This window comes from Sminthopsis crassicaudata, chromosome 2 (genome assembly GCF_048593235.1).
Source record: "Sminthopsis crassicaudata isolate SCR6 chromosome 2, ASM4859323v1, whole genome shotgun sequence".
Taxonomy (NCBI): Eukaryota; Metazoa; Chordata; class Mammalia; order Dasyuromorphia; family Dasyuridae; genus Sminthopsis; species Sminthopsis crassicaudata.
The window spans coordinates 556032843-556177021 of NC_133618.1; the positions used below are offsets into that span (position 1 = coordinate 556032843).

The 144179-nt window shown below is 33.5% G+C and overlaps 1 long non-coding RNA gene across 1 annotated transcript; it reads right to left on the reverse strand.

Annotated features, from left to right (window-relative positions):
* Positions 1 to 12347: 12347 nt before the first annotated feature.
* Positions 12348 to 104498, reverse strand: LOC141553712 (uncharacterized). Its single transcript, XR_012485598.1, has 3 exons — positions 104440 to 104498; positions 47186 to 47356; positions 12348 to 12550 (listed from the first exon to the last, which is right to left on the reverse strand). It is a non-coding gene; the product is annotated as an uncharacterized LOC141553712 (long non-coding RNA).
* Between the last annotated feature and the right edge of the window lie 39681 nt (positions 104499 to 144179).

Genomic DNA, 144179 nt, shown 5'->3' on the forward strand with positions numbered 1-144179 from the left:
GTTAAATCTATTCTGCTTCAAGGGTCTCATGAAGAAATTTCTTTAACATTATACTTTGAACCAAATCGTTTCTGTTAATGTATTATCTTCCACATGACAACCTTCAAGTATTTGAAGGCAATTATCATGTTTTCCAAAGCCTCTTTCCTCCAACTTAAAATATCTCTGGTTCCTTCAACTAATCTTGTTGAATCCCCTTATCATCCTATTATCCTTCCTTTGTACATGCTCTTTAAAATATGAATGTGTTTATTAATGTTCTAAAGTGGCATTTTATATTTAGTTTGTAAATAAAACCAAAATCTCATCTTTCTTGAGGAACTGATGAACAAAAAACATCAAGACAGAAATTTTTATACATATATAAATATATATATATATCTTTTATACATGTATATAATATATACATATGTATACATGTTTGTGTGTATATATATGTGTGCAAATCTTATACATGCATCTATTTAGAGACTGAGAGACAGATACAGAGTCGGAGAGACAGAAACAGAGACAAGAGAGAGACAGAGACATAAATAGAAACAGAGAAATAGAGAAAGACAAAGGCAGAAAAGAGAGAGAGAGAGAGAGAGAGAGAGAGAGAGAGAGAGAGAGAGAGAGAGAGAGAGAGAGAGAACTTCATCCTGCTGTCAACATTACATGGAGGAATCAATTTGATGTAGTGATTTGAGGGTTAGTCTTAGAGTAAGAATTGATTTAAAACTTGTTTCTAACATATGATCCTGGAAAAGTCACTAAACTTCTCAATATTCCCAGGAAAGTCTATAAGATTATAAGTTGCAGAGAAGGTACCCATCTCCATTGGTAGAGAAAGTTCAGGCTCTGTATACTGATGAAATCACAAATAGAATTAATAATTAAGGATAAGGGTTTTGTCTCATACACTTAATTGTATTTCTTTAACTTAGTAATATCGGTGATTCTTCATCTATGGGATATTTTTTTCGTGTAACTTCAAGGAGATAGGACATTCCCATATCCTAGAAGGGTTGGGATAGTTTCATGAGGGGCAATTCCCCAACAATATTCCTATGATTCACACTCTATCAGTTATCAAAGAGTTGAGAACCTAGAGCTCTATATGAAATAAATGACTGATGAAAATATCCTTCTCAAAACTTATAGTGAAAGCTACTATCTGGGAACAGTTGATTTCCATTTGTTCTTCTGTATCCTTTGGATGTATCTTTTTTGTTCCTTCAGAATTTTAAACCTCTAATGTAGCTACTTCTTGAAACTTGCAATTTCAATTTGAACCTGAATTAAGAGCTCTTTGCAGACAGGAATTAATTTTTTTTTCTTTCTTTTGTGTCTCTAGTGCTTAGCACAGTGCCTGGGACATATTAGGTGATTAACAAATGCTTATTAACTCATTAGTATATATTAGTTTACATGATAATCCTTTAAATATTTTAAAGCATTTATATCTTGTAAATTGTCTCTTCTTCAGTGTAAAAAAATATCTGACTCCTTCAACTGTCCTTGTTGGCATGGCTTTGAGTCCCTTTAACATGCTATTATACTTCCTTTGGTTATACCTTATAAAAGGTAGATGCAATTTTTAATAGCATAAAATGGCACTTCAAATTTAGCTTTGAATGACTACTAAAATCTCATCTTTCTCAAATGAACTGGTGAATATCCTAAGATATAGAATGTGTTGTTTAATTTCATTTTTACATTTTCACTATTATTCATTTTATTAAAGGCAACATAGCCTAACACATTTAGGATTGATGTTAGACTCAGAAAGATAAATTCAAGTCCTGTCTCTCAAGTATACCAGCTTTGTGACTTTGACAAAGTCATTCAACTTGTTAGTGTCACTAGACTATGCTCTTATATTGGGAATAAAATAAATTTGTCTTAGTTGCCTCAGGTGGAGGCAGTTCTCACATTTGGAGTTCCCTTCACAGACAAAATTGTACACCAACCCATAGCTTATTACTGTCCCACTTCCAAAATAAAATTTCAAAGTGAAAGTAAGAATATGGAAAATAAATGGCCCTCTTTGTTTTCTCAGAGCACTTTTGATTATAATGTTTAGCTTGAACCATATATAGCTTGTTTTCATTGAATTTTCACAACCTTTAATGTTACAAATATGCCCTTCCAGGTTTAGGTATTTAATTTTATTGTGCAAATGATGCTTAGCTGAGCAGTTCTACATAATTGATTAATAAATTACCATTGACTGCCAATGCTCTTGAATTTCCTCACTAGATATTTAAGCAGACTTGACAGTAATTAAATAATCATTTCATCATCAGTACTGATTGGATTTATCAAATTCAGTAGATCTCTTATGTAACATATTGAAAATCTTATCCTTATGGGATTTCCTTGATTGATGAATGAAGGATGTGTAGCTATATAGATAAGGAGGTCCACTTTTCTTTCAAGGAGATTGAAAGTAAAAATGATTCCAGTATTACATAAAAACACAATTTCAGATATTTCATGGGGATAAAAATCCTTGGCTTCTCAACTTTTCTTATCAAATGTTTATAGAAACCATGATCCACAAACACTCATTTTCTTACTCATTTTCAGCAATAAGGAGTATTTATGTGGGTAAAAAAATGAAAGCATAGTTTCATTTTATTAAATATTTTAACCCTACAAAATAATACTTATTTTTAAATGTTTCCTTTTATGTCACATATCACTGGTATTGACTATGATCAATCAATCAAGAGATATTTATTAATTACCTACTACGCATCAGATCCTGTTCTAATCTCTGGATAATATGTTTCTAGGGAAATTCTAAAACTTTTTACATAAAGAAATGCCTTTTCCTTTCACAAAAAGCTGCAAGAATGGTTAAACAATGAAGCAAAATGCTAACATTAGTGGTATAACCATATTCCCTAGAGGCATTCATGGCTGCTGATGACATCAATAGTAATGTAATTTATAGCTATCAGCTAGAAGAAACACTGACTAAAGCTGATTAAATGTATAGAACACAGATGAGAGAATTGTATAGAGGGTTGAAAGATAGCCTTGGAGTTAAGAAGACAATGGTTCAAATGTGGAAAAGCCATGAAACATACTGGCTGTGTGATATCTATGATGAGTCTCAATTCTCAGTGCTCTAGGCAATCGTGTAAGAATATAAAATATAGAAACAGTTGCAGATCCTACCCAAATGGAATCATAAGATTTGAATTCATATTGTGTACATAGATAATAAATACATGAATGAAGGATTTATTAAGTGCTAACTGTATGCAAATCATTGTGGATGCTCATGGAACTACTGTAAACAAACTTAGGTTCTAATGGGAGAGAGTACATATATAAAGCAGTTTTTAGCTTCCACTCAAATGGAAAGGCCCCATAGCCTTTAGGATACAGCAGCAAAGCAGATGATCATACCTCTTCCTTACTGTCATCTCCACTAATAAAATCATGTCAAGATTTGATATTGATTCACTACACAGTGCCAAGAACTGTTTTTTCTAGATTTTCAGAAGCTATGGAACAAAACCTTTAAGAACAATTGCCATGCTATATCTTCACAGTGAGGAAATCCCCAGGATGCTGGCCAAGGCAATGGGCTAGAAAAATTCATTGCTATTCCCAAGGCTTGTGGGTTCAGTATTATGAGCTATCTCAATTAAGGTCAAAGGGAAGAAGGTGCTCAAAGTGGTTGTTTATGATAGTTTGACTTTCCTGTCACCAGCTTTCCCCCCCCTCAGAGCACCTTGCTGCTTTATCTAAATTAGCCTTCCTGTGGAGGGTAGTTTATGGAGATCACTAGCACCCTTTCTATGCCAGCTGTTTTTTCTAGATGATGGCTGTATGTCTGAGTAAGGGTCAGAGATTATGATACTACTATTCCCAAGGTTGTTGTACACATCTGCTTTTGATGGAATGTGGTGTTGATGGTGCAAAGAAGATGGGGTCCCCTAACAAAATGATTTCTCCCCTTAATGATGGCAATATAAATTAACCAGTTAACATCAACTAGATATTGCAAAGTCTACTCTAGTGGCTAGAGTGGGGAGAGCTTGTGACTCCAAAGTTCTTGAATTTAATGTCCTGCATCGTATGCATTAAGACCAAAATGAAGATAATATGGCTGTGGGTAGTTTTACTGGCATAGGCTGCTTCCTGTTTTTTACTTAAAGTTTCTTTCCAATTCAAATAGGTTGCCTTGCTTTGCTTGTTAGTGCTTGTTGCAAATACTTTCTGTCTATAAGTAACATATCTACACATAACATTCAACACACTAATATTTAATGCAAACTGATATCAGTTATATCCACTTATGTTTTTCAAATAAAATGTCACTACTAATATAATTTAAAGGGAAGTTGGAATATCACAGTTTCCACAGTTCCAGATATTTTACTTTGTTTTAAATTAAATTGATTTAATTTTTACAAATTGATAAGGTGACTTCTATCCAGGTCGTATTAGAGAGTTAGAAACATGAAAAAAATGTTTCCTTAAAGGAAAAAAAAAATAGTTTCACTTTCATAACCAATATCCAGTTAATCTTTAAAAAAGTATAGTATCATTTAAATGTTCTAGAAGTATATTTAAAAGAGATTGAATAAAAAGGACTTATAAGAGAAAAGTCAAGATGATGAGAGGAATTATAATTTTGATATCAAAGATTATTTGATGACTGAAACAAAGAAAATTTTGATAGTGGAGCTAATAGTTTTCAAATATTTGAAGTTTTCAAATTAAGTCCATTAATAAACATTTATTAAGCATCATCAATGAGAGGCAGTCTGGCCTACTAGATATAAGGGGTTTGCTGCAATCTAGAAGACCTGGATTCTACTACCACTTCTAATACAGGTTACTTGGACAAATCACATTAACTTTCAGTGTACCAAAGAACTCTATAACTTCTTGGACTGCATTGAGAAAAGGACTTTCCTCATATGGAGTTCTCTCAATAAAAAGATTCTAGGTCCTGCCAAAAAAAAAAAACAAAAACAAAACAAAAACAAAGAATCAAGCCTGAAGTACCTTCAAGCCCCTTTCTGGGCTGCCACAATCAGATCCACAGCTACAGCTTGTGCCTTTAGCATTCTAGGGGTAATCCTGAAAGACGGATTTTTTTCTAGCACTGTTGCTCACAAGATCCCATATGGTATATTTCCTCAATATCATCCTACAAGTTATCAGCTTTGCAATATAAATTAACTGATTGACTTCAAATAGATTTTGCAAAGAGATAATTACTTGAGAATTCCTAGGAAAGATAAACGTCCAACAACATTCCCTCAAATTAAGAAACTCAGTCTCTTCTCTATACTCATTCTATGGGCAAAGCAGACTCAAAGATAAAGATATATGCCAATTCTGGAAGGCTTTTTCTCCCTTCTCAGTGTGCTAACCAAGTCCATTTCTGGGTACAGCAAAGCCAAAGGAACTCTTTGACTCATCTAGGTGAGCTTGCTTGACTTGGTCAAATGTATTGCTTCTCAGGGCTAATCCCTCAACAGATTCAATTACTGCCAACACTGGCTCCAGTACAATTATCTTTGATTGCTCTTCCATCCTTTCAAAGCTAACAAAGTCAAACTAGATCTATGCTTTAACCTGAGATCTGAAAAGAATAAAAAGAAAAAGGCACAAAAGAATAGTGAAACTTTATGTTCATAACCATAGGGGTGCTGAGTAGGGATATAAGATGGCCACTACTGTATGATTCCTTTCCCCATACTGAGAGGCCCACAGAAGTTCTTGCCTTGAGTGAGTTCTTCCGTGTCAACATATGGCATATATACAGTCAGTTATTTTGTCCCCATGAAGTAAGATGACAAGAAGTTAAAAGGAAGATATCTGTGCATGTTTTGAAGTAAAGAGAAGAAAGGACCCTTTCATTATTTCTAAAGCAGCAACTTCCATGTAGATTTGTAGCAGGTAGTCAGTATTATCACATGTGTTCCAAGGACTAAGGTCTCTGTTGGCCAGTCATTTCAAAATACATGTAATGCTAAGATATGTGTATATGGATGTGTATAATTTAAATACTTTATGATATATATGTATATATATATATACATATATATATACATATATATATACACAAATCTATACATATATAGATTTTAGTATTATAAATAGATATTTTTAAAGTGCTAAAAGAACAGTGGAAGTAAAGTTTTAGAAAATCATGGAAATCTCAAACAACTCATATTAATTTCTATCCTAACAGTCAAATGTCATTAATAAATTATAAAAATGCTTCAACCTTATTTTATGAAGCTGCTAGTGCCCCTCAATAAGGCTGTACTTTATTATGTAGAGTTAGTGTATGTTATTCTATAAATTGAAAAATCATTTCACTAGTTTCCATCTCCATTAATGTCAAATTAGACTGAAACTCCTAAAGAAATATATACTATCACTATTTGAACATTGAAAGAATTAATTATGATGGATTTTATTAATTAAGTTCAGTATCTAATGTCTTTATAGTGACAGAATGTTTAAAATAGAGAGCTAAAATAAATGTTACACTTAGTGATTGTTTTAGTAGATTACTCATTTTATGGATATACCTAAATATGATTTTAATATAATTTCTCTTTCAAATTTTTCTTTAGATTTAGAGATCTTAACTAAAGGTTTAATAATGCTTACAAGTGGGAATATATCTTTCAACTAATTGTTGTTTTAAAAAGAGAAATAAGTTACTTCTTGCGAAGGTCTGGTCTAGCTCCTCTTGTCAGGATAAGCAAAAGTCCTTGCCCCACGTTGGGCGCCAAGTGTAGCGAGCTGTTGTCTCTAGAAGCTGCTGGATCGCTCTCTGGGAAGAGATCTGCTGTGTCTACTCAAATCTCTCAGACAGATTCTTCTTCCTGTAACGAACCGTTGTCTCCAGGCAGTTGCTGTTAACTCTTGTCCAAAGAAGTGACTTCCCTTCCTGCAGAGAGCCCCGTCAGGCCTGATGTAATGCAGAGAGTCTTCTTCTTTCTCTGAGAGTCCTCTCTTTTATTCTCCCAGAGAATGGGCGTGGGATAATGCAAGGGCTTCTGGGAAGAACCACCCCAGCCAATGAGCTTGCCCCCTCTATCAAGTCAACCTGAGTTCTCACCTTGTAATTGTCCAGAAAACCTCAGTTCTCACTTAGTAATCCTAACATCTCCCCCTTTCTTTTGATTTAGAACATAGGACAGTCATGACCTTGAAACATAAATCCATCAATATGGGAAGTATTACAGATAATTACATAAATTACATAAGCATATAGTAACATAGTAACATAACACATGCTAGAAGTATATAACATAATCATAAATTGAAAATTTATAAATGTCCATAAGTCCATTGTCCATTAGTCTCATCTTGTGTGAGGAAGTCCAATGATTCCTGCTGGTTTTAAAGTTCTTTAACAGTCTTCTTATTATCCATGCTCTTTCAGTGTCAGATGTTTCTTAGATCTTCTCCTTTATTTTGAGATCTTTCTCTTTTTCTGTCTCTCTCTGATGGACAAGCCGAATATGACTCGTTGGCACCCATCTGATTCCTTCTCCTGCTGAAGAAATACAAGCAAACCCTCTCTCCCAGGCAGTTAACCTATCTAATTTCCTTCTATTTACCACTTTCTAAATCTCTTCTCATCATCTGACAATTACATTGGAGTTGTTTGCACTGGGCACAGCCCTGTTGGTTTAAAAGGCCTGTATTCTCCCCAAGTGTAATCCATTTTTGCAATCTGATTGCCTTTTGACTGACTTATCAGGTAATCCCTTTCTGCCATGTGATTGCTTCTCTGCTGATTGATTAAATCAGAGTCCTGGCCTTCTAAAGGTTCTTTGGGTGTAACATCAGCTGCCATCATGCCCCAAGTCTTTTTTGCCAGGGGCCCTGGACCTGGGCCCCTCATCCCATTTCCCTGAATTATTCTACACTCTGATGCCCAATGGAGTCCTCTGTTGCATTTTGGACATGGGGTTTTAGGTCTTCTTTCACCCTGTCTTCTCACTGTATCTCCATACCTACACTGAGCTCTTAGATGTCCAATTTTTCCACATTGAAAACATCGCCGAGTTTCTCTAGAAGTCCCTTGCCAGGAGGGACCCTGCCTTTCCACATTCATCATTGTCCGGGTGTAAAAAGCATTTGTTCCCACTGTAGCACAGCGTCTTATGATCTCCTCTAAAGGAGCATCTTTGTCTAATCCCCATATAATTCTTTTGCAAATCTCATTGGCATTTTCCTTAGCCAGATGTCTGGTCATTATTTCTGTAGCTGAATTTTCTCCAATAGTTCTTTTGACAGCAGTTTGCAAACGTCCCACAAAATCTGCAAAAGGTTCATTGGGACCTTGCTGTATTTTAGTGAAAGCCTCTCCGCGATCTTTCTGTCCAGGGAGGACACCCCAAGCTTTTATTGCAGCCTTAGCAATTTGTTCATATATCGTCATGGTATAATTAATCTGTTCCGAATTCTCTCCATACTGACCTTCACCAGCTAAGTGCTCAAAAGTGAATTGTGTGTTAACTCCTATTTCCAAATTGCATCTGACTTGAATTTTACATAATTCATGAAATTCCGCAAGCCATAATAAATTTTCTCCAGGTTCCAGGCATATCCTTGCTATGGATTTCCAATCATTCGGGGTTAGGACTTCATAAGACAAAACCATCTAGTAACATTTTGACATAAGCTGATGTAGTCCATAAAGGGGTACAACCTTTTTTCAAATCCTTAATTTTATTCAAATCTAAAGGTGCATATCTTCTCATTTTATGACCTACAGAATCAATATTTTCAATCACAGGATATGCATGTATAAAATCACTTATATCCTGTCCTTCTCTCTTAGCTTTAACCAATGCTTTTTCTAATCTTGTCATAGGCCTTAGGCTGCTTCACAGGCAATTCTGTTTGTGTTTCTGCCTCTTCCTCTCCTCCTTCTTGCTCCACCCATGAAGGGGTTAATTGAGGGAGGAGATGGGAGGTGCTCCTGTTGCTCAGAATTGTACTTAACTTCATTGTTATCTGATTCATCCTTTTCACCTAGTTTAGTTGACACTTCCCCATTTTGCTCCTTCATCTCTTCCTTTAGAATAACATTGTTTAAAGCCAATTGGATTACATTGTATATATGAATTGTATCTTTGGAAATTGAGTTTGGCCTGGAATTGTAGTGTTCACCTAATTGCTTTCCTACTAATTCCCATTCATCTGGATCCAATTCTTCTTCCAGAGAAAAAGAAGGACATATAACCTTCACAGTTCTTAATAAGTTCAGTAATCTCCTCTAAAATTATAATCAATCCTTGGCTTTTCATAACCTTGATGATGCTCTCTAAACATTTTCCTTGAACAGAAGGTGTTTGCCCCATTTCAGCTATAAGAGATTCCTGGTTTAGTCCTTAACAAGTTCCTTATTTATCTATTAGCACACTCACTTAATCTTTAACAAAGTTTCCTCGTTACTCACGGTTCTGGGTCAGAGAGACTGAGATCTAGATTGGAAGCTTTTCCACTGGAATCAGGACTGTGTCTGTCCCTGTTCGGGCGCCAAATTGCGAAGGTCTGGTCTAGCTCCTCTTGTCAGGATAAGCAAAAGTCCTTGCCCCACGTTGGGCGCCAAGTGTAGCGAGCTGTTGTCTCTAGAAGCTGCTGGGATCGCTCTCTGGGAAGAGATCTGCTGTGTCTACTCAAATCTCTCAGACAGATTCTTCTTCCTGTAACGAACCGTTGTCTCCAGGCAGTTGCTGTTAACTCTTGTCCAAAAGAAGTGACTTCCCTTCCTGCAGAGAGCCCCGTCAGGCCTGATGTAATGCAGAGAGTCTTCTTCTTTCTCTGAGAGTCCTCTCTTTTATTCTCCCAGAGAATGGGCGTGGGATAATGCAAGGGCTTCTGGGAAGAACCACCCCCAGCCAATGAGCTTGCCCCCCTCTATCAAGTCAACCTGAGTTCTCACCTTGTAATTGTCCAGAAAAACCTCAGTTCTCACTTAGTAATCCTAACAACTTCTAACACATGTAATGAATACAACATTAGAAGCCTGGTTCTTCCATATTTTATAGGGCATGAAAATACAAGCATATACTGTTATGGTAATAATTAAAATAGTAAGGCATAGCATTTATATAACACTTGGAGTGGAGGGGGGACTCACAAGGTGGTTTTTTTTGTATATTATCTTGTTTTAATCTTTTCAAAATTTAAGGGTTATTGAAGCAAACCCTCATAGTCTCTTGATTTGATATATATTCTTGGTCTTGTGCATTCACACACTACTGAATTTTAATGTCAATTGGAAACTACCTGATTTGGATCCAGTCAATAGTTGAAACTCATTTTCAAAGGGAATATGTTTTGGACTATTTCCTTCCCAATCCATTAAATTAGAAGTAATGGATCCTTGCCTTCTCTTGACTGATGCTAAAATACAGTTAAACAAGTGAAGGTAAGCATCCAGGTTTTTATACCTTCAGAGAAGTAGTGAAGTTTGGTATGCATCGTTTAAACCACACACACCCATAAAGATAATAGGGAAGCAAGAAAGATTCTTGTTATTTTGTGGCTTTTTTTTTTTTCTGGAGGTCTTTTCCAAGCCCTTACCCTCACCAGTTACTGTTGATCTTTCACTTTATCTTGTTTATCTAAAACCAATACCTATTCAACCTCACATCAATCAATGCTGCAGAGGGAATGATGACAAAAGAGTTTCAATTCTTTTGTTTAACAGCTTATTCAACATCTATTGCCTTCTAAGACCTTTTAACATCTACACTTCCTTACTTCATAACCACCAATCTTCTGAGGTTAAAAAATAAGACAGTTTAGCTGAAAAATGCAGCTGGAGTTCCCCAGTTCTATAATGGTGGAAGCAATGGGTATGACAAGCAATGTACCATTAATAGTGTTGGGGCTAAGTCATTCAAAGGAGTTTAGCGGGGTAAACCTATAACTAGAGAGTTCTGATTTAAAAAAAAAGAAAGAAAGAAAAAAGAAAAATTTAGCAATTACAGCAGATTGAAACATAACAACTAATTGATTTGAAGTTAATGATAATTTGGAAAAGGGCTTACTAACAATGATAACAAAAAAGATCATCCAACAAATTAACTAATAAGGGATTTTTTTAAACTTAATGATAAAAACATCTCTTCAACACTTTATTTATTTAGATTTGAATAGTGAAAACTCTAGAGGAACAAGAAGCCAGAACTATATTAATGATTTGCTTGGCTAATTATGTTATTCTCAGTTGTGAAATAAAACAGGATCTCTAACAAGCAATATTTTATTGGCCTATTTTGAGTTGCTTTATTTATAGAGAGGAGATAGATAGATAGATAGATAGATAGATAGATAGATAGATAGATAGATAGATGAATAGACAAACAGAAGGAAGATAGGATCTGGATCTGTGATTTCTTTGTCATAGGAAATATGATTATGGAAATGTCTGAAAGTAACAAAATTACTTTTCTTCTTTATCCCATAATTTAGCTTTTTCACTAAATCATGAAATATCATTCCAAAAATAGTTTGAATTTATGAAGTTACTCCATGATTTTACAAAGCCTTTGCAAAATGATCCAAATAAATTAGTAGTAACAATTGATGTAAAAGAATTTCATCACATTGCAACTTGGGCACTTGCCATCTTTACTGCAACTTCAATCCTGGCCATAATACTGAAGGCCAACTTTTTTCAAGGCAAAAATGAAAATATAGATAAATCTATTTTAGGCAATAATATAAGAAAAGCACCTTAAGAAATGAACACAACATTTCTGATAATAGCTATTTTTAATATAATGTTGTTATAGATATTGTTAATAGTGTAATGCTGGAGAAACTGAAATAAGATAGAGATTAGAGAGTTTTTAATAATTTATTTGAAAGGGAGAGATTTATTGGAATCAAATGGATCCATGGTGTGGTTCCAGGACTGAATGAGACTATCATCTCCAAGAATCCAGCAGCCAATGTTGAATTCTCAATGACATATTTATACCCAGTAGCTAAATAAAGACAGGGAGGTGAAGTCCAAACTCTGGTGAGCGGAATCTTCAGGCAGGAACCATCAATCTGGTTCTATAAGTTGGGGGGAGGACCATAAATTCTAACAAACTGGGAGTTACAGATGTGTCCAACTTAGAGCCAGAAAGTCTGGACTCTCCCATTTTGAGTTTACACATTGACAATTTATAACCTCTGAGTTATACCAGTTTTAATGAAGCAGAGAGGAGTTTGCAAGGGGGTTGCAACTAAGGGGATTGAGGCAGAACAATTGTGGAAACTGAGGCAGGACAGTTTAGGGAAACTGAGGCAGAACAATTAGGGAAACTGAGTCAGGACAATAAAAGGGAACTGTGGCACAATATTTTTGTAGCTTTATTTATTAAAAATTTAATATAAGCAGAGAGGCAGCAGGATGAATTCCACTTCACTGGAAGTCTTCAGATGGACACAGAAAGATCACTTGGTGCCCATAATGGAATAATGGGCATTCCTTTTTCTGAGACAGACTGCTTGTAGAGATGTACATGCTTATAGAGATCCTTTTCAATTTGATTCTGTGAAGCTACAAGAGAATTTGATTTAATTATTGTGTAATAGCCAATCACTCATGAAATATTATAGATTCTGGGAAAAGTGCTTTAGGTCAGAGAACAAATACCCCCATTTTATATATATATATATATATATATATATATATATATACATGTATATATATATATATATATTTTTTTTTTTTAATTCATTTTTCCAAATTATCCCCTCCCTCCCTCCACTCCCTCCCCCTGATGACAGGCAATCCCATACATTTTACATGTGTTACAATATAACCTAGATACAATATATGTGTGTAAATACCATTTTCTTGTTGCACATTAATTATTAGCTTCCGAAGGTATAAGTAACCTGGGTAGATAGACAGTAGTGCTAACAATTTATGTTCACTTCCCAGTGTTCCTTCTCTGGGTGTAGTTATTTCTGTCCATCATTGATCAACTGGAAGTGAGTTGGATCTTCTTTATGTTGAAGATTTCCATCTCCATCAGAATACATCCTCATATAGTATTGTTGTTGAAGTGTACAGTGATCTTCTGGTTCTGCTCATTTCACTCAGCAACAGTTGATGTAAGTCTCTCCAAGCCTCTCTGTATTCCTCCTGCTGGTCATTTCTTACAGAGCAATAATATTCCATAACCTTCATATACCATAATTTACCCAACCATTCTCCAATTGATGGACATCCATTCAACTTCCAGTTTCTAGCTACAACAAAAAGAGCTGCCACAAACATTTTGGCACATACAGGTCCCTTTCCGCTCTTTAGTATTTCTTTGATACCCCCATTTTTTTTTTAACACAAAGACATTAGATTCTGCACATTATAAACTGATAAATTTGGTGTTAATTTTTGGCACAAGTCTGAAATGCACTTTTCTTCAGTCATTTCATTGATTGATCTATGGATACATATGTCTGTATATATTTACTTTATCAGTATGTTTTCTTTTAATGCCTTATATCAACTAAACAAATTCCCATTAGAGATGTTACATTAGATTTTTCAAATTGAAATTTCCAATTGCCTAATTTGTTGCTCAGTAAAAGAACAGATTATGTTTTAATAGCTCTATGCTAACATTTTTCTTTGTATTTGATCTGAATTTTGTTGACCTTAAGTGCTATTTTGCATGTATTATATAAATACTTATTACAAAGCATTCATATTATTTAATTTAATTATGTCATACTTCTTCGGCACATATTGTTATTATAAACAACAATTTTATGATAACTTTTGCTTCCATTAGTATATATGTGGATAATAAGATCAAAAAGTATATTTTTACATAATAGCAAATTGTTTTCTAGAAACTTTGGAAAATTTTTCAAGTCCACCATCAGTGAATTAACATTCTTCTTTCCACAATTCCCCAACACTGTTTTCCTATTTTGTTTGTTGCTGGCAATTTGAGGAAAGTGAGGTAATACCCTGGATTTGTTTTCATTAAATTGCTCTTGCTATCCATTTTGCTGAAAACATATTTTTCGAGTGATTACTTCCTTTTATAAAACTTGTTTAAATAGTATAAGAGGCATCATTACAGTGCATTAAATTTCAGAGTATTTATTTCAAATCTACCTCTGCTATGTAATAATTATGTGACCTTGGGCAAATTGTCATCAATTTCCTCATCTTTAAAATGAAGTGTTAGCCTAAATGTTCTCTAATCCTTTTTTTCAAGTCCAAAAATATGATGCATTAACAATTTACTAGAAAATGTAATTTAATCTTATAGCTTCTTAAGATTGTTAAAATTCAGAAGCTGTTAGTTGGTATACTGGGATAGAGCAACAGTCCTGAAGTCAGGAGGACCTGAATTCAAATATGACCTCAGATACTTAACACTTATGGGCTGTGGAACCCTGGTCAAGTCACTTAACCCCAAATGCCTCAGTGAAAAGAAAAGATTGTTAAGATGGATACAACTTTACTTCCCAACATCAACACAAAATGGGGATCAAGAAATAGCACCCTTTAATCTTATGTTATTATTATTATTATTATTATTATTATTATTATTATTATTATTATTATTGTTGTTATTACTGTGATTAAATATACGAAAAACAACTTGTACCCAATTGATAATCCAATAAGTAATAAGTTTAATGTAGATGTGAATGCATTTCAATTTCTTGAATTTCCTCAATCTAACTTCACAAAAACTGCTTTTCAGTACTTCCAAAAGTTATGTAACAAAATTCTTTGCATTTTGCTTTAGATGTTAAAAAAAAAAAAATGTCTACCTTATCTGCTTTCTTGTTATTTAATAGAATACCTAGTATTTTGATAGATCATAATTTGGCAATATAATTGGAGATTTGGTAATATCAGAATATAATATTCATATTTTTATAATAATATTTATTTTATAATAATATTATTTCCCTTAGTCTCAAGCTTTTATTCCTCCACAAAAATTTTATTATTATTTTATTTAATTGTATAAATGTTACTTTTAGTGAGCTAAATCTATAGAATAATTTTGGGTAACATTTTTTTTTTTTTTTTTTTACTATATTGGCAAAGCTCAGCCATGAACACTGAATATCTGTATCTTGAATCATTTTAGTATTCTATTATTTATGTGGAAGTTGTTAGTAGTTTATTTAGGTAAGAAAAACCTTTGTGTGTTTTACTAGTTAATGCCCATATGTTTGATGCATTTTCATATGTCTGTATACACATTTTAAAGAATTCTCCTTTCTTCATGATTTTATTAATCATATACAGAAATGCTGATGATTTTAATGAAAATAGTTTATATCTGTCTCAATAAAGCCATCGTTTACTTATTTTTGTTAATTCTCTCAGGTTTTCTAAATAAAAAGTCAATACCCATAACTAGATAGATTTTAGCTTCTTTTCTTTCATTCATTCTATTACTTTTTTGCTATTTTGATGAAACAGGATTTCTAGCACTACATTAAAAAAATAGTGAAGATAATTAGTAACCTTGATTTTATTTTCAAGTAAATAGTATTTCATCATTATAAATATTTCTGATAAAATTAATGTTTTGTGCATATTAAGGAAATATTATTTTATTCTTTTTTTTAGCATTTTTCACACAAATAAATGCTTAAAAAAATCCTGTCCTACTATAGTAATCTGATTCTTGTTGCTAATATTATATTATTTATAATTGATACTTTTATTAATAAATATTATTTTAATTAAATTATTTATTTGAGTTATTAATATTATTGAGTAATTTTAAAAACTTTAATAAATATGCATGATAAAAGTCCTACTAAGTTATTTTGTAATTTGATAGTGTCAATTCCCATATTTCTTTTGTGTGGAGTGAATTTCTGAATGTGAGAGTATTCATAGAAAGAAGATGTTGATTAGAACCATAAAAACTATAGCTATAAATCACGGGTGGTGGTTGTACATGCCTATAATCCCTGTTGCTATAGAGGGTGGACTCTATGAGTGTAGTATTTTTCAATTGTAATAGAGCTAAAACTAGGGCAGTCAGCTGATACAGTGGATAGAGTGTTAAGCTTTGAGTTAGGAAGATTGATCTTCCTGAGTCCAAATCTAGATTCAGACACTTACTAGCAACTCACTTAGCTCTATTTGCTTCAGTTTCCTCATCTGTAAAATGAGCTAGAGAAGGAAATGACAAACCATTTTAATATCTTTATCAAGAAAACTCCAAATGAGATCTTGAAGAGGAGAATAGAACTGAAATGACAACAACAACAAAACAACAAACAACAAAAGCACTAAAGTTAATTGGGTGTCCATACCAATTCAGGCACAAATAGGTTAAGCATCTGAGAGCAGAGGGTATACAGACTGTCTAATGAGGGATGAATTGGCTTTGATCAAAACATCAGAGCAGATTAAAAGAAGAAAGGAATAAGTTTATTAAAAATCTCCTATGTGACCATTGCTCAATCATTACTGACTCTTTGTAATCACATTTGATATTTTCTTGGTAGAGATGGTTTGCTATTTCCCTCTCCAGATCATTTTAGAGATGAGGAAACTGAGGCAAATAGGATTAAGTGACTGGCTCAGACTCAAACAGCTAGTAAGTGTCTGAAGACAGATCTGAACTCAGGTTTTCCTGATGATAAGCCCACACTCCATCCACTGTCCTAGGTAGCTACCCCTATTATGTCTCAGAGATGATGTTAAATGCTTAACTATTATTACAATTTTTAAGCTTATTAACCAATTGGTATCAAGATGGAGCCATTAATACTAGTTGCTGCCTTTTTAGTCTAAATAAAATAGGGGGACCCAGTTTCACAGGAAAAATCAAACCAGGATCACAGAGGCAATCTAAATTTTCTGAAATGGCCTTACTAGAAATGGTCTGGGATTTCTTCTGATTTAACTAATACTTGAATATTTCCTTCAATGGATATTGAACACAGTATATTTTAATCTTTTATTTAGCATTCACATAATGTATAATTAAAACAAGCAATCTCTCTTAACAGACTATTTTTCATTAAATAATTTTGATTTTTCCTATTTAATAACAGATCTCTGGTGATGCTTTTTCAGGTCTCCTAAATTAGGGTGAAATATTAATAACTTCAGCAGCACAAGTTGTGTTTTCCCACATACATTTTTTTAAAACTTCTTCTGTGTTTTCAGCACTATGCTAAGGGCTGGGAATACAAATAAGAAAAAGAGAGCAACTGCCCTCTAGGATATTATAATCTAATGGGGGGAAAAGTATAACAAAGGAGGCTGCAAGGGAATATCCTGTCAGAGGGCATAATGTTGTTGGTGGTGGTGATGGTGAAATCTATCAAAGAAGCTAGTGGCAAATGAAGTGATATTTGAGACTTTGAACTCTCTATAAACCTTGCTATGGACAGAGGTATTCCCACTCTTCTTTCCCCTTTTTCAAGCCTCAAATCAGAAGAGGTAAAACAATTGAATATAAATACCCAAAATGAAATATTCCCCATGATGATGAGTTTTTTGGTGATAAATATATGATGGGTGATTTGGTGATATGATGTTATAATATGATTTGGTGATAGGCATATAATTCTGCCATCATTAACGCCATCTCCTTTTCCCATCAATTTAGGCATACAAAACATACTACAGAGTTGGCTTATTTAAAATATATTCTAATAGAAAAAAATGGACTTCCAATTAGAAACTTTTTCCTTCATATTGTGGAAATATTTCACACTGACATTCCTTAGTGAAATTGATTAGGGCATTAGAGAAAAGGAAAAGGAGATAATATTAATGATGGCAGAATTAAGTTAAGCAGAGTAGCTGGTGGCAATGTACATTATATACATATAAGTACGGGCTAAATGGTTTTCCCCTGGAAAGAAATTGTTTTAATTCCATTATCCTCATATTTTTCTGGATTACTCAGGAATATTAATTTAAATATTAGGCCAAAAAAATCTACTTTTTCTGAGGCCCTCTATGCATTTTTATATAAATGGAAGCAAGATGTTCCTAAAAGTAATGTAGGAATGCATCTATCTTTTCTTGTCTATAACGTTCCCCGACTAATTGCTTCCTATAAACTTTACATTATTTAGCCTGATTTAATATTGCCATAGATGAAATGATTTACAGATTGTTCATTCATAAAGATGAACTTTTAGAAGTCTCAACATTTTGAAACAATACAAAAATCCTCTTGCAAGATGTTAAATTCAATTCAACAAATCTTTATTAAGGATTTACTTCTACTTCATGCAAAATATTGTATTATGTGCTCAAGATCTAAAAACAAAAGTAATGTAATCCCAAAAGGATTACATTTTATAATCTACTTGTTCCCAAATCAAGGATTTTTTTTTTGTTTGTTTGTTTGTTTTAATTTGGAATATATTGTCTGTTACTTGTAGAAGAAGAGTATATTCTCAATTTAAAATTTTTTAATGAATATATATTTTTATCTGAATTGTGACAGAACTCAAAACTGTTTTCAATATCAAACTTATTGGGGAATAGGGGCTGCTATGATCATAGATCAGGGGTTCCTTACCTAGGATCTTGACATTATTTTTTTTTAATTTTCTACTAAGTGTATTTTAAAATAATTGCTTTTCTTCATAATTTTATGCATTTTTTCTTATGAATTGAAACAAAAAAAATCTTTTGAAACATGGTTTTCACCAGACTGCCAAAAGGGTCTGTGGTACAAGAAGGATTAAAAATTCCTATTGTTGAGTAAGTAGGTAGTAATATTAATAATGCATTTATACAGCACAATCAGATTTTTAATGATTCCTTCCCAACAACCATATGTAATGAGTAGCATAAATGCTGTTTCAGTTTTACAGATAAAGAAACTGAGTTTAATAGAGAAAAGTGGGTTTTTGAAATAAATTTTAAGGGACTTTATATAACTATGAATTATCATCATTATTAAGCCACTTCAAATCATCAAGATAGTTAAATCTGATATTCAAATTCAGTTCCTCTGATTTTAAATACACATTTTCTCCAAACTAAGATATAACACAAATAAGCATCAACAGATAGAAACCTTTAATAATTAAATATATTTCTACTTTTCTTCATAGCATCTTCTGCCAGCCTTGTTTTTCTTATTAACATTGATTTCTGCCGTAGGCAGATGGGGTTAACAACTTTTCAGCTGAGTACTATGGTTATTAACTCATAACTCTTATTAGTGAAATAGAGACTCTAATTCCCCAATCTATTTCACCAAGGAAGGTCAGTGATATGGAAAATTTCCACAATATGAAAGGAAAAATTTCTAATATACTTGAAATAAGCCAACTCTCTACTGTGTTTTTTATGCCTGAAATGTAGATGTGGCCTTGACTTGAAATCATTTAAGTTACAGAATCTCAGTTTGAAGAAGCCTTAGAAGTTATCTATTGTTAGTTAGAAGTATATGCTTGAACATATCCAATGATGAAGAATCCATTCTCTTATATGGCCATCCTTCCTACTTAGAAGCAGTTTTAATTATTAGGTAGTTTTCCTTATATTGATCCAGCATCCATATCTCTAGCTTCCATAAATTGATCATAATTCTCTTCTCCGGAGCTAGAGCAAATCCAATCCTTTTTCTATGTGATAGTCCTCTAACTACATGATGATGAGGTGATCACATTTTCTCCCCCCAAAAATGGGGTTAATATCTTTTAGTTCTATAAATAGTGTTTCATGATAAGGTATTAAGCCTATTCACTATCTTGGTCATTCTTCTCTTGACATTCTCTAGTATGTTAATATTCTAAGAAAATACACCAAGATGAATATAATAAATTTAATAGCTTAATAATAATTACTATTATTTGAATAAAATAAATTTAATAACTTAATAATAATTAGTATTATTCATGCTTTAAATAGAACACAACAGATATAGTCTTAGCAATTAATAAATAATTATAATGATGATAAGAATGAGGGTAAGGATGCCACAAAGTGGACAGAGCACTGGGACTAGTGTCAGGAAGATTTGAGTTCTAATCTGCCCTCATTTACTAATTCGAGCAAATAACTTCCGTTTGGGATAACATTTGTAAAAATTAGCACAATATACCTGATACATAAATAGTACTATGTAAACCATAGTAAGTGCTATATAAAAGGTAATTATTATGATTATTAATCACTAATATCTATATAGAACTTTAGTATTTGTAAATCACTTTATACTTGTTATTTTATTTGCTCCTCTCAACAATGACATAGAACCATTATTATCTCCCTTTTTCAAGTGAGGAAACTGAGGCAGAGTGAATTTAAGTGACATATGCCTAGAAGCACATAGCTCCTCATTTTTGAATAGCATATAAATAACAGTGATGGGAATCATAACATAAAACAACAACAAGAAGTAATTATGATGATACTAATTTATCATTTCCAGCCATCATTGCTATTGGGCTTCTCTATCTAAAAAAAATTTAGTGTAATGAAAATGTTTCATTACAAATAGCATTTTAATATATCTTTGGAAGGATATTGACTCCTCCCTAATAAGGCTGTAATAGGGCTTAGAATAGAACTCTTATTCAATAAACATCAAATTAATGGCATCAAATTTCCTGTCCTCAAATGGTCGAATAAGGAAAGTTCTCCTAGATTCTTTACAGGAAGAGAGAGAAAAAAGGCTCTGTTAATAGGTCCCAATATGGAGAATACCATTCTTTCCAAGCAATCAACTACATTTCATGGTAACACCTTGATCTAATAAGTGAGGACTAAGAAGAATTGAGTTTATATATATATATATATATATATATATATATATATATATGTATATATATGTATATATATATGTATATATATATGTATGTATATATATGTATGTGTATATATATATATATATATATATATATATATATATATAGCACAAACCATATTGTTTTGCTGGTGGTCATTTTCTATTTTTTGTTGTCAATCTTTTGGGAAGCATGGCACTAACAAATTTATTATCAATTTTCAGAAATAATAATACATTTAATAATACTTCATAAATAATACTTTATAAAAGTAGCAGTACTATTTCAATAAATAATTTCTGATGGTTCTATGAAATGTGACTTTAAACATCATAGGCCTAATTTTTCAATGAATATATCAAAAAAGTAGCATTGAAATGAATCATGGTGGCAGAATATTTTGAGGAAATGATCGCTGTCCAGAATATCTTTCAAACTCTTCTTTGGCATTTGCTTCTGAACCATTTTATAAACTGAAAGAAATTGGTTCCTTTACTTGTAGTCATTTTTCCTTTTCCTTTTTTTTAAATTTAAAACTGATCACCCACTTCATTTACTGGTCATTGCTCCAAATTACTTTTGGCTGTTTCTGAATAATCAACTGAATTTAGATCTGTCACCACTGAGTAACCTAAAGGTATAGTGAATGACATGTTGGAATTAGGAGGACCTGGATTTCAAATCCTTCCTTGTGTTCTCATCAGTTCATATGAACATGAGAGAGTAATTTAACCTCTTGGAACCTCAGTTTCAACATATGTGAAATGGGATACTTATAATACTATATCATAAAATTGTTGTGAGACAAGTATTTTGAAAAATTCAAAGCAGTATATAAACATGAGCCTCATCTCACTATTATTCAAAAGAGTATACTGTAACTTCAAAAGGCAATTACCATTGAGTACAAAAATGAAATATAATATAAATAGGACTGCCAGTTAAATGTTTTTAAAGTAATCTTTCTTAGCATTCATATGAAGCATTAAAAGCAATCAGCCCACAAACCAAGAAGCCTTTATTAAGCACTTTGGGGCAGGTATTATACCAAACACTGGGAATATCAAGAAAGGCAACACACACACACACACACACACACACACACACACACACACACACAAACCCATCTATATGTGCTCTCAAAGAACTCGCATTCTAATGAGGTGGAGAGCTTGGAAATAAATATAAACATACAAGGCATATGTAAAGTATAAACATACAAAACCTCCATATTATATATACACATATATGTATTTACTTACATGCATACATACATACACACACATATGGAAATAATCTCAGAAAAGGACATAGGCAATAGGAAGATCAGAACAGACCTGCAGAAGGTGGGATTGGAACTAGGTCTTGAAGGAATCTAGGGAAACTAAGATGAGGAGGTTATGAGGAAGGGCATTCCAGGCATGGGGTACATCCAGTGTGAAAATATGAAGTCAAGGGATGAAATTTAGTGTGCAAAGAATAGCAAAAAAGTCAAAGTAGTTACATCACTGAGTGTACACAATAGACCAGCATAAAAGAAGACTGGCACTGTAGCAATAGACTATATTTGTAAAGTGGGGTTATATGATGAATATTTGGATATTGAGTGGAAAGGGGTGGGGGGACAGAAGATGAAACAATATGCTTTGTGCTTTAAGAAAAACATTTTGACAACTCAGTGGAGAATGCATCAGACTGGAGTCAGGGAGACCAATTAGGAGGTGATTGCAATAGTCAAGGCTTAAGGTGATGAAGACTTATATTAGGGTGGTGTCTGAGTATCTAGAAGGGATTTTTATATATAAAAATCTTGTGAAAGTCTAAAAAGTAAGAGTTGGCAATAAATTGTATGAGTGTGACCAGGGAGCAAAGGGGAGGGAAAGTAGAATAAATTATTTAAAAGTGGGATCTGTTTTAGGCTTTTTGCTTGGTTTCTACCCTAAGGACCTACAGAAATCCCTTTTTTATAGTAGGACATTAATAAATGTTTGTTTACTTGAATAAGTCAAATCAATGAGCATCTCAACTAAGGAACACATAACTTGAAATTAGAGAATTCTTTCAACTAGAATAGTTACCCTAAAGTAATTCTAGAATTAAACATTACAAAATTTTATAGAAACCACAGTGTGTGCAGATTTAAGAATTAACTAGAAAAATCTAAATTTTAATTTGATTTTCATAATTGTGTTCACTGAGGTTCTTGCGAACTATTGTACCAACTAAAAGAACAAAAAGAACACAGAAGACTCATTATAGACAGAAGGAGTTTATTAACTCATTAACAGTATTTGGAGTAAGCAATAGCAGGCCATTACTTTTAATGGGATTAGTCTTTGTGTACAAAAGGCAGCCTAGCACAGGCTACTTCTTACAGTGTTCTTATCTTAATCACATGTGTAATGTTCTTTTTTAACTGACTCTTCATTCTACCTGCATTTCTTAGTATTCAGACATGGAGAATAGTTTACTACATAAATAGATAGAAGAGCTATTGCAACTAAATGTTGATATGTTATTGTTTTTTGTTTGCTTGGTTGGCTATGCTTTTATTTCTATGCTATTCATTTTTTTCTCAAAGCATATAGAGTTTTAACTTTGAATTTGAAAGAAAAATGAAGGTCTATTTCAGTAAAAATCAATATTAATATTAAAAAGATGGCACATATGTTCTTGAAAACTCTAGTTGGATAATGTCCAAAAAAAAAAAAAATCCCAATACCACAAATTCTCTCACAGAATAATAAATATTATTTATTATTTTTGCTAATAAAATATTTTTAAATGTCTGATTTCACTTGATACAAAATATCTGTGTGGTAGGTAATGAAAGTCATTTTATAGAAAAAGAAACAGAGAAATACTATTTTGATCACCCAAATATATTTGTCATTATTTGGGTTTTTTAAATATACTTGTGTAATTTGATTTATCACTAATTGAAAAATTAATTTTAATTATGTTGTCACCTTTATTTTATTGAGCTGGCTTATTAATAAGTACTGGATATCCCCATGGTTATTTAAATTGTTCTTTATTTCTTTAAGGAACATTTTGCATTTGTCCATATACAGGAATAAAGTGTAAAATTATATATTAAATTGTAAATATTTTGAAGTATTTCGTAGTTATTTTAAATATAAATTAGTTTATTATTGCCTCTTGGTTTTTGTTATTATTATATAAAAATGCTATTCATTCTTATAACTGGCAACTTTACTGAAATTAATAAATTTCCTCAATCAATTTCTTTGCTAGTTCCCTAAATTTTTTCTCTGTAAACTGCCGCATTTATCAAATAGGAATAGTATGATATCTTCTTTGCCAATCTTTAGATTTTTTTTCTTTCCTCTTATTTTACTTCTATTCTAAACATTTAAAGAATCATATAAGAATTAGCAGTGGAAAAAAAAGGAACATCCTTTCTTTACCCTTATATTCACTGTGAAATATTCTAGTATTTGCCCATTACATATAATTCTAATTTTCCATTTGAGATATGTACTTTTAGTTATGTTTTTAAAATGTCTTCTATGCCCTGTGTTTTTTGGGTAGTTTGTTATATTTAAAATTTATACCAAAAATAACCAATTATATTTGGTATGTAGTTCTTTTTCTTTGTATTATACTTTCCTAGTTTTTGGTATTCAGACTTTATTTGTCCTAATATTTAAGAATAATTTTGTAATATATTAATTATTTCTTGAAAATTAAGTTGAATCTTCATGAAAATCTATTCATGAAAAAGTTTCCCCTTTTAATAGTTCATATATAAATAGTTCAATTTCCTGTTCAGAAATGGATGGCAGCTCTATTCCGTTTGAATTCTCACTTCATTGGTATATAAAAATAGATGATAATTCTATTAATTTTTCTGGGTTTGCTGTTATTTCACTTCTTTCATTTTTTTATTTTCTTAATTTGATTTTCCTCTTTATTCTTTTTAATCACTTTGTTTAAATGCTCAACAAGTTTCTTAGATTAAAAAAAAATCCTTAAGCTTTGTTGATCAGTTTCATAATGTTTTTAGGTTTCAATTTATCTACCCTAACTGTCAAGATTTCCTTTTTTCTACTTTTTTTGGGTTATCTTTTCATGTTAATTTACAAGTGTCTTTACCTCATTAGATTCCTCCCTCACCCCACCTTCAATCTGTAGATTCAGCTATAATAATTCTCTACATAGCACATGATTCCTCTTTTTTGGAAAGTTCTTAAATTAAATTACATCTGGAAAAATATTGAATATATTATCCTATTTGTCTGGTGTGTTCCCCAAATGAAAAATTTCTATTAGTTAAAATCAGAGTAAACATTTTAATTGGAGAATAGGAGGAAATAGGTTTAAAAAGGTAGATTATACAAAATATGAATATAAAACAAAGGCCTTATCTTTTAAGAATAAGTCACATTTATATAAAATTCATATAGCAAAAATCACTGTTTCATTCTCGTTCACATAGTTTTTATAGTAAACGTGCAGTTTTATTCACTCAGTCAATTAATCAACACTTATTAAATACTTAGTACTTTCTAGGCACTCTAAAATATTCTTGGAATAAGAAAACAAAAATAAAATAGTCCTTTCCATATAAAACCTATTTTTATCATGAGATTACACACACACACTCACACACACATGTGTTAGGCACACTAGCATACACATGTGTGTTAGACACATTAGCATACACATATGCACATGATGCATATATGCAACTATAAAATGACAGAATCAACATTCAAACAAGTCTTTTTTTTCCCAGATCTATTCCTATTTCCTCCATATCAAACTGTCTTTCCTACAATGAGGTTTTGAATAGTGACATGATGCAGATGGTATCACATTAAGATTAATCTGGTATAGAGGTATAATGGTATAGAGGATAAATTTGGGTTAGGGGAGAAGGGGAAGACTAGAAGCAAGAAGGTCAGACAAGATACCATTGCAATAATCCAGATCTGAAATGTTAAACAGTTGAAATCTTATAGTGGCACTAGGAAGGGAAATGAAAGGATGTAAAAAATAAAATAACAAAAAAAGAATCAATAGAACTTATTAGAAGTGGAGAAGAATGACTAAGGTTTCAAACCTGGGTTCCTGGGAGAACCATGTGATGACAGAGAGTAAACAGAAAGTCATATCTGGTGGAGGTAGTAGTGAGGGGTAAGTGATAATGAGTATGATTTGAGGTATGTGGAATTTGAAGTAATAGTAGAATCTTAAATCACACTGTACAATGAATACTTGTATGCATAGGACTTATACTAAGAAGAAAAGGGATTTTTGTTAGTGTAAAAAATGTAGAACTGTAGGAATGGAAGATGAAGAAAGTAAAGATGACACTTTATCAAACATGTAAAAGTTTTCCTGGGATGCTAAGTGCCTGTACTATAAGTAAGATTCTTAGTATCAGCACTTTAGTTAGAAAGCCTGACTTGTGAGGCAGGAAGCAACGTGAAGATTGATCATCCCTATTCAGAATGGTGATTGATTAGATTATAGATTATAAGAGAATATTAAAATGTTCTTCAGATGTTCATTATTGATGATGGGGTTTTGAAAAATGGTTCCTGTTGGTCTTGTTCATGTGATAGAATGTGTTTTTAAAGGAATTTATGTAGGTAGAGAATGGAAAAGTGGAGAAAATTATTAGCTAATTAACTAGAGTATATGCAAGTATGAGCCTGTGAGTTAGGTACTGTCAGTAAAGTATGAATCAGTCCTTGTGTGGGTCTTGCAAGCAGTGCTTTGAAGGATATTTGACTTTTCAGATGTGTTTACACTGTGTTCTTTTAGATGAACTTCTATCTAGAGAGTGTTAGAGTGATTAAGAAATAAGGAATCATATGGAAGCAGATAGTACAAATCCATAATCAAGTAATATGTTTGAGTTTTATACTGGATCACCATTTAGGGGATTTTGATGAAGAAGCCATAGTAGTTTTTTCCACATCTTATAGGCATAATTCTGAATTCTTAATAGTATTTACATGGGAAAGAAACTAGGGCAGTAGTAGAAGAATCAGAGTCTGGGAGTATCTGTCGTCAAGGAAATAAAAGGAGTTAGGCAGGTTCCATGACAGTATGAAAAAAAGTAAACTATCTTCATTCAGGTTGTCCTAAACATGGCGACAAGTAGTGTGTGCTATGAGAGTGCCTAGAATGATAAAGACAGATGACTCACTGCAGAAAGGGAAGAGTGGTGAATCTATAACACATACCTCATTGGGGACTAGGTCTTTCTACCTTTTTGCATTGATTGTATTGAGGGTAGGAGTATTTAAGAGTATAACATTTCAAAGAGCACACAAAATTTATACCAATGTTGGAAGATAATGTATAAATATTTCATATTAAGAGTAGAATTACTGAGCCAAGATGGCGGAGAAGAAACACACGACTCTGTGAACGTCCTTACTCCCTCACAACCAATTAGATAAATCAGCCTCAGAAATAGCGTTGGACTGATAGATACCACAAGGAATGGAAGCATGACTTACCAGCTGAAGAGAATCTGGAGTTTCAACAGAAAAGATCAGTTCCCAGGGGAGGAAGAAGAGAGGCCAGCACAGAAGGCCAGGTGCTAGCAAACTGCACCGATTGCACTGGGAAGGGCTCTGGGATCAGAGAAGCCACTGAGATAAAGGAATTTGGCACAGACTGTTAGCTCTTCTCTGCTTTTAATAGAGCAGTTCAAAGGAGAAATCTAAACTACTTTAAAAATTCAAAGATAGATTAGATCTTCTCGAATCCTAGGGGTGAGTCAGCAGATCTCTGCACGGGGGAGGGGGGGGTGTGGCCCCTAGGTCCCACCTGAGACTAGTTAAGAGATTGATAAGTGGGTAGATACAGCCCAAGGCAACACACACTGCCTAGCTCAGCTGGAGGGTGTGGAACTCAGCTCCAGAAGTCCCAGAGAAGCTGAACCTTTGAACTAGGGACTGCAGTTTCTGGCAGACACTTCCAGTTTGAGCGCAGGGGCTTTTCCAGTCACCTGCTGCAGACATCAACGCCCCACCAGGATGCATAGGCTGGGCTTTGTGTGCCTTTACTGTTCAGTCTCAAACCTCAGGGAAGCCACTAGAACACAGCGCCCTGAAGGCACAGCAGTGCTAGTCACCTGTGAGGCATTTCCAGGGAGGGGGTGGGGAACTCTCTCCCAGAGCTCTCTCTTAGCTCAGGCGCAGGAGCCACTGCATCCATCCGGTCTGGGAGGAAGCTGGTAAAGAAATAAATAAATAATTTCCTACCCCAGGTGTTAGGATTATTAGGTGAGAAATCAGGTTGTCTAGACAGTGACAAGGTGAGAATTCAAGTTGTCTGGACAATTACAAGGTGAGAACTCAGGTTGACTTGATAGAAGGAGCAAGCTCATTGGCTGAAGTGGTTCTTCCCAGAGGCCCTTGCATTATCCCACGCCCATTCTCTGGGAGGATAAAAGAGGCAACATTGGGCCTGGAGAGGAGATTGGACTGTAGAAGGACAAGAGTTAAAGAGGAGAAGTCTCTGCATTACATCAGGCGTGACGGGGCTCTCTGCAGGAAGGGAAGTCACTTCTCTGGACAAGAGTTAACAGCAACTGCCTGGAGACAACGGTTCGCTACAAGAAGAAGAATCTGTCTGAGAGATTTGAGTAGACACAGCAGATCTCTTCCCAGAGAGCGATCCGGCAGCTTCTGGAGACAACAGCACGCTACACCCAGGGACAGACCCCAAAAGATTTTTAAAATATGAACAAAAAAGCAAGAAAAACTATAGATTCCTTCTACACAGAGAAAGAGCGAGTATCCAACCCCGAGGAAGTTAACAGCAGAGAGTCAGCAAATAACAACCTAAAGGGGAATGATTCCTGCCCCCCATCACATAACTCTCTCCTAGAAGAGTCTATTAAAAAGTTAAGAGAGTTTGAAGAAAAATGGGGAAAGGAAAGGGAAGCTATGTTAGAGAATAACAACGTCCTGAAACTGGAGTTGGAAAAAATAAAGAATTCACAGGAGATGCAGGGAAACAAAATTTGTGAATTAGAAAAGGTTAAAAAATCACAGGAAAGTAGGATTTCTGAATTGGAAAAGATAAAAAAGTCTCAAGAAAATAGAATTTCTGAATTGGAAAAAGAAAATAATTCTCAAAAAAAATTAGGGAAATGGAAAAAAAATTCAATAGAGCAAAATAATTCATTTAAAAACAAAATTGGGCATTTACAAAAAGAACTAAAAACTGTGAAAGAAGAAAATAACTCCTTAAAAGTCAGGATGGAACAAATAGAAATGAATGATTCACAGAGAACCCAAGAATCAGTCAAAGAAAACAAAAAAAAAATGAGAAGCTGGAGAACAACGTCAAATACTTACTGGGAAAATCTAAAGACCTGGAAAATCGATCTAGGAGAGATAATCTGTGGATCATGGGACTTCCAGAAAACTATGACCAAAAAAAGAGCCTAGATTCTATTTTACAGGAAATTATCAAAGAGAACTGCCCAGAGATAATAGAAACAGAAGGGGAAGTAGATGTGGAAAGAATTCATCGAACGCCTTCTGAAATAGACCCTAAAAAAAGAACACCACGGAATATTGTGGCTAAGCTGCAGAATTACCACACAAAGGAGAAAAACTTGCAAGCAGCTAGAAAAAAACAATTTAAATACCAAGGTGCCACAATAAGGGTCACTCAAGATCTGGCTGCCTCCACATTAAAAGATAGAAGGGCCTGGAACCTGATATTCCGTAAGGCAAAAGATCAAGGACTGCAACCAAGAATGAACTACCCAGCTAACTTGAGCATCTTTTTCCATGGAAGAAGATGGTCATTCAATGAAACAGAGGAATTCTATATGTTTCTAAGAAAAAAACCAGACTTAAACAAAAAATTTGATCTACATCCACAAGACTGAAGAGAAACAGAAAAAGGTACACAGAACCCTTAAGAACTGTAACTCTGTTGTGGGTATATAAAAAGTACTCATGGATAATTTGATTTTACTGATATAAAAGAAAAAAGGGGGGGTGTAGTAAAGGGAAGGAGGTCGTTTCAGAAAAAGGGGAAGGAATGATAAAAAGAGGGAAACTACATCTCAGGAAGAGGCATAGAAAATACACCATATCTGAGGGAATTTAGTGAGGGGGAGAATCATTGTGTGAATCTTACTCTCATCAGAAGAGGCTCAAAGAGTAAATAATTGACATATTTGTTTTTCATAGAATTTTCTCTCGCCTCATTAAAAGGGGGGAGAGGAAAAGGGAAAAGGAAAAGGAGAATAAGTGAAGGGACTTGGAGGGAGGGGGGAGGGATACTAAAAAAAGGGAGGGCTGTGCATCACAAGGGGGGTCTGTAAATTAAATATGGGAGGGGGATCAGGGGGGTCAAGGGAAAAAGCATAATCTGGGGATAATATGATGGCAGGAAATACAGAATTAGTAATTTTAATTGTAAATGTGAATGGGATGAACTCTCCCATCAAACGGAGACGGATAGCAGATTGGATCAAAAATCAGAACTCTACAATATGTTGTCTACAGGAAACACACTTAAAGCAGGGAGATACATACAGAGTAAAGGTAAAAGGTTGGAACAGAGCCTATTATGCTTCAGGTAAAGCCAAAAAAGCAGGGGTAGCTATCCTTATCTCAAATCAAACAAAAGCAGAAGTTGATCTAATCTTTCGGTGTAAGATGTTTCTTAGATCTTCTCCTTTATTTTGAGGTCTTTCTCTTTTTCTGTCTCTCTCTGATGGACAAGGCGAATATGACTCGTTGGCACCCATCTGATTCCTTCTCCTGCTGAAGAAATACAAGCAAGCCCTCTCTCCCAGGCAGCCAACCTATCTAATTTCCTTCTATTTACCACTTTCTAAATCTCTTCACATCACCTGGCAATTACATTGGAGTTGTTTGCACTGGACACAGCCCTGTTGGTTTAAAAGGCCTGTATTCTCCCCAAGTGTAATCCATTTTTGCAATCTGATTGCCTTTTGGCTCACTTATCAGGTAATCCCTTTCTTCCATGTGATTGCTTTTCTGCTGGTTGATCAAATCAGAGTCCTGACCTTCTAAAGGCTCTTTGGGTGTAGCATCAGCTGCCATCATGCCCCAAGTCTTTTTTTGCCTGGGGCCCTGGACCTGGGCCCCTCATCCCATTTCCCTGAATTATTCTACACTCTGATGCCCAATGGAGTCCTCTGTTGCATTTTGGACATGGGGTTTTAGGTCTTCTTTCACCCCGTCTTCTCACTGTATCTCCATACCTATACTGAGCTCTTAGATGCCCAATTTTTCCACATTGAAAACATCTCCGAATTTCTCTAGAAGTCCCTTGCCAGGAGGGACCCTGTCTTTCCACGTTCATCATTGTCCGGGTGTAAAAAGCATTTGTTCCCACTGTAGCACAGCGTCTTATGATCTCCTCTAAAGGAGCATCTTTGTCTAATCCCCATATAATTCTTTTGCAAATCTCATTGGCATTTTCCTTAGCCAGATGTCTGGTCATTATTTCTGTAGCTGAATTTTCTCCAATAGTTCTTTTGACAGCAGTTTGCAAACGTCCCACAAAATCTGCAAAAGGTTCATTGGGACCTTGCTGTATTTTAGTGAAAGCCTCTCCGCAATCTTTCTGTCCAGGGAGGACACCCCAAGCTTTTATTGCAGCCTTAGCAATTTGTTCATATATTGTCCTGGTATAATTAATCTGTTCTGAATTCTCTCCATACTGACCTTCACCAGCTAAGTGCTCAAAAGTGAATTGTGTGTTAACTTCTATTTCCAAATTGCATCTGACTTGAATTTTACATAATTCACGAAATTCTGCAAGCCATAATAAATTTTCCCCAGGTTCCAGACATGTCCTTGCTATGGATTTCCAATCATTTGGGGTTAGGACTTCATAAGACAAACCATCTAGTAACATTTTAACATAAGCTGATGTAGCCCCATAAAGGGTACAACCTTTTTTCAAATCTTTAATTTTATTCAAATCTAAAGGCGCATGTCTTCTCCTTTTTTGACCTACAGAGTCAATATTTTCAATCACAGGATATGCATGTATAAAATCACTTATATCCTGTCCTTCTCTCTTAGTTTTAACCAATGCTTTTTCTAATCTTGTCATAGGCTTAGGCTGCTTCACAGGCAATTCTGTTTGTGTTTCTGCCTCTTCCCCTCCTTCTTCCTCCACCTCTGAAGGTGGGGTTGATGTGGGCCTGTCAATAATCTGTTCTCTAGGCAGGGTTGAAGCTTCTTCAAGAGAATCATACCATAATTCCTCATTTAAATCCTCTTGCTCTAGGGTGTTAGGATTACTAGGTGAGAACTCAGGTTGTCTAGACAGTGACAAGGTGAGAATTCATGTTGTCTGGACAATTACAAGGTGAGAACTCAGGTTGACTTGATAGAAGGAGCAAGCTCATTGGCTGAAGTGGTTCTTCCCAGAAGCCCTTGCATTATCCCACGCCCATTCTCTGGGAGGATAAAAGAGAGGACACCCAGAGATAGAAGAAGACTCTGCATTGCATCAGGCTTGACGGGGCTCTCTGCAGGAAGGGAAGTCACTTCTCTGGACAAGAGTTAACAGCAACTGCCTGGAGACAATGGTTCGTTACAGGAAGAAGAATCTGTCGGAGAGATTTGAGTAGAAGACATAGCAGATCTCTTCCCAGAGAGTGATCCGGCAGTTTCTAGAGACTACAGCTCGCTACACTAGGGCAAGATCTTGATCTTTCCTTTTTTCCTCCCACTTCCTCCTCTGTTGATTTTTAAAACTTTTCCTTCTCCTACAACTTGCTTGATAGTTTAAGGCTAATTGAACTATGTTGTAGATATAAAATACTTCTGCAGAAATTGAACGAGGCCCATTTTTTGCATGAAATTCTTTCATTTCAAATCCCACTAGCTTCCATTTATCTACATCTATCTTTTCTTCCTCTAAGAACCAAGGGGAGGTGCGTCTTAATGCAGCCAAGAGTTTAGCAATCTGTACCCAGGTTACAAGTAAACTCTGCTTCTCAATTATCTTGATTATACTCTCTATAGTACCACTCCTGAATGGGGGTGGAGCTGATGTTGCTTCTGGGGCTGGGGTTGAGTCGGCTGAGGTCCAGGGATTTAATTTAGCTAACATGTGCCCCATTTCAGCTATAAGAGATTCCTGGTTTAGCCCTTAACAAGTTAAGTTCCTTATTTATCTATTAGCACGCTCACTTAATTTTTAACAAAGTTTCCTCGTTACTCACGGTTCTGGGTCAGAGAGACTGAGATCTGGATGGGAGGCTTTTCCACTGGAATCAGGACCGTGTCCGGGCACCAAATTGCGAAGGTCTGGTCTAGTTCCTCTTGTCAGGATAAGCAAAAGTCCTTGCCCCACGTGTGGACGCCAATTGTAGCGAGCTGTCGTCTCCAGAAGCTGCTGGATCGCTCTCTGGGAAGAGATCTGCTGTGTCTACTCAAATCTCTCAGACAGATTCTTCTTCCTGTAGTGAACCGTTGTCTCCAGGCAGTTGCTGTTAACTCTTGTCCAGAGAAGTGACTTCCCTTCCTGCAGAGAGCTGCGTCAAGCCAGATGTAGTGCAGAGTCTTCTCCTTGAATCCTGGCTCTGAATCTCCTCCAGCTCTTATCCTTCTCCAGGCAGACTGACTTTCCAGGCCCACTGTTGTCTCTTTTATCCTCCCAGAGAATGGGCGTGGGATAATGCAAGGGCTTCTGGGAAGAACCACTTCAGCCAATGAGCTTGCTCCTTCTATCAAGTCAACCTGAGTTCTCACCTTGTAATTGTCCAGACAACATGAATTCTCACCTTGTCACTGTCCAGACAACCTGAGTTCTCACCTAGTAATCCTAACAGATCCACACTTAACACTATATACCAAGATAAGATCAAAATGGGTCCATGATTTAGGCATAAAGAGTGAGATAATAAATAGATTAGAGGAACAGAGGATAGTCTACCTCTCAGACTTGTGGAGGAGGAAGGAATTTATGACCAGAGGAGAACTAGAGATCATTATTGATCACAAAATACAAGATTTTGATTACATCAAACTAAAAAGTTTCTGTACAAACAATACTAATGCAAACAAGATTAGAAGGGAAGTAACAAATTGGGAAAATATTTTTAAAAGCAAAGGTTCTGACAAAGGTCTCATTTCCAAAATATATAGAGAACTGACCCTAATTTATAAGAAACCGAACCATTCTCCAATTGATAAATGGTCAAAGGATATGAACAGACAATTCTCAGATGAAGAAATTGAAACTATATCCACTCATATGAAAGAGTGTTCCAAATCACTACTGATCAGAGAAATCCAAATTAAGACAACTCTGAGATACCACTACACACCTGTCAGATTGGCTAAGATGACAGGAACAAATAATGATGAATGTTGGAGGGGATGTGGGAAAACTGGGACACTAATACATTGCTGGTGGAGTTGTGAAAGAATCCAGCCATTCTGGAGAGCAATTTGGAACTATGCCCAAAAAGTTATCAAACTGTGCATACCCTTTGACCCAGCAGTACTACTACTGGGCTTATATCCCAAAGAAATACTAAAGAGCGGAAAGAGACCTATATGTGCCAAAATGTTTGTGGCCTCTCTTTTTATTGTAGCTAGAAATTGGAAGATGAATGGATGTCCATCAATTGGAGAATGGTTGGGTAAATTATGGTATATGAAGGTTATGGAATATTATTGCTCTGTAAGAAATGACCAGCAGGAGGAATACAGAGAGGCCTGGAGAGACTTACATCAACTGATGCTGAGTGAAATGAGCAGAACCAGAAGATCACTGTACACTTCAACAACAATACTGTATGAGGATATATTCTGATGGTAGTGGAAATCTTCAACATAAAGAAGATCCAACTCACTTCCAGTTGATCAATGATGGACAGAGGTAGCTACACCCAGAGAAGAAACACTGGGAAGTGAATGTAAATTGTTAGCACTATTATCTGTCTGCCCAGGTTACATGTACCTTCGGAATCTAATGCTTATTGTGCAACAAGAAAATGGTATTTTCACACATGTATTGTATCTAGGTTATATTGTAACACATGTAAAATGTATGGGATTGCCTGTCATTGGGGGGAGGGAGTAGAGGGAGGGGGAGGATAATTTGGAAAAATGAATACAAGGGATAATATTATAAAAAAATATATAATAAAAAATTTTAAAAAAAGAGTAGAATTACTAGTATGAATTGACCAACTAAATTGATAACCTCATTCTCTATATCTAAAGAATGGCTGCTTACTAGTGGACATTGGGACCCTAGTTAAAAAAAAAAAAAAGACATTTACTTTCAGAGTCATTTGCATAGAAATTACAGTTGTAATTTTGAAATAAGATATTATCTCAAAGTTAAAAGATTAGAGCAAAGTGAGACAAAGCCTGACTTTTGAGTAATGGTCATATTCAGGAAGAATAAGGAGGAACAGAAATCAATGAAAAGACAAGGATTTTATCAAGAAAAAGGCAAACAACTTGAAGATTTAATGCAAGGTAGGTGAGATTGTCAAAGAAAAATCAAAGATGATAGAGAAAAGAGATATTGCTTAGTGTATAAGGTACAGAAAGTTTTTTGGGGGGTGTTTAAGCTAGTATAAAGGTATTAGGTTTTAAGAGGAAGAAGAGCACTTCTTATAGGAAGTAAAGGATTTTCAGAATATTTATCTACGATAATATTGACACTCTCATCTACTAAACTTCTATGTCCAATATCATGTGAATAATCTTATCATATGTGTGAGGGAATAAATTGCATGATAGTGCATTACATGTCTCAGTGTATCAGAAACTCTTTTTACTCTCATCTCACATTATTTCAAGAACCTATGCTGGCAGAAATATTTTCTTTCCCAAGCTGCAACATGATTTTCTCGAGCAAAGCAATATCCATTTAAAAATAAGAGCTGTCAACTTGTTAATAAGTAAGAAGTATTAACCAAAACCACAGAGAACTATAAGGGAGTGACAAGATATCCAGAGCCAGTCAAATATCCATTCAGCTTACTTTGGAGAGAACTACTATATATACAAAGGCATTGATGGGCTTCCTGGGGAGTCCAGGTGCTTTTCAATTCCCACATGTCATATACAGGTGAGAATGGATATTAATAGGAATGCTGTTTCATATTACTATCAGAGTTAAACAAGATTAGTCAGTTATCATTATAGGAGAAATTTCATGATTTCTGTATTTGGAATCCCCTCTGTTCAATGCCAGAGCTTTTTTTTTTTTTTCTGTTTTGTTTTCTTTTGTTTTTGTGAATGAGACTTTACAGGCCTGTTTAAAAATATCTCTAAATCCTCTCAGTCACACAAGCTTAATGCCTTTGATAAAGAAGAGGAAATGTTTGAATCAATTAAAACTATTCCGTTAGCCCAGCCCAAGTGTCTTCTCCAGTAAACCTAAATTACAGAAAAGGTAGTTTCTCTTAATCCATGTAATTGTCTCCTTGCTTCTGGGCTGCTTTAACTAAACCAAACCAGATGGATAGTGGCATAAAAGTTGACACTTAACTTCCTCCCACAGCTGTGTTGTCCTCCAAGCAGAGTGATATTGGGTAGCCAAATTATTTGGTTGATATTTAAGTCCTATTATCTTTTAGAATAGAGTTCAGTATCCCATTTTTATTTTTACTCAAAGTCCTTCTACAATTTCCACAGTAACTTGAAAAGTTCCTTACCTCTTCCAAATGAGACCTTTGGCTATTTGGATCAATTTTAAATAAGCATAATCATTTAAAACTTATGTTTATTTCTTGTAGCAGCAATTTCAATGTTTAATTTCTCTAGTTTCAGAAACAAAGTGCTCCTTTAGTTTATTATTAAGTGCAATATTTTCTACTTCTTGGAAGAATGCATTTTTGAGTTTGTTATGTATGTTGCTAAAACAACATACTTTTTCCATCTTCAATCACTTTTACTGTGAAGGAGGATTAAGGGTTTGAAGAAATAGGTACTGTGCTATCCACTGGCTTGGCTTATTAGGAGAAATTTGCTTAGTCTCATAGTGGCATTGTTTAAAATTTGATCATCAAAACAGCTTTAACTAGTCCTACAATATTTTTGATAAAAGCAAACAAAATTAATGGGTACATAATTATGTACTGAGAAATGACAGATATGAGGAAATCAAAGAAACATGGGATGACCTGTAGTAATTGATGCAAAATAAAATAGGAAGAACCAGAAGAACAAAGTAAATGAAATGATAGGGAGGTAGCATGGTGCAGTAGATAGGGAAATCATGGAGACATGGATTCCAAGAATTTCTCAGGCACACTCCTTATATACTTAATCCTGACAAGCCAGCAAAATTCTTTGTGCATCAGTTCTCTCATCTATAAAATAAGATGGAGATTTTCTGTATGTAGAAATCTATGAACTTATTATGAAAGGGGAACTGAACTATGGGGACTTTAAAATGAAAGTAAATTTATAAAAGAGATAATAAAACTCAACTCCATCTTCTTTGAAGTAAGGTGATTATGAGAATTGATCCTTGTATATGTAGTTGGATATGGCCATTAAAATAGGTGGCCTTATTCATTTTCAAGCTTCATGAAACTATGCAAATCCCTTAACCTCTTTTGCTTCAATTTGTCATCTACATAATAGGCCTGTGAATTAATGAGATAACAAGGGGAAAGTCTATTGTAAGCTTTAAAATATTATACTATGAATGATAATTTTTCCTAGTTAAATAGTTTATTTTTCTACATAAGCACTCCAACTGAAAAGATAGTCAAATGTTTACTTTTGTTTCTTGATATTTTCATTGATTCATTTATTCTGATATGCCTGAAAAAATATAGCTAATGAACAACTCAAACATTCCCAAGTTGTGAGAAAGGCCAATAAATAGCCAAAGAATTAATTACATTTTTTTTTAGAATTTGTGATTATTTTTTAAAGTAAGTATCTTAAAAAGATAGTTTAAAAATATGTTAGATCTGTGACTGAGAAAAAAAAAGGAAAAACCCCTATCCCCCAAGTGGAGATGATTGAAGATGCAACTAGAGGGTTAAAGCAGTTAAATAGAAAGATATATGTTTTAACGGAGTTGTGCTTTAAAATTACTTCTAATTTATCCACTTACCAGACATGTATTGAGGTAAAATGATCAGCAGTAATGTGCAGCAGAAAGATATATACTTTTTTAATTGTAGCCAAGAGGAATAAAGCAGCATGGAATAACTTAATCGTTGCTAATTATAATATCACTGAGGTAATTACAATAGATTTTGATTGTCTCATTTTCACACCAGAGGAGGGCACAATGCTGGCTTTTCTCTTAATACATATTTGTTTTTTAGAGAAGAGCTGACAATTACACTAATTGTAGTCACAGCATGAAACTTTGTTTTTAAAGAAAAATTTGTCTACATGTCACATGGAAAAAACACACCCTTTCTGTTTTGTTAGGTGCAAATTAAAGACATATTAATTGCTTTGTTTATTGTTTTATGAAATCTCTTCATTGTTACCAACATTACCAATTTTATAAGGAACAAAATCCATTTGAAAGTGTTCAGTATCCCAAATAAGGACCTTGCTGTTCAAATGGAATGCTTAGGTCACTTTTATGAGAGTCATAGAACCAGCTCTATTTTCTATCACTTGAAAGCCAAAAGTATTCTGAAATTCACAAGTTACATTTAGGAACTTAAAAAAAAGAACCTGATGAGACTGTCAATTACATTTAAGTTTGTATTGTTTCTCCTACTATTGCAAAACTAATAAGTGTCAAATGTTTGTGCATACATGTAATGCTCTTTGAAGAACTAGGTCTTATAAATATTAGCTCATAAATAAAAACCCCAACACTAACATGAGCGAAAGAAAAAATCTTAAAGATTCCAGATTGACAAGCATAATGAGAATAGGATTTAGGTTTTGGCATTTGTTTTGTTTTGTTTTGTTTTGTTTTTTATTTTGCATTCAGTGTTCCATATTTCAGTACTGGCTACTTTCCTCATCATTCTATTGCTTGGTAATAAGAAAGAAGCCACAAAATTGTGCTTCTTCCTATGCTTTATGAAATACCTTAGTGTGCTGTCCTACTTTGACCTTTCCAATATTCTGTAATTGGACTGCTGGCCATTTCAGTTCATTCCCTTTTATAACCATTTCACCAGAATGAAGGGAAGGGGAGGAACAGTCAGCCAGCTGAAACACAAACTGTGAAAAGGTCAAAACCCCAGTAGTGTAGCCTCCTGCTAGGGTTCTTAGAATACATTAGGCATTATGAGCTTGATAAATCTTGATTGTGACAAAAGTGCCAATGAAAACACCACAGAAAGCATCCTGAGATTGACCAGAATGGTGGACAATCCAAATGAAATCTTGCAACAAAATCATTCTTAGTCCATTCTCCTCTAAATGCTGACTTATATATAACATGATTCAGCCCCAGTGACAGAACTCCCTAAGCTTTTGATTACCTAACAAAGTTTAATTCAGTTGCTTGTTATAAATGTGGACTAATAAAGGTAAAATTTTAAATATATATTAGGGAAAGGGTTTTTAACCTGAGTTCCACAGATAGATTTCATTGGTTCTACCTTTAAATGGAAAAAAAAATAGATATGCTTTCCATACTTTAGTGTCTGTGTGTGTCAGTGTGTACTTTTGCTAACCTCTAATTCAAATCTGGCATTTCCTTTAATTATGGATATTATATACATATATATGTACATACATACACATACTTGAAAAGGGAAAATATCCTTTAATATTTGTTGTTCTAAGACAAGAGTTAGGATGAAAAAAAACAAAACGGATTCAAAGGATTGGAGTATCTACATAATGTCTAACTTTAAGGACCTCACAGTTAAATTGTAGATATAAGAAATACTTACATACACAGTCTCACAATAAAGAAAAGGAATAAGAACACAAACATGCAAATATATGACACATAAAAATAATTCACGCAAAAATGTTTAATATATGTATCACCTGTTTCGTGCTTTGTTAATTCCTTACAAAATACAAAGAGATATCATCCTTTCTTCAAGGGATTTATAATTCAGTTGGAGTGATAAAATATAGAAATACAAGTCAATTTGTACAAAGTGAAAAATAAAAATATCACCACTACAGGAGTTTGGTGAAAAAAGAAGTTAATTGTGAGTTCAAGTGATTGGGGAAGGATTTCATAGAAAATGTAAAATTTGGTTGAGGCTTTGAAAAATGGAGGGACAAAACTATATCTGTTTATATTTTGTTGTATGGTTTTACATTGGATTAACAAGTCATAGTTTAAAAGTTTGGGCTATAAAATGACTGATTTTTCTAAGGAAACAAGTTTGTTTTTGTTTTTTGTTTGTTTTAGGGTTTTTTTTTTTTGTCATTTAAAAGGAAAGGATGGATAAAGAATGAAATTATGTGATAACAGGTAAAGGAATTAACATAAGCAATAAGATTCCCCAGAGGCTAGAGGGACATTTGGATCCTTGTAAAAGAAAAAAAAAAATTCTTAAAGTAGCAATGCACTGGGAATCAAAAGACATGCCATTTGAAATCTGTTTAGCCCAAGATAAAATAACTTCTCCTGTCCTCAGTTTCCATATCTGTAAAATAAGGAAATTGAATGATATTGTTATCCATAGTCACTTCTAACTCTGATATTCTATGATTTTATGATCAAAACTTGTAGGTGAATAATAGGAAAGAAGGAAACATTTACCTTTTGCAGGCAGTTAAGGAGCAATTTCCAATGAATTTCCCTTCTCAGATTAAATGAAAGTAATCTAATTTGCAAAACAATTACTAATTATTTAATGAACAGCACCTAAAGAGTCTGAGCATTTAGACAAGATAAGTTAAGGAGGTGGAAAGGAGCAAAGAGATGTTATGTTAAAGTTACCAAGCAAGATGCTTACAACATTCAGAAGCAGACTGGAAGAAACACACAAAAAAGAAGCTTTTGATGTATTTTTATCTGTAGAACATCTTATATGAATCCCCTGTATTTCATCAAAAATATAAAAGAACCCACAGTAGCCAGAAAACCAGAGACTACATGGAAAATTCCTGTCAGAGTAATTTTGATTATTTTTTGATATTGCCTTAAACTTGAGTTTCTGGTTTCCTTCTCTGAGAGCTAGTTATAAAGCTACTTGTAAACAAAACAAAACAAAACAAAACAAAACAAAAAAACAACTTGGTTTTTAAAAGTATTTTTCCTAGCCTTTGAAAATTTTAGTTCCTATAAGATGTCCCTTTCACCTCCCCCACTCCCAATCATTAGAGGAAAAAAAAAAAAATGTTCAAACAACCAAGATGCAAATGATTTTCATCTAGTGGCACAACAATTAACTGCAGCTGTTCCAGTTACTATATCTGCTGCAAATATATCATCTAGAAATGTAACGTAAGGTGCCATGCAATCCAATATGTAGGACTTGGTTAAAAGTTACACTGGAAACTATTTTTTTGAGGTCTTGAATGACAGGCTAAGTGTTCTGTACTTTATTGAATAGGCAAGGGGATCCATTTAAAACTGGGGGGCAATAACAAAAGCATTTTATTATTATTCAGATATGATGCTTCCCATTCTGGTTTTGGAGGGAAGTATAGAAACCAAGGCAGACTTCTTGAAATCAGAAATTCTTGACACACATTTTAATCACTGCTTCCATTGCTTCATTTACCATTGAAAAAATGGCTTTTAAAATGTGTGTTTAGGTAGTCATTTTTAACTGATTCTCAATCACACTAATACAAAACTCAGAAATGAGACCAATTGAGGCAGCTAGGTGGCACAGTGGATAGAGCAACAGCCCTGAATTCAGGAGGACTCAAGTTCAAATTTGATCTCAGACACTTAACACTTCCTAGCTGTGTGACCCTGGGCAAGTCACTTAACCCCAGCCTGGGGGGGGAATGGGACCAATTTTTATAGCATTAAATAATAGAGGACAGACTTCTAAGTAAATTTATTAGTGCAAAGTAAATAAATAAATCAGTTGCAGCACAGGGTAATAATACTTCAAGAAATTTGGATTTCATCAATGTAGAGTGCTTCTTCCAATGATGCAGAATGTACTTCTCTCTGCCAAAGCCAACAGTTTCTATGAGATTGTGTGATGAAACATGTTATCAACTGAGGACAGCCTTTTGTGCAGGAGCCAAACATATAGCCAGGCTAGATTTCAGAAAAACAGATAATATTACTATGATTTTTTTTTCATTGTTTACATCTTTTCTTATAGCCTAATACTCAAATTCTCAATCACTAGATATCACAATAGATTAAGAAATTGATCTGGTAATTGAAGACTTGAATTCAAGTTTTAGCCTAGACATTTAATAGCTGTGTGAGTATGGACAAGTCACTTAACATCTGGCTGCCTCAGTTTCCTCAATTATAAAATGGAGGTAAGAATGACATCTACCTCCTAAGATTGAGGATTAAATAACATATTTGTAAAGTATGTAACATTTACTTGACACAAAGTGGGTGCTTAATAAATGCTTGTTGACCTTCCCTTCAAATAATCCCATTCAGGATAGAATAAAATATGTCATTCAGAAAGAGCATGATTAGAAAAGGAAGCAGAATATTAATTCATTAAGAACTAGAGATACAGATGAGTTATTCATGCAATATTAGAAGACTTAGAATGTTAGATGCATCCTTTGGGAAAGATGGGATTATCTCTACTGTTAGAAGCAGTCCCTGTGTCATTGGCATCATGAAATTAAAAAAAAATATATCATAATATAAGAATATTTTACTTCTTAATAGATTTAGATAGACATTATACAAAGAAGATAGAATCATATTTATGTTTTAAGGTTTCTTTCTTAAAACAACCATGCAATTTAGACAATGTATATTTCATTATTTCTACTTAATAGATGGTAAAAAAACAAGTTTCTGAAAAAATAAAACGACTTGAGCTTTCTTCAAATCCCAGCTTAAATCTCACTTCTGCAGGAAGCCTTTCCCAAGTTCTCTTCTGGTGCCTTCTCTCTGTTAATAATTTCCTATTTGTCATATATATATATATATATATATATATATATATATATATATATATATATATATACATATGTATATGTATAGTTTAAGGTATTTATGTATTTCCCTCATTAGACTGTGAGCTCCTTGAGGATTAGAATTGTCTTTTTCCTTTCCTTATATGCTCAGCACTGAGTATAGTTTCTGGCACATAGAAGATATTTAATAAATGCTTACTGACTGAATAATTATACAAGGGCACATATCTAGTAAATATCAAGCTAAAACTTGAATCTTGGTCTCTGACTCCATTAAACAACCTTGTCTGTTTCATTAGACCATTCTGCTTAATCATAATTCAGAGGTTTATAAATTTAGAGCTGTAACAGAACTTAGAAGCTAACCCCAATCTCCTCCAACTTCTATTGTACCAATGAGAAAACTGAGGCCCACACAGGTATGAATTAAACTCTAAAGCACTGGTCTATATCTTCAGGACTCATTCCACTGAAAGCATGCTGCCTCTAAATAAAATTCACCACATGTTCATAATCAGAAAATTGTTATAGTATCATTTAATTTTAATTCATTTTGTAAAAGGTCTTGGTGCATTTCTATATTCTTGGCAGGTGAGAAATAGCATAGGATGACACTTTAGAAACTATTCGTTTTTTCCTGGCCAAACCAAAGTGTGAAGAGAATTTTAAAATTAAAAAGAAAATCTGTAAATAAAAAAGAATTGTTTTCCAAAATGCTTTAAAATTTCAGAAATTTTCTTAGGATACTGTCCTTTTTCCCCCTAAAAAAAATGTAAGGTTATGCTTACTTTACTCAAATTAAGTCATGTAGATCTTGAAAATGATTGCTTTGAATAGTTCATCTGGAACAAAATTAATTAAACATTTTTAAATATTCACTTAACCAAGAATATCTTAATTTTAACTCTATTTCTTTAAGGCTATATGTTTTAAAGTATGGAATAAAAGAAATAAATAATCTTTTAAAAAAATAATCCTTAAGGTATTTCAGTTGAGGAATGGTTTGGTTTATATATTGTGTGCTAGTTTAGCTTTCTCAAATTTGTTACCTTTTCATTTTTCAATCCATTATATTGATTTTTCTTCTCTTCTATGATTATGTAGCTTGAAAATTATACCTCTTTATGATGATCTGTGAAATCCTTTATGGAAAAAAATAATCATGTTCTATCAACTAAATCACTCTTGTCTCTTTCTGAAAGACATTCAGAATAAATTATGGCCAACTAAATATGACCTTTTAAAAACCACAATAAGTCCTTAAGGCTTGAGCTTTATACTTATCTACTGCCAAAACAAATGCTTTTGCTAGAAAGGCTTAGCCAAATAGCCAATGCCATATTTAATATTTATGCATAATAGTCCTTTTATGTGATTAATAAAGAATTTTAAAGTGCTAAATGAATATCAAAAAGTATTAAAAAATTCAAAGCATTTTACTGTTCATTAAGTGATGAATTATCCAAATGCTCTTGATTAGGCTTTTTGACCAAAGAAAGATAAAACAATCAAATTTTAAAAACAGCTCATTTGTGGTCATCTGACTTCTAGAGTCATCTAAGTGGTCCAGTCCAACAGGGTGACTGCTCCTGGAGTCAAAAAGACTTAAATTCAAATATGACCTCAGATATTAACTGTGCAACTCTTGGAAAATCACTTAAACTCTGCCTGAATCAGTTTCCTCAACAGTATGATGAGAATAATAATAATATCTGTATCTTGGAGTTGTGGTGGTGATCAAATGAAATAATATTTGTAAAACGGGTGCCACATTGTTTAGTATATATACCCTTTTTTATTAATTTTATAATTATAACTTTTTTTGACAATACATATGCATAGGTAATTTTTTACATCATTATCCCTTGTACTCCCTTTTGTTCTGAATTTTTCGCCTCCTTCCCTCTACCCCCTCCCCTAGATGGTAGACATTCCCATACATATTAAATGTTATAGTATATCCTAGGTACAATATATATGTGCAGAACCGAATTTTGTTGTTGTTGTTGTTGTTGCAAAGGAAGAATTGGATTCAGAAGGTAAAAATAATCTGGGGAGAAAAACAAAAAATGCTAACAGTCTATGCTCAGTTCCCAGTGTTCCTTTTCTGGGTGTAGCTGATTCTGTCCAGCATGATCAATTGGAATTGGATTAGCTTTTCTCTGTGTTGAAGATATCCATTTCCATCAGAATACATCTTCATATAGTATTGTCGTTGAAATGTTTAATGATCTCCTAGTTCTGCTCATTTCACTCAGCATCAGTTGATGTAAGTCTCTCCAAGCTTCTCTGTATTCATCCTGTTGGTCATTTCTTACAGAACAATAATATTCCATAATATTCATATGCCATAATTTACCCAACCATTTTCCAATTTCTGTTCATTTTCCAGTTTCTAGCCACTACAAAAAGGGCTGCCACGAACATTTTGGCACATAAAGGTCCCTTTCCCTTTTTTAGTATTTCCTTGGGATATAAGCCCTGTCGTAGCACTGCTGGATCAAAGTTTGATAACTTTTGGGGCGTAATTTCAGATTGCTCTCCAGAATGGTTGGATTCTTTCACAACTCTACCAACAATGCATCAGTGTCCCACTTTTTCCACATCCCCTCCAACATTCATCATTATTTGTTCCTGTGATCTTAGCCAATCTGACAGGTGTGTAGTGGTATCTCAGATTTCTCTTAATTTGCATTTCTCTGATCAATAGTGATTTGGAATACTCTCTCATATGAGTGGAAATAGTTTCAATTTCATCATCTGAAATTGTCTGTTCATATCCTTTGACCAATTATCAATTGGAGAATGACTTCATTTTTTTATAAATTAAAGTAAATTTTCTTTATATTTTCAAGATGAGGCATTTATCAGAACCTTTAACTGTAAAAAATGTTTTCCCAATTTGTTACTTACCTTTCTGAGTAAGTTATTCTTGGCTGCATACCAAGATCTAGCCTTTTGGAATATTATATTCCAGGCCCTTCGTTCTTTTAATGTAGACGCTGCTAGATTCTGGGTTATCCTTATTGTGGCTCCTTCATATCTGATTTGATTTTTTCTAGCAGCTTCCAATATTTTTTCCTTTGTTTTATGGTTCTTGAACTTGGCCACTATATTTCTTGGCATTTTGATTTTAGGGTCCCTTTCAGTTGGTGATCGAAGAATTTTTTCAATGTCTATTTTACCCTCTATTTCCAAAACGTCTGGGCAGTTCTCTTTTATAATTTGCTCAAAAATAGTGTCCAAGCTCTTTTTTTCCTCACATTTTTCAGGGAGTTCGATTATTCTCAAATTGTCTCTCCTGGATCTGTTTTCCAGGTCTGTTGTCTTTCTAATAAGGTTCTTGCCATTCTTTTCAATTGTTTCATTTCTCTGGTTTTGCTTGACTACCTCTTGGTTTCTCCTTGAGTCATTCATTTCTACTTGTTCAAGTCTAATTTTCAATGATGTATTTTCTTCACTCACTTTTTTATATCTTTTTGTAATTGTCCAATTGTGTTTTTAAGTGAGTTTTTTTCTTCTATGGAATTTTTTTTTCCTTTTTTTCCGTTTTATTTTTTAGTGAGCTGATTTTTTTTATCCAGCTCATTAATCCTGTTTTCTTTGGAGTTGTTTACCTTTTCCAGCTCACTAATCCTGTTTTCCTTGGAGTTGTTTGTCTTTTCTAATTCACTAATTTTATTTCTCAATGACTTGATCTCTTTATCCACTCTGGATGACTTCTCCAGGCTCTCTTTCCAAGCTTCCCTTTCCTTTTCCAATTTCTCTTCTAGCTCTCTTGTGAGAGCCTTTTTGATTTCCTCTATGAGGCTCTTTTTTATTGAGGACCAGCTCATATCCCCCTTAAGGGGATTCCTCTGGGGACAGTCTGTTTTTAGTCTCCTCAGTATTTGAAGTCTGCTCTCTCTCCATACAGAAGCTGTCAATGGTTAGAGCCCTTTTGAATTTTTTGTTCATTTTGTCAAGAGCGGAATGGAAGAAAACAAATTGACAAGAGAAACAATTGGTCTGTTTTTTGGGGGATGTGGCTGGATGGTGTTAATGGGCTTCCTCTACAGACTGGGGGTAGGGCAGTAGAGAGCCATTAACAGGACAGTGACGGCTGCGCTGTGTCTGCACTCTGAGGCTCTGAGAACTCGGAGTCACTCCAGGTGGGGGTGGGGGTGGCCAGTTCTGAGAGAAGCTAGCTTTCTGGGGTTTTAATCTTCACTTCTGGTGTTTACACCCTCTCTGCTGCTCCTGGCTTGTTGCCAAGATGGAATATCCACACTGGGTTAAAAGTCTTTTTGCAGAAACGGCAGCGATCTTCCCCCTCCCCCCTCCAGTCTGAACTGTGTGACCTGTTTGTCTCGCTCTGGCTTGCCTGCCCTCAGTCTGTGCCCAGTCTGTACGACCCTCTCCCCTGAGCAAACACATACCTTCTCTGGTGAATTTCAAGGATGTCGTCTCTTGGTGATTATTTATGGGTTTCTTTTCTGGTCAAGCATTAACTCTGAGGCTTGTCATGAATTAAGTCCTGAGAGAAAGCGTGGAGCTCAAGCAGCTGTCTGCCTCCATGCCACCATCTTGGCCGGAAGTCTCCCTGTACTCTTGAAGAGATATAGAAGAAGCAAGCAAACACACAAACAAACAAAGCTTAACTCATTCCCAAAAAACCAAAAGATCACAATATTGTTAGGTAACTTAGAAGAGCATTTTATAGTTTTTATAATCCAAAAGTTTTTGCATCTAAATGAAATTTCTGATATAATTGGAATCTTTTGGGCCCTACTAATGGGTAACAGCAACCTCTGCTTTCATGTTACACTAAGTAAAAATATATAAAACTATAATTGTCATTGAAATATTTTATTACTATTATTATGCTTGATCAACACAGTGGAATGCTATAGTACCAAGAAAAAGAGTTCTGGTTTAAAAGAGACAACTTCTAATTTTTATCATTTATTATTTGTATGACATCAGGAAAATGATTTAACATCTCTGGCCCAAAATAGGAACATGGAGATTGAAAAAAATAAGAAGATAAAGGGTTTGGAATAGATGAATCCTTCTCATTCTAAATCCACGGAACTGTGAGAATCCTACATTCATCAACTGCAATTTTAACAGCAACTAAGAAAACCAAACAACCTTCTAACCCTCAAGCCTTCATGTTAACAGCAAGGATTTGCATAGAATGACATGCTTGTTGATCATATGGTACTCTGCATGGAAGTAAAAGATCAGTTTATATGTGGTCTTTCATCAGGTCCTTCAAATTGACTAAGTACCAAACAATTCTTTCTAACAAGAAATTCCATGTAATTGAAGGCATTTGTAATAGCTGTTTATGATCTTTGAACTTTATCCTGCTGTTTTTGGATTGAAAGCAAGTGTAACCAGTCAGAGGATGCCTACCAGTTCCAGTTAAAACTTCACAGGCTTTTGTAGGCATGTAAATTATGCTATCCTACAATAAGAAGAGAATGCTATTTGGAATACTCTTGTACCTTACACTGTACTTTAGTTTTCCTTACTGTATATTTGAAATATTCTGTGAGTGAGAGAAAATTATTAGGGACAGTGATTGGGGAGAGGTGATGCAGAGAACTTCCAAGCGATTAATTTGTAGATTGTTGTTGGCACTTCTTAAATTTAGCAATCTACTTTTCTTTGTCCAAAAAAAAAAAAAAAAAAAAAAAAAAGTTTTGTATCATAGGAAAGATCAATTGTTACCTCCTTCTATCAGAGGCTCAGTATAACTTTTGTCTATCCTCTTAGCATTGTCTTTTACAACTCCCCAATCCTAAAACCACACAATGAATTCCAAAGAGCTCTGGTGCTTTGAAGCAAGGAGAAACTTGAATTTATATTAACTTCATGGTCATTGCCCAGTGTCTTAATCTCTTTGGGCTTCATTTTTGGCATCTGTAATATGTAGAAATAGTTTCACCATCAACCTTAAATGATCATTGGTAGAAAAGCATTCTGGTAAGCCATAAAGCACTGTTATATTTTCAAAACAATTGTTTTTATTTTCCAGTAGCTTTCCCTAACCTAGTAGGCCTCATTTCAGTGCTAAAATTATTTTTCCTGGCTCATATTAAACATTATTTTCATACTCTTGTAAAATGAAAAAAAAACCCATATAGTACTTAAGTAGTCAAATGACCTTGGATACTTCCATAGGTCCATAGTTTTGCTGATCACAACTCAGCCATACCTTTTCATCTTCTTCATCTATTGTCTACATTTCTCATCAATCCACTAAAGACTCTATTAAACATGGGTGAGGGCTTCCTTTTAAAATCTTTTACTGATATCTTAAAACATATTTAAAATATTCTACAAGTAATAGCTATAATACTTGGACTGTCCATCTTTCATTTCTTATTCTTACTAAATGTCTGGCTTATTTTATTTTGTAGTCAGACCTATCCTTGACTATTTTCTATAGGCCATTTCTTAAACATGTATCATCTCCTTGATATACCTTCCCTGCTAGATTTAGATGAAAGTGATATTTCCTTATTAGGAAGCCACTGTTTTTATTTGTACCTATGGCACTTGTCATATATATCATAGTTATTTGTATATATGGACTCTCCTCTACTAGAACAGATAAATTCATTGAAGGAAAGAACTATGTTTTATATATTTTCATATTTCAATGGTGTCAAATGGTATCTTACACTTAGTAACCATTTAATAAATACCCTATTGCCTCAAGGAATAAATGATTGGAATAGCTACAATGTTAATTCTTCATTGTCTTGAGCAGAAAGTTATTTTCCTATAATGTTTCTCTATTTTTTTTTCTGGTTCTGGTGTCTACAGCAACATCAGCATCATAATGCAAGCATGCTCCCTCATCTATTTGACAGACCTTCAAATATTTGAAGACTGATATTTCCTTTATAGTTTTCTTTCTTAAGTTAGATATCCCTTCCTCTTTCAACCATTTTTCATGTGGCATATTCTGTGGTTCCACACCATTTCTATTGGTGATGTTATCATGATTGGTTGGTAAATCAATGTGGTTCTTTTTGTTAGATTCTTGTGTTAGTCAACATTCTCTCAAAATGTGACCTTCCTCATTAAGAAAATCCCATATTTCCTGTATATTCCACTCTCAGTATTATTTCCTAAATTAAAGGGGATATCCTTTTTGGCAGCCATATTTCTGTCTTAAAATATTGACTTACATCAAGGATATGTCAAATACAGTGTCTAGACCTTTTGCCAGGAACTATATAAAACCAATCAACATCTGACCTTCTACATTAATGAAGAAAAGGTAGATGGAAAAAAATATGTTTTTATATGTTTTATGGAAACAATTACATCAAATTAAACAAACATTTATTAAAAGCTTCTATTTGTCCAGCAATCCTAATCTATCAGTAAAAAGCAAACTTTGGGAAATATTTTTTAGAAGAAATGATAGACTAGAATTGAAAGACTTAATCTTTCTCATATAATCATTATGATCAATAGCAAACATGTGTGAAATAGTTGCTAATGTTAAGGAGTTTGGGTAGTTAAAACTAAATGCTCCTAGAATTTACAAATTAAGGAAACTTCACATCATGTTCTACTTAACCAAGGCAAAAATTCATAGAGATAAATACAAGAGGCTGGATGTGGCAAAGTGAAGAATTCCATCAAGGAACACTGAATTGAGAAAATAATTAATTTTTCAGACATTTCCTCAATAGACTGCTACAGAAAGTTTTATTGTTTTACATATGTTATATTAAATATTTAATGTTTAATATATTATGCATTATATATTTTCTGTATGATATATATATATATATATATATATATATATATATATGTATATTTATTTTATATATGCTTTAAAGATCCCTTTACTTTTAGCCATATGCTATTTTCACTGTCTGGTGTATATTTCAAAGAATGTTTTCTTTTATGATTGATTATAAAGTTGTTATATATAATAAAATATAATATATAATACCTGTCCCATATTAATGATTTAAAGGTACAAGGAATGAAATTAATTATACTTGTCCTTTTTGAAGTGTTGTTAATATTTGTAGCTATAGGATAATGGGCATAAAAAGGGCCAAATGATTTTAACTTGTGCTATTCAAAGGCATACAGTCTGGTAACTTTAGGAAATATTAGGAGGGAACTGAAAAAATTAGCTTAAAAAAAGATTTGTTTTGAGCTTTTAAATATATTTTTAAAAGCCTAACTATAGAACAGAATTTAACATTTGACTTTCTTACTCATATCATGCATGAGATTTCACCACAGGAAAAAATACTTATAGTAATAAGTAGCTACAGGTTTTACATACTTAGTAAATTAGCAATTCTTACCAAACAGAGTGTATCATTTCTCTTTAGAGTCCTGCATGGCCCCTATTAGACATATTTACGGGAAAAGTCAATGGATAAGACATTAGAGGCCAACCTCAAAGTCAGAATAAAGCAACCATAGACCTTAGAGAAGTGCTTTATTAGCCAAGAATTGGTTGGTTATTGATCCTGGTCTGTGTCTCTGGTCACAATAGCACTTACCCTAATTTTTCTAGTGTAAATATAAGTAAATTTGAATGGGTGTTGCTGAAAACAATCTGTAAATCTACATTTTGTGGCTTATGTTGTAATTGTAGTTACGGGAAGGTTCAATATCTGGAGCATGGTAAGGAGACAAGACTGTGGCATGGCAACCTCAGCTCTGAAAATACGTCCTGAAGCACTTTCTCTGGGGTTATTAAAATGGCTATGGCTCTCTCTCTGCTCAGAAACAGAGAAACCACATGGGTACTACTCAGAAAGGAAACTGGGGGAAGGGAAAATATGGTGAGATGAAATGTTATGCATTTAACTTCAACTTTCCTTTTTTCCTGAGGTCAACCAGACAATTAAGCAAAATAGACATGCCTAGCTGCTTTACCATGCTTGAGGTAAACAACAATAAAATTAGCATTTGCTGCAGCAATGCCATCTCTCTCCTCTCTCTCTCTCTCTCTCTCTCTCTCTCTCTCTCTCTCTCTCTCTCTCTCTCTCTCTCTCTCTCTCTCTCTCTCATCTCTTTCCCCTTTTCTACCCCCACTCCCACTTTAGATTTGATCTTAAAGAATTTTCAACAAGCAGTATATTCTTATCACAACCTGAGTTCTTCTCATCATACTTGGAACTCCTCCCCCTAACAGAAGATTCTTCAGGGTTAATGAGGGTTAATGGGTATTGTATTTCACCTGGATATTGCCAAGAAAATTTGAACTGAAGGTGGGGAGGGGTAGCTTTACTGATAATAGAACAGGCTACATTCTTGTTAGCATTGAATAAATCCCACTGTTGGAAAGCCATGTTTGAAGTATGAATTTCCAAAGTTCAAATATTTGACTGGAATTACCACTGATGAATTGTCATTTTCAAGAAAGTCCCCATCTTTAACCTATATTATGAGATCAGAGGATACGGGAAAAAATGTGTTTGATATAAAACTGAAGAAAAGCATGTTCATGGAAAGAACCTAACATCAGTGAAAAGATGGGAAAAAAGTGTATAATCAAAAAGTAGAACCATATCCAGGAGACAGTTGTAACCTCTGAATAAAACATTGCTAATCTTTTTTGAGATTTATTCCCTTTTAAACTATTAGAAGTAATGCATTTATAATAGAAGGATTTTGGGGAGTCAATGAATTTCTCCATTGTTATTAGATTAGATAGATAGATGGATAGAAAAATACTTAACTAGATATATAGATTGATAAACAGACATATATGTTTTTAATTTCCTGAGATCACTTAAATGATAATTTTCTTTTTTTTATTAATTTTATAATTATAACATTTTTTGACAGTACATATGCATAGGTGATTTTTTACAACACTATCCCTTGTACTCCCTTCTGTTCTGAATTTTTACCCTCCCTCCCTCCACCCCCTCCCCTAGAAGGCAGGCATTCCCATACATATTAAATATGTTATAGTATATGCTAGTTACAATATATATGTGCAGAACTGAATTTTGTTGTTGTTATTGTTGCAAAGGAAAAATTGGATTCAGAAGGTAAAAATAACCTGGGGAGAAAAACAAAAAAACTCTAACAGTTTACACTCATTTCCAGTGTTCCTTTTCTGGGTGTAGATGATTCTGTCCATCAATGATCAGTTGGAATTGGATTAGCTCTTCTCTATGTTGAAGATATCCACTTTCATCAGAATACATCCTCATATAGTATTGTTGTTGAAGTGTATAAAGATCTCCTAGTTCTGCTCATTTCACTCAGATTCAGTTGATGTAAGTCTCTCCAAGCCTCCTGTATTCCTCCTGTTGGTCATTTCTTACAGAACAATAATATTCCATAACATTTATATACCATAATTTGCCCAACCATTCTCCAATTGATGGACATCCATTCATTTTCCAGCTTCTAGCCACTATTAAAAGGGTTGCCACAAACATTTTGGCACATACAGGTCCCTTTCCCTTTTTTAGTATTTCCTTGGGATATAAGCCCAGTCATAGCACTGCTGGATCAAAGGGTATGCACAGTTTGATAACTTTTGGGGCATAATTCCAGATTGCTCTCCAGAATGGTTGTATTCTTTCACGACTCCACCAACAATGCATCAGTGTCCCACTTTTTCCACATCCCCTCCAACATTCATCATTATTTGTTCCTGTGATCTTAGCCAATCTGACAGGTGTGTAGTGGTATCTCAGAGTTGTCTTAATTTACATTTGTCTGATCAATAGTGATTTTGAACACTCGTTCATATGAGTGGAAATAGTTTCATTTTCATCATCTGAAAATTGTCTGTTCATATCCTTTGACCATTTATCAATTAGAGAATGACTTGATTTCTTTTAAATTAGAGTCAATTCTTTGTCTATTCTGGAGGTGATGCCTTTATCAGAACCTTTACTGTAAAAATGTTTTCCCAATTTGTTACCTTCCTTCTAATCTTGTTTGCATTAGTTTTGTTTGTACAAAAGCTTCTTAACTTGAGGTAACCAAAATTTTCTATTGCGTGATCAATAATGATCTCTAGTTCTCCTTTGGTCACAAATTACTTCCTCCTCCACAAGTTTGAGAGGTAAACTATCCTATGTTCCTCCAATTAATTTATGATCTCATTCTTTATGCCTAAATCATGGATCCATTTTGATCTTATCTTAGTATGTGGTGTTAAGAGTGGGTCCATTCCTAGTTTCTGCCATACTAATTTCCATTTTTCCCAACAGTTTTTGTCAAATAATGAATTTTTATCCCAAAAGTTGGGATCTTTGGTTTTATCAAACACTAGATTGCTATTTTTATTCACTATCTTGTCCTGTAAACCTAAGTTATTCCACTGATCAACTAGTCTATTTCTTAGCCAATACCAAATGGTTTTGGTGACTGCTGCTTTGTAATATAGTTCTAGATCAGGTACAGCTAGGACACCTTCATTTGATTTTTTTTTCATTACATCCCTTAAATTCTCAATCTTTTTTTCTTCCATATGAATTTTGCTGTTATTTTTTCTAGGTCATTAAAATAGTTTCTTGGGAGTCTGATTGGTATAACACTAAATAAATAGATTAGTTTAGGGTATTGTCATCTTGATTATATTCACTCAGCCTATCCAAGAGCAATTAATGTCTTTCCAATTATTTAAATCTGACTTTATTTTTGTGGAAAGTGTTTTGTAATTTTGCTCATATAATTGCTGACTTTCCTTTGGTAGATATATTCCCAAATATTTTATACTCTCAACAGTTATTTTGAATGGAAATTCTCTTTGTATCTCTTGCTGTTGGATTGTGGTGGTAATGTATAAAAATGATGAGGATTTATGTGGATTTATTTTCTATCCTGCAACTTTGCTAAAGTTCTGAATTATTTCTAATAGCTTTTTAGCAGAGTCTTTGGGGTTCTCTAAGTATACCATCATGTAATCTGCAAAGAGTGATAATTTGATTTCCTCATTACCTACTCTAATTCCTTGAATCTCTTTCTCGGCTCTTATTGCTGAGGCTAGCATTTCTAGTACAATATTGAATAGTAATGGTGATAGTGTGCAACCTTGTTTCACTCCTGATCTTACTAGGAGAGGTTCCAGTTTATTGCCATTACATATGATATATACTGATGGTTTTAAATATATGCTCCTTATTATTTTAAGGAATAGTCCATTTATTCCTATACTCTCAAGTGATTTTAGTAGGAATGGATGTTGGTTTTTATCAAATGCTTTGTTTGCATCTATTGAGATGATCATATGGTTTTTGTTAATTTGGTTATTGATATAGTCGATTATGCTAATAGTTTTCCTCATATTGAACCAGCCCTGCATTCCTGGTATAAATCCCACTTGGTCATAGTATATTATCTTGGGGATGATTTTCTGTAGTCTTTTTGTTAATATTTTATTTAAGATTTTAGCATCAATATTCATTAGGGAGATTGGTCTATAATTTTCTTTCTCTGTTTTCAGCCTACCTGTTTTAGGTATCAGTACTATGTCTGTGTCATAAAAAGAATTTGGTAGGACTCCTTCAATCCCTATTTTTTCAAATAGTTTACATAGCATTGAATTTAGTTGTTCTTAAATGTTTGGTAGAATTCACATGTAAATCCATTTGGTCCTGGGGATTTTTTCTTAAGGAGTTAGTTAATAGCTTGTTCTCTTTCTTTTTCTGGAATGGGAGTATTTAGACTATTTACTTCTTCCTCTGTTAATCTGGGCAAGCTATATTTTTGAAGGTATTCTTCCATTTCATTTAAGTTATCGAATTTATTGGCATTAACTTGGGGAAAGTAGCTCCTAACTATTGTTCTAATTCCTTCTTCATTAGTGGTGAGTTCTGCCTTTTCATTTTTAAGAATAACAATTTGCTTTTTCTCTTTCCTTTTTTAAATCAGATTTACTAAGGGTTTGTCTATTTATATCATCTCTGCCCTGGATGAGAAGAAACCAGCACAATCAGGACTTAAGAAACTTTGGGGGCAGAAGTGCTGACTAGGGCTCTTGCAAGAGGATGGAGCTTTTGGTTTGAATGTCAAAGTCAGAAGGAAAAGCTGAAATGAAGCAGCATCCCCCCACCCCATGAATAGAGATGCTTACACTTATGCTTCTCATTTTAAAAAAAAATGGATCACCAAATAAGAAAGAACACAGCTATAGAAACTTTTTTATGGGAATAAGGAAGACCAGGGTTAATCTTCAGAGGAGGACACTGGAATAAAAAAAAAAAAAAGCTTCTTTTACCCCAAAGAATAATGTTAAATGGTTCCCTGGGCAAAGAGAGAATTCAAAAAAGAATTTAAAAATCAAATTAGAGACATTGAGGAAAACTAAAAAAAAATGTAACAAGAAAAACCATCTAAGAAAACCAAGAAAATTATGAAAAAAAGTTAGCCAAGTAGAAAAGGAGATATAAAATCTTAAAGGCGAAAATAACTTTTTGGGAATTAGAATTGGACAATGGGAAGCCAATGAAGCTAAAAAAAGACCAAGATATAACAAAATAGAATATGAAGAATGAAAACATAAAACAGAATGTGAAACCTTATGAGAAAAAAACAAGAGATCTAGACAACAGATCAAGAAAAGAAAATATAAGAATAATTCGACTTCCTGAATCTATGACAAAAAAAAAATCCAAGAAAATTGTTCAGAAAGGAAAAGTAGAAATTGAAATATCTAGTGATTACAATCATCAACATTAAGAGATCCTTTGTGGAAAACACATAGGAATATTATTGCCTAATTTTGAAACCCCCAGATTAAACATAAATTTCTGCAAGAAACAAGAAAAAAATTCAAATATACTGAAGCTACAAATTAGAATTGTACAGGACTTAGCAGCAGCCACAAGAATAGACTGAATCATATATATTAGAACCATATATACTGTCAACCTAAAGAACTAGGCTTGCAATCAAAAATAGTATATCCAGCAAAATTATCTATATTATTGAATGAAAAAAATGGAAATTCAGTGAATTCACAGATTTTCAGGACTTTTTCTCAATAGCTCCTGAACCCAATAGAAAATGAGTCAATAACAAAGATCAAGAAACTTAATATGGATAAATTATGTTTTTTTTAATGTAAAAAGATATACCATATGTTTAAGTTTGATATCAGCAGTTGGGTAGCTCAAAAGAAAAATTGGGGCAGAATTGAGTATTGTATGACTTTCAAAAGCAAACCCACCTAGAAAAAAGGTAAAAATGTAATTAGGTTATATAAAAGAGGTACAGAGGAAGAATAGACACAGAGGAGTCTATTAAAAAGGGGAGGAAGGTTCATAGTTCTGAAAACCTATTCAGAGTGGAAATGGGTTAAACATAATATATACCATGAAGGGTATAGCATCCTCCAAAATCTATAAAGAAATAAGAGGGAAGGGATTAACAGGTTAAAAACAAAGGATGGGGAAGGAAGATAAGGGCAGGAACAATGATTAGAACAAGATTAAGTAATAGAAAGCCAAATTAAAGAACAGAATTTTAAAAAGAAGTTTTAGCATGGATAAGAAAGAAAAAATAAGTCAAACTTAAAGATTCAATCAAGAGAAAAATCTACATTATACATCAGCCATAAAAATATTCTTTTCGATGATGTTTACATATGGGTAAATGCATGTGTATATATAAACACACATATTTATATGTCTGAGTATATGTATACATGTTTTTCTATATATGCATGTATATAGCTTCATGTATATATGAGTAGGTATGCATGTATCTTTATGTGTGGGTGTATATACATTTGTATATATCCATATATCTACATAGGTATATAACCTATATACTTAACTATACTCTACTTAACTATAGTCTGCTTGGGAAAAGTAGGGGGATGAAAGGGGAAAAAATAAAGTAGAAGTACACAGCAGAGAACAAAAAGAATAATCTACAAAGAACAAAAAAGATGGTCATATGTGAATATAATTTCTTCTACTATTACATATCCTTTCTTGAACTGGTAATTTATTATTAAATATTTTGAATACTCCTTGATATTCTGCTGAACACTTGACAATGTTCTGTTTTGTTTCATTTTCCTTTTCTATTATTCTTTGTTCTATTCTATTTTAAATAAATAAATTTAATAAAAAGAAACATGCTAACCTTGCAAGTAATTCCTATAGCACATCTATGTCTTGCACCTAGGTGGATTTTACAGGGTTTTTACTTTATATGTGGATAAAATAATATAGCTAATATTTTATTTTATTTTTGTCTATTTATTCATTCATTCAGTTATTCATTTGTTAATTTACTTTAGCATGAACTATCTGCCAGGTACTGTGCAAAGAACTTTACAATTATCATCTCATTATAACAACTTTTCAAGTTTCTTCCTCTTTCTCTCCACCAGTGCAGATTTCAAACACATTTGAAAATAACAAATAACTCTAGTCTATTTACCTTTATCTCTCTCTCTCCCTTATTCTCTCTCTCCTCTCTCTCCACCCCCTGTCTCTCTGTCTCTATTTTTCTTTCTCTGATTCTCTCTCTCTTTTTGCTCTTCTAACCTCAATTATTTCAAAATAGTAACTTGTCTGCTAAACTGAATTGAATATATTTGTACTTTGCAACATCACTAGCCATACCTTCTCACCAACTTCTTTTGGTAGCTATTTAATTCACTAGACTAAGAATACAAAGCCCATAGAACATACTATGATATCTCAGAGAATCAAAGCATAACAAAAAAAAAAGAGGGAAAACATTAGAGAAGAATCTCCATACATGAAACCATTTTCTCCTCACCAGCCCCTTAAGTTCTGTTGGGTGCCTCTCATCAGGCTTTATACCATAATGGAAAAGAAGTACATGGTTTATTTGGAGGTCAAGTTGGAGTTTATTGTGTTGTTTGTTTGTTTGCTTTTTACTTTCTCAGAACCAGGTCATCAGTTACTGAAGTCTTGTTTAATTATCACAGAACACTTGGGTGTAGTACCCATGTTGACTCTGTTATTTTTTTTCTAAAGAAACAATGTAACTTTAAAGACTAGAGTCTAATATCCTTCAAGGTTTTTCTAATTAGGTACTGCCCCTTTTCTTAGATGAGTTTAATATCCAAGTAAATGAACTAATTAGTAGTCTGATGTTGAGTTGAGCTACAATATTTTAGAAAATCCCTGGTCATCTTTGATGGTTTGGGCCCAAAAGTGCAATTCAAGAGCTCAGAAAACTTAAGCTTGTTCTCTATTTACTATATGACTACCTATTATACACAATTATTGTTATAGAGAGAGGTGTATACAAATATGTATGTACATGTATATGAAAGTCAGCAAAATATCTGAATGGAAGACAGAAAAAAAATAATACTTAGAGTGGCCAAATGAAGAAACAAAGGCAATTCCCTAAAATGGAATGATCTCTTGAAGTTTGAGAAAGTGCTTGATTTTTACCTTGTTTATATAAATAATTGGAACAAGAGAAAGACAGAAATTTTACTAATTGGTAGAATTTATCAGCAATAATAACCCAAGAAACAAAGGATATGACCAAAACAAAGCAAAACAAAAGATTGATTTTCAATCTCAAATTCTATAGCAAATTCCCTACATCTCCTCTTCTCAAATTCTCAAAGCACTGGCCACACAATAAGCTTCTGGTTTATTAGAAGTCAGTCTCATGTACAAATATATTTTGTGATTTAAAACATCAGACTTTGTGTTAATACGTTACAAATATTATCTCACTTGGTAACAACTACCCTATCTTACAGACAAGGAAACTGAGGCAGAGAATTTTTAAGTGATTTTCTCAGCATCGCATGGCTAGTAAGTATCCAAGATCATATTTATACTAAAGTCATCTTTACTCCAAGTCCAGGACTCTAGGCCCAGTGTAAAGAAAGTTCTGGTGAGGAATTTATTTTATCAAAACAACTTTCTCTGAAAAATTCATTACAATTTTGGATCTTAGAAAGTTGCCTGATTCCATAACTATTACTTTTTCCAGATCTCACAATCAGTATTAAACTAAGGTGAAACATGAACCCAGGTTCCTGACTTGAAGGCCAATTCTATACTGGTCATCCTCTGTAGTCAGTTCTATTCTTGCTATGAAATGTATTCAATATAATATATTTAAATGAATAAATATATTCAATATAAGTTTCAATGTATTTGACTCTTTCTAAAATCATTAATAATATAGCAAAATAAAAGGCAAACTCTCCTTTCCAACTTTATTTCCTCAGAAGCCTCCAAATTATTTCACTTGAGGCAAAAAAGTTGAGGTATAAACAGATGAAGAGGGGAGCTAAACCCCTCTTTTTCCTTCCTCAATATTAATTGATCCACAACTCTGTTCACACAATTTTTCCCAGAACCTGACTCCCCACTGCCATTTCCACATTAGGGTAAGCCAGTGGGCAAACATGATTTTCTATAGAAAAATCATGCTACTCTCTTCATCATGTAAACACCTCAGAAAAGCTATACTTGTAATGATTGTTTCCAGAATTAAGAGTAATGATTTTAAATCATATACCATCTCTCTGGGTTGTGAGTATTGATGCAGAAATGGGTCATTCTTTGATCTTGGCTTTGGAGACTTCTGGAGAAAGAAAGTTTAAAGGGAGAATTAGCTTTCTATTTTGTGACATGAGATGAAGTATCAATTCCATGGTTGAGTTATAACACAATTCCAGGGAGTAATAGATTCAAGCTCTATACTAATGAGAGTATAGCAAGAAATGCTAGGAAAAATGAATTGGGGGGGTAAGAAGTGAGACTTTGTAATCAGAGGAAAATATACAGAATCAGCTATTTAACTGATTAGAGCAGAGAATTAGAATGAGTGGTAATAGTGGTTGGGGGTATCCTGTGATCTGTCTTCCCTTTCCATAATAATCCCAGTGAATTTTACCTCTAGCAATCATCGTTATCTACTCCTAAGTAAAAATTCCCATAGAGACATGCCTACTTGCCTTAGTATAACATGTACTATGCTACAAAAATGTCCATATTCAGGATCATTTAAAAGAATTAATAAATAAAACAATCTGTAAATAAGGGAATCCTAAGGCTTTTAATTTTGCTCTTCACATATGAAAACATGATAGATCATTAAGAAGAAAGTTCTCTCTCAATCACATTTGGTGGTCAATCTCCCACAAATAGATTCTCTTAGTCATGTAGCTTGTTTCTTAACATATATTGGATATAGTGAGAGTAGAATCTTATGTGAGCTTTGTCCTAATTGTCTGATAGGATCTTTATCTATATAATTATGTTTTCATCAACATAATGTATTGGTTTAATGAGCTGGTACAGGTAATCATGTGCTTATGGCCAACCTGCTGCTGGTAAGCATCCCCATACTCAATCTGGTCTAAGACAGGAGGCACCATCTTGAGATACAATCTTGTAGGTCATCCAAATGAAAATGGAGAGATGAATAAGTGCATAGTGCTTAAATACATCAAGGCATACTACAAGTGACAAATTGCACAGAAGTCATTTAGTCTTTATGTGCTTCAGTTTTCTCATATATAAAAAGAGGACATTAATAGCATCTCACTCCTAGCATTCTTTTATAAGAATAAAAATAAGATATTTGTAAAGTAGTTTGTAAATTTTAGATATTGTACAACTAGAGTTGTATCTCTAATAGTAGCAGCAGCAGCAGCAGCAGCAACAGCAACAGCAGTAGTAGTAGTTGGTGATAATACTGATTATGGTGGTGATAGTGGTTGTGGAAGTAATGAGTGTAGAACTCATTGCAATCATATGAGAAAATAAAATAAACCAATCAAATATCAAGAGAAAATAAATAAGCAGATACACAACTCTCCTACTGATTGGAACTCACAGATCTAAAATATGGTCCCAAAATATTTTGTAGATCCCCTTTAGAGAATTTATGGACTTGGGCAAAAGTTGGACAGCTTAAGGACACTGGAATAGATTTTTATCAGTAATCACAATGTTGAAATCAAATATCCCCCAAATATTAAAACAATATAACTAGTATAATATTCAAATAATGTATGTATACATTCATACATGTATATTATACTAAATGTGTGTGCATATAATTTTCAATCTTTGTTTATGCTTTTCATTATAACTTGATACTTCTATTATTTTGAGATCCAAATTGAAGTCTACCTCTTCTTTGAAACCTTTCCTAATCAGACTAATCTGACCCATAGTGATATCTATTTATCTAACCTCTGACTAATCATTTTGCACAGAATGATATTAATAGCTATATTTTCATTTTTATTAGCCACTAGTGTAGATTGCAAGTTCTTTGAGAGCAGGTATTATGGCATACTTTCTTATAATTCACATAGTTTATTATATCCAATAAGGACTCAATTATCAATTTGGTCAAATATATTGTGTTCTTGCATACTAGAATTTAAATTTAAGAGATAAGTAACTTAGAGGGAATAACATTCTAGTGATGGGTTAAACATTCATTACTAAGCCAGTTGCAGTTGAGGAAAATTATAGCTAAAGAAATGGAATTAGCCTTAAAACATACTTTAGAATTGTCCCTTAAAACAGATGTTATCTATCAATATTACCTTCTTTCCAAAAATATGTCTTTCATGTAAACAACATCTGCAAGTTTGCGTGATAAACCTGGAATAAAAGAAGCATGCCTGAATAACTGTTTGCAATGCTTGTTTTATACTTGAGTGAATGTTACAAAAAATAAACTTTCATGACTCCATGTAGCTTAAGAGAGTGTTGGTTAATCAGAAGAATAGCAGCTGAGCTGTGAATTACATTTAAAGGGAAATCTTGTATACGTAAGCACCTATTTTGCAAATGGGGCATGTAAAGCTGAATAGAGAAGACCAAAACTCTTAAATGGTGTTCATTAAAAATCTCGTGGGCAAAACTTATAATGAGTTACCTTCCATTTTCCTTGAGCAGTTGTTACAACTTGCATTTTCAGGGACAAACAAATGCAAGTAGAAAAAAATTGCAAATGGCAACTCAGGCCTAGTTAAGAGCTATTTTAAAACTGCCCCCACATGTGCAATCTTAATTTCAACTAATAGATATGTATGTGTTATTCAGTGCATGCTTAATTATACATTACATTTGTATAATGTTTTCTAGTTTATAAAGTGCTTTCATGTACATTATCTCACTTAACAACAGTTTTTTTGCAAGATATTTTATTATGAATTCTTTAATGACAACTTTTTTCTAACTTTAGTATAATTGGCTGTCCTCTGTGCCAAAAACACTCTCCTTTAATGAATGATTTTTTTGGCTTCCTTTAAGCTCCAAGTAAAAACCTATCTTCAACAAGAAGCCTTCTTCAACCCCTCTTCATTCCAGTGCTTTTCCTCTGTTCATTATTTCCTGTTTATTCTTTAAAAAGCTTGCTTGTATACATTTTTTGTATGTTATCTCCCCATTAAATAGATCAAAGAGTGCTTTTTGACTCAGCACAATGTTTGACACATAGTAGATGCTTGACAATTGTTTATTAATTGACTGAGTGTATAGTGCTGTAAGCTTATGATATGTCACATATCTACCATGAACAAATCTCTGGTTGTACTTATGAGTATGTACTATTTCAAGAAAAGTAAATGTGTTCATAAGAATAAGTATCAGAAAAGAATAAAAGGGAGAAGGGAGAGGTTCTTCTTTTTGTATTTTTTTAAAACTCAAAAGCCTTCTGTACTTTGCAAAATGATAAGAACTCATAGTCTCTAATATTTTCCTCAAACAACAACAGAAAACACTACAACATTATGAGAAAGATAATGCCTTTATGACTATCCCCATTTTACAGAAGAGGAAACTGAGAAGTTAAATAACTTGAATCCATAGACAATAAACATCTTTTGTGGAAGCCAAACCCAAATCTTGTTTTCTTAACCTCTTTACTTACTTGGACCTTACTTACTGTCCAACTCTTGCCCAAGTCCATAAATTCTACAAAGGGATCTACAAAATATTTATTACAAAATACTTAAAGTAATTACGACTTGATTCATCACAAGTGTCACTTAACTATTTGGCTCTCTTAATATCTAGCTATGATGTTTTAAGTTGCAATATATGTGTATGAATGTATAAATACATATAAACTTAAAACATCATATATATACATATATAATTTAAACATAACACACCTAACTTTGAAAAACATACGTATTCATATTTATGTACACACATATACACATATATATATACATTATATAATATAACTTAAAATATCATACACCTAAGTTTTTAAAACTATATATCACATATGTACTTATAAACACCATACATGTACCTATATAATATACATATATAATGCAACTTAAAACATAATACACCTAACTTTTTAAAACCACCTCTTCTGTGTAAAGAGACAATTTTTATGTTTCTATTACTTGCATGTAATATTACATTAAGAAAAGCATACAATAAACAATTTACCCTCCTTTTTAAAATATATATATGGAGAATCAATGCTATAGTAATTTATTATAGGTATCTATTATAGAATCAATAGCAAACAACCAGGGTCTAATTTTTGATTGATATATCTCCTCATTAAAATTAATGTCAATCTAAGGTTTGAAATTGCACCTATTAATAAAACTCTAATTGATACTATATGTAGCCAATGTCTTACTATGGATACAATCAATTCTATACAGATCCTGTACATTGACTTTTTTCTTCACAAGGGAGTTGTTTTTTTTTCTTCACAGAGGCCCTGTCTCTGTACTGATATCCCACAAAGACCTATGGCATAAGGGTTTTTGACCATTTAATTTAGACTTGTTCTGACATTCCTATCATATAGCCCCAATGCCAGAGGATGTTGTTAGCATACAAGCCCCATGGGTATGTATCTATGAAACTCCAATTGGTGCACTTAAGGAAGATTATCAGAATGTATAGTATTCTAGACACCATGGCTCCAATTCCATCTAGAAAATTTTAAGTGCCACTTGCTAAAAGTATGGAATAACCATATCCTGTCTTTGTGCATATAGAGTGTAACTATTAGTGGTATTTTGCAACAGTACATAAATTGGACAAACAACTATAGGACTCAACCAAGAAGCTGTCTTTTATACATTCAAACATGCTAAGACTAAAAGGGAGACATAGGGGAAGTAGAGGAAAAAAATTCAGGACCCAGAGAAGTGCTTTAATACTAAGTTAAATTGTACTAAAATTTAATTTGTCAAATAATTTATTTCAAAAAGTCATTGACAAATTGAACCTAAACACATTTTAAAACATGTTAACTTAAGTGAGTTTCACTTGCTGTAGGAAAATAAAGGAAAAGCCAACCAAAGAATTAGATATCCAGGAGAAAGAAGAAAATTTAATATTTTACAATTTGTTTTTCTTTTCAAAGAAAACATGAAATGAAATTTGCTTAGCTAAAGAAATAAAATATAGTCAAAGAAATCTCTAAGAACTAGTGAGAGTACAAGAAGGATCCATAACTCATCAATTAGAGATGGATAAGTTGTTAAAAGGTTTAGAGGTTACTAGTAGAGGTAAATATCCAAGAATTTATGCTGCACAAATCAACTGAGTCTTCAAAGATTTCTTGAATATATCAAGGTAAAAAAGGCTTTCTTGAAATTTCTTTGTACTCATGATATTTCTATTAATTTTGCAAATAGAACATTTTTCCTGTATAATTCCAATTCTAGCTCTATAAAAAAATTAGAAAAAATTTAGCATAGTTGGTTCACCCTTCTCTTTTTCTCCATATTAATATTGTGAACAATATTTGTAAAATTGCTGTATGGTGGAAGACAACTCTGTCTTCCTCCATGAATGAACTGCAAATAGTGAAGCCAATATCTTTTTGTTATTGGTATTTGAATTGCTGGTAGATAATAACCTGCATGCTCTCTGATCACTCATAATTCTTTTCAATTACCTATGTATAAAGTCAGAATTTAAAATGAAGAGAGAGAAATGAGAAGGGTTCACAATTCAAGGATAAGTTTTAGTTTAATTTAGTTTTTTTTTTGTTTGTTTGTTTGTTTTTGTTTTTTGTAGAAAATATTATCTTGATTGAAATTTCAGTGCCTCTATTTTCAGGGAAGATTTTCAGTTCTGTATCATTAGATTGATTCCCAAAGTAAGCCATCATCATTAATGTGACACTTTTCTGAAACCTAGAATTTTAATTTGCCATGGAATATTTTAATTATGTATGACTACATTTTCAAAAATTTTATAATATTGGATCGTGTCATTTTCCTTTTTGCCTTATGGAAAGTAATCAAAGGCTAAAACTTAGAGTTTCTATACTCATCCTAAAAGAAAACTAGAAGAAAAGGACATCCAATCCCCATGCAAAAATATACAGACAGGTTCCTCCAATGTGCACACACACATACACACAGACAAACCTGCAAAGAAGGAAGAAAATCTTGTAAATCCTTTCTCCTCAAATCCTTACCCATTTTCCTCAAAAAATAACCACAAGTGATCAAATCCTAGAACTTTTGTTTTCTACAACTTTTATTTGAGTAATAGATTTTGGTCAAAATTCCAACCTCAATGAGTTTATCCTTTCCTTAGTAGAATTGGTAACTACTAATATATCCTTCTATAAGGTCTGCAAGGAGAAGGGAATAAGCTTTTATAGTGTCTGCTAGATTTCAGGTCCTACACTAAATGCTTTCAAAAATATTAATCTCTTTTGATCTTACAACCCTGGGAGATAAATGCTATTATTATCCTCTATTTTACAGTTCAGTAAAATAAGGGGTAGATTAAGTGATTTGCTCAGCATAGCTCATAAGTATCTAAGCCTGAAATTGAATTCAGGTCTTATGGACTCCAGGCCAAGTTCTCTATTCACTGTCACCAGCTTTCTCCATATGGGTATGAAATTGTCTTTGCCTAACCAAGTGGTCAAAGCACATCATATTGATTTTTGTCATCTATGTAAGACAGACACATTTCATCATTTGAATTTAGCAATCAAGCTAAAGATTAATTTAGTTAATTTTCAGTCAACTTTAATTTATTATGGCATTTTCTTGGCAGAGATACTGAAGTAGCTTACCATTTCCTTCTCCAGCTCATTTTTTTTTACAAATGAGGAAACTGAGCAAAAAGGTTAAATAATTTACTCAGAATCATATGGAAATGTCTAAGACCAGATTTGAATTCAGGAAGTTCTTCCTGACTTACAGGCTTATAACTCTATCCACTATGCCATCTAGCTGTTCCAGTAAACTTAAGAATATGAAGGGTTTATTTTGGTTTAGTTTTGTTGTTTTCCTAGACATGTAGGGATATTTATCTTTAATAAAATTAAAAATGCAGGTTTCAAAAAAGAGGATGTTAAAACTATCAATGGCCATCTAATAATGTTCCAAATAATTAATGACAAATTTAAATTAAATGAATTCTGTAGTTTAATTTCACATCTTCAAAATGTCAAAGATGTAAAACATAGAAATAATTAGTACTGGAGGATCTGTGGGAAAACTGGCACATAAATATAACAATAATTAAACTATAAATTGATTAAGCCATTTAGCAAAATAATTTATTTAGAATAATGTGAAATAAGTTATAAATCCTATCACAACTTTTGACCACTTTTGGCTATACACTTCAAGAAGATCAAAACCAAAAAAAAAGAAAGCTTTTTCAATCATTAAAATAATTATGTTAGACCTCTTCAGTAGTAAGATACTATAAGCAATGTAACTTTATATCAGTTGGTGAATGATCCAACAAGGCATGGCATATGAAAGTAATATAAAGTTTTGCACCATATTAAATAGTTAATATGAAGAATTCAGTGAATTATGGGAAAATGTATATCAACTGAGGCTGAGGGATGAAAGTAATATCAAGATGATAATATTAATTTATCATTATGAATGAAAACAGCACTAAAAGATAACTAGTTTTAGAATATATGTAATAGCAAATCATGATCTTGAAATATAGATGAGAAATCAAACTTCTCTCAATAGAGATGGGAAGCATACATACATAAATTTACATGTACTATTACACAGGGTTGACATGTCTGTCAGTTTTTCTTAATTCATTTCTGTTCTGTTATCTCATGTTTAGTCCTTCAAATAATCTGGAGTATATTTCACCCTATTATTACTATTTCTCTTTGGTTTATTTATTTATGTTAATTATTATTAACTAAATTGTTTTTCTCCCAAGATTTTTGACAATTTCAGTTTTTTGCTTTTTTTCTTATATCCCCCTCTTGCTCATTTTCTGACTCTCTTTCTTGGTAGTTCTCTTGAAGGCTGAATCTCTGTCTTTGTCCAAAATGGGAAATTTATTTTTCACTAACCTTGGTCTTTATTTCAAGTGGCTTCTGTGGAAAATGGGAGAGAAGTAGCTTCAGCTGGATGCTTGTTTTTTTTTACTTCCGATCTAGTGGAAACTTACATATGACTATCCCATTCCATCTATTTATTATTCCAGGCTTAGTACTGCTATATTACAATAGATATCCTGAGACCCTAAGAACAACGTTCCTGCTTTTTTACTTTTCCATCTCCATTGTATAGGGTATATGTTTGGAGGTGGTGGTAAGAGACAGTTGAATTTTGCTGCTCTCTGCCTCATAATGATAGTATGAGATCTGTGGTTGAAAGTGGGGTAGTAAGGTTACTAGTGTTGACTGTAACAGTAATTGTTGAATGGATCTTAAGCACATTGACTACATTAAAGCCTTTGATTGGGTAAGTTACAACAAAAAGTGGCAAGTCCTCAAAGATGTGGGAGTACTACATCCTGTTAATTGTCTCCTAAAGAAACTGTATGCAAGTCAAGAAACAAGAATTAGAACCAAACATGGAAGCTTAATTAATTTAAGATTGGAAAAAAATAGTAAAATAAGACTGTATATTGTCATTTATTTGTTTAATTTATATATAGAGTGTCTCATGTTAAATGTCTGACTAACTGAATCAAAAGCTGGAATTAAAATTGGTCAGAGAAACCCAGAAATTTCAATATGAAGAAGATACAATTCATGGCAAAACATGAAGAAAAATTAAGAAGTCCCTTGATGAAGGTAAAAGAGGAGAGTATAAAAACTGGCTTGATGCTTAACACCAAAAATGTCCCCTAAGATTTTGTAATGGGTGTGATTAATTCCTCAAAAATAGAGGGGGAGAAATGGAAGCAGTGACAGATTTAATAATCTTGGACTCAAATATCACTGCAGATGGGGACTGTAGTCATGAAATCAAGACACTTGATCCTTAGAAGATAAGCTATGGCAAATTTTGACAGTACACTAAAAAAACTTAGACATCACCTTTACCAGCAAAGGTCCACATAGTCAAAACCATGACTGTCCTTGTATCAATATACTGCTGTGAGCGTTGAAAGATTAAGAAAGCTGAATGCTATAGAATCAACACCTTTGAAGTGTGATTCTGGGGAAGACTTTTGAAAATCCCTTGGACAAGAAGGAGATCAAATCTCTCAATACTTAAAGAAATTAATTCAGGTTATTCATTGAAAGGCCAAATATTGAGGCTGAAGTTTAAATAGTTTGACCACAGGACTCACTGGAAAAAATCTTGATGTTGGAAAATATTGAAAACAAAAGGAAAAAGGGACAATAGAGGATGAGATCGATAGATGGTGTCATGGAAATAATGAATAATGGACAGACTTCTGGAAATAGTGGATGATAGATAGTCTTAGAGTTCTATGGTCCATGGGTTCATGAAGAGTCAGACCTAATTAAATGCCTGATCATCAGCAACAACAATCTTAAAATACAAACACCATAGGTTGGGTTGTATCACTCTGCCACATCAGTGGGGCTGGTGGAGGGAGGCAATACTAAATTAGCATCTTATTATAAAGATTAGGGGTTAGCCATCTACTGAATTAGGTCTCTTGGTATGTTGGATCTTATAACTTTCCCATTCTCTTGATATCATTCCATCCAGAATGTAACTTCTAGAGTCAACCTTCATTGATTTTATCTGCATCATATCTTTTTTGTTTGTTTGTTTGTTTGTTTGTTTGTTTATCAAGTCTGGATCATCTACTTTATCTTATTAAGTACTACTGATTAATATAGCTCATTGCACAATGACTGTGTAGAATCCAAATTTTGTGATAATTTTGCCATTGATAGTGAAAACACATCATCATAGAAAAGTGGACAAATATATTCATTTGTTGTTCTCCTGTCAATTTTATCGAAGTCAATACTTTTGGAATATTCTGGTTCAATTGATTTCCAAGCTAAACTTTCTATAAACTTATTTTCATTTCCATTGTATTTCAGTTTTATGAGACAATACACTTCATAAACTTTGACCGTATTTCTCCAGAGTATTTAACCAATGATTGTGTATTCTACCAGTGTCATAGTAGCCTGTTAAGTCTCTTCATTTGTCAAGACTTCAAATGTTTCTTACCAATAGATCATTTCTATTCTTTGTTGTAAGAGTTAGTTTAAATTAGTTAAGATTTCACAAAAAATTAAAAAAATAATTTTGCTTATTTCCATTTCCAGTTTTTCATCATTGATGTTTTTTGAATAGGTCAGAAGAAAACTGTTGTAATTATTTCACGATGTCTTCTCTCTCTTTTTCTCTTTTTATTTTTATGCTGATTTGACCATTATTTTGGCTAGGCAGGGGTCTGACTACACATAGGCAGCTGTCTGAAATGACTCCCACATCAATAACCAGTCATTTCCCATCTGTTAAGTTATAGTCAATGTCTTATCTTGTTAGTTTGTTTATTGCTGACCATTTTAAAACATGCTTCTGAAATAAATTATTTGTGATATACAATCTTTGAAATAATGTGTGAGTCAATTACTTCTTTTATTTTCAAAACTAAGGCATATTTTTACATATAATTTTGCCATTCTCTCCTATGACTGCTTTTACATTAAAGTTCACATGTTTAGTTTATGGAAAGTGCATAAAATTCTTTTAACAGAATGTAAGCATTTTGAAAGTAAGATTATTCTGTTTTTATCTTTATATTCCCAGGAATTGGCACTAGGCTTGATATATAATAGATGACTGATTTGTTTAATTTATATGCCTTTTTATTTTTGGTATTAAATGTTGATGCAAAAGTGACAATTATTTTCATGGAACATATGTTTATCATGAATATAGCAAAATAAGATAACAAAATATCCTATGAAATATTTCTTATTACCTTTTTAATCTGTAAAGATATGAAATAAACTGACTTTAATAATACTTTTATAAAAATATTAGCCTTTCATTTATTTTCAATTTCCTGCTATAATTTGGGTTTATTTATTATGAGACTGTATTCTCTCTTAAGATCTCTGGTTTCCTTTAAGATGCAGCTCAAGGGAATAAATCTAAACTAACAATAGCAATAAAAATGTTTCAACTTTTTAATAATTAGAGAATTACAAAATAAAGCAATTTTATGGCTCTACCAAATACTCATCATACTAGCAAAATTCACACATAAAAATTTTACTAATATAGGGATTACAGAAAACAAGCAAATTAATAGACAGTTAGGGCAGTCAAGAATAGGTCTAGCCTTTCTGCAAAGCAATTTGAAAGAATATCCCAAAGTTACTAAACTTGCATATCTTATGGCTACCACTATACTTATAATTCAAAGAGATCAAGTAAATAGAAAAAGGTTTAAACTGTACTAAAACTATTTATAGTAACTCCTCTTGGTGGGAAATAACTAGAAACTTACAGATTTAATTTAGAAATTAAATTAATCCACAAATTGAGGAATATCATAACAAATATTCATATAATAGCTCAAATGAATATTATCATGGTATAAGAAAAGATTAAAGAAACAGTTTTAGATAAACATAGAAAGACATTTGCAATAATGTGAAATGAGCAGAACCTGAAAAATATTTATATAAGAACTATGTAAAGACAAACATCTTGAATAGATATAACAATTATGATCAATGATCCATGAAGGTACTGACCATTATTCCAGAATAATGATGATAAAGCCTATTAATCCCTAAATAGAGAGTTGATGGACTCAGGGTATAGGAAGACAGAGTCTTAGACATGGATAATAAAGGAATTTATTATTTTTTTTTACTTTGCATGTTTGTTGCACAGATTTTCTTTCTTTTTCCAGCAAAAGAAAGGGATAGGAGGATTGGAGTGAAAGATAGTAGGAGGAAGAAAATAAATCATATATATATATATATATATATATATATATATATATATATATATATATATATATATATATATATATATTTGTGTGTGTGTGTGTGTGTGTGTGTTTCTATCTATATGGCAATAGCTATTTTTTCTAGGAGCACTTTTTTGGTCTCCCCAGGTATTTTCTAAGTATTTTACATTTACTTACATATATCGCTTTGTATATGTGTCAACGCTCTTCCATATAAATAGAGGTTCTATGTTACGTTCCTTTAGTTCCAGGACTATTTTTCTTCTTTGTATCTTCATTGTTTAGCAGAATGTCCAATACAAATCAAGTTTAAGTAGATCCCCCCTGCCTGATTTATTCAATTTTTCTAACACAAAGTTTATCTTTGGTATCCAAATTTTAAATCAAATGTTATTTGCAGTTCAGTCATTTTCAGTTATGTTCAACTCTTCATTGGTCTATTTAGGATTTACTTGGCAAAGATATTGGAGTGGTTTGCCATTTCCTTCTCCAGCTCACTTTTCAAATGTAAAACTGAGGCAAATAAGGTTAAGTGAGTTGCCCAAAGTCATACAGCTAGTGAGTGTCAGGAGCTAGATTTGAATTAGGAAGATGAGTCTTCCTGACTCTAGACCCAGCATCGTATTTACTATGCCATCTAGATGTGCTAATTTTCATAGAGGGCCTCAGAACAATTTGATTCTTAGAATCTCTGACCCCTTTCCTACTATGTCTATAGAAGTGAAAAACTCAGAGAGAAGTATAGGACTACAATAATTTTACATTATTTTGTTGTTTCTTCATGATGTGCTGATTTAAAAAATTATTAACCATTGGTCTAACTTACTGGTGATGAGCTTCCCTCTTCTTATAGTAGATTTTACATGGCTTGTGTTCACACTATTCTTGAAATCCCTCCAGCTTGGTAGAACCTAAAAGAATTTAAATCCAGCTGGCATGCTTAACTTTTGAGAATTAAATATCATATCACAATGTAGTATCTGAAGATTTTGTTGAAAGTTAAGTATAATACTTTGGTTAATATAGATGAGCAACTTTTGAAAGCCCTATGTGATCAACCAAATAATTAACAATCTACCAGCTTATATAGATATGATTTCTTTTACTCAAAACAATTTCAATTAGCTTGATGATTTTATGCAGGTCCCAAAATACTTGACAAAGCCTTTTACCCATATTCTCACTTTATAAATGTATGAAAGCTTATTGCAGTGGGCAAAATGGAGGATGATTTGACTCCATTTTCATACAAAGAAAGAGCATGAACACTCTGTGCCCTTAAGAAGCTTAAATACTAATGGAAAATACAATATAACATTATACACAGAAAGATATAAATACAGAAAGTAGCTGGAAGATAATCATAGAAGCCAAGTCTCTAATAGCTGAGACTGGGAAGAAAGTTCTAGGAAAGTCCTCCTGCAGAAATTTTTAAAAAGAATAATTATTAATAGGACATTCATATCTTAATTTTTGTTAAAGTCTCTAGTATAGCAATTATAAGATATAGAAATCATTTCTCACTTACTTAGAGTTTCATAATCATTCATTAGTTAAATCTTCATATTAACTGTCTCACATGGAAAAAAAAAAAACTAATGCTCAAGAAATTGAGTGACTATCTCTATATTATCCAGAAAAATGGAAAATTTTAAATACCTATTTTCTGTCATAGTTTACTTTATGTTTGTAACTCCACATTCTTTAATTTTCATGAGGAAAGGCTTAAGCAAGAGCAAATAGTTTTTACCAGTCATTTTATGCCTTATTTACCCTGAATTTATATCTTCTGATGTGTCGTTTTGTCAGTTGCATCCCCCACTGTGAAGTTTACATGTCCATGAAAAAATAGCCTCCTAGGCATTGGATGAGACATGCAACATGCTAAGACATTATTCCCTTCAGGGTTTTTGAGGTTGAAGCTGCTGTCACAATATGTCCAGGCATCCATATGTATCCACATTTTAAGTGGTTTAAAAACAGAAAATGAGATTCATCTTTCTCCTTTGAAATGGGATGCTAGCCATCCCAAGAAGAATGAGGGAGAAAACAGAATAGAAAAACTGTAATGAATCAGGAGAGGATCCAAATACAATGAGCTGCTAGCTGCCTATTGTGGATGAAAAAATCCTGCACACTCCCACTGCAAAGTCTCATTTTCTGCCAAATTTTCTTTATATACAAGCAAACCAACCACAGAAGAGTGTAGGAAATATTGGCACTAACGATGTGTCTACATACCTTCCTTCTGCTCTCAAAAGGTCAGCATTTTTTCCCAGAGCTTTAGGAACCAGCAAAATATATGCCATACTGAAATAAAAGACACTGGATAATCTGACATTTCTATCAACCAAAATTTCCAAATTGCCTGGAAAGATAATAGTCTATAAAATAGTCCTTAATTGAATTCTCTTATACCGCTATAGACAGTGTTAAAGATAGAGGTCAATATAAAATGTTTCATATTTACTGGATGATTCTCATCTAAGCCAAAGGGAAGTTGAAGCTCAAACTTATGAATCACTAACTTCACAATTCTAGGCATTCAATTTTGTCTCAACATCTTAGTTCCCATCTTCCTCCTACCTTGTATTCCCTTTTCCTTCTCTCTCTCCTTTCATTTAGTAGCTATGCTTCAAAGTGTTGTGTAATTTTCATTTCTTTGAAGAAGCTATCACTGACTACTTCAACTATCAGGGATTTTTCCTCCTATACATTTTTTGTTGTTGTTTTAAATATCCTTATTTGGCCTTTGATTGCATAGTGACATGTAATATTTATTGTATCATTCTTTTGAATTTCAATTTAGGTATTTTCTATTTTATTTTATTGTTTGCCTTATCTTCCCAATCAAGAAGGCTCCTTGAGGGTATATACTAGTTCCTATTTAATGTGCTTAGCTAAGAGGCCTTACAGATAGAAAATATGCCATGAATATTTGTCCAGTGGACAAATGAATGAATAGTCAATGAAGAAGGCATTGTTTCTTGGTAACATGACATTATATCTAGACTACTCTTTTTCTCGGGCTTATTTCCTCTCCTATCACTTTCTATTTCAGGGACTGGTAGCCACTGAGAACTAAGAATTAGACATATTGATAAGCTCCTGGGTAGATGCAATAATTCAATTCATGGAAGATCCTTTATTCTCTTCTGTTATACATTAAAAGAATTCAGTAGGAAGACTTGGAGGGTGAAAGAATAGGTCAATCCTAAACATGTTATGTGTGGCATGTACAATTCATTCCAGAGAGGGGCAGTATGGTGTAGTAAAAAAAAGAATACTGCAGTGGCCATAGGAGACATAAGATCTGGTCACCAATTTTCTTGAAGCAAGTTTAGGAACTTCTCATCTTTAGTTTCATCACTTAGAAAGTAAGGTTACTGAATTCAATGTCCTTTCAACTTCTGATATTCAATGTTCAAAATTTCCATTTAGGGACAGGGTGGTGAGATAGAGCAGAAGAGATAAGATTCTAATTCAAACTCAGGTAGTTTGACCTTTATAAATTTTGTATTTAGTAACAATACAGACACTTATTTAAAATGTTTCCTCTAATACTCTTAAATGACTACACTGGAGCATTGTATTCCATCTTCTACTCTTAGAAGTTAAAGAACAAAAAGTTAGCTACATCATGAAAATCATGAAGAATTTGCAAGTCACTAAGACAGCTTCAAATTAGGAAGATTATAAATCATCAAGGTAAGAAATGAAAAAAGGATTTTGTACTATATTCACAGCAAACTAGATAGGTTACAACTCTACTGTTCATGTGATAGTGTGAAATTATTAAGCTAAGACTTAAGAAAGAAAAATCTGAAATGGTAAGGAGTGAAAAAGAGATATGAATATAGGAGACCAAATTATATGCTAAATACAAGGCTTTAATAGAGAAAAATGATATGAAAAGCTATTCAATCATATGTTGACTAAATATTGAAACCTTATACAAGTAAAGCTAATGACATTAAGGATGTAATATGCCAGTGTTTGACTTACATCTCAACCTTCATTTACAAGAATCATATTAACAGGAAGATCAAAGCACATCATAAATACTCTGATTCTATGAAGAATGTTGCTTAGGAAATTGCTACAGTAGAAAATAGTGACATCTGACTTGGGCACTGAGACATAGCATAAAATCTTCTTTACCCATTCCCTATCTTGACAATCCATACAATCCTCCAACAAAGAAAAATAAAAAATACCTTTGGAAAATCTTCTTAAAAAGTGTGAATTATCTAATATCCTAGGAATATAGATATTACCAGTTAATAGTTAATTTTTGCTATTTCACATTTATGCAATTAATTATACAACACTTAACATTTCTCCTAACTTTAAACTGCATGATGGTATTTGATCATGTAGGAATGTGAAATCATTAAAAGCCCAGATTTAAATGCAAGAGAAATGCGAGATAGAAACATAGGAAGCCAGATTATATATTAAATTCAGGCCACTAATTGGGAGAAAGGGAAGAAATTGATCTCTTTTTCCAACATGTCAGCAAAAGGCTTATTTTCGCAATAGCGTCCCAAGTCCACTGACATGTTTAAAGGGAAGATGAATCTCACATCCTGTTAGATTTTCCAATTCATATTCAGTTACATATACTATTGTCTAGACCAATAAATCCACTTAATACATCTATATCTATAGGTAAATAAAAATATATGATAATATCACAGAAAATGCATTTTAGAGAGATAGAAGACAAAAGAATAGTTATTAATAGTTTCCTCAGATATAAATTTTGATTAGGTAAAAACAGGCTTTCATTAACAGTAAGGCCTATAATTGATTAAGAGTCCCTATTCTGTGTAGTGGTAATTTATAACAGATGTATCTAGACACTGCAGGCAGACAACGAATATTTACACTCTGGAAATGCTGCATGACAATGTCTTTTCTCATTCTCAAAATCCAACCTGAAATTGACAGGACAATTCTTACAAATGCAAGTATTGATTCAAAAAGTCTCTGGCATTCTTCAAATATCTTTGCAGAACATACCATTAAAACAAGAGGGTGGTCTATGCCTAAGGTCACTTGATGTGGGGACATGCATATATATATATATATATATATATATATATATATATATATATAAATACATGCAAAAATATTGAACTTAATATTGTAATGTTAATTTCAAGAAAACCAATTGTAGAAAATTTTCAAATTTTAGTTATTCAGGAAAAGGAAAAATGAAAACATATTAGTAATTCTGGTCTCCAGAAATACTTTACTTGATATAATTATTAATGTTTCAAATTTTATTTTGAGAACTAAATTTTAAGGATATGTCTTAATGTAGTCATTAAATAAAACAAATATATAAAAGCACATTAACTTATACCATAATGTGTGTGTACACATAGATACACTTATAGATATGCATAGATATGTATGTACATTATATACATATATTTACAAAAATGTTATCCTTTTAAATGTCTATAGATATAGATAGTAAAGTCATTCATTCTCATTTTTCTCCTTACTTTCACCTCTACCTGTTCTCTTGGCAATTCTAGTCTATAATCTCCAACACTGACCTCTCTCCTTCTATTGTCTAAAGTTAACATTTCCTAAATGTCACCAAAGATGCATCAATTGTACCTCAAACTGAGAATTCTCCCCAAAAGTTTATGATACTATTCTCAAAGTCACCTTTTCCTTCAGAACTCCCTTTTTCTGTCAAAGGTAATACCAACTTCCAGGTCTTTCACACTGTATTTGATTTCTCCCTTTACTTCACTTTCTATAAATTATCAGTCAGTTACAAACTTCTGTCAATTTTATTTTTTGGATGTATTGAATTTTTTTCCTTCCTTTCAATTCCTACCAAAATTACTTTGGTAAATTATTACCACTCTATTGAACCATATTCAATAATTCATAATTCAAATACCATATTCCTTTCCCAAGTATGTCTCTCAATTCCAGCTCTTATATACATGTTGAACATGGATATATTCATGCATCTTTCTGTGTGTGTATATACATATATCTATACTGCTTGTCTCCCCTAATAGAATATAAGCTTCATTAAAGTAAAGATTATTTGATATTTTGTATTTATATTCCTGGGATTTATTCAATCAATCAACAATAAATGCCCCCCATGCTCTAAGCGCTGTGCTAAGAACTTGAGTAACAAATACAAAGAATAAAAATGAATTTGTATTCTAATAGGAAAGGAGATAAGTATATATAATATAGACATCATAAATAAAAACAAACCATACATATATACATACATTTATATGTATGGTAAATACAAGGCCATTTGATAGAAAGCACTTGGGCTTGAGGAGAATTAAGAAAAATTTCTCATAGAAAATGGTTCCTAGGAGCAACTAGGTGGTGAAGTGGATAGAGCCCCAGCCCTGAAGTCAGGAGGACCTGAGTTCAAATTTGGCCTCAGACACTTAACACTTCCTAACTGTGTGACCCTTAACCCCAATTGCCTCAGAAGGAAGGAAGGAAGGAAGGAAGGAAGGAAGGAAGGAAGGAAGGAAGGAAGGAAGGAAGGAAGGAAGGAAGGAAGGAAGGAAGGAAGGAAGGAAGGAAGGAAGGAAGGAAGAAAATGGTGACTGAGGTACATCTGAAAGGAAGAGAGGAATGTTATGAAGCAGAAGTAAGGAAGCAATATTATAACCTTTCCATATCCTGTAGTCTAGTAAATCTGGTTTCCTTTCTGTTCCTGGAATTCCATATTTGGATTCTGAGATTTTTCACTGTCCTTCTCACATGCCGGAAACACTCTCCTTTCCATCTTGGCCTCCTGGCTTCCCTTGATTCCTTCAAATTTTTAAAGGCCCACTTTCTATAAGTTGTCTTTCCCAATCATCTTATCTCAATATGTTCTCACTGAAATTAGTCTCCGCTTATCTTCAATATATCTTACCTATGCATAAGTTGTTTCCATGTTTTCTCAACCCATTAAACTATGAGCTTCTTCAGAACAGGGTTTTTTTTTTGAAGGTAGAGGAAGTGTTTGTATCTCAAGCATTTTACTTAGAGACTGGCACATAGTAGGCATGTATTAAATACTATTTGATTATCTGCCAGTGCATTGTAGGAGATAGGTAGTACAAAAGCTTAGAAATGGGATATATAAGGTTTTTGTTTGCTTAATTATTTATTTTTAATGTGAAGAACAGAGAGATGATCAGTTTGACAATCTCAGAGTACAGAAGAAAAATAAAATCCAAAGAGGCTTGAAAGATGGTTTGAACATGACATAGAATTCCCAATCCCTTGATTTTTATCTGCCTGCATTTTTTATTTCCTTCACAGGTTAATTGTACACTATTTCAAAGTCCAATTCTTTTTGTACAGCAAAATAATTGTATGGACATGTATACATATATTTTATTTAACTTATAATTTAACATATTTAATATGTATTGGTCAACCTGCCATCTGGGGGAGGGGGGGAAATGAGGGGAAAAGTTGGTACAAAAGGTTTTGCAATTGTCAATGTTGAAAAATTGTCTGTGCATATATCTTGTAAATAAAAAGCTATAATAAAAAAAAAAGAAAGATGGATTGGAGCTATGTAGTGTAGGGCTTTTAAGGGTAAACAGAGACACAGAGATGCTTAATAAATATTTGTTGATTGCCTGATTTTTTTTTGTTCAATAAGTTTCAATGGCAATTTATTACGTACTGAATTAAGGCCAGATTTCTTAGTCTAACATTCAAAACCTCTTACAACATGATTTTTCATCATCCATCCAGCTGTATTTTTGTTATTTCCCTCCACTGTCACTACTGCTGGCCAGAATGGAATATCTACCATATTTTAAGAACAATCAGGACTTTCTCTTCCCCTATGCTTCTGTTTGTGCCTGTTCCTGGAATGTCTTCACCCCACTATTTCCATCTTCATTTTCACATACTGAAATCCTGTCCCATTTTCAAAGTCCAATTCAAATATAATTTCTTCTAGCAAGCCAATCTGATACTGCAGAACTGTAATTATTTTCTCTTGATCAAAATTCACAATGTATTTTATACATTTTTGCTTACCTATATGCATATAAATATTTATTATAATTTCTTGACTATTTATTTTTATGTGCTACTTGCTAGGTCATAAACTTGATCAATACTGGGACCAAATGTAATCATTTTTATATTTCCCACTGCACCTAGCATGCTATTGTGCAAACAGTATATATTTGATATGGTTGTTAAATATATAGATATTCATATTATATATAGTTAAATGATCAATGTGTTGATTTCATTTAGTGGATTATGTATGAATAATAAGTCAGATTATTGAATAAAATTTATTCTGAAATGGAATCAGTTGTCTATGGTAAATTCCATGAGAATACTGAATAGACAATAATTTCCTAATTTTCACAAGACTTTTTCTTTAAAGATAACTGCCACTTTTCAGAGTCCAAATTTTGATTCTGACAAGAAATTCAGAAGCAATTTGTCCTGTACTTCAAGGAGGTGAATAACCATAGTATATTGACAAAACCACCTCTGCAATGAGAAAAATACTTTAGTGGTGTAGTGCTGGAAATATGGCCCAGACTGTTTTAAGTAAATTATAAGAGAAATTTCATCTGAGAATAGGCAGAATATAGATGTGGAAGCTGCTGAGTAAAAATCTTTGATCAATAACAACTTGGTAGAATAGTTTTTACTCTAACAAATTTTCCATTGAAGTCAATGCCTCAGGCTTTAGTGTTAACTTCAATGGGAATTGTGCCCATTGGTTATAAGAAGAATGTATTGTAGAGATAGAAGAGAATCAGTGAGGTCACAGGGAGAGAATTTCTGTCTTTAGACTTTTTTTCTAAATATGAGAAATTTTCATTAAGTAATGTTAAAATGCTAAAAATTTTAATGGTTTATTTGGGTTATATATATATATATATATATATATATGTGTGTGTGTGTGTGTGTGTGTGTAGTTTGTGTTTGTATGTTTGTTTACATATGACTGATATACTATAAATGTATAAATATGTAAAATATGCATATATGATATTTAATATCTTTAATAATATTTACAAATAGATTATATAAAGGTAAACAAGTCTCTATACACATATGTGTATATAAAAGGTTAGATTGAAAAGAATAAGTCTGCATATGTATTTATAACATTATATTTATGTATATACTCAGATATAGTTTGTACATATAAATATTAATGGAAAAGCACATACTTGGATGTAGACAATTCACACATACATACATATATCTTTATGTATATGTACAGGCAAAATACGTGATAGACATGATCTCAAGGTTACTTTTTATGAATATGTTTATTAATATATGTATACAAATATATGGGTATACATATTTATATGTACATTAAATAGAGTTCCTATGACAAAAAGATAATATATAAAAATAAGACAAAGCATGTGACACACTTTATGTTTTACTATTTTTTGTTGGTGGTGGCTGAATCCAAATTTTGTATATGGCTTAAAATCATGTTTCTTAAAAAACAAATATACAAGTACATAGAATTTATCATTTGTGCTTTCATGACCAATTAAGTATATTTTTGGCACAAGAGTAAAATAACTAAATTGTTAGTTAAATGATGAAAAAATAATATATAAAAAATAGGACAGTTTGAAATTACATAATAATGGAGTATTAGTCCCATAACACTATAAAAATATTTTGCCAATGTTTAATATGCATCATTTACAAGCATCTATCTATATCTTTTAAAATTTGCTTTACTCATTAACATTTGTACTTAATTTAATAATCTGTCTAATAGAAGGCCCCAACAATATCCTGCTTCTAGAAAGATAAATGTGGTCAATCATAGAGGTGGTGCCAAGCAGGCTGATGACTTTATATTCTGTGTCCATGGCTCAGTGACCCACAAATCTCCTTTGATATGCCAGGCAGCAAAGAGACCCTTGATGAAAGGATCAGGAGGAAAGTGAAAATGCTTCAGCAAGGGGCCCGATGAAGCCATCATGTGACAGGAATTCTAAGTCTCAGCTGCAAAATGAAAGATGGGGATGGGGGGAGAGAGAAAGAGACAGAGGAAGGGAAGGAGGAAGAGAGACAGACAGACAGAGACAGAGACAGAGACAGACAGAGAGGAAGGGAAAGGAAGGAAAAGAGAGTCAGAGAGACAGAGACAGAGAGGAAGAGAAGGAGGAAAAGAGAGAGACAGACAGACAGAGACAGAGAGAGAGGAAGAGAGAGGGAGAGAGAGACAGAGTGACACAAACAGAGAGAGAGACAGAGGGACAATGGGGGGAAGGGAGAGAGAGAGAGAGAGAGAGAGTAGAAGAAGAAGGAGGAGGAGGAGGAGGAGGAAGAGGAAGAGGAGGGGGGACAAGGGAGAGAAATGGAAAAGGGCATTGTGGTGGCGCAAGCTGATAGAGACGTCAGAGCCGCTTCAGTAATCTCAAGACGCTTGGGCCCAGTGTGGGGGCACATGAGGCCCATATTCAGCATGGCGTGACGGGTAGGACCACCCCGAAAAAACTGTGAGGGGGCAGGCAGTTGGACAAATCAAAGCAGAAGAAAGTAATTTTCGATAAATTAAAGAAATCTCCATGGAAATTAGCATGAAACATTTTCTAATCTCCCGCTTTTCACTGTCGACAAGGGTCACTGGTTTAACTTCTCTCCGATTTTATTATTCCCCAGTCACATTCCTCTGCTTTTTTATATCCTTCCACTTTTACTATATGTTTTCATCTGGCGCATCATTTTTTTCTTTGTGTAGCTTCCTAATCCTTTTGGACTTTACTCTTGAAAATAAGGGAAAATATAAAACAAAACAAAGCAAAACACTAACAACAATAACATCCTTTGTGATAAACTGTTCTTTAATGCCAAAAGACATTTAGAAAACCATAGCAAACCCTTTCTAATTATTAGCAGCCTATAATATACTGTTATTGATGATATGTCAAGGTCAAACCTGCAGATATTTACAATTTCAATTTTTTTCATCTTCATTTACACAATGTTAAACATACATATATCTGTACATATACTTGTATGAATGCATGTGTATGTTTAATATATACATACACATATACACACATAAAATATATGTAGAAAGGAAAGAAAAGAAAAAGAAAGAGTAGAGAGACATTGAAAGAGAGAGGAGACAGATAGCAATCAAATTATATTTTTCACATTGAAGTGATAACTGAACCATAAAGTCTGTTCCTAATGTGAAATTTAGATAATTTAGTCTATGGTGATGAGAATAAAACTCAAAGAAAAGTTGAATAGCTTTCTACATATGTCAGTGTGAGATAACTCCTTTCAGAGAAAAGGAGTTTTGTAGGTTAATGTCTAAATGGGTTGTACCAATAAAAAGCACCAAATAATTTGCTTTTCTATACTTCATTGGGTCTCTTTGGGTCTTTGAATGTTGGATGTAGATTGGGAACATCTATAGGAAATCTCTTAATTTTTCAGTGAAGGAAACTGAGGCCCAGTGAGCTCAAATGACAATCTTGCCCAAGTCATGAAGTTGTGACTTAATGCCAGACATCTTGATCCAATCTAAAATTTTTTTCTGTTACACAATAACTTCACTAAGTTTTTGAAATATCAAAGTAATTATTCTAATAATGCAGGACCCTAAAGAATAAAAGGAAAATATTCAGAATTATGGCAAGGGTATTAAAAACAGTCATCCAAACATTTTTTTTTTCCATTTTCCACTTCACTTTTATAGACAAATAGTTTTATTCTTCTAATTTAATTCAATACAATTTGATAAAAGTTTATGGTGTTCTTTTGTTCAAGGAAGTATGTTGGATTTGAAGATAAAAGAAAAAGAAATGCACAGTTGTCCCCAAGGAGCTAACATTCCACTTAGGGTGAAAGGTATGGAGAAAACATATTTGTAAATAGGCAGAAGAGGGAAAATGAGGAAGGAGAGAGTACTCACAAGCGGAAGTTGTCAAGAAAATGTTTACCCAAGATGTGGGCCTTAAAGAAACACAAAGAAGAGATGAGGAAGTGAGGGGATATTAAAAGCATGGGGAATAGTTCTGTCTTCATTATATATAAAGTTTTTGTCTTTTATAGTTATCTCAATTTTGACAAAAATAAAAAAGGAAGACATGTATATTTATTTCTGGATCTCTACAAGTCATTTGGCATTATGGTTCTAATCCAAACAGGAGCAAAATCACCCAGAAAAATCATGGCAGAAAGATATGCTTTATCTCCCTGGATAATTGTAGGAAATTTGAAGAATTATTCTTCTTGAAATAACTGAATAATTTTTAAGACTTCATAGTGAAGTAGTAACTTGAATATGATCTATGACTTTTTTTAAATTCATCAAACAGTAAATACAGATGCTAGAGATAAATTGATTATTTGTAAATAAAACAATATTTTAAATACATTAAGAAAACTGATTACTTAAAGAAATCCTGTGATGAATCTTTTTATTCAGTCAAGAATCCTTTTTATTATGTAAATGATCCTACCTTAATTTATTTATTTTGTAACTGATTTGAGCAATCTGATTTTCCATGGAACATCACTTTGTTACTTGTCTTTGGCTAAGTGTGAAAAATATCTTCCACTATTAATATAACTGCATCCCATTTGTGAAAACCAAAAGCTTCAAAGAATTAATGAAAGGTCATTTGTTCATTAAAATAAAAAATGGTATCTAGTTTGTTTTGATGCTTTTGATAATAATAATAATTAAAATATTAGATTGTGCAGTGGATAGAGTATGGGACTTGGAGTCAGGAAAACATCTTTCTGAATTCAAATCTGGTCTTGTATACTTTCTAGCTGGGTGACCATAAAAAAATAATTTAGCTTTGTTTGCTTCAGTTTCCTCATCTGTAAAATGAGGTGGAGAAGAAAATGGCAAACCCCAGGATCTTTTGCCAAGAAAACCCCAAATGGTGTCGCAAAGAATTGATAATTACTGAAACAATTGATCAACAACAATATTTTCATAATATTTTATATTTTACCAAATATTTTCATATCCATTATATCATTTCAATTAAATTTCACTTAATTAAAAATATTCATTAAACACTTAGTGTGTGTAAGATGTTCCAAAAAACATTGGAGATTCAAAAATTAAAAACTGGGGACTCATTGTCCATGATAATACAAGGATGTCAATATCCATACAACACAATTAAAAATGATTAAGTGAATAGAAAGATTGAAAATGAAAGTTTTTTAGAAAAACAAGAATTTTACCAAGTATCTTTATCCAGGGAATTAGGAAAGACTGATTAGAAGTTGTACACAAAACTTGATTTGTGTTCAAAATAACTTGTAATACATTTTGAAGGAAAAAAATAATTGATTTCAAAATTAAATTTAATTTAATGAGAATTTTAATGTGTGATTTTACTTATTATTTTATTTTATTTTATTTTGAGGCTGGGGTTAAGTGACTTGCCCAGGGTCACACAGCTAGGAAGTGTTAAGTGTCTGAGATCACATTTGAACTCTGGTCCTCCTGAATTCAGGGCTGGTGCTCTATCCACTGTGCCACCTAGCTGCCCCCTAATGTGTGATTTTAAAAGTTATTATCACATATTTGGATCAGATTAAGTAACTTTTAAGGTCCTTTGTAACTTTAAGCTTCAGTAATCATAAGAATAGTAATAATATTTTAATAAAATATTTTAAAGACTTCCAAAATGAACCCAGATTTCATTACAAACAGAATATATTTGAGCAAAAGAGACATTTCAACATAGAATATTACAACAAAACAAAATTTTGAGATAAATATGAGAAGTAATGTTTGTTAGGATTTATGTTCTTAATATTAAATTTATTTGCTTGGGTTGTATAGATGGTAAATACATATTTTCTATAAAAGTATGTTGACTACTGATTAAAAATTGATCCAAATGTGTCATGTGTTATCATAGTGACAAAGACACACTGTATTTAGAGTGATAACTGGTATCATTTCTATCAGTTTTTAAACTTGCTTCTCTTTTTTTTTTCTTGAAAAAGACAGATGCCCCTGGTGTGAAATATACAGATGTTACAGTACATGCCAGACAACTGCGGTTTATCAAAAATACACAACTGGCACTGACTGATGTCAGACTTAATAATTCACTGATCAAGTGAGAGTGGGTGAGTTACTGAGCTTGAGTCGTGTGTGGTTTATGTTTAAAAAAATAATACGTCATATTATTCCATTTTTATTGGAGTAGAAAGTATTGAGCAGACAGCAATGCCTAGGGCTGAAAAAAAAAGGAAAACAGAAAGGGATACAGAAATGAACATAAAGTAACAAGGCAAGTTCATTGACCAATCTCTATGACTTCCCAAAGGAAATTCAATGGAAAATGTAATTTTTAACATAAAACATGCCGAAATTGGTATAAATCAGAATAGGAAACATCCTTATGCAAGAGAAGAAAAAGAGACTACACACTCCTTTTCACAGATATATTTTTACATATTATCAAAGTACTATACAAAATAAGAAAAAAATAATGTTTCTCAAAAATAATGCTTTATTTTAAATAAGGTATATAATGATTGACCAATGTGAAATAATAAAAAGGCAGTTTATATCTAAGTAGGATATATTTACTTTTTTCTATTGGTAATTCCCTAAAACATGCTATGATGATCTTTTAATTCTGTCTTTGCTCATGGTATTACTTAATTAACCCAATTCCTACTATCAGAAGTCTAAATCCCACCACCCTATTAAAATTTCAGGACATGGTGATAACATTTGTCAATAAAAATACAATATATAAATATATATATACAAAACAAACATATACAACTAAATAGGAAATAATTAACAGTGGTAAGGCACTAAAATTAAGAGGAATTGGGAAAGACTTCTCTTCTATGGTGTAGCCTAGTTTGGCCAGAATACAGAATATGTAGAGTACATGAAGAGAAATAATTTACAGAAAGAAATAGGCCCTAGGAAACATACAATTATGAGTCTTTAGTTTGCTTTAACTCAGCAAAACATCAAGGATACATGCCTATAGGGATGAGTCCTAAAACATGAATTTTCCCAACTATCTCCTTTTAACCATTTGTGCTTTCTTCTAATGCTTTCAGGCTAAAGATCAAAATAAAAAGTACCCCTGAGCAGAGCAATATGTGATGAGACATTTGTTGTGCTTTCATATTCTAGAAGTCTTACTTTGGGAGGATTTATTTCAAGGGCACTATTTACTATACTACCTCTTTGAACTTCCTAGAGTTTTAATTCAGGAGGAAATCACTTCGCTTCCTGTATATATATGCAAGCATCTATCTAAAGAGGTATCATGCCTTAGGGAATAGATAGCAATCCACAGAATCAAGAAGAAAGGTTCAAATTCTGCCCTTGACATACTTTGTGTAATTCTTTTCCATTTTGTATTCCATTAAACTCTATTATTATAATTTTAAGATTAGATGCCAACTTGTATTTGTAGAAAAATTGTTTCAATGATAGTTCCTTATACAATTGAAACCAGAGACTCTCCTCCTGTGAAACCATTTGGAGCACATATCATTTAATCAATCAATCCAAAATAATAGAATAAGTGTGAAAAGTTTTGATAAGTTGAAGACCTTGAAAACCTTTATTCTTGTCACTGGGTTTTTTTAAAAGAAATTTGAATCTAAGGTTACCTAAATTGAAAACACTCTATTCCTTAATATTTGAATAATCTATAATTGCAATCATATGGGTACTCTCTCATCACAGATCAAGCCTAAGTAGGCAATATTCTTGAGTACTTGTGGTTGAAAGAAATCAGTACTTCATGGTCAACTTTCTAATGTTAGACTCTCTAAATTTAGTGAAATTGAATGTCATCATCATTATCACCACCACCATCTTAATGTATATAGAACTTTAAAGTTTGCAAAGGACTTTACTCATCTTATCCAAACCTCATAAAAACCTCTCTGAAATAAAACCTTTAAGTTATCCCCATCTTGCAGATGGGGCAAGTGATTTTCTGAGACATTAAGGGATAGCTAGTAAGTAGCAGAGACAATAGTTGAACTCAGATCTTTCTGACCCAAAGCCCAGCAATTTTTTTTTTATTTGCCAGATCCTTACTTAAAAGCTTTCTGCTCTGTCAGCACTGAGTTTGCCAGCACAATTTTTGACAACGCAGGATTATAGCCTTGCCACAATGAAAAGTAGATTTTCAGTATGTGAGGGATAATTTAATCATTCCATATAGTCACTATATAGACCATATATTTTCTTTAATTACTTTTCAGTAAAATAAATAATAAGTTTGATAGAACTTTAAAATATGGAAAATACTTAGACATCTTTCAGATAATTTAGTAATAAGAGAGATCCTTTAGGTCACTGGTCCTCAAACGTTTTTAAATAGGGGGCCAGTTCACTGTCCCTCAGACTGTTGGAGAGTCTCAAACTCTGTCTCTGCCACCTCAGCCCAGTGCCAGAAGTGTGTGTTGCTAAGGCAAGTTTAGGTAGAACTTCACTTCCAGTCTGATTTTGCCATAACCCAGCAGGCTGCATAAATGTCCTCAGTGGGCCACATCTGGCCTGCGGGCCGTAGTTTGAGGACCCCTGCTTTAGATCATAAAATTAAACCTCCTTTATGGTAAGGAGAGTGAGTCTTAGAAAGATCTTATGCAGTGAGGTGGAGCAAAGATGGCAGAGAGCATTAATGACTTTCTGTGACCTCCTCTGACTTTTTCTCAAACCAACAGCAGATTAAGCCACTTAACTGTTTTGGAGTCAAAGAATCCACAAATGTTTGGAGTACAACACATTTTCAGAAGAAGATACCCTTTAAGTCCTTCAGAACAGGTCTATTTCAAATGCATAGAGGGACAGTCTGCTAAGCTCATTAACATAAGGTTAGGGGCACGAAGCTGGGGTAGGAAGTCAGAGGGCAGCAGTTTTCACTCACCTGGGAATCTTCAGTAAGGTTCTTAGGACACTCTGTTCTGGTTGCAAGCAAGTGGTTTGGCAGATTTGATACAAAAGACAAATTGTAAACCACTGAGCCCTGGAAGAAATCAGCACCTAGCCACCATTACCCAACAATGAAAATTAATCAACAGGACAGCCCCAGGGAAAATGAAAGCAGCTGTCACTCCTTTGCATTGAACAGACCTCAAGCCTTAAAAATGAATGAAAAACCAAAAAGAACTGTCACCATAGACAGCTTTTATGGAGAAAGAGAAGAACAGACCTCAAATCCTGAGGTTCCTTAAAGGCAAAGCAACTTCAGATGAAGCCCCAAAGGAAGACATGAACTGGTAATCATTTCACAAGGCTTTCTTGGAAAAATGCATAAAGGATCTTAAAAGAGAGAAAAAAATGGGGAAAAGAAATGAGATCATTTTAAGAAGGAATGGAAAAAGCACATAATGCCCTACAAAAGATATATGAAAAAAGACACCAATTTACTGTGAAATGGAAAAAAATGCATTGAACAAAAAGTTCAATTGGTCAACTACAAAAGAAGCTAAAAAAAGGTAACTGAAGAAAATAATACACTAAAAGTTAGAATTAAAGAAATGGAAGTGAATGACTCAATAAAACTTCAAAAATCAGTCAAATAAAAAAAATGAAAAAAAATAGAAGAAAATATGAAATATCCCCTAGGAAAAACAACTACCATGGACTATAGATTTAGGAGAGACAATCTAAAGATTATTGGACTTCCAAAAATCCATGATAAAAAATAACCTAGATATTATCTTAAATGAAATTATTTCCTTGATATTTTAGAATCAGAAGGAAAAATAGCCATTGAGAGAATTTACAGATCACCTCCTGAATGAGACCCCAAAATTAAATGCTCAAGGAATATCATGGTTAAATTTCAGAATGGAACCAAGGAAAAGATATTGTAAGTAGCCAGAAAGAAGCAATTTAAATACCAAGGAGCCAAGATTAGGATTACTCAGGACCTAAAAACTTCCACTTTAAAGGATTGAAAGTCCTGGAACCTGATATTCCAAAAGAATAAGCCAAGAATAAGCAATTCAGCTAAAATGAGCATTATCTTTCAAGGAAGAAGCTGGACATTCAATGATATAAGTGAATTTCACCTATTTCTAATGAAAAGATGAGAACTGACCAAAAAATTTGATCTCCAAACACAGAAGTCAAGAGAAGCATAAAAAGGTAAAAAGGAAAGAACTCTTGAGGACTATATTTCTGTTATGGATATACTTGGAGAATGCGGGTATAATTTGATTTTATTATGATAATATAAAAAAGGAAGTAGAGGTGGAAAGAAAATCGTATTGAAAATGGAGGGAAAGTGAGGTAAAATAAGGGAAATGACATCTCAGGAAGAGGCAAAGAAAACCTATTATAATTGAGGGAAAGAAGGGAAGGAAATAAGCATTGTATGAATCTTACTCTCATCAGATTTGTCTCTAAGAGAAAATATCAGGCATATTTGGTTTCACAGAGAAACTTGTTTTACCTTATAGGGAAGTGGAAGGGAAAGGGAAGGCAGAAGTATTAGGGGAGAGGTGTAAAAAAGGGAGAGAGTCTCTAAAGGGGAAGGACTATTTGAGGGAGGTGGTCATCAAAAACAAAATATTGGGGAGGAAGGAAAGTGGAAAGGAAAGAGAAAAGTATAACTTAGGGTAAATAATATGGCAGGAAATACAGAATTAGTTATTTTAACTGTGTATGTGAAGGAGATGAATTCTACCACAAAACAGAAGCAGATAAAAACAGACTGGATTAAAAGCCAGAATCCTACAATAGATTGTTTATAGGAAACACATTTAAAGCAGAGTGATGCATAGAGAATCAAGGTAAAGGGCTGGAGCAGAATCTATTATACTTCAGGTGAAATTAAAAAAAAAAAAAAAAAAAAAAGCAGGGGTAGCACTATTACCATTACTATTCAATATTGTATTAGAAATGCTATCTTTGACAATGAGAAGAAAATGAGATTAAAGAAATTAGAATAGGTCATGAGGAAACCAAATTATTACTATTTGCAGATGATATAATAGTATACTTAAAGAACCCTAGGTAATGAACTAAAAAACTATTAGAAACAATTCACAATTTTAGCAATTTTTTTATATGACCAACAAAATCTAGCTGCAAGAAATACAAAAATAAATTCCATTCAAAATAATTGTTGATAGTTTAAAATATTTCAGATTCTATCTGCCAAGGGAAAGTCAGGAACTATATGAAAACATATACAAAACACTTTTCACACAAATAAAGCCATACATGCCATACATAATCAATTGGGAAAATATCACGTGCGCATGGGTAGGCCGAGCAAATATAATAAAAATGACAATACTACCTAAATTAATCTACTTATTTAGTGCCATACCAATCAAATTCTCAAGAAATTATTTTACAGATCTAGAAAAAAAATAGTAACAAAGTTCATCTGGAAGAACAAAAAGTCAAGAATTTCAAGGGAATTAATGAAAAAATACTAATGAAGATGGCTTAGCTCTGCCAGTCCTGGTCATCAAAGCAGTGGTCATCAAAACCATTTTGAAGGTAAAGAAATAGAATACTTTATCAGTGGAATAGGTTGGGATCTCAGGACAAAATAGACAATAGCTATAGCAATCTAATGCTTGACAAACCCAAAGACCCCAGATTTTGGGATAAGAACTCACTATTTGACAAAAATTGCTGGAAAAATTAGAAACTGGTATGGAAGAAATTAGGGCTCGACACACACCTAATACCACATACTTAGATAAGATCTAAATGGGTTCATGATTTAGACATAAAGAGAGATATGACAAGCAAATTAGAGGAACATAGAACAGTTTACCTCTTAGATCTGTGGGAAAGGAAGGAACTCATAATGGAACACCAGATAGATAATTTTGATTATATTAAGTTAAAAAGATTTTGTACAAACAAAACTAATGCAAATAAGATCAGAAAGGAAGCAATAAATTGGGGAAATAGTTTTACATTTAAGGGTTCTGATAAAGGCTTCATTTCCAAAATTTATAGAGAATTGAATCAAATTTATAAGAACTGAATCCATTTTCCAATTGATAAATGGTCAAAGGATATGAACAGATAATTTTCAGATGAATAAATTAAATCTATTTCTAATTATATGATAAGGTGCTATAAATCACTATTGTTCAAAGAAATTCAAATTAAGATAACTCTGAGATACCACTGCACAGCTCTCAGTTTGGCTAAGATGACAGGAAACTTGTCATTATGAAATGAATGAATGTTGGAGGGGATGTGGGAAAACTGGGACACTAATACATTGCTGGTGGAGTTGTGAATAGATTCAGCCATTCTGGAGATCAAATTAGAATGTTGTTAAAAAGTTATCAAACTGGGCATATCCTTTGACCCAGCACTGTTTCTATATCCCAAAGAGATCTTAAAGGAAGGAAAGGAACCCACATGTGAAAAACTGTTTGTGGCAACCCTTTTTGTGGCAAGTGGCAAGAAACTTCACATCAGTTGGAGAATGGCTAAATGAGTTATGGCATATGAATGTTATGGAATATTATTGTTCTATAAAAATGATCAGTAGGATAATTTTAGAAAGGTCTGGAGAGACTTACATGAACTGATGCTAAATGAAATGAGAAGAACCAGGAGACCATTGTACAGGACAATATCAATATTATATGATGATCAATTCTGACGAATGTGACTCTTTCCAACAAGGAGATGATTGATGCCAGTTCCAATGATCTTGTGATGAAAAGAGCCATCTATACTCAGAGAGAGGACTATAGGAATTGAATATGGATCACAATATAACATTCTCATTCTTTTTGTTGTTGTTCACTTGCATTTTGCTTTCTTACTCATTTACTTTCTTTTTTCATCTGATTTCTCTGGTGCAGCAAGAGAATTTATACATATGTTTATATATATATATATATATATATATATATATATATATACATATATATATATATATTGGTTTTAACTTATATTTTAACATGTTTAACATATATTGAATTGCTTGCCAATTAAGGGGAGGGTTGGGGGGAAAGAAAAGAAAATTTGAAACAGAAAGCTATGCAAGAGTCAGCGTTGTCAAATTATTTGTGCATGTGTTTTGAAAATAAAAAAAGCTTTATATAAAAAAGAAAGATAGTATGAGACTCACTTAAATTCATATATTTAATTAAAATCTGACCTAGAATTCAAAACTGGTTCCTGAGAGCCATCTGCACCCAGGGAGAGGATGGTAGGGACTGAGTGTGAATCACAAGACAGAATTTTCACTCTTTTTGTTGCTGTTTGTTTGCATTTTCCCTCATTTTTTTCCTTTTTGATGTGATTTTTGTGTAGTATGATAATTGTGTAAATATAGAATTGTACATATTTAAGATATATTGGATTACTTGCATCTTAAGGAAGGGGTTGGGAGGAAGGGAGAGAAAAAGTTTGAAGCACAAGATTTTACAATGGTGAATGTTGAAAATTATCCATGCATATGTTTTGAAAATAAAAAGCTTTAATTAAAAAAAAACAGCTCTCTTCAATCTGATTTCAATTTATTTTCCATTAGATCTCATTGTTTCAAGTTACTTAGTCCAACCTAAAATTATGTTGTAGCAGCTACATGGTTCAGTAGATAGAGTGCAGCCCTAAAGTCAGGAAGTCTTATCTTCTCAAGTTTAAATCTGACCTCAGACACTTCTAGTGATGAGATCCTGGGCAGGTCACTTAACCTTATTGGCTTCAGTTTCTTCTTCTGTTAAAAAAAATAGCTGGAGAAAAATTACAAACCAGTCTAGTAACTTTGCTTAAAAAATAGCCTCAAATGGGTCTAACATAAAGAGTTAGACCAACTAAAATGATTGAATAAAACTGTTAAAATTTCTGCTCTTTTTGAGATAATTTTTAGTATTTGAGGAGGAAAGGAATCTTTTTCTGAATGTTTTTTTTCAAAGTTAATGAAAGTTATTCCTTATCTTTTGTCAATATTTAGATAATTTTTAACAATAAAAATGAACTCTGAGGGCAATTAATTTCAACAATATGTAAAAACAATCTATCTCTTTTCTAAATACTTTCTAACATAAAATAATATTTGATCAGCCAGCACTTTAGTATTGGCTGTATTTGTGTATTTGTTAAACACAGTAGAAGCAATGTTACTTTAGTCATTATTGCCAAACATTATTTCCAGGAAATTTCCTTGTGAAAGAATAAAATCTGGGACTATGCACATGCATGCATTCTCTCTTTCTCTCTCTGTCTCTCTCTCTCTCTCTCTCTCTCTCTCTCTCTCTCTCTCTCTCTCTCTCTCTCTCTGTTTCTCTCTCTCTCTCTGTCTCTTTCTCTGTCTCTCTGTTTCTCTCTCTGTCTCTCTCTGTCTCTGTCTCTCTCTCTCTCTCTCTCTCTCTCTCTCTCTCTCTCTCACACACACACACACACACACAGAATAGATTAAAATTAAGGGAAAAAGTCTAGCTGATATATCTGAGTATATTGTATAAGCTAATATTATTATGCAGAGTTCACATATTATAAAAGTTGAGCCTAAACTTAGTATGTGTCTCATTAGCAGTCAGGGATATGTAGCATATTTTCCTATGCAGCCATGAAGTATCTGTACTGAGTATTCATGATGTTAACTCAGAAATCTTGAGGAGGCAAGTATTTTGAATTTGTAAAGTTTGTCACTACATTGAATAGTGAGTTCAGCCAGTAGGTTGAGAAGAAAAGTTAGATTTCCCTTGCCCCTCAATTTAAAAAAATCTACTTCCCTTGTTCCAACTTCACCTGACCCTTCACAGTGTTTATTTATTCTTTAGTTTGTGCATGAATTCTGATGACCATTTTAAGATTTGTATTCATGTATTTATCCAATCTTTGTTCTAGTGATATAGGATATTTCTTGTTCTGTATACCCCACCCATGTCCAACTTCTAAGGTGTGTAGGCCTTTGCCAAGGAAATAGCTATGGGAAGTGCAGAAAGATACAACTGGAGGAAAAAAAAAAGATGCTACTCTCAAGATAGGAGATGCATTGGATGAGACTACTCTCAACTCATTCACCCTTCACTATGACAGACAAGTGTTGGCTGGAAGTTGTTGAAAGTACTTGCTACCATTCAGACATCTGAGAATGGTGAAAGCACCAAACCTCTATGAGCCACAACTGGCACCATATCTCAAGTTCTATTCCCTAGATTAAGCCAGATCCAGAGTTAGGAATTTCCATATCTTCATCTAAATATTGCTCTTCTTGAAAACATGACCTATGCAATTTTACTCATTTACAGTAGAGCACAACATACATTTATTAGAATTTCCAAATTTGTATTGGTCTTATTCCTGAGAATTTTCAGGGCTGTGGGAGAGCCAGAAGAACTGAGGTCATTCTTATTGCATTATTTTTATTGTTATTGTGTACTGTTAATTTGCTTATAAAGATTATGTTGATTAAGCATTGTATACAACATCAAACTTGTTTGTTTACTTCTGTGGATAGTTGTTCACTGAAATAGCATTTAGCACAATGCCAGATGCATAGTAGTGGAACATGCTTTTAAAGATTGGTATCTTACCCAGTACATCACAGTGCCCTCTAATTTGCAGATAGGTGTCAGTAGGTGAAAATGGAAGGAATCCCTTGTCATGATGAAAACACAGAGCCTTCACTATTCACATTAAAGATTCTACTGTGTATTAATTCAGCCTGCACAAATCCTAAGGCAGTGCCACAAAAAATGAAAATTAATGTGAAGCAATTTTAAAGGAGGAATGGCTCATAATTCAGGAAATAACAGTTAACTGAAAGAAATTAATCTTGTTATTGTACCCTTGTGACTACAAATAGTAGGTGTTGCTTCAAAATAGAGAGGATGTTAGGAAAGGATATCATTGTGAAGGGGATTTATTGTGAGGATGGTATTACATTCAGTCTAGAAAAAGTTTCTTTAGGTCTGTGCTTTGACTTGACACGTTTATTAGCTTAACTACAAAAGTGAAGTCAAGCCATTAAAACTCCCCTATTCAAACTTACTTAAATAAATGCTAACCTACTAATTGAGGAGCTTTAGCCAAAAAGCTTCCTAATTAGCATCTAGCTTTTCTAACTCTCAAAATACCAATTTACAATGAGCACTCTAACATGAAAGCACCTGCTTAAAAAAAACAACAAAACAAAACAAAACAAATGCACCCGAAGCTTGTTGTTTTAAATATAATTTTGAAACTCAGAGACCTACAATTTCAGTAAATATGAATAAGCAGACAATTAAATTGTGCCAATCTCCAAAAATCTAATTATTAGAAGTCAGGGCAATTTCACTTAAAAATATCATAAGAATTATATCTAGGAAAATAAGAGAACTAGTATATTATTCAAATGAAACAGAGAAATGCTGATTAAATTATATTTTGTTCAGTGAGAAAATATTTTACTGTTTGATTTCCCCCCTTTATTTCCATGAATGAGTATGGTAATTACACAAACATATAAAGAAAGTCACATGAATCATCTACTCTCCCCTACTTCTATCCTGTTTCCCCCCCCCAATTTTTTTTTGCTTGACTGAAAAAAATATGCTTAAATATCAGCACTGAATTTAGAATTATCATCTGAATGGAAAGCAATTTTCATGAGATCTTCATTTAGAGCAAGATGGGATCTTAGAAGTCCTCAGATCTAGCCCAGTTCCAGTTTCAGATGGCAAACCAAGGTCAAGAGAAATTAAATGATTTTGGCCAGAGATATATAACCAGTAACAATCTATACAAGAACTGGAACTTGAGTCTCCTTTATTCCAAATCTAATACAGTATCCATTTTACACAGAGAAGAACTTAATATTTTTATAAAAAAGTTGAGAGTTATCTAAATTTAAAATGGTGTACTTTTATATGCTATTTGACTTTGAATGTAATATCAGCAGTGATACCCATTAAAATCCTATGAAATTGATAACATAAGTATCAATAGACTATTGACAGAAGTAGAAACCAATGACTTTCCTAAGGAAACGCAATGACTGGTAAAGGAAAGAAGAAAGAATAAAATCCAGTAATTCTTGTCATACCAGGCTATGGCATTATGCGAATCACAACTCTAACCGAGCCTATAACAACTAACCTATGTTACCCATTCATAATTCTTCCCCTATGGGGAATAGTAATAACTAGCTCTATTTGCCTTCGTCAAACAGATCTAAAATCTCTCATTGCCTACTCATCTGTAAGCCATATAGGTTTAGTAATTGTCGCAGCCCTAATATAATCACCACTTAGTTTTATAGGAGCAACTGTATTAATGATTACCCATGGACTCACCTCCTCAATACTCTTCTTTCTCACCAACACTATGAACGTGTTCACAGCCAAACCTTAATCCTTACCTGAGGACTTCAAATAGTGTTACCATTAATATGTGCCTGATGACTACTTGCCAGCTTAGCAAACCTAGCTCAGCCTCCCTCTATTAACCTGCTAGGAGAACTTACAGTTATTTTAACAACATTCTCTTGATCCAATTTTTCCATCATCCTCCTAGGAATTAATACAGTTATCACAGCCCTATACTCCCTCCACATACTAATCACCTCTCAACGAGGCAAATTCACCCACCACATAAACCCTATCAAACCCACATTCACCGGAGAACATGTACTAATAGCACTGCACCTGTTACCCTTATTAATTATCTCCATCTCACCTAAGCTCATCTTAGGCCCCACATATTGCAAATATAGTTTAACAAAAACATTAGATTGTGAATCTAGAGTTAGGAGTTCAAACCTCCTTATATGCCCAAGAAAGTTATAAAAACTGCTAATTCTTGAACCCATGCCTAAACCCATGGCTTTCTTACTTTTAAAGGATAATAGTCATCCATTGGTCTTAGGAACCAAAAATTTTGGTGCAATTCCAAATAGAAGTAATTAATTATCTAATAAATTCTTCACTTCTTCTTTCCATTACCATGCTTACCTTTCCCCTAATTTATAACATACTCTTCCTCCATAAAACCAACAACTTCCCAACTCTATGTAAAAACACAGTCAAACTTGCTTTCTTTACTAGTATTCTCCCACTTACCCTGTTTATCTTTTCAGGGCAAGAAGCTACGGTCACAGTTTTTTTTCCTATAAACTGGCCACCTGAGCACAAGGACATTTCTCACCAAGATGGATACTTGAAGTAATTTGGGCAGCCTGCCCAACTTCCACATCCCTGTATGGTAAAAACCCCCAATTTTTATCCTATGAAATAATGATAAAAAAATACCATGAGAAACATTCACCTGACAACTCATAGCAAAGGAAAACAGCTGCTAAAAGCAGCAAAAATAATACTGCTGTGGGCAGATACCCCAAGAATCCTCTGACCTGATCAAATATGGACGTGGTTATGTATCTGGAAGGTGCAATAGCAGAAGAAAGCCTAAGAAATCCTCAGAAAGCACTAGTACAACAAGAAATCTCCAGAATAGAGAGAAATCTGTAGTGCAATGGCACCAGGTGCAATGGCAGTACAGTTCTGTACCATGCAGGCTTGCAGGGGCTCCAATGTACCTAGTATTCAGTCCTGACAAAACATACAGTACTGCCACAATCCAGTACTCTGGACTCAAGAATTCAGCAAAGACTAATCTAGGGAACAATAGGAATGCATTGTGGGAATAAATAATGTCCATTAAAGGAATGAAATCAGCAGGAAAAATTCAGAGACCCTATAGAAGGAGATTATATAAGAGTCCTCTTTCCATTTGCTCCAAAGATATAAAGCCAGCAATCCTAGTTGTCATAGACAAAGCACACACTGGAAAGACTGAAATCAATGAGGTGGATTTTTTATTCTAAAGTAACTTGGCAATAGACACCTGATGCATGTGCTGAATAAATCAGATTGTGTCTCCACATAGAGGATGTTAGGGAAGTGTTTACAGATGTTTTCATGATGACATGTAAGAGAAGGGCCTTAGAATGACAAACTGTGGAGATACCTGACATTTGATTTCTAGATCCATTGAGCCTTATTGCCATGAAGTCATAAGCTGATTAGAAGTCACAATAACACTAAAGACCAAATGAAGAAGATACTAGCACATGGCAAATAATTTCTCCAATCCAAAACATTAAACTTCCTTCTAGATTTTACTTTAGATAATATATCCCCAAAAGCTGGCCTTAGACCATTAAACTTCTCCCTGTTCCAGATTTCCACCAGTCTCTTTGGACTCAGTGTTAGGCCAATCAATCAATGAACTTGATTTGGACTCATGCCCAGGTATCTTTCAACTGAATTACAATTATCAATTAAAAAGCCAATGTTGATGCAAACTGCCTAGAGGCATAAAGTGTTACACATAGCACAGTACAGAGATCATATCACAGAATTTGATTTAAATGGATTCAATTAAGTTGAACAAAAATTAGTAAATGACCTATTATAACTAAAGCACTGTGCTAGTCTCTAAAATTGAAAAGACAAAAAACAAATCAAATGAAATAAAAAATCCAATGCTACTTTCATGGATCTTTATTCTCATTGATAACAGAGTAGAAATTGTGCTTAATACAATGCCTGAAACATAGTAGATGCTTAATAGTTATTTATTGATTGATCAGTTATTAGGTATTATTGACCTTTTCTCTTCTTTTGTTACTCTATCTTCTGTAAAGAATCATGAATCGTCTAACAAAAAGGGAAGAATAACTTTGAAAATTTGGATCCATAAATAAGCTACAGGGAAATAAATGGTTATCTTCTTAGAGTCATTAAAGTTTGATGAATATTTCTACTATTTTATTATATATGGTCTATGTAATTCATATGTATTGTCTATTTATTTCATATATATTTTCTATATATTTCTTGATTTCCTGGAATCATCAGTAGTAATACTGTCTTGTAATCATATTTTCCATATTTTCCTAATATCCTGTATAATCCAAACGTACTTCTGTCTAGAATACATCATACTTGAACAGTCTTATAACTGCCCAAAAGGTTTCTATATGTTTATGATATTAAACAAGGGTGTAAAGGGTAAGGAAGAGAACTTAATTCAAAATAATGACATAAATTGACAAAAATAAGTTACATTTATTTTTTTTTTGCTATATAAACTTAACACCATACTTGAAACTATGTCTAATAACATTTTTATTATATGGTTAAGTAAAATAATTTTATCCATTTAACAGCTTAAAATGAAGATCTCTGGCCCTATTATTGAAGGTATTTTTAAAATTTGTTTAGAAGTTTTTTTTAAATTAAAAAAAATTGGTGTTTATTTTTGTTTTATTCATACATCTAACACCTGTTCCATTGTTTCTAGGTATTTCAGTGAAAGGTATTTTCAGCTGAGTAATGTTAAAATATATTATTAGTAATTTCTAGAAATATATGAAAAGAAAAAATAAAATCATAACTATAAAAACAAACTTTTGATAGACTTGAATTATGTTTATATAAAATCTAAGGAAAATCTACATAAAGAAGGCTTTTTATAGAAAATGAAGAGATTGTATAAAATAGTAAATTGAAAATGACTCTGAATGAAGAAAAATAATATTTTGAATATATATATATATATACATATTTTTGAGATATTAGACTTTGTAATTAGTAAAATATATATTTTATTGATATTACCTGGGAAGATTTTAAATTGTATAAATATAAAAATTAATTACCAAGTCTTTTAACATAGAAAGCTTATATTAACTCTGACTTTGAGAAAGTGGAGGTGGTATTAGAAGCATTACTGGTGCAGAAAGAGAACAGTCAGGAACAACTCATTGCCTACATCAGTATGAAATGTGTTTCCTCTAGAGACTCGTTATTGGATGATTGAAAAAGAACGTCTAGACATCAAATGGGTTTTGGACAGTTTAAGGTACTAAAGTATTTTCCTGGGGAAAAAATTATATTAGAGACAGATCATAGAACTGTACAATGAATGAACAGAATGAAAGGTGAGAGATAACCATCTCCTGAGATGTTATGTGTCCCAGTAGTAATGTAAAGTTATATATTTCTTTGTTCCATAGGTTTAAGGAAGGGAGATGGTAGTAGAATTCCAGGAATTATGTTGACTGGATAGCAGGCTTTAATAGTGGAATGAAGAATTGGGAGATGAGTTGGAGTTCAGGCTTTGTGACTTTTTTCAAGCTACTACCCATCTTTGATATTTATACATTCTAACATATACTGGTCATGTTATTTTGAGCCAGTTACATGCTGAGTAAATAATCTCTCAGTTTCTGGAAACTCTCTTAGACTATTGCAGAACAAGTAGCCTGAAATTCACTTTCATCAGAATCAAATGAGATAATTTCTATAAAAATATATAAAGTCTTAAAGAGCTATATAAATGTTATCTACTGTTACTATCATTCCAAGAAAATTAAGGGATTTAGTCCCCAAAAAAATAACCAATTAATGTGTTGAACTTTTCATCAGAAAATTACATAGTCATAATTTTTCTTAATCTTTCTACTTTCTCAATTGATCCTTATTACTTAAATTGGGATAAAATTCACCTCAATTTTAGAAAATAACTTACTCAAATGTCATGTGAGCTAGATATTACATGAACCATAAATCAGTAGTCATTGGTTTATAAGTATTAGATGGGATGCTGAAGATACTTTTCTTTGGCTTTTGTTTTTCTCTCTCACCTAATTTTTATTTAAATAAGATGCTTATCTAAGATTTTTACTTATCTTACAACAGTCTTAGATGAGTCACAATTTATATACAAAAGTACAATTGACCTAGCAAATGACATAAGTAGATTTTTTTATACTTGGTATTCCTTCTCTAATAATTATTCAAGACTTCAATGTTTTTTATCAATACAGCATTATAAATTGGAATTTTCCCATGCCTTATCATTCTGTATACTTCTTTCCCAAGTTCTCCTATAAGTCTATCTAATATCCTAGAGGTCATCCTCTGTGTTTTTTATATTTTATGGGGTCCCAGGAAAGGATTCTGAATAGCTATCTGTTGTTATTTGTTTTTACTATATGACAAACAACTTTCAACCTAACATTTTATGGGAAATATTTTATATTGCTACTTGTAAGTCTTCTACAGCCTTTTGGCTGAGCCACATTTTTCTTTTTACAAAACTATAAAAATCTATTTTCAACATAAAAATATTTACTCCAGGGTTAGAAAACTCAAATCAGGGTAATTATACAAAAAAAAAAAACTGGTACTATAGCACATATATAATTTTAGCTATCTTGGGATAAATTTTGTCTAACTCTAATTCCTTAGATTTTATTATCTAAGCAGTGAAGGAAAAAGTATGAGAAAAAAAAGGAAGGGAATTCAATAATTATAAAAACAAGGAGGAGAAGGATAATGTTGAATCATAATCATTTGAAGCCATGGAGCAAATTGCAATGACTATGGCTATTTATTGGAAAGGTTTCTAAGAATTTAGACATTACTAACCATTTATGGAGCTCTATCACATAACAAGGAGATATTAAGAGAAGGCTATTTGCAGATATTTGTTACAATGAAAGTAGGGAAGAAATTGATTGATTAATTACCTAAAACTAAACCCAGTCCCACAGAAAAGAGGTCATTTAAACAATATTCCTATGAGTCTTGTGAGTAATGATCAAGTAGATATATTTAGTTTTTGTTCAGAATACACCAACATGGAAAGGTAAATCATTACTTGGTTGACACAAACCTCGGTCAATAAGCATTTATTAAGTATCTATTATGTGATAGGCACTGTGATGAACACTAGGAATATAAATATGAAAAAAGTATAAAACCTGTCCTGAAGGAGATTACAATATAAAGAGTTAACTCCTTAGCTATTAAAGTGGACTGCTGGGGAAAAAAAAATTTCTAGAGAAGAGGTTTCCCAGGATATAAGTATCCTATCAGACTTCGAATTATATGATTAACAGATATGTCAACTGATTTTTTTCAATTGGTTTTTGGACTTCAATTATTTTGCAGACTCTATTTCTGGCTATTGTTATACTTGCTTATTCTAGTATTTAAGTTCAGGCCTTGCATGCTGATGGGATATCCTTCTACAACATACCATTCAACTAACTTGGAGTCTTTAAATAAGGAAAAGTCCTCTAAATCACTTGACATAGTAGTAACAATAGAATAGTTTTAGTTGTTAAAAAGTCAATCATGGATTCAACTCTAGGGAAGGGGAGGGAGCTAAGATGGTGGAGTAAAACCAGGAAGCTTCTTGATCTCTCCGTTTCCCTCAAAACCATATGAAACCAAGCCTCTGAACAAAGTCTGATGGAATGAATGCACACTCCAACTCAAAATGGATTGGAAAAACTTCAAGAAAAGTCAATCTCATTGGGAAGAAAAAGGTGTTCAGCCCAGCTCAGACAGACCCTGGGAAAGCTAGTGAGAGGATGTTAATCACAATAAATTAGCAACTGAGACCCTCAGTCCTGGCTCAGGAGAGAAGCACATTAGTGCAGCCTCCAGTCCCAACATTAGAAGGCAGACTCTGGAATACCACTCTGTTTCCTGAAAAGAGAAGACAAAGCTATTCCCTTCAAAACCAAGAGGTCCCTGTGCTCAAAGCCAAAGTCTTAAAGCTCCACAGGAAGTTTGGAACAGCGCCCCTTTGCCCCAGGAACAGAGTTCAACCATAAAAGTTAAAAAAAAAAAAAAAAAAAAAAAAAAAAGAAAAAAGAAAAAAGAAAAAAAAAAAAAGAAAAGAAAAGAAAAGAAAATGAGCAAGAAACAGAAAAGAATCTTGACCATACAAAGCTACTAAGATGGCAAGGAAGACCAAAAGTCCAACTCCAACAAGGACAAAATGTCCATAGAAGAAATCTCAAAAAGTGATATGAATTGGTCTCAAGCCCAAAGTTGCTTCTTGGAGTGATCATGAAAAGCTTTAAAAGGCAAAGAAGAGAAGTAGAAAAAAAAATGAAAAAGAGACATGCAAGAGAGTGCCAACAGCTTGGAAAAGGAAGGAAAAAATTGACTGAAGAAAATAACCCCTTAAAAATATAATTGGCCAAAAATGTAAAAAAAAAAAAAAAAATCTAAAAGAAAACTATATCTTCAGAGGTAGAAATAACCAAACAGAAAAAGAGATACAAAAACTAACAGAAATAAATCACATATTAAAAATTAGAATGGGGCAAATGAAGCTAATGACTATGAGAGCAAGAATCAGTCAAACAAACTAAAAAGAATGAAAAAATGGAAGAAAATGTGAAATATCTAAAAAAAAATATGTAAGCTGAAAAACAAATCCAGGTGTAACGTGCTCACCTGGCAGTTACAATTACTAGTCTGTCCTAGGCCCAACAAAGTACCTTTGACCACTGACTTTTGCAGTGTGAACTCTACCCAGCTCGCCTCCTCTGAGGCCTTCAAAGGTCTCTGGCCACAATCTCTTGAATCTATAGCTTAATAACTGGTAGCGTGCTCAAGAACAGCCATGTGTAATCTTAAAAGCCTTTATTATACCTACTCACATAATGCCCTGACTAATGCCCTGACTTGTTGGTTCCCAAGTGAACACCTGGTCAGAAGACCCACATGTTCACTACCAAACTCCTTACCTCTTTTGGCTACCCATCTTGGCTTGGCCACCCAGACTAGGGAGCCAGGGTGAAAAGCACCAGGTTAAAGAGAGCGACTGCTGCCTGCAGTGGGCTTATAAAGGGCCTGTGAGCTCACACACACAGCCAATCAGCAAGAGAGTCACCCATTATGAAGCTATCTCATTGTGGCCAAGATCCCACCTACAAGGCAGTCCTAATATCCACAGAAATTACTTCTGGGCCTCAATCTCCCGATGTACTCTGTCTGCCCTTACATCCAGAAGAGACAATTTTAAAATTATTGGTCTAGCTGAAGGTCAAGATAAAAAAAAAAAAAAAAAAAAAAAAGCTGTGACAGCATTCCTCAAGAATTAATGAAAGAAATATGCCCCAATATTCTAGAAACAGAGGGAGAAATACTCATTGAAAGAATCTGTCAATCACCTTTAGAAAGAGATCCCACAAGTAAAACCCCAAGGAACATTATTGGGAAACTTCAGAATTACAATATCAAGGAAAAAATACTTCAATCTGTCAGACAAAAAAAAAAAATCCAATATTAAGGAGCAACAGTTGGAACTGCCCAGGATCTTGCAACTTCTACAATAAAAGACTGGAGGACCTGGAATACCACATTACAGAAGGCAAAGGATCTAGGGTTATAACAAATCATTAACTACCCATTATGACTCAGCATCACCTTTCAGAGGAGGCTATGGAACTTAATGAAATAAAAGATTTTCCATCATTTCTATAGAATAAAAACAGAATTAAACAGAAATATATATATATATGTATATTATAAACTATTTACATTCCTAAATTGGAAAACAATATCTATAACTCTTAAAAATTGAAACTTTTACTGAGGCAGACAGAGAGGGACATCACATGAATAGAGGGTGTGGTTGTGAATGAATGTGATGTGATGATACCAAAGAAAAAGACATTAATGGGTTGAATAAGATGGGTACTGGAAGAAGAGGAAAAGGGAAATATAGTGGGACAAATTATTTCACATGAACAAGCACAAAAAAGCACAAAAGAACTATTATAATCAAGAGAAAGAAGGGAAGGGGATGAGCATTGTCTGAAACTTGATCTCATCAGTTTTGGCTCTAAGAGGGAATAACCTAATTATTCAGTTCAGTTAAAGAAATTTATCAAACTCTATAAAGAAGAGAAGAAAAAGGCAAGAAAAGGGAGAGACATGATAGAAGTGAGAGCAGAAACACTAGAAAAAATGGTAAAAGAAGGGGGAATGGTGATAGAAGATTAGGTAGTGGATGGGATGGTAAAAAACACTAGTAAGGACAGGGTAGAAAGAGCAACAGTAAATACCGCAGAAAAAATAGGATGGAGAGAAATGCAAAGCTGTGAATGTGAATGGAATGAACTGTCCCATAAAATTGATAGGAATAGCCGAGTGGATTTAAAAACATAATCCTTTAATATGTTGATTACAAGAAACACATTTGACTATAGAGAGACATATATAGAGTAATGGTAAAAGGCTTAAAAGGCTGTAACAGAATTTATTATGCATCAGCTAAAATTAAAAAAAAAAAACGGGTAGCAATTCTGATCTCAGAGAAAGCAAAAGTAAAAATAGAAAAGCTAAAGAAGGAAAATACTTCTTGATAAATGGTACATAAACATTGAAGTAGTAATTATATTAAATGTATATGTATCAAGTGATAGAGCAGCCAAATTTCTAGAGAATATTTTAATCCAGTTACAGGAAGAAATAGAAAACAAAACTATACTCACAGAAGACCTCAACATTCCCCTCTTAGAATGAGACAAATCTAACCATAAAATAAACAAGAAAGAAAATAGGAAAGTTAATAGAATCCTAGAAAAGCTAGATATGATAGGCCTTTGAAGAAAATTGAATAGTGACAGAAAGGAATACACTTTTTCCTCAGCAATACATGGCACCTACACAAAAATTGACCTTGTATTATGGCATTAAGAACCTCACAATCAAATGCAGAAAGGAAAAAAATAGTAAATACTTTCTTTTCAGACCACGATGCAATAAAAGTTATATCCACTAAAAGGCCAGAGGAAAATCTAAAAACCAATTGGAAATTAACTAATCTAATTCTAAAAATAAGTGGGTTAAACAATAAAAACAGAAACAATCTAGAATTTTCATCCAAGAGAATGACAATAATGAGTCAACATACTAAAACCTATGGGATGTGTCATAGCAGTTTTTAAGAAAAGTTTGTATCTCTAAATAGCTACATGAATAAAGCAGAGAAAGTAGATAGGGCATGCCATTAAAAAAGTAAGAATAAAAGAAATTAAAAATCCACAATTATACACCAAATTAAAAATTCCGAATTGAAACTAATTGAAACTAAGAAAATTATTGAAATAATTAATGAAACTATGAGTTGCTTATATAGACAAACCTTTGGTTAATTTGATTAGAAAAAGGAAAGAAAAAAAAGCAAATCACCAGCATCAAAAATGGTAAGGGTGAACTCACCACACCAATGAAAAAGAAATTAAAGCAATAATTAGGATCTATTTTGCCCAACTGTATGCAAACTAATCTGATAATCTAATTGAAATGAATTAATATTTATAAAAATATGAATTGCCCAAATTAATAAAAGAAAAATAAATTACTTAAATAAACCTATTTTGGAAAATGAAATTGAACAAGTCATCTATGAACTCCCTAAGAAAAAATCTCCAGGGCCATATGGATTCTATCAAACAAGTACAAAATAATTAATCCCAGTACTATGTAAATTATTTGGAAAAACAGGTAAAGAAGTAGTCCTGCCAAATTCTTACTGACACAAATGTGATACTGATATCTGAGTCAGAAAGAGCCAAAACATAGAAAGAAAGATGAAGAAATTAAAGTCATTGTAGGCATATGAAAAATGCTCTAAATCATTATTGATTAGGGAAATGCAAATGAAACAACTTTGAGGTACCACCTCACACCTCTCAGATTGACAAAAATGACAGGAATAAATAATGATAAATATTGAAAGGGATATGGGAAAACTAGGACACTAATACATTACTGATGGAGTTGTGAAATAATCCAACCATTCTGGAGAGCAATTTGAAACTATGACCAAAGAGCTATAAAACGGTGCATACTCTTTGACCCAATTGTTCACTACTAGGCCTGTATCTCAAGAAAATCATAAAGAAGAAAAAAGTACACACAGGTGCAAAAATATTTGTATTATCTCTTTTCATGGCAACAAAGAATTGAAAAGTGAATAGATGCCCATCAATTGGGGAATGGCTGAATAAGTTGTGGTGTATGAAGATGGCTTATTGTTGTCCTATAAAAAATGATGAACAGGTTGATTAGAGAAAGGACTGGAAAGATTTACACAAAGTGATGCTGAACAAAACAAGCAGAAATAGAAATATATCATACATGATAACAGCAAGAATTTGCTATTATGAACTATGAAATATGTGGTTCTTCTCAGTGGTTCAGTGATCCAAAGCAATCCAATAGACTTTGGACAGAAAATACCATCTAAATCCAGAAAAAGAACATCCAGAAAAAGAATTATGGAGATTGAATGTAAATTAACACATGCTATGTTCATTTCTTTTTTGTTTTACTTTTCTTTCCCATAGTGTTTCTCTTTTGCTATTATTTTTCTCTCCCAACATGCTTCATAAAGCAATATGTATTGAAAATAAATAAATTTAAAAATAAATAAATGAAAAGTCAATCATAATTTTGTCCTTGTATATATTCTCCTATTTTCACTACTTCTTTCCCAAGGACCAAAGAGAATACAACTAAACTATTTTCCATAGTTTATAATAAACTTAAAAAACAGCTATTATTTCCCCATTAATCTCCAAATCTTTCCAGGCTACACATTACCCACATAAAATCTTTCCATGAATGATCTTATGACTCTTCTCTGGATTCTTTCATTTTTGTCAATGTGCTTTCTAAAAAAAATATACATATATATATATATATATGTATATATATATATATATATATATATATACATATATATATATATATACAGAGAGATAATTTTGTTTACTTCTAGATGCCATATTTTATATATGCCACACACACACACACATATATATATATAATATATATATATGGAGAGAGAGAGAGAGAGGGAGAAAGTTAAAGTTAAAGTGAGAATAATCGAATAATCTTACTACACTTTTACCAAATCAATATATATATATATATATACTTGGTCAAAATGTAGTAAGATTATTTTAACTTTGCCTTGGAGGCTATGCCTCTCAATTTAGTCAAAGATAACATTTTGTTGGTAATTCCACACTGCTGACTTATTTTCAGCTAATAGTTTACTATAACAAGATTATTTTAAGTGAATTTCTTCTGAGTAACATACTACTTTTGTCCTATACTAGTAAAAATAGAGTTTGAACATAAGTATAAAACTTTATACTTATTCCCATTAAATTCTCTCTTACTTGATTTAGCAAAATATTCTACTAGATTATAAAGTTCTTTAAAGATTCCAGATTTTGTCATACCATTTTTTAATTTTCAATATCATTTTTGTGCAACTGCAAATTTAAAAAAAACTTAATACCTTCTGTCTTTACATCATAAAATGTTTAAATACATACTTTTTCTATAAGAACAAAAGATCAAGAACATCAAGGGAATTAATGGGAAAAAAGATAAAAAAAAGATGGCCTAGGAATACAAAATCACAAACTATATTTTAAAGTAGTAATCAACAAAACCATCTGGTACAGGCTAAGAAATAGAGTAGAGGATCAGTGGAATAGATTTGATACACAAGGGACAGTAGTCAATGAACATAGTAACCTAGTGTGTGATAAACACCACCTTTGTGATAAGAACTCATTGGTTAAAAAAAAACTGCTGGAAAAAATGAAGAACATTAGGATATAAACTAGGTATAGATCAACAGCTCATACATATTCTAAGACAAAGTCAAAATGGACATATAATTTAGAATTGAAGAGTGGCACCCTAATCAAATTAGAAGGGTAAGGAATAATCTGCCTGTCAGATCTATGGGAAGGGGAATAATTCATTACCAAATAAGACAGAATATCACAAAATATGAAATAGATCATTGTGATTATATTAAATTAAAAAGTTTTTTTTTTTTTTTCTACAAGCAAAACCAATGCAACCAAGATTAGAAGGAAAGCAGAAAGCTGGGAAATAATCTTTACAGCAAGTTTCACTGGTAAAGTCTTCATTTCTCAAATATATAGAGAACTAAATTTATAAGAGTACAAATCATTCCCTAATTGATTAATGGTCAAAGGATAGGAACAGGAAATTTTTAGATAAAGAAATCAATTATCTATAGTCATAAGAAGAGGGGCTCTGCAGGAGGAATACAGAGAGGACTGGAGAGACTTAAACCAACTGATGCTGAGTGAAATGAGCAGAACCAGAAGATCACTGTACACTTCAACAACAATACTGTATGAGGATGTATTCTGATGGAAGTGGAAATCTTCAACATAAAGAAGATCCAACTCACTTCCAGTTGATCAATGATGGACAGAGGTAGCTACACCCAGAGAAGAAACACTGGGAAGTGAATGTAAATTGTTAGCACTAATATTTGTCTGCCCAGGTTGCATGTACCTTCGGATTCTAATGTTTATTGTGCAACAAGAAAATGATATTTACACACATGTATTGTACCTAGACTATATTGTAACACATGTAAAACGTATGGGATTGCCTGTCATCGGGGGGAGGGAACAGAGGGAGGGGGGGATAATTTGGAAAAATGAATACAAGGGATAATATTATAAAATATATATATATAATAAAAAATTTAAAAAAAAAAGAAGAAGGGCTCTGAATTACTTTTGCTTACAGAAATGCAAATTAGAACAACTCTTAAGGTACCACATTATACTTATGATATTGCCTAATATGACAAAGAAAAATGATAAATGTTGGAGAGGAAGTAAGAAAACTGAAACACTAATATACTGTTGGTAGAGTTGTTAATTGATTCAACCATGCTAGAAAGTAATTTGGAACTATGCCCAAAGAACATGCAAAAGTTATACCTTTTGATCCAGCAATAGTAGCACTATATCAATGACCTAAAGAGATCATAAAAAAGTAAAAGGACCTACAAGTGCAAAAGATATTAATAGCACATTTTCTCATGGTTAGCAAAATATTGGAAATTGAGGGGCTGCTCATCAACTGAGAAATGAATAAACAAGTTTTGGTATATGAATGAAATGGAATGCAAATGTGCAATAAGAAATGATGCAGAGTGGCAGATTTCAGAAAAACTTGGAAAACCTTGTATGAACTGATGCAACGTAAAATGATCAGAACCACAAAAAACAATGTACACAGTATCAGCAATGTTGTGTGATGGATATCTATGATTGACTCAGCTCTTCTCTTTTTTTAAATTAATTCTATAATTATAACATTTTTGAAAATACATATGCATATGTAATTATTTTACAACATTGTCCCTTGTACTCCCTTCTGTTATGAATTTTCCCCTCCTTCCCTCCACCCCTTCCCCTAGATGGCAGGCATTACCATAAATATTAAATATGTTAAAGTATATACTAAGTACAATATATATATGCAGAACCAAATTTTGTTATTGTTGCTGTTGCAAAGGAAGAATTGGATTCAGAAGGTAAAAATAACCTGGGGAGAAAAACAAAAAAAATGCTAACAGTTTACATTCATTTCCCAGTGTTCCTTTTCTGGGAGTAGCTGATTCTGTCCATCATTGATCAATTGGAATTGGATTAGCTCTTCTCTATGTAGAAGATATCCACTTCCATCAGAATACATCCTCATATAGTATCGTTGTTGAAGTGTATGATGATCTCCTAATTCTGCTTCTTTCACTCAGCATCAGTTGATGTAAGTCTCTCCAAGCCTCTTTGTATTCATCCTGTTGGTCATTTCTTACAGAACAATAATATTCCATAACATTCATATACCATACTTTATCCAACCATTCTCCAATTGATGGACATCCATTCATTTTCCAAATTCTAGCCCCTACAAAAAGGGCTGCCGCAAACATTTTGGCACATACTGGTCCCTTTCCCTTCTTTAGTATAAGCCCAGTCATAGCACTGCTGGATCAAAGGGTATGCATATTTTGATAACTTTTGGGGAATAATTCCAGATTGCTCTCCAGAATGGTTGGATTCTTTTACAACTCCACCAACAATGCATCAGTGCCCCAGTTTTCCCACAGCCCCTCCAACATTCATCATTATTTGTTCCTGTCATCTTAGCCAATCAGACAGGTGTGGCATCTCGGAGTTGTCTTAATTTGCATTTCTCTGATCAATAGTGATTTTGAACACTCTTTCATATGAGTGGAAATAGTTTCAATTTCATCATCTGAAAATTGTCTGTTCATATCCTTTGACCATTTGTCAATTGGAGAATGGCTTGATTTCTTATAAATTAAAGTCAATTCTCTGTATATTTTGGAAATGAGGACTTTATCAGAACCTTTAACTGTAAAAATGTTTTCCCAATTTGTTACATCCCTTCAAATCTAGTTTGTATTAGTTTTGTTTGTACAAAAGCTTTTTTATTTGATGTAATCAAAATTTTCTATTTTGTGATCAATAATTATCTCTAGTTCTCCTTTAGTCACAAATTCCTTCCTCCTCCACAAGTCTGAGACATGAACTATCCTATGTTCCTCTAATTTATTTATGATCTTGTTCTTTATGCCTAAATCATGGACCCATTTTGATCTTATCTTAGTATGTGGTGTTAAGTGTAGGTCCATGCCTACTTTCTGCCACACTAATTTCCAGTTTTCCCAGCAGTTTTTGTCAAATAATGAATTCTTATCACCAAAGTTGGGATTTTTGGGATTATCAAACACTAGATTGCTATTTTTATTCACTATCTTGCCCTGTGAACATAACATATTCCACTGATCAACTAGGCTATTTCTTAGCCAATACCAAATGGTTTTGGTGACTGCTGCTTTATAATATAGTTCTAGATCAGGTACAGCTAGGCCACTTTCTTTTGATTTTTTTTTATTACTTCCCTTGAAATTTTCGACCTTTTGTTCTTCCATATGAATTTTGTTGTTATTTTTTCTAGATCATTAAAATAGTTTCTTGGGAGTCTGATTGGTATAGCACTTAGGGAGTATTGCCATCTTAATTTTATTCACTCGGCCTATCCAAGAGCAATTAATGTCTTTCCAATTATTTAAATCTGACTTTATTTTTGTGGAAAGTGTTTTGTAATTTTGCTCATATAATTCCTAACTTTCCTTTGGTAGATATATTCCCAAGTATTTTATACTATCGACCGTTATTTGGAATGGAATTTCTCTTTGTATCTCTTGCTGTTGGATCATGTTGGTAATGTATAAAAATGCTGTGGATTTATGTGGATTTATTTTGTATCCTGCAACTTTGCTAAAATTCTGAATTATTTCTATTAGCTTTTTAGCAGAGTCTTTGGGGTTCTCTAAGTATACCATCATGTCATCTGCAAAGAGTGATAGTTTGATTTCCTCATTACCTACTCTAATTCCTTGAATCTCTTTCTCGGCTCTTATTGCCGAGGCTAGCGTTTCTAGTGTAATATTGAATAGTAATGGTGATAGTGGGCAACCTTGTTTCACTCCTGATTTTACTGGGAAAGGTTCCACTTTATCGCCATTACATATGATGTTTACTGACGGCTTTAAATATATGCTCCTTATCATTTTAAGGAATACTCCATTTATTCCTATACTCTCAAGTGTTTTTAGTAGGAATGGATGTTGGATTTTATCGAATGCTTTTTCTGCATCTATTGAGATGATCATATGGTTTTTATTAATTTGGTTATTGAGATAGAGTATTATGCTAATAGTTTTCCTAATATTGAACCAGCCCTGCATTCCTGATATAAATTCCACTTGGTCATAGTGTATTATCATGGGGATGATTTTCTGTAATCTTTTTGCTAATATTTTATTTAGGATTTTAGCATCAATATTCATTAGGGAGATTAGTCTATAATCTTCTGTCTCTGTTTTCAGCCTACCTGGTTTAGTTATCAGTATTATGTGTCATAAAAGGAGTGTGGTAGGACTCCTTCAATCCCTATTTTTTCAAATAGTTTATATAACATTGGAGTTAGTTGTTCTTTAAATGTTTGGTATAATTCACATGTAAATCCATCTGGTTCTGGGAATTTTTTCTTAGGGAGTTGGTTAATAGCTTGTTCTCTTTCTTTTTCTGAAATGGAACTATTTAGACTATTTATTTCTTCCTCTGTTAATCTGGGCAAGCTATATTTTTGAAGGTATTTTTCCATTTCATTTATATTATCGAATTTATTGGCATAAATTTGAGCAAAGTAGCTCCTTACTATTGTTCTAATTTCCTCTTCATTAGTGGTGAGTTCTCCCTTTTCATTTTTAAGACTAACAATTTGCTTTTCCTCTTTCCTTTTTTTAATCAGGATTACTAAGGATTTGTCTATTTTGTTGGTTTTTGCATAGAATCAACTCTTAGTTTTATTAATTAAAACAATAGTTTATTTACTTTCAATTTTATTAATATCAACTTTTATTTTTAGAATTTCAAATTTCATGTTTGGGGGTTTTTAATTTGTTCCTTTTCTAGCAATTTTAGTTGTAAGCACAATTCATTGACCCTCTCTTTCTCTGTTTTATGCAAATAGGTCTCTAGAGATATAAAACTTCCCCTTATTACTGCTTGGCTGTATCCCACACATTTTGGTATGATGTCTCATTATTGTCATTTTTTGGGTGAAGTTATTAATTATATCTATGATTTGCTGTTTTACCCAATCATTCTTTAGTATGAGATTATTTAGTTTCCAATTATTTTTTGGTCTATTTTCCCCTGGCTTTTTATTGAATGTAATTTTCATTGCATTGTGATCTGAAAAGGATGTATTTACTGCAATTGATTTTGAGGTTTTCATGTCCTATTATAGGACCAATTTTTGTATAGGTTGAACTGCTGAGAAGAAAGTGTACTCCTTTCTGTCTCCATTTAGCTTTCGCCAAAGATCTATCATATCAAACTTTTCTAGTATTCTATTTACCTCTTGGACTTCTTTCTTATTTATTTTGTGGTTTGATTTATCTAATTCTGAGAGTACAAGGTTGAGATCTTCCACTATTATAGTTTTGCTATCTATTTCTTCTTGCAGCTCTCTTAATTTCTCTTTTAAGAATTAGATGCTGCACCACTTGGTGCATATATGTGTAATATTGATACTGCTTCATTATCTATGCTACCCTTTAGCAGGCTTTAATGTACTATCTTATCTCTTTTAATTAGATCAATTTTTGTTTTTGCTTGATCTGAGATGAGGATGGCTACCCCTGCTTTTTTGGCTTCACCTGAAGCATAGTAGATTCTTCTCCACCCTTTTACTTTTATTCTGAATGCATCACCCTGTTTCAGGTGTGTTTGAAGATCAAACATTTTGTGTAGATCTGCTTTTTCATCAAGAATAGATGGAATTCATTTATTTCCTTAAATGTCCATCTTCTTCCCTGAAAAATGGTGTTCCTTTTTGCTGGGTAAGTTATTATTGGCTGCATACCAAGTTTCTTAGACTTTTGGAATATCATATTCCAGGCCTTTTGTTCTTCTGTGGATGCTGCTAGATCCTGGGTTATCCTTATAGTGGCTTCTCCATATCTGAATAGCTTTTTTTCTAGCAGCTTCCAATATTTTTTCCTTTGTCTGATGGTTCTTGAACTTGGCCAATATATTTCTTGGTGTTTTGATTTTAGGGTCCCTTTCAGTAGGTGATTGATGACTTTTTTCAATGTCTATTTTACTCTCTGTTTCCAAAACGTCTGGGCAGTTCTCTTTGATAATTTCTTGGAAAATAGTGTCCAGGCTCTTTTTTTCCTCACATTTTTCAGGGAGTGCGATTATTCTCAAATTGTCTTTCCTGATTCTGTTTTCCAGGTCTGTTGTCTTTCCAATAAGGTACTTTACATTCTTTTCAATTGTTTCATTTTTCTGATTTTGCTTTACTACTTCTTGGCTTCTCCTTGATTCATTCATTTCTTCTTGTTCCATTCTTATTTTTAATGATGTATTTTCTTCACTTACTTTTTTTATATCTTTTTGTAATTGTCCAATTGAGTTTTTATCTCCTATGGAATTTTTTTTTCCATTTCTTCAATTTTATTTTTTAGAGAGCTGTTTTCCTTTTCTAGCTCACTAATCCTGTTTTCCTTTGAGTTGTTTACCTTTTCTAATTCACTAATTTTGTTTTTCAATGATTTAATTTCTTTATCCACTTTGTCTTTAAATGCGTGGGATGTCTTCTCCAGATTCTCTTGCCATTTTCCCATTTCTCTTCTAGCTCTCTTGTGAGAGCCTTTTTGATTTCCTCTATGAGAATCTTATGTATTGAGGAGCAGATCATATCCCCTTTAGGGGATTCCTCTGGATACAGTCTACTTTTAGTCTCCTCAGTGTTTGAAGTCTGCTCTCTCTCCATACATAAGCTATCAATGGTTAGAGCCTTTTTAAATTTTTTGTCAGAGCGGGAATTGAAGAAAACAAATTGACAAGAGAAACAATTGATCTGTTTTTTTGGGGGGGATGGGGCTGGATGGTGTTACCAGGCTTCCTCTAGAGACTGTGGGAGACAGCATCGAGGCACTAACAGTGATGGCTGTGTTGCATCTGAGCTCTGAGGCTCTGAGAACGTGCTGAATCCCTCTAGGTGGGAGTAAGGAAACCAAGAAACACTAGTTTTCCGGGGTTTTATTCTTCACCTCCAGTGTTTATACCCTCTCTGTTGCTCCTGGCTTGCTGCCAAGACGGAACATTTTCACTGGGGTCTTTTTGCAGAAATGGAAGAGATTGCACCCCTCCTCCATCAGGTCTGAGCTGTGTGAGCTGCCTGCCTCTCTCACTGCCTGCCCTCAGTCTGTGCCCAGTCTGTTCATCCCCTCCCCCAAGCTAACACAGACCTTCTCTAGGGAATTTCAAGGATGTCTTCTGTTTGTGATTATTTGTGGGTTTCTTTTCCAGTCAAGCATTAATTCCAAGGCTTGTCATGAATTAAGTCCTGAGAAAAAATGTGGAGTTCAAGCAGCTGTCTGCCTCCATGCTGCCATCTTGGCCAGAAGTCCCCCAACTCAGCTCTTCTCAACAATAGAATGATCCAAGACAACTACAAAGGACTTACAAAGGAAAATGCTATCCATAAACAGATTTTTAAAAACTGGTAAAAATTACTCTGAATAAGTAAAGGCATTTATTTTAGTTACTATAATATTTTTCATGTTCTTTCCCTTTTAATTTGTTTCTTTTTTTATAACTATGGCTAATATGGAAATATTTTACATGATAGTATATGTATAAATTATAACACACTTAAATCCTGAAATGACGGGCTGAGAAAGAGGGAAGGAAAAAACACGTGAAATTAAAAATCTGTAAAAGTGAATGCTAAAAATCTTCTTTACTTGTAACTAAGAAGAAACTAAAATACTAGTAGGAAGAAAACACTTCATATTTTCTGTTTAAATGTAAAAAAGAAAAATAATGAAATAAAAAATTGATATAGAATAATTTCTTACTATGTATATAATATTCTGTATCTATGCTCTTCTACTATTATTAAAATATGCCTTGATTTACTTTCTCTACCTGAAATTCTAAGATGAATTATTTACTTCTTTCCACTGTCCCATTATTAAATCTTTTTAAAATTTGTATATGTCCTTTATTAATCAATAATTTCCTATTAATAAATGAATAAGAGATTTAGAATAAATATATATATATAATATTCTAGAATAAATAAATAATAAAGGCAAAATGGACCTTATAAACACATATACATGTTTCATATATTCTTCTCCTCTGTAGCACTGTTTCCTTACTGTATTTAATTCTAATTTGGCTGTCTTTCAGAGGTTTTAACTTTTGTATTTATATGATGATAGTAATTGTCAAAATTATTATGCTGATTTTCTTTCCTTGTTTTGCATATACATATTTTTCTATTTCAATTCATTATATTCCTCATTTCTTCCTATGCAAACAATATTTTGCTATATTTACAGCAAAATATAATATACACTTATATATGTGTGTGTGTGTGTATAAATATTTATGTACCATAAGTCTTTAGTCAATCCTCTGTCAATAGGCCTGAGTTATTTTTCCAGTTTTTGTTTTCCTATCATGAAAAATGTTTTTGTATATATTTTGGTAAATTTCTGTCTTTTAACTCTTTGAGATAATCTCCTAGATGACAGGAGTATGAATAATTGATTTTTTGAATCATTTCAAATTATTCTTTTGAATGAATGGGTTAATTCTACCACACTAAGGTAATTTATTTCCTTTTCTCTTATTATATGATAGGAAAAGTTTGCATTTTTTTCTCTTGAAAACTGTTTATATTCCTTTATCTATTAGTGAATAACAATTAATCTTATTTAAAACAAGTTCTTGTTGATGAGAATCAGATTTATTATATAATTCTCTTTATTGGTGATTTCATCTTTTGAATGATAAATTTATCATTAAGACAAGTTAAAGAATTTCTGTTCCACTTTAGAGAGTGAAGGAGGGAAAGGGGAAGGAACAGTAAGAGGAAAACAGGCTAAGGAAGGAGAGAGAGGGAAAAGGAAGAAAAAGGAAAGAGGAAAAAGAGACAGACAGACAGAGAAACAGGCAGACAGACAGCCTTTTTCTCTGGTTCCGAGTCCAGCACTTATTCCAATATAGTACTAATTGTAGATAATACAAAGATAAATAATTCCGCCTTACATAATTGTGGAAGATTTGGGGGAAGGGGTAGAAAGTACATTACTGATGTAAAATGCAAGGTAGAATTAGAATTTCAATAACAAAAATATAAAGTCTTAGGAAGTTTAGGGATGGCAAATATGATTTCTGACTATTGGAATATTTCATGGAAGATATAGACTTTAACTTGGGAATTTAATGATGGAGAGATAGCCAGGTAGAGCTGGAAGGTAAGGATATTCTAGGGAGTAGAATAATATAAATAAACTTGTGGAGTTGGAAAGTGCTAGAGCATATAGAGGATAGTGAACAATTCAGATTAAATGATCATGAATTGACTTTGAGACTTTTGTTATTTAAGACCTTGTGATCATATCCACCTTGAAAAATCACAGTTTATCAGAGTCAATGCCTAATTCTATGAGAATAGGTCCAAAGTCATTCACAGAGTGAATTAGACTATTTTCCACTTTTTCTTTCTTCTTCCTTCATCTCTTCAATATGTACAAAGATCCAAAAGTTTAGATTTGTAAGTAGAGACAAGAGTTCAAGCCTTGTTATCCCACTAATCTGTACCTTTGAGCTTCAGGAAGAAAAGAATTTGACCAGAATACCTAAGAGGTAAGACTTTTCTTCATAAAGGGGAAAAAAGAGGGAAAGCATGGAAGCAATAATCAAAAGCTGTTACCTCCTTCCTCTCCATGCAAAGGAATAGTGTTGGATGTAGATTTGAAGATTTGCAATACCCTGGTTTCCAAGCCTTCCTGAAAATCCCACTAACTGCTGGCAATATGCTTCAATAAAGTCAGAAATAGCCTTCAATAAATATTATGTGAATACCTAAGTTTTGATGTGGATTTCCTCTTTTTCCTTTCAAATGTTGGTTTTGATTAACCTCCAATCATTTATTTAATGAATCTACCCAAATATAGTTATTAAAATATAGAGAAAAATTGCATGAATTCTTCAATTAAGTGAAATAAAGTTAAAAAGTTAGAAGAATATCCCTAACTTAGACTGGTGCCAGGAAGGAACCTGATTTATTAGCCCAAAATAATATAATTCAATTTCATCATGCTGTTGCAAAAGAACCTATTGTTTTAAGGATAAAGTTTCTTTTTTGGTTCTATATAAATGGAAAAAAGTAGATGCATTATGCTTGGAGTTGTATTTTGTTTTTTTATTTTTGTATTAGGTAACCTCCAATTTTTTTCCCTTACAACAACTGAAGCATATTTATTTCCTAATCAAAATAGTGATCTTTGAGATCCACAGATAAAAGACTCTGTTGAATACCTGGTATCATCATAAGTATTTAGGACTATAAGATTCTGATTGTATAATGGTTTTCAATGTGATCCTGCAAAGGAAAAGATAACAAATGCAAATAAAAAGACTTCAAAGGACTAGGAAACTGTTTCTCTCAAACACTATTGGTTCTTCTTTTTAAATCTGCTGGTTGATAAAGATATGAAAACACAAAGGATTGATGAATGACAGCTATTTTGGTTATGTGCTATTCCTGTTTTTCAGGTTTGGAGGATTATAGTGTTAATTAAGATTTCTGAAGTTAGCAGTCATGATTCCCTTTTGTCTTGGCATGATAGATCATCAATAATGGCAACTCCTGGAATAAATAGGAAAGGTCAGATTTCCTCTCCCTAGATGACTGATATTGAAGTAGGAACTTATACTCTCAGTGGACAATTTCTAAATTATTCTATTCAAAGCTAATTGTAATTTACTAAGTTTTTATGTGGGCAGGAAAAAAAACATGTCAGTGAGAAGCATAAAATGAAAATATTAAATCTACAAATATTGTATACAGATCAACCTTTGAGCAAACAGTTACAGGTTGCAAGGGAAAATTATTGACTAGAATAAGCATCCCAGGCATACACAAAGAAAGACTGTTGTTTTCACTGAGCTAAGGAAAAGGGGGGAATATTGCAGCTGTTTGTTATGGAAGAAAGTCATCTCTGTTCTTACAATAGAATGTCAGAATCCAGTAGAGAGAGTAGTTCTATAATGATAAAATCTGATATATATTGCATGAAGCTATGCTTCATTGATATATATGTTAGGACTTCATTTTTACCCATTTTATATCCCAATTTTCCAGGTAAAAATTAAATTTCCATGACAAATTTTGAGATAAAGAATTGTCTAGGTAAGTACAAATGCATACACATATAGAAAAGTATGTGACATTTGGAGAAATGAGTCAAATTTATAAGAATTCAAGTCATTTCCCAATTGATAAATGGTCAAAGGATATGAACATCTAGTTTTCAAAGTAAAATCAAAGTAATTTATATTCATGCCAAAAAAAGTTCTAAATCACTACTGATTAGAGGAATGCAGATTACAAACAACTTTGAGGTATCGCCTCACACCCATATAAGAGAAGGAAAATAATATATGTTAGAGGTGATTTATTTGCATTTATTGGATTTATTATTGGAAATTTGGGACATTAAAGCTCCATTCTAATGGACATCTCTTCAACAATGAGATGATTCAAACCAGTCCCAAAAATTCAGTGATGAAGCCATATACACCCAGAGAGAGGCTTGTGGGAATGGAGTGTGGATCACAACATAGCATTTTCATGCTTTTTGTTGATGTTTGCTTGCATTTTGTTTTCCTTCTCAAATTTTCTTTTTCTAGATCTGATTTTTCTTGTGCAGTAAGATAACTATATAAATATGTGTGTATATGTGTATATAACATATGTGTATATAATATATGTGTATTTAACATATGTTTTTTATTATATATATATATATATATATATATATATATATTTTATAATATTATCCCTTGTATTCATTTTTCCAAATTATCCCCCCCTCCCTCTATTCCCTCCCCCCGACGACAGGCAATACCATACATTTTACATGTGTTACAATATAGTCTAGGTACAATACATGTGTGCGAATATCATTTTCTTGTTGCACAATAAACATTAGAATCCGAAGGTACATGCAACCTGGGCAGACAGATATTAGTGCTAACAATTTTCATTCCCCTTCCAGTGTTTCTTCTCTGGGTGTAGCTACCTCTGTCCATCACTGATCAACTGGAAGTGAGTTGGATCTTCTTTATGTTGAAGATTTCCACTTCCATCAGAATACATCCTCATACAGTATTGTTGTTGAAGTGTACAGTGATCTTCTGGTTCTGCTCATTTCACTCAGCATCAGTTGATTTAAGTCTCTCCAGGCCTCTCTATATTCCTCCTGCTGGTCATTTCTTACCGAGCAATAATATTCCATAACCTTCATATACCACAATTTACCCAACCATTCTCCAACTGATGGACATCCATTCATCTTCCAGTTTCTAGCTACAACAAAAAGAGCTGCCACAAACATTTTGGCACATATATGTCTCTTTCCGCTCTTTAGTATTTCTTTGGGATATAATCCCAGTAATAGCGCTGCTGGGTCAAAGGGTATGCACAGTTTGATAACTTTTTGGGCATAATTCCAGATTGCTCTCCAGAATGGCTGGATTCTTTCACAACTCCACCAGCAATGTATTAGTGTCCCAATTTCCCCACATCCCCTCCAACATTTGTCATTATTTGTTCCTGTCATCTTAGCCAATCTGACAGGTGTGTAGTGGTATCTCAGAGTGGTCTTAATTTGCATTTCTCTGATCAATAGTGATTTGGAACACTCTTTCATGTGAGTGGATATAGTTTCAAATTTCTTCCTCTGAGAATTGTCTGTTCATATCCCTTGACCATTTATCAATTGGAAAATGGTTCGATTTCTTATAAATTAAGGTCAGTTCTCTATATATTTTGGAAATGAGACCTTTGTCAGAACCTTTGTTTTTAAAAATATTTTCCCAATTTGTTACTTCCCTTCTAATCTTGTTTGCAAGATTAGTTTTCTATTTTGTGATCAATAATGATCTCTAGTTCTCCTCTGGTCATAAATTCCTTCCTCCTCCACAAGTCTGAGAGGTAGATTATCCTCTGTTCCTCTAATCTATTTATTATCTCCCTCTTTATGCCTAAATCATGGACCCATTTTGATCTTATCTTGGTATATGGTGTTAAGTGTGGATCCATATCTAATTTCTGCCATACTAATTTCCAGTTTTCCCAACAGTTTTTTCCGAATAATGAATTTTTATCCCTAATGTTGGAATCTTTGGGTTTGTCAAAGATTAGATTGCTATAGATGTACCCTTTTTTGTCCTTTGTATCTAATCTGTTCCACTGATCTACCGGTCTATTTCGTAGCCAATACCAAATGGTTTTGGTGACTGCTGCTATATAATATAGCTTTAGATCAGGTACACTTAGACCACCTTCCTCTGAGTTTTTTTTTTCATTAGTTCCCTTGCAATTCTTGACCTTTTATTCTTCCATATGAATTTTGTTGTTATTTTTTCTAGGTCATTAAAATAGTTTCTTGGGAGTCTGATTGGTATAGCACTAAATAAATAGATTAGTTTGGGGAGTATTGTCATCTTTATTATATTCGCTCGGCCTATCCAAGAGCACTGAATGTCTTTCCAATTATTTAAATCTGATTTTATTTTTGTGGCAAGTGTTTTGTAATTTTTCTCATATAATTCCTGACTTTTCTTTGGTAGATGGATTCCCAAATATTTTATACTCTCAACATTTGTTTGGAATGGAATTTCTCTTTGTATCTCTTGCTGTTGCATTTTGTTAGTGATATATAAAAATGCCGAGGATTTATGTGGATTTATTTTGTATCCTGCCACTTTGCTGAAATTTTGAATTATTTCTAGTAGCTTTTTAGCAGAGTCTTTGGGGTTCTCTAAGTATACCATCATGTCATCTGCAAAAAGTGATAGTTTAATTTCCTCATTTCCTACTCTAATTCCTTGAATCTCTTTCTCGGCTCTTATTGCCGAGGCTAGCGTTTCTAGTACTATATTGAATAGTAATGGTGATAGTGGGCAACCTTGTTTCACTCCTGATCTTACTGGGAAAGGTTGTAGTTTATTTCTATTGCATATTATGCTTACTGACGGTCTTAAATATATACTCCTGATTATTCTAAGGAATAATCCATTTATTCCTATACTCTCAAGAGTTTTTAGTAGGAATGGATGTTGGATTTTGTCAAATGCTTTTTCTGCATCTATTGAGATGATCATATGGTTCCTCTTTCTTTTTTTGATCAAATTTACCAAAGGTTTATCTATTTTATTGGCTTTTTCATAAAACCAACTCTTGGTTTTATTTATTAATTCAATAGTTTTTTTACTTTCAATTATATTGATTTCTCCTTTTAATTTTTGTATTTCGAGTTTAATTTTTGGTTGGGGGTTTATAATTTGGTCTTTTTCTAGCCTTTTAAGTTGTAAGCCCAATTCGTTAATCTTCTCTTTCTCAATTTTCTTCAAATAAGCCTCTAAAGATATAAAGTTTCCCCTTATTACTGCTTTAGCTGCATCCCAAAGATTTTGATATGATGTCTCATCATTATCCTTATCTTGGGTGAAATTGTTAATTGTTTCTATAATTTGCTCTTTCACCCAGTCATTCTTTAAGATGAGATTATTCAGTTTCCAATTACTTTTTGGTCTATTTACCCCTAACTTTTTACTGAATGTAGCTTTTATTGCATTGTGATCTGAGAAGAAGGCATTTATTATTTCTGCCTTCCTACATTTAATTTTGAGATCTTTATGTCCTAATATATGGTCAATTTTTGTATAGGATCCATGAACTGCTGAGAAGAAAGTATATTCCTTCCTATTGCCATTCAGTTTTCTCCAAAGGTCTATCATACCTAGTTTTTCTAATGTTCTATTTACTTTTTTAATTTCTTTCTTGTTTGTTTTGTGGTTTGATTTGTCTAAATCTGAGAGTGCAAGGTTGAGATCTCCCACTATTATAGTTTTACTGTCTATTTCTTCTTGCAGTTCTCTTAACTTTTCCTTTAGAAAGTTAGATGCTATACCACTTGGTGCATATATGTTTAATATTGATATGGCTTCATTATTTATGCTACCTTTCAGCAGGATATAGTTTCCTTCCTTATCTTTTTTAACGAGATCTACTTCTGCTTTTGCTTGGTCTGAGATAAGGATAGCTACCCCTGCTTTTTTGGCTTTACCTGAAGCATAATAGGCTCTGTTCCAACCTTTTACCTTTACTCTGTATGTATCTCCCTGCTTTAAGTGTGTTTCCTGTAGGCAACATATTGTAGGGTTCTGCTTTTTGATCCAATCTGCTATCCGTCTCCGTTTGATGGGATCGTTCATCCCATTTACATTTACAGTTAAAATTACTAATTCTGTGTTTCCTGCCATCGTATTATCCCCAGATTATACTTTTTTCCCTTGACCCCCCTGATCCCCCTCTCCGATATTTAATTTACAGACCCCCCTTGTGATGCGCAACCCTCCCTCTTTTTTTTTTTTTTTTAGGATCCCTCCCCCCTCCCTCCAAGTCCCTTCACTTATTCTCCTTTTCCTTTCCCCTTTTCCTCTCCCCCCTTTTAATGAGGTGAGAGAAAATTCTCTGAAAAACAAATATGTTAATTATTTACTCTTTGAGACTCTTCTGATGAGAGTAAGATTCACACAATGATTCTCCCCCTCACTAAGTTCCCTCAGATATGGTGTATTTTCTATGTCTCTTCCTGGGATGTAGTTTCCCTCTTTTTATCACTCCTTCCCCTTTTTCTGAACCGACCTCCTTCCCTTTACCACACCCCCCTTTTTTTCTTTTATATCAGTAAAATCAAATTATCCTTGAGTATTTTTTATATACCCACAACAGAGTTACAGTTCTCAAGGGTTCTGTGTACCTTTTTCTGTTTCTCTTCAGTCTTGTGGATGTAGATCAAATTTTTTGTTTAAGTCTGGTTTTTTTCTTAGAAACATATAGAATTCCTCTGTTTCATTGAATGACCATCTTCTTCCATGGAAAAAGATGCTAAACTTAGCTGGGTAGTTCATTCTTGGTTGCAGTCCTTGATCTTTTGCCTTTCGGAATATCAGGTTCCAGGCCCTTCTATCTTTTAATGTGGAGGCAGCCAGATCTTGGGTGACCCTTATTGTGGCACCTTGGTATTTAAATTGTTTTTTTCTAGCTGCTTGCAGGATTTTCTCCTTTGTGTGGTAATTTTGCAGCTTAGCCACAATATTCCGTGGTGTTCTTTTTTTAGGGTCTATTTCAGAAGGAGTTCGATGAATTCTTTCCACATCTACTTTCCCTTCTGTTTCTATTATCTCTGGACAGTTCTCTTTGATAATTTCCTGTAAAATAGAATCTAGGCTCTTTTTTTTGGTCATAGTTTTCTGGAAGTCCAATAATCCGCAGATTATCTCTCCTAGATCTATTTTCCAGGTCTATAGATTTTCCCAGTAAGTATTTGACGTTGTTCTCCAGCTTCTCATTTTTTTGTTTTGTTTGACTGATTCTTGGGTTCTCTGTGAATCATTCATTTCTATTTGTTCCATCCTGACTTTTAAGGAGTTATTTTCTTCTTTCACAGTTTTTAGTTCTTTTTGTAAATGCCCAATTTCGTTTTTAAATGAATTATTTTGCTCTATTGAATTTTTTTCCATTTCCCTAATTTTTTTTTGAGAATTATTTTCTTTTTCCAATTCAGAAATTCTATTTTCTTGAGACTTTTTTATCTTTTCCAATTCAGAAATCCTACTTTCCTGTGTTTTTTTAACCTTTTCTAATTCACTAATTTTGTTTCCCTGCATCTCCTGTGAATTCTTTATTTTTTCCAACTCCAATTTCAGGACGTTGTTATTCTCTATCATAACTTCCCTTTCTTTTCCCCATTTTTCTTCGATCTCCCTCAATTTTTTAAGAGCTTCTTCTAGGAGAGAGTTATGTTATGGGGGGCAGGAATCATTCCCCTTTAGGTTGTTGTCTGTTGATTCTCTGCTGTCAACTTCCTTGGGGTTGGATACCCGCTCTTTCTCTGTATAGAAGGAATCTATGGTTTTTCTAGCTTTTTTGCTCATACTTAAAAAAATCTTTTGGGGTCTGTCCCTGGGGTAGGAAATTATTTACTTCTTTACCAGCTTCCTCCCAGACCGGATGGATGCAGCGGCTCCTGAGCCTGAGCTAAGAGAGAGCTCTGGGAGAGAGTTCCCCACCCCCTCCCTGGAAGTGCCTCAGAGGTGATTAGCACTACTGTGCTTCGAGGGTGTAGAATAGTGAAGACAGCACGAAGCCCAGCCTATGTGTCCGGGTGGGGAGTGGATGTCTGCAGCAGGTGACGTGAGAAGCCCCTGTGCTCAAACTGGAAGTGTCTGCCAGAAACCGCGGTCCCTAGTTCAAAGGTTCCGCTTCTCTGGGACTTCCTGGAGCTGAGTTCCACTCCCTCCAGCTAAGCTAGGCAGTGTGTGTTGCCTTGGGCCGTATCCACCCACTTGTCAGTCTCTTAACTATTCTCAGGAGGTAGCTGAGGCCACACCCCCTGGTGCCCAGATCTGCTGAGTCACCCCCCGGATCAGGGGAAAATCTAATTTGAGTTTTAAAATATTTTGGCTTTCTCTTCTGAACTGCTAAATAATTAGCAGAGAAGAGCTAACAGCCTGTGCCAGATTCCTTTACCTCAGTGGCTTCTCTGATCCCAGAGCCCTTCCCAGCGCAATGGGCGCAGTGTGCCCCTACCCCACCGTCTGTGCTGGTCTTTCTTATTCCTCCCCTGAGAACTGACCTTTCCTGTTGAAACTCCAGATTCTCTTCAGCTGGTAAGTCGTGCTTCCAGTCCTTGTGGTATCTATCAGTCCTGAGCTAATTTTGAGACTTAATTTATCTAATTGGTTGTGAGGGAGTGAGGACGTTCACTGAGTCGTGTGTTTCTTCTCCGCCATCTAACATATGTTTTAATAAATTTAACATGTATTGTACTACCTGCCATCCAGGGGAGAGGGTGGGGATAAAGAGGGAAATTTATGGAATAGAGTGTTTTGGAAGAGTCAATGTTGAAAAATTACTACTGTTTTTCCTTTTATTTTTTTTCTTTTGGTCTAGGTTTTTTCACAACATGAATAGGGAAATATATTTTGCACAACTGCATATACATAACTTATTTCAGATTGTTTGCCATCTCAGTGAAGGGAAGGGGTGCAATGTTCTTGTTTGGTTTTCTGGAGGTCTTGGATCATCCTTCCTTTCAGTAATCACCACAAGAATAGGCAGGTGTTAAAGTCCAAATCCTTTATTATCTCCTTCACAATATAGTTTCCTTGTCTGGAGCTCTGGGCCAGCTTTCTGGAGAATCTTTCAGAAGCCTTGGTTTCAGTAGAGATACTAAGTAGGACAGGCCTGCCACCATAGGGTGTATGATGGAATGAATTAATCTGGCTCTGGGTCCCTTCCAAGTCTGTGTCTGGCCCTTCTGAGTCTCTCTCTCCCAGCCCTTCTGAGTCTGTCTCTGGCTCTGACAGGCCTTGGTCTCAGTGAGGGAAGTGCAGGAGGCCAGCCCCCACAGTGCTGAGAGATGAAGTGAATGAATCTGTCTCTCCTTGGCTTCCAAAGCTTGGACTCCTGCTTCTAGTCCACTTGTCTTCTCTGGCTCTCACTCTGACTAAGTTTCTCCAAGCTTATAAGCTCTCTTATAATTATATTATCATAGGTGTGAATCTTGTAGAACTATATTAAGTACTAATACATGTACTGAACTAGAGAACTGTTAAGCACCATGCTGAACTAGATAACCATTGTCTCATCAATTCTATTGACTTTAACATCTTGTAAGAATCCTTATTTCAGAGTTCTGGCCCATAACAGTTAAGGGAAAGAATGTTGTATGCAAATTTTAAAAATGTTAAAATAGCTTTTGCATGTAATTGGAAAATTTTGAAACAGAAAGTAGTGTTTAAACTATGTCTTGAAGAAAGATTCTAAAAGGAAAAAGAAGAGATCACTATAGTAATAGGAGACATTTAATGGAAAGTCACTGAAATGGGAGATGCATTTCATAAGGAACAGAAGAAAAGATCACTTTGATTAAATAACAAGTTGCAGAAGTAGAGCAACATATAATGAGTCAATATATAAAAAACATCCAAAAAGTAAAGGTTTTGAAAAGTAAAAGAGAGGTGGGGCAGAGCCAATATGGCAGACATCAGACAGATGACCTTTTCTGACCTTCTCTCAAGCCAACACTGGATTAAGACTCTAAACTGGTTTGGAGTCAAAGAACCCACAAATATTTGGAGTACAACACATCTTCAGAAGATACCTTCAAAGAACTTCAGAAGAGGTATGTTTCAAACAGGCAGAGAGAGACAGTCTGCTGAACCCACACTGCATCTCTGGAAGACCAGGGCAAGGAGCTGGGGAGGGGAGTCAGAATATTGCAGCTTCCACACACTTGGGAATCTTCTGTGAGACACTTCTGTCCTAATTGCAAGGAGGTGGTTTGGCAGATTTTCTACAAAAGGCAAATTGTAAACCACTGACCCCTGGAAGAATTCAGCACCCAGCCACAATTACTTAGCATCAGAAGTCAATCAGAAGAACTGGCCTAGGGCAAACTAAATCAGCTGTTGCATTAAGAACAGACCAAAATCCTTTAAAAAGGAGCAAAAACCAAGCAAGAACCCTCACCATTGACACCCTTTATGAAGAAAGAAGAACAGCCCTCAAATTCTGAAGTTTCTAAAGGCAAATCAAATACAGATAAAGCCCCAAAAGGAGATATGAGTTGGTCCCCATTTCATGAGGCTTTTTTGGAAGTTTGCATAAAGGACCTTAAAAGAGTTAGAAAAAATGAGGAAAGTAAATGAGATCTTTGCAAGAAGGGATGGGAAAAGCATATAATCCCCTACAAAATAGATTTGATGAAATGGAAAAAAAATAGGTGTCCAAAAAAATACCAATTCATTGAAAAACAAAATTTGTGAAATGGAAGAAAATGCAATAAACAAAAAAATTCAATTGACCAAATATAAAAGGAGCTAAAAAGGGTAACTGAATAAAATAATACACTAAAAATTAGAATTGAAAAAAATGGAAATGAATGACTCAATAAAACTTCAAGAATCAGTCCAACAAAAACAAAAAAAATGAAAAAAAAATAGAAGAAAATATTAACTACCACCTAGGAAAAACAACTAACCTGAAAAATAGGTCTAGGAGAGACAATCTAAGGATTACTGGACTTCTAGAAAGCCATGATGAAAAAAAGAACCTGGACATTATCTTACAGAAAATCATTAAGGAAAACTGCCCTGGTATTTTAGAATCAGAAGATAAAATATCCTTTGAAAGAATTCACAGATCACTTCCTGAAAGAGGCCTCAAATTAAATCCCCAAGGATTGGGGCTAAATTTGCTAAATTTTAGCACTATAGAACCAAGGAAAAGATATTGTAAGTAGCCAGAAAGAAATAATTTAAATACTGAGGAGCCACAATTAGGACCTAGCAGGTTCCACCTTAAGGGACTGAAGGGCCTGGAATCTGATATTCTGAAAGGCAAAGGAACTTGGATTTCAGCCAAGAATAAACTATTCAGTTAAAATGAGCATTCTCTTTCAAGGAAGAATATGGACATTCAATGACATAAGTGAATTTCACCTATTTCTAATGAAAAGATGAGAACAAAACAAAAAAAAAAATTATCTCCAAACACAGAACTCACGAGAAACATAAAAAGTAAAAAAGAAAGAATTCTTGAGAACTATATTTCTGTTATGCTATACTTAGAGAGTACAGGTATAATTTTATTTTATTATGATAATATGAAAAAAGAAACTAAAGGTACAAAGGAGATCATACTGGAAAAGGAGGAAAAAGGAGGTAAAATAAGAGAAATTACATCTCATGAAGAGGCAAAGTTATAATTGAGGGATAGAAAGGAGGGGGATGAGCATTGTGTGAATCTTACTGTCCTCAGATTTGGCTCAAAAAGAGAATAACAGATCATATTTGTTTTCACAAAGAAACCTGTCTCACCTTTTAAGGAAGTTTGAGGGAAAAGAGGAAAAGAAAGATAAAGACTAATAGAGAGGAAAACAGAAGTATTAGGGGAAAGGAGTAAAAGAGAGTGAGGTACTCTAAAGGGGGAGGACTGTTTGAGGGAGGTAGTCATCACAGTCAAAATACTGGGAGGAGGGAAGGGAGAAAGGAAAGAAAATCATAACACAGGGTAGATAAGATGGCAGCAAATACATTTTTACTGTTCATGTAAAGAGGATGAATTCTCCCATAAAACAGAAATGGACAAAACAGACTGGATTACAAGACAAAATCTTATAACAGTTTGTTTACAAGAAACATATTTAAAGCCTAGTAATACATAAAGAGTAAAGGAAAAGGGCTGGAACAGAATCTATTTCAATTCAGGTAAAGTAAAAAGTAAAAAGTAAAAAAGTAAAGTAAAAAAAAAATCCAGGATAGCAATCCTGATCTCAGATCAAGTAAAAACAAAGATAGACCTAATTAAAAGAGATAAAGGAAACTATATTTTACTAAACAGTACCATAGATAATGAAGCAATGTCAATACTAAACATACATGTACCAAGTAATATAGCATCCAATTCCTAGAGAAGTTAAGAGAGATTCAAGAAGAAATAGACAGCAAGACTATACTGGGGATCTCAACCTTGCTCTCTGAGAATTAGATAAATTGAATCACAAAACAAATAAAAGAGAAGTTAAGAAGGTAAACAGAATATTAGAAAAGTTAGGTATGATAGTTCTTTGGAGAATATTGAATGAATACAGGAAGGAATACACTTTTTTTTTCTCCATGTTAGGGCATAAAAAAACCTCAAAATCAAATGCAGAAAGGCAAAAATAGTAAATTCATCTTTTTTTCTGATCATAATGCAATAAAAATCACATGCAATATAAGGCCAGGAGAACATAGACCAAAATTTAATTAGAAATTAAATAATCTAATCCTAAAGAATGGGTGAAAGTACACATCAGAGACACAATCAACAACTTCATCCAAGAGAATGACAATAATGAGACAACACACCAAAATTTATGGGATATAGCCAAAATGGTTATAAGGGAAAATTTTATATCTCTAGATGCATACTTGTACAAAATACAGAAAGAGAAGTTCAATGAATTGGGATTACAAATAAAAATGCTAGAAAAAAAAACAAATTAAAAACCCTCAATTAAATACCAAATTTGAAATTCTGAAAATAAAAGGGGAGATTAATAAAACTGAAAATAAGAAAAAACTATTTAATTATTAAATAAAAGTGAGTTGGTTTTATGAAAAAATAGCTAAACCTTTATTAATTTGTTTTAGAAAAAATCAAATTTGTTGGGGGCACTTAGGTGGTTGCAGTGGATAGAGCACCAGCCCTGAAGTTGGGAGGACCTGAATTAAAATCTGATTTCAGACACCTAACACTTGTAGCTATGTGGACCCCTGTGCAAGTCATTTAACCCTGATTGCCTCAGCAATGAAAGAAAGAAAGAAAGAAAGAAAGAAAGAAAGAAAGAAAGAAAGAAAGAAAGAAAGAAAGAAAGAAAGAAAAGAAAAGAAAAAAAGAAAAAAAGAAAAGAAAAAAAGAAAGAAAGAAAAGAAAAAAAGAAAGAAAAGAAAGAAAAAAAGAAAGAAAAGAAAAAAAGAAAGAAAGAAAAGAAAGAAAGAAAAGAAAAAAAGAAAGAAAGAAGAGAAAAAAAGAAAAGAAAGAAAGAAAAAGAAGAGAAAAGAAAGAAAGAAGAGAAAAAAAGAAAAGAAAAGAAAAGAAAGAAGAAAAGAAAAGAAAGAAAAAGAAGAAAAGAAAATCAAATTCAAATTGTTAGTCTCAAAAATGAAAAGGGAGAACTTTTCACCAATGAAGAAGAAATTGGGAGTTATTTTGCTCAACTATATGCCAATAAACTTGATAATCTAAATGAAAGGGAAGAATATCTCTAAAAATATTGATCACAAGGTTAACAGAAGAGGAAATAAATTATTAAATAGTTCCATTTTAGAAAAAGAAATTGAACAAGATATTAATCAACTCCCTAAGCAAAAAAAAAGTCCCCAGGGTCAGATGGATTTATTTATTTTTTTTAATTTAATTTTTTATTTAATTTTATAATTATAACTTTTTTTTTTTGACAGTACATATGCATGGGTAATTTTTTACAACATTATCCCTTGCACTTACTTCTATTCAGATTTTTTCCCTTCCTCCCCCAACCCCCTCCCCCAGATGGCAGGCAGTCTTATACATGTTAAATATATTACAGTATATTCTAGATACAATATATGTGTGTTAGAACCGAATTTCTTGTTGCATAGGAAAAATTGGATTCAGAAGGTAAAAAAAAAAACAGTTTACACTCATTTCTCAGTGTTCCTTTTCTGGATGGAGCTGATTCTGTCCATCATTAATCAATTGGAATTGGATTAACTCTTCTCTACGTTGAAGATAACCACTTCCATCAGCATACATCCTCGTACAGTATCATTGTTGAAGTGTATAATGATCTTCTGGTTCTGCTCGTTTCACTTAGCATCAGTTGATGTAAGTCTCTCCAAGCCTCTCTGTATTTCTCCTGTTGGTCATTTCTTACAGAACAATAATATTCCATAACATTCATATACCATAATTTACCCAACCATTCTCTAATTGATGGACATCCATTCATCTTCCAGCTTCTAGCCACTATGAAAAGGGCTGCCACAAACATTTTGGCACATACAGGTCGCTTTCCCTTCTTTAGTACATCCTTGGGATATAAGCACAGTAGTAGTATGGCTGGGTCAAAGGGTATGCACATTTTGATAACTTTTTGGGCATAATTACAGATTGCTCTCCAGAATGGTTGGATTCTTTCACAACTCCACCAACAATGTATCAGTGTCCCAGTTTTCCCACAGCCCCTACAACATTCATTGTTATTTGTTCCTGTCATCTTAGCCAATCTGACAGGTGTGTAATGATATCTCAGAGTTGTCTTAATTTGCATTTCTCTGATCAATAGTGATTTGGAACACTCTTTCTTATAAGCAGAAATAGTTTTAATTTCATCATCTGAAAATTCTCTGTTCATATCCTTTGACCATTTATCAATTGGAGAATGGCTTGATTTCTTATAAATTAAAGTCAATTCTCTGTATATTTTGGAGATGAGGCCTTTATCAGAACCTTTAACTGTAAAAATGTTTTCCCAATTTGTTACTTCCCTTCTAATCTGGTTTGCATTAGTTTTGTTTGCACGAAAGCTTTTTAATTTGATGTAATCAAAATTTTCTATTTTGTGATCAATAATGGTCTCTAATTCTCCCTTGGACACAAACACCTTCCTCCTCCACAAGTCTGAGAGGTAAACCATCCCATGTTCCTCCAATTTATTTATGATTTTGTTCTTTATACCTAAATCTTGGACCCATTTTGATCTAATCTTAGTAAGTGGTGTTAAATGTGGGTCCATGCCTAGTTTCTGCAATACTAATTTCCAGTTTTTTTCCAGCAGTTTTTGTCAAATAATGAATTCTTATCCCAAAATTTGGGATCTTTGGGTTTGTCAAACACTAGATTGCTATTTTTATTCACTATCTTGCCCTGTGAACCTAACCTATGCCACTGATCAACTAGTCTATTTCTTAGCCAATACCAAATGGTTTTGGTTACTGTTGCTTTATAATACAGTTCTAGATCAGGTACAGCTAGACCACCTTAACTTAATTTTTTTTCATTACTTCCCTCGAAATTCTCGACCTTTTGTTGTTTCATATGAATTCTGTTGTTATTTTTTTCTAGGTTATTAAAATAGTTTCTTGGAAGTCTGATTGGTATAGCATTAAATAAATAGATTAGTTTAGGGAGTATTGTCATCTTAATTATATTCGCTCGGCCTATCCAAGAGCACTGAATGTCTTTCCAATTATTTAAATCTGCCTTTATTTTTGTGGCAAGTGTTTTGTCATTTTGCTCATATAATTCCTGACTCTCCTTTGGTAGATATATTACCAAATATTTTATACTATCGACCGTTATTTGGAATGGAATTTCTCTTTGTATCTTTTGCTGTTGGATCATGTTGGTAATGTATAAAAATGCTGTGGATTTATGTGGATTTATTTTGTATCCTGCAACTTTGCTAAAATTCTGAATTATTTCTATTAGCTTTTTAGCAGAGTCTTTGGGGTTCTCTAAGTATACCATCATGTCATCTGCGAAAAGTGATAATTTGATTTCCTCATTTCCTACTCTAATTCCTTGAATCTCTTTCTCGGCTCTTATTGCCGAGGCTAGAGTTTCTAGTACTATATTGAAAAGTAATGGTGATAGTGGACAACCTTGTTTCACTCCTGATCTTATAGGGAAAGGTTCTAGTTTATCGCCATTACATATGATGTTTACTGAAGGTTTTAAATATATGCTCCTTATTATTTTAAGGAATGGTCCACTTATTCCTATACTCTCAAGCATTTTTAGTAGGAATGGATGTTGGATTTTATCAAATGCTTTTTCTGCATTTATTGAGATGATCATATGGTTTTTATTAATTTGATTATTAATATGATCAATTATATTAATAGTTTTCCTAATATTAAACCAGCCCTGCATTCCTGGTATAAATCCCACTTGGTCATAGTGTATTATCCTGGGGATGATTTTCTGAAGCCTATTTGCTAATATCTTATTTAAGATTTTAGCATCAATATTCATTAAGGAAATTGGTCTATAGTTTTCTTTCTCAGTTTTCGATCTACCTGGTTTAGGTATCAGTACCATGTCTGTGTCATAGAAGGAATTTGGTAGGACTCCTTCAATCCCTATTTTTTCAAATAGTTTACATAGCATTGGAGTTAGTTGTTCTTTAAATGTTTGCTAGAATTCACCTGTAAATCCATCTGGTCCTGGGGACTTTTTCTTAGGAAGTTGGTTAATAGCTTGGTCTATTTCTTTTTCTGAGATGGGACTATTTAGATTACTTACTTCTTCCTCTGTTAATCTGGGCAAGCTATATTTTTGAAGGTATTCTTCCATTTCATTTAAGTTATCGAATTTATCGGCATAAAGTTGAGCAAAGTAGCTCCTAACTATTGTTCTAATTTCCTCTTCATTAGTGGTGAGTTCACCGTTTTCATTTTCAAGACTAACAATTTGCTTTTTCTCTTTCCTTTTTTTAATCAGGTTTACTAAGGGTTTGTCTATTTTGTTGGTTTTTTCATAGAACCAACTCTTATTTTTATTAATTAATTCAATAATTTTTTACTTTCAATTTTATTAATCTCACCTTTTATTTTTTCAATTTCAAGTTTTATGTTTGTCTGGGGGTTTTTAGTTTGTTCCTTTTCTAGCAATTTTAGTTGTAAGCCCAATTCGTTGGCCCTCTCTTTCTCCATTTTATGCAAGTAGGCCTGTAGAGATATAAAACTTCCCCTTATTACTGCTTTGGCTGTATCCCACACATTTTGGTATGATGTCTCATTATTGTCATTTTCTTGGGTGAAGTCATTAATTATGTCTATGATTTGCTGTTTTACCCAATCATTCTTTAGTATAAGATTATTTAGTTTCCAATTATTTTTTGGTCTATTTTCCCCTGGCTTTTTATTGAATGTAATTTTGATTGCATTGTGGTCTGAAAAGGATGCATTTACTATTTCTGCCTAACTGCATTTGATTTTGAGGTTTTTATGCCCTAGTATATGATCAATTTTTGTATAGGTTCCATCAACTGCTGAGAAGAAAGTATATTCCTTTCTGTCTCCATTTAGCTTTCACCAAAGATCTATCATATCAAATTTTTCTAGTATTCTATTTACCTCTTTGACTTCTTTCTTATTTATTTTGTGGTTTGATTTATCTAATTCTGAGAGTGCAAGGTTGAGATCTCCCACTATTATAGTTTTGCTATCTATTTCCTCTTGCAGCTCTCTTAATTTCTCTTTTAAGAATTTAGATGCTGCACCACTTGGTGCATATATGTTTAATATTGATACTGCTTCATTATTGATGCTGCCCTTTAGCAGGATATAATGCCCTTCCTTATCTCTTTTAATTAGATCAATTTTTGTTTTTGCTTGATCTGAGATGAGGATGGCTACTCTTGCTTTTTTGGTTTTGCCTGAAGCATAACAGATTCTGCTCCACCCTTTTACTTTTAGTTTGTATGTCTCACCCTGTTTCAGGTGTGTTTCCTGTAAACAACATATAGTAGGATTCTGACTTTTAATCCAGTCTGCTAACTACTTCCTCTTTATGAGGCAGTTTGCCCCATTCACATTTATGGTTAGAAGGACTAATTCTATATTGCTTGCCATCCTATTAACCCCTGCTTATGCTTTTCCCCTTTCCTTCCCTCTTACCCCCCTACCCAGTATTAAATTGGTGAACACCGCTTGCTTTTCACAGCCCTCCCTTTTTAGTATCCCTCCCCCACCTTAAAGTTCCTCCCCTTATTTTACCCCTTTTCCTCGAAATTTCTGTATTCCCTTCCCCTTAGCTTACTCCTTCCCTTTCACTTTTCAATGAAGTGGAAGAAGTTTCACCATAAATCGAATATATCTATTGATACACACTATGTTCATCTACCTCCTTTCTTTCTTTCAGATATAATAGGTTACCTTTGCCTCTTCATGAGACATAGTACCACCACTTTACACTTTATGATATAATTTCCTTTCCACCTCTAGTTTCTAAGACAAATTGTACATATAGTCTTTACATATTTTTTTGACAGAAGTATAGTTCTCAAGATTTCTTTTTACCTTTTTAGAAATCTCTTGAGTTCTGTATTTGAAGATCAAATCTTTTATGTAGGTCTGGTTTTTTCATCAAAAATAGATGGAATTCATTTATTTCATTAAATGTCCATCTTCTTCCCTGGAAAACGATGCTCATTCTTGCTGGGTAAGTTATTCTTGGCTGAATACCAAGTTCCTTAGCCTTTCGGAATATCATGTTCCAGGCCCTTCGTTCTTTTAATGTGGACGCTGCTAGATCCTGGGTTATCCTTATTGTGGATTCTCCATATCTGAATTGCTTTTTTCTAGCAACTTCCAATATCTTTTCCTTTGTCTGATGGTTCTTGAACTTGGCCACTATATTTCTTGGCATTTTGATTTTAGGGTCCCTTTCAGTAGGTGATTGATGAATTTTTTCAATGTCTATTTTACCCTCTGTTTCCAGAATGTCTGGGCAGTTCTCTTTGATAATTTCCTCAAAAATAGTGTCCAAGCTCTTTTTGTCCTCACATTTTTCAGGGAGTCCGATTATTCTCAAATTGTCTCTCCTGGATCTGTTTTCCAGGTCTGTTGTCTTTCTAGTAAGGCACTTGACATTCTTTTCAATTGTTTCATTTCTCTGGTTTTGCTTGACTACCTCTTGGTTTCTCCTTGAGTCATTCATTTCTACTTGTTCCAGTCTAATTTTCAATGATGTATTTTCTTCACTCACTTTTTTTTATATATCTCTTTGTAATTGTCCAATTGAGTTTTTATCTTCTATGGAATTTTTTTTCCATTTTATCCATTTTATTTTTCAGAGAGCTGTTTTCTTTTTCCAGCTCACTATTCTTGTTTCTCAATGAGTTGATTTCTTTATCCACTCTGTCTTTGAATGCATGGGATGACTTCTCCAGGCTCTCTTGCCAAACTTCCCTTTCCTTTTCCCATTTCTCTTCCAGCTCTCTTGTGAGAGCCTTTTTGATTTCCTCTAGGAGATTCTTTTGTATTGAGGAGCAGATCATATCCCCCTTAGGGGATTCCTCTGGGGACAGTCTGTTTTTAGTCTCCTCAGTGTTTGAAGTCTGCTCTCTCTCCATACAAAAGCTGTCAATGGTTAGAGCCCTTTTGAACTTTTTGTTCATTTTGTCAGAGTAGGAATCGAAGAAAACAAACTGACAAGAGAAACAATTGGTCTGTTTTGCAGGGGATGGGGCTGGATGGTGTTAATGGGCTTCCTCTACAGACTGGGGGTAGGGCAGCAGAGAGCCACTAACTGAACAGCAATGACTGTACTGAGTCTGCGCTCTGAGGCTCTGAGAAAGCACTGAGTCAGTCCAGGTGGGGGTTGGGGGTGGCTGGATTCTGAGAGATGCTGGCTTTCTGGGGTTTTAATCTTCACCTCCGGTGTTTACACCCTCTCCCTGCTCCTGGCTTGCTGCCAAGACGGAGTATCCACACTGGGGAAAAAGTCTTTTCGCAGAAAGGCAGAGATCATACTCCTCCCCCTCTGGTCTGAGCTGTGTGAGCTGCCTGTCTCTCTCTGGCTTGCCTGCCCTCAGTCTGTGCCCAGTCTGATTGACCCTCCCCTGAGCAAACACAGACCTTTTCTGGCGACTTTTAAGAATGTCTTCTCTTATTGATCATTTGTGGGTTTCTTTCTGGGTCAAGCATTAAGTCTGAGGCTTGTCATGAAGTAAGTTCTGAGAGAAAACGAGGAGCTCAAGCAGCTGTCTGCCTCCATGCTGCCATCTTGGCCAGAAGTCCCAGATGGATTTACATGTGAATTCTACCAAACATTTAAAGAAGAATTATTTCCAATGCTATATAAACTATTTTAAAAATAGAGAAAGAAGTCCTATCAAATTCCTTTTATGACACAGATATGGTCTTGATAGCTAAACCAGGAAGGGTGAAAACAAAGAAAGAAAATTATAGCCCAATTTCCCTAATGAATAATATTCATTGAATAATATTCAATATAATATTGATGCAAAAATAAATAAATATTAGTAATGAGATCACAGAAAGTCATACCCAGAATAATACACTATGATCAAGTGAGATTTATACCAGAAATGTAGGGCTGGTTCAATATTAGGAAAACTATTAGCATAATAGACTATGTCACTAACTAAACTAACAAAAATCATATAATTATCTCAGTAGATGCAGAAAAACATTTGATAAAATCCAACACCCTTTCCTATTAAAAATATAGGAATAATTAGTGACCAGAAACTGGAAACTAATGTCCATAAAATGGAGAATGGCTGGATAAATTGTGGTATATGAATATTATGGAATATTATTGTTCTGTAAGAAATGATCAGCAGGATGATTTCAGAAAGGATGGTGTTAATGGGCTTCCTCTACAGACTGGGGGTAGGGCAGCAGAGAGCCACTAACTGAACAGCAATGACTGTACTGAGTCTGCGCTCTGAGGCTCTGAGAAAGCACTGAGTCAGTCCAGGTGGGGGTTGGGGGTGGCTGGATTCTGAGAGATGCTGGCTTTCTGGGGTTTTAATCTTCACCTCCGGTGTTTACACCCTCTCCCTGCTCCTGGCTTGCTGCCAAGACGGAGTATCCACACTGGGGAAAAAGTCTTTTCGCAGAAAGGCAGAGATCATACTCCTCCCCCTCTGGTCTGAGCTGTGTGAGCTGCCTGTCTCTCTCTGGCTTGCCTGCCCTCAGTCTGTGCCCAGTCTGATTGACCCTCCCCTGAGCAAACACAGACCTTTTCTGGCGACTTTTAAGAATGTCTTCTCTTATTGATCATTTGTGGGTTTCTTTCTGGGTCAAGCATTAAGTCTGAGGCTTGTCATGAAGTAAGTTCTGAGAGAAAACGAGGAGCTCAAGCAGCTGTCTGCCTCCATGCTGCCATCTTGGCCAGAAGTCCCAGATGGATTTACATGTGAATTCTACCAAACATTTAAAGAAGAATTATTTCCAATGCTATATAAACTATTTTAAAAATAGAGAAAGAAGTCCTATCAAATTCCTTTTATGACACAGATATGGTCTTGATAGCTAAACCAGGAAGGGTGAAAACAAAGAAAGAAAATTATAGCCCAATTTCCCTAATGAATAATATTCATTGAATAATATTCAATATAATATTGATGCAAAAATAAATAAATATTAGTAATGAGATCACAGAAAGTCATACCCAGAATAATACACTATGATCAAGTGAGATTTATACCAGAAATGTAGGGCTGGTTCAATATTAGGAAAACTATTAGCATAATAGACTATGTCACTAACTAAACTAACAAAAATCATATAATTATCTCAGTAGATGCAGAAAAACATTTGATAAAATCCAACACCCTTTCCTATTAAAAATATAGGAATAATTAGTGACCAGAAACTGGAAACTAATGTCCATAAAATGGAGAATGGCTGGATAAATTGTGGTATATGAATATTATGGAATATTATTGTTCTGTAAGAAATGATCAGCAGGATGATTTCAGAAAGGCATGGAGAGACTTACATGAACTGATGCTAAGTGAAATGAGCAGGATCAGGAGATCATTATATACTTCAATAACAATACTATATGATGATCAATTCTGATGAACTTGGCCTATTCCAACAATGAGATGAACCAAATCAGTTCCAATAGAGCAGTAATGAACTGAACCAGCTACACCAAGGGAAAGAAATCTGGGAAATAACTGTGACCCATTACATAAAATTCCCAATCCCTCTATTTTTGTCTGCTTGCATTTTTTTATTTCCTTCACAAGTTAATTGTATACTATTTCAAAGTCCAATTCTTTTTGTACAGCAAAATAACTTTTTTAACATGTATACAAATATTGTATTTAACTTCTACTTTAATATGTTTAACATGTATTGGTCAGCCTGCCGTCTGAGGGAAGGGGTGGGAGGAAGGAGGGGAAAACTTGGAATGAAAGGTTTTGCAATTGTGAATGCTGAAAAATTACCTATACATATATCTGGTAAATATAAAGCTATAATAAAAAAGGAAAAAAGTTTTAAAAAATTAAAATTATAGGAATATTTTAAAATTTTAATTAAATTAAATTTTTAATTAAATTTAAATTTTTAAATTAAAAAATAATTTAATTTAATTTAAAAGTATAGGAATACATAGACTTTTCCTTAAAATGATCAGTAGCATCTGTTTAAAACCATCAGCAAGCATCATGTGTAATGGAGACAAAGTAGAATTAATCCAAATAATATCAGGAGTGAAACAAGGTTGCCTGCTATCACCATTAGTATTCAATATTGTGTTGGAAATGGTAGTTTTAGAAATAAGAGAAGAAATATGCTGGAACTCTGTCTTCCCAGAAATCAGCCAGAGTCAGGCTAATCAAAAGTCTTTATTATTGGTCTTTTGAGCTCCCTGTCAGGGGATTTGATTTAGTAATTTCCACACCACCTTCCTCCCTCTCCACTGGCAGGAGAATGCCTCAATTTCCTCCTCCTTCTCCACCCACAAACGTCACTTCACCTTCTTTGTCCCACCAATCAAGTCAGCACAGAATAGTTGGGGAGGGTCAACCTTCAAACATGTTAATAGAGAATTGTCCAATTGGCAATTAGTCTCACGTGCTCCATTACCCAAGTGCATTTGCTCAATTCTAGCCCTTTACATCTCCTACTTTCTTTTGTTTTAGAACACAGGTGGTCACGCATCCCTGACATCTCAGGAAGGGAGATGAAAAGAACCAAAGGGAAGTGGGGATTGCTAGCGGGTTTCTGGGTTGAAGGGTCTTATTAGAGACAAGTATGCACAAACCCATCAGCATGGGAGTTATTATACAAGCACATAGTAATAATGCAGAGGCTATTAGTGATGACTCTCCCCACAGTCAGGGAAGCTCGATGAGGTGTAACAAACATGAATAATTGTACATGCAAGTAGTGATATAACAAACAATATAAATCAACACAGTTTTGTAAAAGATTTCCAGAAGTCCTAGAAGGAGGGTATGTAAACATCAGTCACACATTCGCCTTCTTCAGCAACCAAGAAATAGTCCAAATCCAATCTATTGTCCATTGTTTCACATGTTAGGGAATCCAATGATCCCTACAGGTTTTTGAAGTTTCACAACAGTTTTTTTGTATGTTAGGGAATCCAATGATTCCTACAGGTTTTGAAGTCTTACAACAGTCTTATGATGCCTCAGAGAATCCACTGATTCCTGAGGACTTTTAAGTCCAACAATTTTTGATGTCCATGAGTCAAACATCATAACTGCCAGGTTCTTTCAGTGGTGGGCACAGTCAGCAACGGAACTCCTCATTGTTCCTTCATTTCAAGGGTCTGCTCCGTCTCTCTATGATGGACAAAGCAAATACGGCTCGTTGGTACCTATCTGATTCCTTCTCCATCTGTGGAGATACAAGCAAACCTTCTCCCCCAAGCAGTTAACTTATCTGGTCCCTTCCATTCACCACTTTCTGGGTCTCTCCACATGACCTGGCAATTATCTAAAGATAGTGGAGCTGCTCTCACTGGAAACTGTCCTTCCAGTGGGTTATAAAACCTGTCTGCTGGAGCCACTGCATCTTTGTCAAAAATTTAAAAAATAATGGTATAGAGAACTAAATTTAGAAGTTCTCTAGGGTTACCCGTGGCTCCCCCTTTCTTTTGTGTTTGGAGGAGTGTCTTAATATCTCTGTTTCTTCTCTCTACTATTGCCTGCTCTTGAGGATTAAATGGTATGCCCGTGGTATGTAAAATCTTATACTGTGTACAAAAGTGTGCAAAATGTTTAGAAGTATATGCAGGTCCATTGTCTGTTTTTATTGCTTGTGGCACACCCATAATTGCAAATGCTTGTATAAGGAATTCAGTGACCACTCAGGCTGTCTCTTTTGCTGCTGGCATTGCAAAAGCAAATCCTGAAAAGGTATCTACCACAACATGGATAAAAGGTAGATGACCAAAAGATCCTGCTGGTGGAGAGAGAAGAAGGTGGTGTGGAGATTACTAGATCTAATCTCCTGACAGTGAGCTCAAAAGACCAAGAATAAAGACTTTTGATTAGCCTGACTTCAGCTGATTTCTGGGAAGACAGAGTTCCAGCATTTGGAACCCAACATGAGGCTAGAGCTGGGGTTGGAGCAGGGGCTGGGTCGGCTGAGGTTGAGGGAATGTCTTTAGCTAACATCTGACACATTTCAGCTATAAGAGATTGCTGGTTTAGCCCTTAACAAGGTAAGTTCCTTATTTGTCTATTAGAATACTCTAATCTCCACACCACCTTCCTCTCTCTCCACCAGCAGAAGAATGCCTTAATTTCCTCCTCCTACTCCACCACCCACACATATCACTTCCCCTTCTTTGTCCCACCAATCAAGTCAGCACAGAATAGTTGGGGAGGGTCAACCTTCAAACATGTTAATAGAGAATTGTCCAATTGGCAATTAATCTCACGTGCTCCATTATCCAAGTGTATTTGCTCAGTTCTAGCCCTTTACAGAATAAGAGATAAAAGGAATTAGAGGGAGCAGCTAGGTGGTGCCATGGATAGAGCACCAACCCTGAAGTCAGGAAGACCTGAGTTCAAATCTGGTCTCAGACATTTAACATTTCCTAGCTGTGTAACCTTGGGCAAGTCACTTAACCCCAATTGCCTCAAGAAAAAAAAAAAAAAAAGAATCAGAGTACGTGATGAGGAAATCAAAAATTTTTATCATCTTTGCAGATGATATGATGGTATATTTAGAGAACCTTAGAGATTCAACTAAAACTACTTGAAACAATTCAAAACTTTAGCAAAATTGCAGGATGCACAATAAATACACAGAAATTATCAGTACTTTTATACATTACCAACCAAGTCTAGCAGCAAGAAATACAAAAAGAAATTCCATTCAAAATAAATGTTGATAGTATAAAATATTTTGAAATCTATCTGCCAAGGGAAAGTCAGGAAGTATACGAATACAATTACAAAACATTTTCTACACAAATAAAGACAGACCTAATCAGTTGGAAAAATATGAAGTGCTCATGGGTAGGCCAGGCAAATATAATAAAAACAATAATACTACCTTAATTAATGTACTCATTTACTGCCATGCAATCAAATTCCCAAGAAATTATTTTATGCACTTAGAAAAAATAATAACAAAGTTCATCTGGAAGAACAAAAGGTAAAAAATTTCAAGGGAATTAATGAAAAAGAAAGCCACTGAAGATGGCCTATCTGTGACAGACTTAAAACTATATTATAAAGCAGTGGTCATCAAAACCATTTGCTACTGGCTAAGAAATAGAATATTCAGTGGAATAAGTTAGGATCACAGGACAAAATAGTCAAGAACTATAGCAATCTAGTGTTTGACAAACCCCAGCTTTT